The sequence below is a fragment of the Castanea sativa genome, chromosome 10 (assembly GCF_040712315.1).
Source record: "Castanea sativa cultivar Marrone di Chiusa Pesio chromosome 10, ASM4071231v1".
Taxonomy (NCBI): domain Eukaryota; kingdom Viridiplantae; phylum Streptophyta; class Magnoliopsida; order Fagales; family Fagaceae; genus Castanea; species Castanea sativa.
Window position 1 is genome coordinate 2,376,069 of NC_134022.1, and position 144,179 is coordinate 2,520,247.

Sequence of the window (144,179 nt, forward strand, 5' to 3'; positions counted from 1 at the left end):
ATAGTGGGTTAGCAGAGCAGCTTGAATAGAAGAAATGTGCAATTGCCCAAAATTGCGGCAATAATTGCTACAAATGAAATATTTTGAATACAAACATGTTTCTTGCGAAAAGTTTCATGCGATAGAATTAAACCACGCTTGGTGAAGCCATCGAAAAGCACATATTTATTTGGCACAACAAGAGGTTTATTCCAGGATTTATGCGCTCCAGACTCTTTCATCAACCCTCACAAATCTAATCAAAGCTAGGTTCCCCCTAAATAACAGAAGTCTCCCAAAATCCTCTCCATCCAAGCAATGATCAGGCGATACTAGCTCTTCGAATGTCTCATTATTGATATCAAATGACAAAATCATTTCACTCTTGCAACTCCCTTGATTAGGTATGTTATCTACCAACCAATGCAAAGCTTCACCAAAAAATGGGGTTGGCAAGAACTGAATAGAATAAACGTTAAACGCAGCATAAGGTCTCAATGAAACCGCAACCCTTCTTCAAGAATCTTAACTTTTTGTGTACACCTCAAGCTCAACGGGTTTCAAATAAGAAGAATCTGGAATTTTGACGACCTTAATAAATTTTCAACTTATACTAGTCTCAGCCTCATCAAACACTATGCCCAAAAAAAAATCCAGTTAATCTTTGGTATAAATTAACAACTACTCTCGAATTAAATAAATTTTACAATTTATAATAGTCTCAGTCTTATCATTATGTTTAAAATAAATAAAAACCAGTTATATTTGGTATAAAATTAAAAACTACTCTTGAATTAGTAACTTATACTAGTCTCAGCCTCATCAAACATTAATAGGGGGGAAAATTTAAACTTTGGTATAAAATTAACAACTAGCGTTGAATTAACAACATTATACAAGAAATCAACAGCTTACATACACTACTCTCTGCACTCAAAGACTAAGAGAAGCCATCCACAAGACTAATGGGAATAAAAATAAAACGCTCATTCAGATTGACTTGTCCTCACAAAATTCACTTATTACATACACTACACTACTGCTTAAAGCCTTAAACTTCAGACTCAGCTACCAAAAAATAACAAGTGGTACAAAATTGGTGGAATTGAGCTAAAATCTAAGTGAAACAAGTAAGGAGATCAAAACGCACTGTTGGGGTTCCGGTTCGATCTGAGATGCAAACACAGAGAAAGAGAGAGAAATGCAAATTGAACTATAAAAAACAAAAAAGGGGAGCTAGATAACAACAGAACAAAACCGCCCCCTCTCTCTCTAGTAGTAGAAGTGTTTGAGTATCATTGTGCGAAAATATGAAGGAAAAGATCTGTAAACAAAATTTAGCCGAACAAACCATATATATAGGATTTTATTAACTTATTATAAGCTCACAAACATACACGCAGCTGTGATTTATTTCGACACAGTTACACTAGATTTTTCATCTAAGCTATAGCCTTCCTCTGAGAAGAAGATCTAGAGGGTCTTACTATAGTGATCTCTTGCTGATCCAAATTAGATTTCAGTTCTGAAACATCTTCTTGGCTAAGTTGGAAGGCGTTGGCTAGTACGTCCGCTGGAATGGCCCTGAGGACAGAGTTTTGTCCCGCGAGAGGAGAAATCTGAGCATTGTCATTAGTTTTAAAGGCCACCCACTCGAAACCCTCACTACTACTAGCTCGTTTCACCACAGCAAAGTTTTGTGGTACGGTTAATATTTGACCTTGCTGTAGCTCATCATCAAACACAGCTTGACCAAAGTCGTCAACCACTTGAACCTGGGCACGACCTTTTACTACATAGATCACACTGTGTGCATTCCGGTTCCAGTGTGGAACATAAATAGCATCCTGCATATATATGTTAAATTTCAAAAAAAAAAATGAAATAATATTTGTTAATTTAATCGCAGCTTTCATTAACATTATTACCCTTTGGAGCCTTCCAAACTCAGCACTGAGTTGAAGCCAGCGAAGGACTGGGAGGTTGTGGCTGTTGAGGGTACTGATTCGACCGGCTTGGGGGTTGTAAACATCAGCTCGTGAAGGGTCATGGATGTTCTCCCTGAGCCTCAAGGTGCATAGAGTCTCCTCAATGCCATTGTCACGTCCACGTCCACCTCGTCGGCTCTCACGTCGTTCCCTCTCTTGCTCTCGCTCTTCCTCTCTCTCTTGTTGTCTCTCCTCTCGCTCGCGCTCCTCACGTCCACCGCGGCGGCTCTCACGTTGTTGTTCCCTCTCATCTTCTCTCTCTTGCTCTCTCTCTTGTCTTTCTAATCGCTCGCGCTCTTCGCGTGACCTTGGCGGCCTGGCCACTTGAAGCCTACCCTTCACTTTCACTATGTTCTTCCTGTCTTCTTGGAAGCCTTGAAGGTTTCTAATGGTCTCCTCATCCACGTTGAAAGCATCAGCCAAATCCTCAGTACGGAAGCCACTGAAGAGATTGTTACCCTGTCCCTGTTGCTGCTGCTGACCACGCTCGCGACGGCCTTGGCCTTGTTGTTGCTGGCGTCGTTGTCCTCGTGGGCTTCGACCTTGTAGCTGAAATTCATCCTCTGGGTTTCCGGCAAGGTAGAAGTGCTACATATGTATACAAAGCCAGCCATATAAGATGCATATATCGTCACTTTAATCATACAGTTGGATTAGATTTTTATACAATTGGATTAGGTTTCTATTTGAATATTTGAAAACTGAAAATACTATAGTAACATAATTTTTAAATATGTGAATTGTATCATAAGATTCAAATTTTAAAAAAAAAATTGTTAAAATAAAATTTGTAAGTGTCGTGAATAGTGCACGAAACTAACAAAAGAACGTATAAACTGGCATGGCAAACGCACGCAGCTTCCCACTCACACTAATTGTTATTACATATTAATTGGAAATAATATTTGGATTTCTAATTAGTTCTTACTCTGGGGTTCTTGTCAAGCTGGTTGGCTTGGTTGTTAGTGTCAAGGAGAGAGAGTGCGACAACCTCCGAATCGCCATCATTGTACAACCAATAGGCTACTCCAGCGGGCAATGCTATGATGTCACCCAGTCGGAAGTTTCGGATCTTCTGGTTCTGGTCTGGCTGCTGTCCTTGTTGATGTTGTTGAGATTCTTGGTATGCGTTGGGGCAGCCAGGAAGTACGGCACCAAGGATACCATAACCTGTTGTATAACATTACACAAATTAATTAAATTATACAGTTCTGCACTTGCACTTTTGTACATGCACAGAACTAAACTCAGTGTAGCTTACCACTCTGAATGTAAATGAGTTGAGGAGCACTGTCGTACTGAGGCAAGAGAAGGCCATTAGGCTCAATAATACGGCGAACGACGGCCACTCCGACGCACTGGAATTGCCGGTCGTTGGGGTCCCAAGACTCGATCACACCAGCTTCGGCCTTAATGCGGTTGTTTGGTTCGAGGGCATCTAGCCTGTCCAGTTGGCACCGGTTGAACTGTTGTTGCTGCCCGCTTGTTTTAGTAGCTAGGCATTCATTGAAGAGCACAAGAAGGCAGAGAGAAGTATAGAGCAAGATAAGCTTAGCCATGGTTTTGTTTTTGAGGTAGTACTTAAGTGGCGACTCGGAGATGCTGCTATTTATAGGAGAGATATGTTGGTAAGGGCCGGACACGCATATAATATTATACATATGACATGCATTGCAATGGTTAAGGAATCTTCAGCCATTCTTCAGTTTGCATGGCTATTGTTTTACACCTCAATATTTTTGTTGGGGCAGGTGTCTATAGATGCCTCGGAGAAAGAGACAAATACAATACCTAGCAAAAGTTTAGTTATACGTTATTTTTCACAACTTTATTTTTCACAACTTTTTATTATAACTGTGACATGATATAATGTGATTGGTAAAGGAAAATAGCGGGTCTATGTGTAAATAATAGTTAACCACTCACAATTTAACACGTTAGAATTGTTGCAAAAAAGTTATGGAATAATTTATGGTCTTAAAACTACTCAAATACCCAACTTGTCTTAATTTCACATTCAAAATATGGGTCGTGTTACCGTTTGTTTAGTAACAGCTTATTTAGTTGAAATTGAAAATTTTTTATTGAAAGTATTGTAAATAAAGTTAAAAAGTAACTGAAATAATATAGTGGGCATATAAATAGTAGCAAAAATAAGCTAAATAGTAAAAAAAAACTGGTTTTTTAAGCCAATACCAAATGCAACCTTAATCTTTTCTACTTTGTTTTTGAGGTCTATTCATTTACAATCCACGACTACCACCTTTGATGCATTTAACGGTCATAGCACGAAGAATAATTTAAGGTCCCTTCAGGGATTACATGGAAACTAGATAAAATGCAATATGCTTTGGGCTAATTATCAGTAACTAAAGAAAGAAACAATAAATGATTATGCATTAAAAAAAAAAACAATATGCTTAGTGGCGGGTCTATCAGTAAGCATGAATATAAAGAAAATTTCGGCCCTAGCTTGCTGCCCGTAGCATGCAACTCAATGTGGTTGCTCACTTAAAAATGTTTTTTCATAAAATGAAATATTTTCTTATGTCAAATATTTCTTAGACATTTTTTGTAGTCCAAGTTAAAGATAAAAATAATAAAAATCAACATTAAAACTTTGCAGCATAAAACTATATATTTCACTTAAATGCAAAAATGTCTTCTCAAATCCCCTTTAGTTTGCTAAGTTTGCTAAATGGGAGGGTGGATATATAATTATATTTATAGGATATTACCTAAAGTGTTTTAAAATGTCCATTAACTATTTGGAAAAATAATTATAAGAAGGTGGACTAGGTGAAGAAGAAAGATCGGCAACAATTGAAATCTTCTTTTTAGTTTTAATTGACTTGGTTCATCCTTGAAAATTCAAATGAAACATAGATATAAACTTCTATTAAGTAATGCATTTCATGAAATAGACACCATAAATTTATGTAACTATTATCAATAAAAAAAATGATGGTACTCAATATATCTCTTAGGAAATTTACAAAAAAAAAAATGTATAGTAGTCATCTAATGACTAATAATTACAAATTTTGAAATAAAAAAATCCCGTTGCAAAGCCCCAAGTCTATCCTTTGATAAAATATTTTACCTCACTCGTAGAAGCTTAACCAAAGTATAATCCAACTTGAAATAACAGTCAGTCACAAGATGCAAGTTTTACTCATTCACTAAATAATTACGTGGAGAAAGCAGGGTTAGAGAGAAGACAGATGACTTGCTCTTTGGACCCTCTTCAGATGAGGTCTTACAGTTAACAGAATCTTCTTCAATTCCCATGAAAATCTGACAGGCAATGATGCAAGTTTACTCTTTCTAAATAATTACGTGGAGAAAGCAGGGTTAAAGAGAAGACAAATGACTTGCTCTTTGGACCCTCCTCAGATGAGGTCTCACAGTTAACAGAATCTTCTTCAATTCCCATGAAAATCTGACTGGCAATGATGAGAAACCTTTCTGGTCTTTTCAGTTTTTGTAGCAAATTGTGTAGGATTTGAACCACCAAAACAAATACGTGTCGACTATGCCTTATTACCAAATAATACTATGACTACGGCATATCACCTGAGTCACCTGATTTATACACTGGTTAGTCATTACACGTACGTACTCAAATCTGTTCGGAGCAAACTCGGCCAGAACAGAAAAAGAAGAGGAAGAAGAAAATTTAAGCCTTTAACAGATCTGCGAGAGTAACACCGAGTGTGTATGTATAACAGAGAACTAATTATTGTATTAAAAACATATTTTACAAAAATGGCATAAACAAGAATCATTTGCAAGGAGGAGCCCTTTTCAATTTACACAGATTTCATTTACACTTAATTTTGAGGAACAAATGCTAGAGGAGATTACAGATTAGGAAATGGGAAAAGAAACAGAGGGGGAGGCTGGGGAAAGCTTGAATAAAAACTCAATCGTGTTGAAATCCATTCACGTGAAGAAAGAAAAGTCTTTGCGCATCCATGCAGAATGAGCAGTGTAAGTAGCCAAATGCACCCTGATGACTGACAAAATGCTCAGAAGGTCTAAGGGACACAGATGATGCAGCACGCCCAATGATTCAAAATCTGCTGAAAGAATGAACAAATATTATAAAGAAGTGACGCTTTGCTGATTTTGATCCCTTTGAACTGCTGCATTACTTCTGTAAGTCGCAAGAAATACATGGACGCAAACTCCACACCTCCTCCATCTATGCACAAGGCTTTCAATCAGAGTTGGAATCATAGAAGTCACTTGGGCATGGGGTCATGACCTCTGATTCAAGCAACTGGACCACCCTATGCATTGTGGGGCGATCCTCTGGATTAGAAGAAACACACTGAATGGCAACTGAGAGCAGTGCATCAAGACTTTCTGCCTGCACCCCCTCACACTGTGGGTCAACAATCTCTCTTTGCCTATTCTCAGTGACCAGAAAATTTAACTGCAAAAAAGGAAAAAAGCAGGTTAGCAGAGCTGCTTGAAAAGAAAAGTTGTGCAATTGCCCAAAATTGTGGTAATTACGCGGGTGGGTGTGGTTCTTTATGCATACAGGAGGCCACTAGCCTATCTCACAAGGAAAGCTCCTTGTCAAAAATGGGATACATGGCTACAGATCCAGTGAAATTAAACATACATCCAAAATCAGTTGTTCCAAAACTGGAGGACAAATAGGATATCTCAATTAATTTTAAAATATTTTATATCCGGATTTTTTTTTTCTCTATTACATCTTTTAAGAAACGGATTGTGAGAAACTGATAAAATAAGAATTCATGAAGTCCAAAGAGGGGAGTTGAATTTTGGGAAAGCAAAGTACAGATTGTTTGTCTATTGCCAGGGAAATTAGGTGCATTGTTGGACATCCCATCCCCACCCACCCCCCTCCCTCTCTTGGGTCAGGGGCAACGGTGGATTGCAAGGGCAATCAGCCTCTAGACAGATTCCTGTCCGCTTTTTTTCAAACATAGGTCCATTGGAGTTAAGAGGGATGCTAGGACATTACATAATATATGCAGCAGAAAATTCAAATTTAACAACGCAATATATATATATATATATATATATATAATTATGGTAAAATACAATCAGCACCCTGGAGATTGAGGCTAATGCCAAGCAGGTCCAAGATATTTCAAAAATAACCAATATGGTCCCTAAACCATATGCTCTTGGAAATGAAATTATTGTATTTTAGCATATGGTTTAGGGACCAAATCGGTTAATTCTGAAATGTCTTGGACCTGCTTGGTATTAGCCCAAACCTAAGGGGTGCTGACTATATTTTACCCTACAACTTACGGGAGATATAAAAACATGCAACATTGTAAGCACAAGAGAGATTTCCATTTCTAGATCTTTAAGACAAGTTTAGTGATTGATTTAAAGAGTCTTTTGACTACAAGCACAAGTGTAGGGACAAGACATACCCAACCAACAACATTGAGGCCCTTCTCAATAAATGATGCATCAGTTGGTCGCTTTCCACTCAACACTTCCAGCACCAGGACTCCAAAACTATATACATCAGTCTTCTCAGTTGCTCTCCCGCTTTGCATATACTCTGCCAGTGGGGTCAAACATGGATTTAAAGATAGATCGTAAGGGAAAACAACATATGATCCATATTATATTTCACAAAGGAGAACAGGCCAGCATATGCGTGCCGAGAACCTCTCTTGTCCTTGGTCCAATCATAATGTAAATATCAAAAAAGAAAAACTTAATCTAGGCATCACATTAGCACCACACATTTACAAGACACATTATGAAGGGAGTTGCAAGTCAAATTTATCAAATATTGTACTAGACAATAACAGAACTGTTACATTTAAAGCCTTGTACAAATGGAGTTCCCAATTTACGGAAGTCAGGTCTGAATCAGTAGCTATTTATTATTCCAATTAAATCCTCCAATTCAGTTCTATATCTACATAGTTGTATTCAGATCTTCATTTCTTTCTTGAAGCAAATTCTGTATAACTGGTAAGGAAAAGGATGGAATTGGTTCACTTGGATAGAAGCATTTAAAACAAAATATTTGGAGTTAAATTTTAAGTTAAATGACTTGAATTGAGTATGAAATGGTAAATTTTTTTCTATTGATGAAATTTATAGATGGATTTGAGCTTTATTAATATGTTGGCTTGAACGTGAACTTGAAATGACTAGGTATAAGATGTTATTTCAAATCCACAATAAAAGTGTTTTTTGTTTGAGCAAAATCTTCAAAGCTCAAATAATCATATGTTAAATTTCTATAACAATTGTTCTTCAAATCCCTTTATTTTAGATCATCAAATAAAAAAGCAACTAATAAGTAAAGCTGATATTCACACCAGTTTATACATCATATTGTATATCTATAATTTTTGGGGGTATCTGACAGTCTGACATAGTTCGACATCGAATCAATGATCTTCCACACTGGTTTGGGGTCATTGGGTTAGCCATTTATGCTCAACAAGCTTAAAATTAAAGGTCAAGTTGTGGTTGCACTAGACATTGCATACCTGGAGCCAGATAACCAAAAGTTCCAGCAACAATGGTTGTTATATGGGTTTCTTCGTCCTCCAATAGTTTGGCAAGTCCAAAGTCCGAGACTCGAGCTTCAAGATTACCATCAAGCAAAATATTGCTTGACTTTATATCTCTATGTATGATCCTGGGAGAACAGTCATGGTGCAAGTAGGCCAGTCCTTTTGCAGCTCCCATTATGATATTCAAGCGTGCATCCCAGTCTAGCAGATCAGATCTATCTGTACAACAGATTATGAAACATTGTTAGTATCAGGACCTAAGGGATTCATGTTTTGCAACAATTTAATACAATACAAAGTATAAAATTAAAATTATTTAAAATAAAATAAAATAAAATAAAATAAAATAAAAACCTGTGGTAAATGAGAGTAATGTTACAAAAATCAAGACAAATATCTATCCTATGGTGTATAGCTATAACTAGATTTTGATGGAATTATAAAATATTTTTTGGATATTCTGGATTCTTAGGGTCCGTTTGGATAGAACTTATTGCTGAAAATTGAAAACTGAAAACAGTGTAGCAAAATAATTTTTAAATGTGTGAATAGTACTGTGGGACTCATTTTTAATAAAAAATTACTAAAAAAGTACGTGAACAGTGTGCGCACTGCGCGCTTGTCCCCCCGCAGCAGAAACCAAGAGAAAAAAAAAACGTGGACGCAGCAAATATAAGCTGGATCCAAACCCTCTCTTAGTGTCCGTTTGGCAAAATTATTTTTGCCAACTTATTTTACTATTTAGCTTTTCTTTTGCTACTATTCATGGGTCTCACTGTACTATTTCAGCTAACTTTTACCTATATTTACAATACTTTCAGCAAAAAAATTTTAATTTCAGCAAAATAAGCAGATCTCAAACGGACCCGTAGTAATGCATGATGACCACCCACAAATTATATATAAACCTATACATCTTCCTTCACTATTGAGCACAATCAGATTAAAGTCATATTTATATTTGACTTGTGTGGACATCAACTAAAGATCTATGTAATTTTATTGACCCATTGAAATTTTAATTACATATGTTGCAGGCTTGCAGCCAACATATGAATATAATTCCTTGCAGAACAGGAAGCAACAGAATGAAAGCTCAGCCCTAAGCAGTCAACACCATAAGTAAATCAAGCAACATTGTTTTGGGTTACACTTGTTGCACACGTTACTTTACATAGTTTTACACACACGAAAAAGCAACTTAAGTCACGATTTCCAAGTGACTTCAAGTCACAATTTAGCTGGTTTTTCAGGTGTATAACTGTGTAAAACAACTTGTGTGAAATAAACACTGCCCTCGATGTAATCAAGCAACATTGTGCCAAATTTTGGAATGGACTTGATCTAATTTTCTTCAAAGGCCTCATAAATTTCATCTCAATGAATATTATGTGTTTCTAGGTGATTGTAGTTCAAAATTAAGTAGAGGGATACCCTGCATACAAGCATTGAGCCTGACAAGAGCTATATGTCAGGCCCACCAATAAAAGATTACTATATGAGAATATCTTACCGTGAAGAGCTTCGTCAAGGCTACCACCCGGAAGGAAATCATAAATTAACAATTTTGATGTAGGAGAGTTGCAATAACCTCGCAAATTCACTAGGTACCGGTGTTTTATGCTTCCAAGGATTTCTAGCTCTCTCTCAAAAAAACGATCAAACCCCTCATTCATCTTTACAATTCTCTTCAATGCAAATATATTGCCATCATCCATCGCAAGCTTGTACACTGTTCCAAAGCCCCCCAAACCTATAATGTGTTCCTCATTTAAACTTTCCAATTTCTTTATGATGTCTTTTGAAGAGTATGGCAAGTCCCCATGAAACATTACAATTGATGCACCTGACATGATAAGATTTTGTAAATAAAGATCTTGAATTCTAGGAACTCCTACACATGGATGCAGATGAAGAATAACTCAAAACAGATTTTTAATGGAACATATATTAGCTAAGAAAAGAGTACCTCCACTGACATCCATTGCAAGACTTTGAACATCATTTTTACCGAACTTTTTGTACAGAAAGCAACCCCAAAAACACATAAGTGCAACCAGAAGTAGGGCACCAACTGTTGCAGAGGCACTTATAAGCAGCCGCCCGGAGTATTTCTTTTTTACACCCAGAGCTTGGGCTTCAAAAAGTCAAATTCAAGAGAGTATAAGTCATCACATTAATCCAGTATTGAATACAATAATGTCAAATATAAATCTTTTAACATAAAAATCATTGAGTGCCATCAAGAGTACCAACTCTGCCAATTTTTTTTTTTTTAATGAATTCCGCCAATTAGCAAGACAACCATAATAGTAGTAAAGTTTTCAGTCGAATAAATGGAATCTGAAAGCTCTATAATCCCAAAATTGCATCCATAACACAAGCCAATCAAGTTCCTATGCATGCTACTTTACCTGAGGTTGGAGATTGGGAATTTGTTCCAGGTCCTCCAGCATCATCCTTGCATGTCACATTGATTTGCTTCCCACACAAACCACGGTTGCCAACAAAACTGCGAGATAATGTTTTCAAAAATTAACTGTAGCTACTCACAAAGTCTAGCTTCTAGTTAAATTAATGTATTTGTTCAACTTAATGTAACATTCAGTGACAAAGGCAAGTTACAGATGATAAAGAAATTTTTGTCAAGAGTAGAGTAGCAGAAGGAATCCGTTGCATTCCCTTTCATCAATAATAATTTGTAATATTTCATTGATAGACTTGTTTATTAACAGCAATGAAAATTTTATTAAAAGAAAATATACTTCGAATAGATAGAGAGACTCCCAAGAAGCTATCCTTAATTATTAGCCACTAAGCGGCTTGATAATCAAAAAACACATAACAGAACATATTATTATGAACATAACAGATGAGGATAAGCTGTACTTACGAACTTCCTGTAAAGTTGAGAAGCACACCATCAGAGGGTATTGGTCCCATAAGAAAATTGGTTGACACATTGCTTCAAAATGTCCAAAAAGACCACAATAATAATTAGGAGTTTCAATGTAACATATTCAAACAACATGTTAATAAAACACCATTTTAAAGCACCAATATGACCAAAGGATCTACTCACAAATTAACAAGCTTATTCAACTTCCCAAGTGATGCAGGGATATATCCACTCAGAGAATTGCTTGAAATGTCTCTGTAATATCAGAAAACACAATATTAACTCACATTTGTAGAACACAAAATTACCTGAATGTAATAATTTGGAAAAATAAAAATAAAATAACTCCACTTGTGTCTATGCTTAGTGTCAAATATAATGTTCACAACCAGTCCCAAGCCCAGTAAAGGGACAGTGTAAAATTTAGTCACTTTAATAGAAATAGTTCCATTACAGATACATGTTGGGACGTATATGGCCAACCCTAACTAGTTTGTTGTTGTTGTCTAATAGTTTTGATAAAAATGATGAAACTTCTTAAGAATATAGTGTCACTATAACTCAGGTTCATTCATTCTAAATTAATATTTGATAGGAATAATTTAAGCTCCTTTGTTTTTGGAAAGTAAATCCTCATTAATAAAATAAAAGGGGGTACTGAAAGTGCACAGGTTTTATAATAGATGCTCCCAAAAAATATAAATTATAAATGTAAAGAATCCATGATCTCCCAAAGAGAACTACACTATCTAGAGACATCCAATGAAAAAGTGAAATCAAAATTGATACTTCACTGCCTAAAGGAAGCTCAATCCCATCAAAAGCCAGAGAATTTCTCTTTTACGCCATAATATCCAGATCAGATATAACAACACCAAGTTCCAGATTTTATTTCTGTACCAGTCTGATCTAGAAAAGTAGCATTGTTTGGGTGGACTCTCCGCTTGGGGAAATCTTTTAAGGCTTCACAAACAGAAATTTCTTGAATTAAGGCTTTACTTGAGTTGAGATTAGAGAATCTTTACCTAATCTCATTATTTTATACTTTCCAGAATTATTCGAGTATCCTTCTTGTTTTGGGTAAGTAAACTAGAAAAGGAGGATTAGATGAAGGTATTATAAGTGTGAACTCCAAGGCCATCTCAAACGAAGCATTTTAAATCCTAGGATAGCTTGCAAATACACACACACACACACACACACACACACACACACACATATACATACATACACGCATACATACATACATATATATATATATATATATATATATTGATAAGTAAAAAAATTCATTGATAAAGATATGAGAAAATACAATAAAATAAGGCAAACAGGCAGTGTGCTATGGAAACAGCAGAGTATCTAAACTAACTAGCAGCGAAAGTACAAAAATCATGCGCATATATAAAGCATCATCAAACTAACTCCTTAACAATGTGGGACACCGCCCAAAGGTGAACCCAATGCTGAGTTGGGCTTTTAGCATTAAAAAGATATTTTGTAATAGTTAACAGAGTAATTGGACGAAAGGATTAACATTAACAACAAACATAAACTTTAAGGCCTAAAACAATTAAAAACAAAACTTGAGGGACCAAAATGACAATTCACCAAACTTAAAGGGTGTAATCTAATCTGTATTTTAACCATGTATATATCACAGCTCAGTTTTTTTTTTTTTTTTTTTTTTTGTATGTTGGTAATATACTCCTTACAGTTAAGTAATTAATAGTGATATACAAGTTGAAGGCTCAGTTATAAAGTGAGTTTGAGATGAAAATTTTGGATGTGGCTAACAAGAATATTTGGGAATTGGAAATCAAAGGGATTGACAAGCAAGTTATTTTTTTCATTAAAGAAGTAAATTATAGAATGCTTGAATGCTTTCATATAAGCCTACTAGTACTTCACTTGCTTTTACTTTTAAGTTTTACTAGCGTTGTCACCAAAATTTGAGTAGCAGCACATCTCGTGTTCCTTATTAGTACTATTTTGCACTGGTCCAAATATTTCACAGGCTTTTAGTACTAATGACAAATACATGGCTAACCTTAGTATAGAGCGTAGCCAAATTGTGAAGTGGGTCTTTTGGTATTTGAGAATACTAGAGACATTGACTTGGTATATTACAAGGCATCATCTAGTGATAACACTACAGTTGTTAGATTTGTAAATTCTGAATATGCCGGTGATTTGGATAAGAAGAGTGGTTTGACAAGCTATTTTTTCACAGTTTCTAGTTGTGGCATCAATTGGAAGGTGCCTACAGTTAAGAGTCGCTATCTACTACAAAATCAGAGTATATGGTAGCAAAAGACAATAAAGGATGCAATTTGGCTTAAGACGTTTCTTGGTGAATTGGGTTTGCACCAAAGTGAGATTTTTATGCTTTGCAGTATCTTAAGTGCTAATACACTGACTAAAAAAACAAATATCATGATAGGACCAAATTTGTTGTTAAAATTTACTTCATTTGAGAGATCGTTTCTCAGGATATATTGCATTGAAACAATTGTTATGATAAATGATCCAACACACATGATTAAATTTACATCTTTGTTCACATTCAAACATTGCTTAGATTTTATTGGTGCATGCAATTTATGATGGCTCTTAAGGGCTTTGGTAGAGGAGATGGAGAAGTATCATTGGTGAGGCATGATCTAATTCAGTCTATGCAGATTTTTTCAGGTGGCTTTTAAATTGGCCAAGTTCTAGAGTCTTTAGGAAAGCCCACCCAATTATCAATACTGGGTGATATTTGGAAGCCACATCACCAACTTTTAAAGGGATTACAACACCCTTATATTCCTTGCACCATATTTCCAAGTTTGGTTCATTGTTGCAATCTTTTACATTTGTGCTGGTAAGGAAAAAGAGATTTATAATTTCCTTGCTGTGTTGTGGTGTGGTATTTGTGTTTAGTACGTAGATATATCTTTGGGTGTATTTGAGTTTTGAAATCAGTGAAAATTTTGTACCAATATTCGAATCGCTGTACATTGACAGTGAAAATTACTCCTCAATGTAGCTTGTAGACTGTAGGCTTAGAGGTCAAGTCACATCAATATTATGTTCCCTTGTGATTACCGTATTCTTTTTCTTTCTTTTTTTCCAAAATCCAATATAAATGACTACTCTCAAAAGATATTCAATACTTGGAATATATTATAATTAAAGCAATAAAAACCATGAGAAAGATAACTTACAAATGCTCAAGCTCTGAAATGTTTCCCAATTCGCTGGGAATAGATCCACTCATGTAATTTCCCTGCAAGAATCTGTAGAAGACAGATCAACATTACTACTCTCAATAATAAACAAACAGGATTAGTGAATTCTAAAATACAAGATATCGACGTAACCACTTCATTTGTAATCTATGTCACCAACTTGATATGTAATTCAAATACAATGTGATCACATCTTATTCATGCACCAGGTAATTAACAAGGGCCATGAGCCCCAACGGGAAGCTTTAATAATAACAAAGTGCAAGCTAGCAATGTCTACTATTAACTATTGAATTAGCAAAAAGCAAACCGCCTAAGGGTTAGACAAATCTATACAGTTTAAGCAGAGGCTCTCATGATTTAATTATGGACCATTGATCACACATGGTTCTCAATGGTATCCAAGGGCACTGTACTCGGTATTCTACAGAAGCAATGGAAAGAAATAGCAAGGTATTCTCCCAGTACTAATTAATCCATGTAAGCTTGACTATTCTCAGTACTTTGAATTTCTATTTGAACAATCAACTTTGTAAGGGGCTAAATCCCAAGAACCAGTGATCAAGTTATGGTATTCTACCAACCATGGAATACATTTGATTAAAGCTGCATTGCTGAACCTTTTCAGTATTCAAAAGTAGAAAACTATGAAGTTAACCATAAACCATAAACTATGAAAACACCCTGAGCAAAAATATCAACTGTGAAAGCATTATCGACAGAAGACAAAGTGATGCAGAACAGAAGCCTTAATGAGCTCTTATACCAATTAAGATGTAGGATCTTTAGAAATTCAGCACTTAGTTAGATTTTTTTTTTTTTTTTTTTAATATGATCTTGAAGGGTTCTTGAATAGGGATTGATGTTTAAGTGTTTAGGTAGCTTTAGGGAATCAAAGAGTGGATCTTTAATGAATTTGATGCTTTTTTGGTGTCAAAACAGTAAATAGAAAGAGAAACAAAGAAAGATAAACCCTAGGCAATAACACCCACATTACCTAAGCGACAACACTTAGGAGTAGACAATCACACTTACGTGTTGTAGACAGGGGAGGTAGACTGACTCCCAATCACACTTGGGGGCTCACTCCATTTGAAAATATGTGGTTGAAGACTGCTGGTTTTGTAGACAGTAAAAGCTTGATGGCAGAGTTATCACTTATCAGGTTATAGGTACTCCAAGCTTCATTCGTTCCTAGAAGCTAAGAGCCTTATAGGAGGACTTAACAAAATGGAACAAGGAGGAATTGGGTGACGTGGGCATCGAGAAGAAAAGAGTTATTAGCAGAAATACAGTACCAGGATGAGAGGGATGAGAATGGGAATCTCTCAATGGAGGAACGTTCAAGAAGGACTGAGGCTAAGGTGCAGTTGGGGGACATATTGCTGTTAGAGGAAATTTCATGGTGACCAAAATAAAGGGCGTTATGACTGAGAAGGTGATAAAAACACGAAATTCTTCCATTGATTGACAAATTCTCATCGGTGGAATAATTGTATCCAAAAATTATCCAATGGAGCAAACAGTTGGGAGAATCAAGAGGTAATACAGGAACAAATAGTCCACTTTTACAAGCAGTATATTCTGAATCTGAAATTTGAAAGCCTCCCTTGGATGGTTTAAATATCAACTTGCTTGATAACAAAGATGTGAATTGGCTGGAGAGATCTTTTGAGGAAGTGAAAGTTCTTGAGGCACTAAAAGATGTGAATGGCAACAAAGCTCCAGGATCGGATGGTTTCTCAATTGCCGTTTTTCAAAGCTGTTGGGATGTGGTGATAGCCAATGTAATGGGTACTTTTCATTCTTTTCACGAAGCTGGTTTGTTTGAGCAAAGCTTGAATGCCACTTTCATTGCATTAATTCCCAAGCAGGTTTTTTTGTTTTTTATTTTTTCAATAAATAATTAGCTTCATTGAAAAATAATGACCGAATACAAAAATCCAAAGCACACAGGCAGTGTGCTAAGGAAACAGGAAAACAACAAAACTAAGATGCATGGAAAGTACATCTATCAATCAGATCAGAAAAAGAAATAAAGTGAAAAACACCCAATGCATTTGTCCATTCAAATAAAGTCTGGAAAAAGGAAAGCTTGAGGTCATGAATCGATCTTTCACTCCATTCAAAAGTCCGAGCATCTCTCCCACCAAATACCCCACATAAGACATTGAGGGATCATTTCTGTGTCTACTAAACTTGCTTGGCCAGCTAGCTAGAAGCTCCACAGCCCAAATAGTGAAAGCACTATATTCCACAGCTCTCTAGCTACACAGAGTAATGTAAGAGCAAATGATTACTTGTCTTCCCAGCCCTTTTACACATGCAACACCACCTCAATAACAATAATCCCACGCCTTTAAAAATTATCAATAGTTAAAATTCTTCGCTACGTCACTGTCCACAGGAAGAAACGCACTTTTGGTTTCCAGACAGTATTCCATGGAAAAGACATTCAAGAATTGGAATGTAAGACCTCATAGTAGGATCAGACTTCAAATACTTCCTGGGAAGAAGGTTTCCAGCAAAGTTTATCTATTCCATCCCCTCTCCACACTCCAAAATAAATCGAATCCATAAAGGAGGCAACTGACTCTATACTCCTAGTCTTGAACCAATTGAATAAAACTGACATTCCAATGATAATCCCCTGAGAAAGATATTAGCTTAACAACTGAAGCATCCTTATTACATGCAATGCCATACAATTCTGGAAAAGTATCTTTCAAAGGTGGTCCCCCGCACCAAGAATCATGCCAGAATTTAATAGAAGAATCATCGCCCACCTTGAAGCTAATAAAACAATGAAAAGTATCCCACCCTTTCTTGATACTCTTCTTAGAACACCAACCCAACCTCAAACTGCCACACTTTGTGTCTACTACCTTTCTCAACAAAGCATCCTCTTCATATAAAGTGTCCCTTCAAGAAGGGCATTTTTACCATTACCTCTTCTTGATTGGTATGGAGCTAATAGACTTAAATGGCATACAGAAGGTTACTTTCCTCTAATCACACTATGGATGTGGCATATTATGTACCATTCTAATGCACTAGCAAGCAATTTTAATATGTACATGCACAAAGTTTGCATATATTGAGGAAAATTTCTATCTCCAGTTCATGATTTTTAACAACTAATTAACGCCATTTCTTCAACATTCAGGAAGAAAGTATCACATATCATTAGTTAACAAACATGAGAACATATCATTTAGTTATCAAACATGAGAACACATATTAGTCATAAGAGAACCATTGGAAGTGCTTACATTGCCTGCAACTGTGTGCAATTTCCCAATTCTGAAGGAATTGTCCCATAAAAGTTGTTGTCATGAAGAGCTCTACAACATGATACATCATAATACCATCAGCTGCAGCATCACATTTTAACATAGCAAATTAAACAAAAAAAGGTCAACAAAAAAACATACAAAAACTTCAACTGGTCTAGCTTCCCAAGATCAGGTGATAGAGAACCACTCAATTTGTGATACGGAAGACGCCTGGAAGATTATCAAGAACAAACAGAGTTAGTATCATAGTTTCAAAGGCAATACATTTTGCAGTTGGTAAATTGTGTCCTACCATGTTTCCATTCCCACTTCTCCATCCCATGCATCATGCATTATATGATACACATTTTTTACAAAATAAAAAAGCAAAAAGGGGAAGTTAACTAAAAAAGAATAGGATACATGCTACTTTCAAAAAATATTTTTAAGAAGTGCAAAATTTTTCACCATCAAAAGGAAGAATAAAGTTTTTTTTTAAATAGATCTGAAGTCAGAGTGAGGGATTCAAATCCTAGACACCTAGTTGGAAACAGCAGGGAGTGCTAGTTAACCTAAAGGTCATTGGCTTGAAAGGAAGAATAAAGTACCCAATGCCTGATCCTAAATATGAAACCTTTTTCCTCAAACTCAATAAAATTAGCACTTAAGAATGTAAAACAAGTGCACATCACTTTAGGTCCCATTCGCCAAGTTAGGAATTTATAATTCCACAAAATTTCCTGTGATGGAACAAGACTTTTATAGGAGAATTTCCTAATGTAATCTAGTATGACTGTTTTAAATTGTTAAGAATGTTATAAAAACCATTGGTCAGAATTTGGCCAGAACACTTGAAGTTCTTGGAGTTTCTTATTCCAATTTGGTGGGATGGGAAATTTTGGTACCCAATTTTTGGAACAGTTTGTGCAACTGCAACCCAATGAGGGAGTCGGATATATGTTAAGAAGAACAAAGGTCCCTCCAGGACTACATGGAAATTAGATAAAATGCAATATGTTTTGGGTTAATTATCAGTAACTACAAAAATAAACAATCAATAATTATGCATTAAAAAAAAGCAACAGAGGAAAATGATAATACAAGCATATTTAGAGGTTATTCTAGAAACTTACAAGTATGTTACTCTTTTTGAACTCAAATCACATTTCACCCCCTTCCAATTACATGGGTCAGGATCTTCTGGTCTCCATTGTTCAAGGACTCCATCTGAACTAACAACTGCTGCCCTGAACCTTAGAAGAGCCTCACCTACAAACCACAAAGGGAACTTGACACATTAAAAGTGAGAGAGAGAAATAAAAGAACATGTCCGTCTTTCTTGCTTGAAGCATAGACTGAGCAAACAAGGTAAACATTCACCTAGAATTTCAATTGGTGCCCAACCTAGTGAGGTGAAAAAAAAAAGGGCAATATTTATCGTTATCAAGATCATATCATAATGGAGAATATATACATATATGTATATATATTCACTTTTTTATATATCTAAATGACGGCATTGTCAAAGACAAATATGACAGCTGAGCTATAACTTATAAGAATGATAACTCCAACCAAACTCAACCAGTGGCTTATGCAAGAACAAGCAATAATTTGAAGAAAACCATTTCCATTACTAGTACCAAGGTTTTGATAAAATGTATATATAATAATCAAAAATATATAAATCATCAGCACTGTACCATTTTGAGCTATCAAGAATAGTAGAAAAAGAATTACAAATTCATAAATATATCACCATACCATCAGGACTGAGAGCTCGACTGTTGCTCATTAGGATATAAATCAGTAGAATGCAAAGAAGCAACAGTTTTTTCCATTTCATCAGACAGATGTCCATAGTGGCACTGGTGGTTGAGCATAATACAGCTACTATAAATCATCTGACACACAAAGCTCTGGAATGCCTCCTCTGAACATATTGTTATTTGGGCGGTGATAACATCTAGATGCTGCAGAAGAAAGAAAAGATATACCTGAAAACAAAGAAACTTTAGTCACAGTAGCAACAAGAAACCTACTCAAGAAGATATACCAGGCAAATGCATGATAATAAGTCATCTATACTGTCAGTTGCTCTATTATACCATCAATTTCCAAGGATGCATTATCACATAAAAAAGAGGAAACTTCTTCAGAACAATAAAGACACTAGAATAGCTGCAAATAAAATCATGTACACCCCAACTTCATCCTGTAAAAATAGAACACCACACCACACTACCTGCATCTTTTTCCTTTTTGTGGTTGGACACAACAGTAACTTTTTTCTTTTTTTTGATAAGTAAAGTTTGTTGACAAATTTAAAACAGGTGCTACGCAAGAATACGGCTGTATACAACAAGTACAGCACAAAAACAGAAAAGAAGAATACACAAAGATAAGAAAAAATTTATTAAAAAAAAAAGGACACAAAGCTAGAAAAAAAATTCTAGGAATTCTAGCAATGCTGTGAGTTGCCACAGAAAATGCATTAGACGACAAAGTCCAATCATATGCTTCAGAAATAAATATTTCAGCTTAACCAAACTTAGCTCTTGCCCCTCAAAAAGCATTCTGTCCTCTCCAAAGACACCACATCAGACACAAAGGAGCCAATTTCAATATGACCTATTCTGCCAAAGCAACCCTTTCAACACGCAAGCAACTCTTGCAACAAATTCGGCATCACCTAGGAAGCTCCAAAAAAACAAAAAATTATAGCCATTGTGGCAAAGCATAAACATATAATCCTCCCATGAATTTTACGCTTGAAGCACCATTCTGTAATAATTCTGACCCTTTTCCTTAAATTCTCAACTATCAAAATCCTCCGACACCACACCATGAATAGAAAGCCCCCCTTGGTGGGACACAAACTTTCTAAATGCTTTTCTACAAAAAACTTGCTCTCCCTCCCCCCCCCCCCCCCTTCAAAATGTTGTAGTAACTCTTCAAGTGGAAGCCTTTGCTTTGCGAAGGGAGCCACACCAATTTATCAACATTGCCATACCAAATCTTTATTTCATAAAGATCCTCCAATAACTTTGCCACAAAATCTACTTCCCAATCTTGAACTGCACAAATGAAGAAAGGATTCCAAAAAAAAAGTTCGTGTCACAACTCTACATAATCTGCCACTATATCTTCACTATCTATTGCTATTAGAAACAAATTGTGCATCTCTCCTTAAGGGCGGCCTCCCCCTGCCACAAATCATGCCAAAATCTAACTTTCATGCCATCTCCAAAATCATATCTAATGAATCCCACCCCACGCAACCCACTTACCTCACCCAAACACTAATACTCACCAGAGGAGCCATATTTTATAACCATTATCCTCCTCCATAAAGCCATGTCTTCAATCGTATTACGTGACAACCACTTTCCCAACAAAAGTTTGATTAAATAGCAATAGCTTCTTGATTCCCAAGCCACCATGGGAAACTGATTCCAACGAGTATCCCAATTAACTAATTGAAACTTAAACTCATGACCCAATAACGGCTAAATTAGAGCATTCAAAACAGAGCATCTCCAGTTCAATTACTTATTCCCAACAAAATTATCTACAGTCAAATTAAAGAAATCTAAACAATAGTTAGATTTTCTAAATCACAATTTTAGGAGGGGAAAAGCCTAAAATCAAACTAACTAACATCTAAAAATACAGCCTCATCAAACATTAGACATTAAAAAAAATCTGTACAATTGAAAAAATAAAAAATTAACTGACTAATATTGAATTTAATAACTTTAACAACTTATACTAGTCTCAGCCTCAACAAACATTATTTTTTTAAAAAAAACAGTTAATATTTGGTATAAAATTAACTACTCTTGAATTCGTAACTTATACAGCTTATACTAGTCCCAGCCTCATCAAACATTATGCCAACAAAAAAAAACAGTTATCTTTGGTATAAAATTAACAGCTACTCTTGAATTAGTAACTTATACAAATAATACTAGTCTAAACCCCATCAAACATTATGCCAAAACAAAAAAACCCAGTTATCTTTGGTACAAAATTAACAACTACTCTTGATTTATTAACTTATACTAGCCTCAGTCTCATCAAACATTATGAAAAAAAAAAAAACCCAGTTAACTTATACTAGTCTTGAATATTACTGGAAAAAGAAACAAAAAAAAAAAAACCCATTTAACTTTGGAATAAAATTAACAACTAGTGTTGAATTATCAACATTATTCAAGAAACCAATAGCTTGCATATACTACTCTCTACAAAGAAAAAAAGAAAAAAAAAACACTTATTTATGCTTATACATACACTACACAACAGCTTAAACTTCCAAACTCAGCTAAAAAAACTATAAAGTGGTACAGAATTGGTGGAATTGAGTTAAAAATCAAAGGAAAAACAGTGAAGAGATCAAAACGCACCGTTGGGATTCGGGATCTGAGATGCAAAACACAGAGAAAGAAAGAGAGAGAAATGCAGATTGAGCTATAGCAACAAAACCAAACCACTCTCTCTCTTTGACAGAGTGTGTGTTGAAGTATCTGAGATTTGTGTGAATACAATTAGAGAGAGAGAGAGAGAGTATAGTGAAGTAGTAGTAGTAGTAGAAGTGTGTGCAATAAGATGAGGGAATAGATGCTTGAGGTGGTGGGGGCCCACATGTCATTCACTTTCACACGTGCCTATGCCGACCTTGCGCACGTGCGACCGACGCCTCGCGACACTCCCGTGTACCATTCATTTTTTTTTTTTTTCCCGTTTCCATGATATGTGTGGAAAATAAAAGTAGTGGACTTTGTGAAGTACACAGTCTACAGCAAGCAACAACACAAGTCAAGTCAAGTTAAAACCGTGCCAGCTTGCCCCCATATGCCATGCGATGCCAGCTTTGCGTTTCTCATCTCAACTCTCAACGCCCATCCTTTTTAAAAGTACATGGAGGAATGTAATCAAGTCGAACTTTGTCCAGTAGTGAATTTTTAAATTTGACTGCGTCTAAAAGTTTGAACTATATCAAGCTTAAACATTATCAAATGAATTCGGTTGATAGATTATATTTGCCAATTTATTTTATTATTTAACTTATTTTTATTATTATTCATAGATCTTAGTACTTTTTTATTTATAGGTCTCATTATACTATTTCAATTAACTTTTACATTTATCTACAGTATTTTCAGAAAAAAAATTTTAGTTTCAGCAAAATAAGCGGATCCCAAACAGACCCTAAGTATATCGTCAAATCAATATCAAACCAATTTGGTTTGAACGATAGGCCTCAACTCTCAATTAATTAAGGTCTTAGTAAGATTTATTTGTGAACCTCGTATCAAGTCCTATTATTTACAACATTGTTCGTTAACAAATTTTTTACTTGGTTTGGGCCCATTTTATTAAACAAACCTAAATCTATAATTTAAGTTTGATTTATTTATAAACAAACAAACATGAATGAATTTTTTATCAAACCAAAACTGAGTTGTTTATGAACAATTTGATTTATTTGCAATTATAAGGATGATACTCTACTCTATACTTCAAATCTTGTTTCTTACATCTATTTCACAGATGTTATTTTATGAATCTAACAATTTACATATTATTAAGATATTTAAAGTTTTAAATGATGTGATAATATATACACAAAATTATCATTTTCTAACGTGTACTTGCAGCTTCAATATGATTTTCTGCCCTTCTTACAATTTACCTCTTGTCGATGCCCATTTTTGCAAATTCATACCTAAAAGCTTATGAGGAAGAAAGCCTAATAAGTTGCAAGATGCAAAAGCCCATAGGAGGAAAGCCCAATGAAAAGCAAGGTCTAAAGAAAAAAGTAGCGATCTACAGCAAAATACGAATCTGTCGCAGAATACGAATCTGCCGCAAAATATAGCTTTGCTGCAGAATGCAGTTCTCTTGCAGGATGGCTTCAGCAGATGAGGATAAATTGGGCCCAAAACCTTTTTGATCCATTCATTATTATTTGGCCCACAAAGGCCCAAATCCTTTTGTGGAAAAGAAGATAGGCGTGGAAGCTAATATGAAGAAACACGGTGAAAAGAAACAAAGAGCAGCATGAAATGTCAGCAACAAGAATCACGTGAAGGAAAGCAAAGTCAAACCAAAGAAAATGACAAATGCAGCAGGAACACATGAAGAAATAAGACCAAAAAAAAAAAAAACATGCAACAAGATGAAACATAATTAATCTGCTATGGCAGGAATGACGTGGGAATGAAAGAAGACAAAGGAACAACAACAAAAAGGTCAGGGCACCACCAACCTGTACCCAGCCAATACAAGGGAGGTGGGCCCACAGTCAAGGAGATTCAAATGGCGTGGTTTGGTGGTGAGGGGAAAAGAGGGTCTATATTTGGTTTCCTGCCATAACTTCTTTTGAGAGTATACCTTACTGGGATGGTATCTTACACAAAAGAAGTAATAAATGGTTGGGACCATCTGATGCATGCCATAGAGCTAGATACTGAGATAGCCTAAGAAGTAGAGGTATACAGCAAGAACAAACAAAAATGAGTTTTGTTATGAAATGAGTAATGGTGCGGCAAACAAACTGAGCAATGGCAGTGGTCTGGGCAACCAATGGGTCAGTAGGTAGTCTTGAATGGATGTCCACAACGAATCAAAAACAATTGGTGAAGCCCTAAGGGCAAAAGGGAGAAATCCCATTGAATTTGATCACTATAAAAGGAGGTAGCCATGGATGAGAAAAGAAGAGGAACCCAAAGGTGAAGGGGACGGGAGACCTAATGGGAAGGGAACCCAAGAGAGGAAGCACCTAAGGGAAAAGATCCAAGTGAGAAAAACAACTTACGGCAAGAGAGTAGTAAGGAAACTAAGAGTTAAAAAAAAAATAGAACGGAGAAAAAGAAAGAAAGTGGTAAAAAGAAGAGAGAAAACGTGGCAGGAATAGAGGCATGCATCAATAGACCATCTTTTCCCTCCCTCTTAGCAAACCCACTCTTTGAAATCTCCAAAAAATGATAGCTAGTAGCCATTTAGGCCTATTCTCCAAAATGCACAACTTTTATGGCAGAAGCCTGTGGCAAGATTGTTCAAGTTGGGGTTTGGGTTCCTTCTTGGTTTACTTATTCTATGGGAAGATTCAGTACTTGATTTTGATTGCAAATATATTTGTTTTCTCTCATTATAACTTATATCTGTCGAGCATGTTTTTTTATCACGTTTGCCACATCGGTTGTCTTGCTGTGACATCTTTACTTGTTGTACTTGTTATTCTGTTGTAGTAACTTTTTATTATATTTACTGTGTTAGCTATTATGCTATCTAATTCATGCCTAAACCTTCTTCTATATGTGTTGTTACGTGTTTTACTTCGGACCCATTATCCTGCCACAAGTATATATATACATATATTTTGTTTCTCACATTCTGTGTATACATATAAGTATATTTATGAATATGTTTATGTATATATTTGGCTAACCCATGTAACCTAACGTTTGCTCGATTGGTATTTTCCTTGGATTTTAAATTTGTTTATGTGTAGAAAGTAGAAAAGTTTTTCTGCAGCAAAAATGAAGAGTAGTCATTCATACTTCATAAGGCTTTATTGCACAACAGAAGGCTTAAATGCACACAGTTTTACTTCATGGCAGGCAGCTTTATTGCACAACAGGAGGCTTTACAGTAGAAAGCTTTATTAACACAACAGAAAGCTTAACTGCACGGCAAACAGCTTTATTAGCACGACAGAAAACTTAACTTCACAGTAGACGACTTTGTTGCACAGCAGAAGGCCTTACAGCAAGCAGCTTTAATGCACAGCAGACAACTTCTACAGCAAACAGTTTTACTACACGACAGACAGCAATACATGGAGAAATACATTTCTTCACTAAGCAATACATGGAGAAATTGAACTCAAAATATATTCATATTCTCTACTTTTGTAATGGGAAAAAAGATAACTAAAGTTGACATCTAGAATTTTTTGTTTTTATGATACGGGTAACTTTGTAATCTAAAATTCACTAGATTTTACATAAGGGTAATTGCAGTAAACTCACCTGTAGTTTGACCTAAAATCACTTTACCTGTCGAGGTTTGAAAAGTGTCATTTTACCCATTGTGACCGACCGCGACCTTGGCCCGCCAATTTTTTCTCAAACTAAGCCTAACCCGCACAAACGGGTGGGATCGTAAGGCTCAAAATGTCAAATTCACTGTAAAATGTACTCCCCCCTAGATCAAGGGTTTTACATGGAGTCACCACTTATTTAATCTAAATGGAAAAATAAAAAAGTCCAATATAAAAAAATGCTTATGCTGTATTAATATATGTGACAATTTACATCAATTGTATAACAAAAATTTTCAATGCTTTTTGTCTTAGATATAATCTAAGAAAAATAAATTACATTACTTTATTTCCCAGTTACATTCTAAAGAATGTGAAATTGCATATACAATAGCATAGTCTAGAACCCTTTGTAAGTGCACAATTGCGCCTGGACCTAAAAACACACGTGGGCTCAGGCCCAATGAGCCTTAAACAATGAAATTTGTAGAGCGTGGGCTCGCAATCTAGTTTAGTGATATTTGAAACTTGGTGAACAGACTAAAATATTACAGTGTTTGCAAATAAAAGACAAACGGGGAAAAATAAACTTCCTCGGACGTGAGCCGAGAACAAATTATATATTATTTGTCTTTTTCTTTTCTCAAAGGCCACAGTTCTTAATATTTCTCTCCCTCCTTTTCTTTGCCCTCTTTCCTCCTTAAATACTTATTCTTCTTCCCTCTTTATCCACGTGTCACACAAATCACCCTATTAGCCACCTGTCCCATCCACCACCCTGTGGAAGTCTTTAAATTATAGCAAGAAGGCTGAATTCTACTATTCAGGGGTCACTCCCCCATTAATGCGGCTAGGGAGGTAGATGCAGGGTCTTTAATGTGGAGGTAACAGCCTTTTTATAGATATTTCCTTCACACCGTTGCATCTGGAAGGTGCTTAAATCCTCCTCTTAACCAACGGTTTTTCCGTAACTCTTCCTTGATCTTTTTGGCGAATCCCAGGGTCATCGTGGGTCTGTCCAAGGAGATATTCGACCTCGGACGAATCCTCGGACTCTCGACTCATGGGCCGAGTTACAGTTCTAAGAGGCTTTTAGTCTAAAACAAACTAGTGCCCATCAACAAAGCCCGATGCCCAAATACTTACTTAGGTCCTTTTAGCCCCCACACCCTTAATCTTGGTTCGGAGGCTAATTTATGAGATGGGAAGGGATTAAGCACTCATCTCGCCTAGTAAAACCGGTTTCATAGGTTAAAGTGGCCAATATCATGTCATGTCAAACAAATACAAACAACATGTCATCAAACATGTTAATTTGCAAGAATTGTAAGCAAATATTTGTTAGGGGAATTTGACACAAAGAGAAACAAAAAGTGAAATTTGTTAGATAACAATATTAATGTAAAGAAAGCATGAAGGTAATAACATGTTCATCCAAGAAATCAATGTAAACAAAGAATTCCTAGCCTAGACATGTTCATCTAAGCATGTGAAGAAAACTAAACAAAGTTGTCATGTTATTTGTCATCAACATAATTGCAAAGAGAAAAAATAAAAAATAAAACATTTAAGCATATTTGATCATCCAAGCAATTATGAAAAAAAAGTAAAGGGAAATCCCTTAGACATGTTCATCTAGAGAGAATCAAAATACTTAGACATGTTCATTCAAGTATTTTTTAAAAAAGTAAAACAACTGCCTAAACATGTTCATCTAAGCATTCAAGGGAAAATTGTGCTTTTGCCTAGAAGTGTTCATCTAAGCGAGTAAAAAGAATATCAATGAGACATATAGGCATGTTCATCGAAGCATATCATGAAAGAAACAAACAATGACTTGTTAAGCATTTATTCAAGCATGTGTGGAAAGTTAAGAACATAATTAACTACTTACCAGCATAGAGCATAAATTAAAAGGAGGAAGTGATCACTTAAAGGGTTAGGGAGAAAGCAAGGAAGTACTCAACTACAACCAAAGTAAGAACAATGGTTGCGCAACAGCTTTTCTTTTCTGCTTTCTCATTAGCTCTCCAGAGGGAATTCGAGGTCCAGAAAATGGAAGAGGACTTCTTTATTTATAGGGGAAGGGATGGCTTAGCTTTAAAGCTAAGTTATTAGCTTTAAAGCTAAGTTATTAGCTTTCTGAAGCTAATGGAGGAGATAAACCTGTTTAAATGAGCTGAGACAGATTTGGTGTAGATCCCCATTTGAATTTTGAAAGAAAGTTGAAGATGATGCTGAACTTGTATTATCCTCTGCACCTATTTCGTATTTTGGCTCTAATTTTCTGCTCAAAACCCCAATTGATTCAAAATTAGTTTTTTTTAAAGGAAATTCAATTCTATAAAACTTTTACAGAAATAGAGAAAATCAAATTTCAATGTTTTTCAGGCCAAAAATGCGATTCAAGTTTCTGCTGAAAATACTAACCTTTTTTTGAGCATTTTTTTTTTAAATTTTTTCATGGATCATATCTTTCTCTCTCCAAATTGTTTTTCAAAAGAGCATATAAGATGCCATAAAGGAAAACATTTTTTATTAAAAAATAAATAAATAAAATGAAATTCAATCAAAATTCACACTTAATTAATTTTAAATTAATTATTGTTGGAACCAATCAAAATTAAGTGTTTAAGATAGGACGTGATAGGGCTCATCATGTAGATGAGCCATGATCATTTGAAAATTTTTTGTATGATAACTTTTGATAAGGTGGTCTAATCAAAACCCATAACATACTATTATGATCGTTAGAGTATCAAGATTTGTTTTGTATCACAAATCTGAAGATCTACAGGTTGGGAAAATGCAAGTTGTAAAATGGGTGTTTACACCCACCTGAGGTTCGCTCCGTTAAGAGTAACCACATCAGTTGGTGCATAATTTCCTTCTATTTTACTAGAAAAGTCTTACTTTTTCTATTTTACACACCCACTTTTACAAAACACCCGCATCGATTTATCTATTATACACACTTATTTAATAAAATATTCATCAAACAAAGAATAAAAAAATGGATCAAAACAAACAGCAATCAACGATCAACGAGAAACCCACTAATCAAACAACAAGATCGACGCCTTGAGCAACAAGATCGACTCCTCTGACAATAATGATGGCAACTCTGAGGTATATCTGCTGAATCTCATAAAACTTCGGAAACTCAATATAAACTCGGTTCAGCTCTTTGTAATCCTTAGCCAAAAGACAAGCAAAAAGAAAAGCATTGAGAGATTTAACGGTTCGAGGAATACCCAGATTGTGAATTTGCTTGAAAGTGTCAATGGCTTGTGGAATCATCTTGGCTTGACCGTACAAAACGATAGCATGAGAAGCGAAATGCTCCATTTTGAGGTCGGGCCGAGAGGTAAAGAGGTCGTTGAGGGACTGGTGGATTGTGTCAAAGTGGTTGGATTCAGAGAGCTTGGAAATGGTGACGGAGAAAGTGATGTGGTCGAGGTGGGAGTCAGGTGCAGAGAGGAGAGAGAAAAAAAAAAGCAAAAAATGTGTTTTTATACTGTACAAATATAAAATTAAAATAATGGATAAACGAGCTACAGTAACCATGTAAATATATACAATTACTGTAGCTCATGAAAATATTTACACATTTTTACACCCATTGATGTGAGATTTTTTTTGCTCAAAATGTGTAAAATGTGTACTTTTTTCTATTTTAGAAGACTATAAATGGACTAATGTGGTTGCTCTAAGATTTCGTAATACACCTTTGTTAAAAACAAGGGTAAATATGTATTTTTAGTCCAATTTTATATCTCTCTCCTCCCAAAATAAAAATAACATAAAAATAAAAGAGAAAACAAGATCAAAAAGTTCCTTTTGTCAAAATTATAAAGACTTAGTTGAAGAACTTTATAAAAACACATAAATTGAAGTTTTTTTTTCTTGGTGGGGGGGGGGGGAAGGAAATCTCAATTATATTAAATTATGAAGGAAAGTGTACAACAAAACTCAAAGATATTTTGGGTTTGTTGTCTTCTGCTGATGGTGTTTCTATATTTATCTCTCTCAAAGGCTTTTGTTCTTTGTCTTCTTCCTTGTACTTATTTTTGTGCATGAACTAAGGAATTTATTAAAATCAAAGCATAATAGAGTTTACAACAAGACAATAGGGAGCATCAACAATTTCCAGCACTTAGAGCCCGTTTGGTACATGAGTTTAAACACATGTGCCAAACGGGCCCTTAATTTCCAAAGCTTTGGTTTCTAACATCCAAGATCTCACACATACAAGCCATTGAATATACATTGGCAGCACCCAAGGGGAGGATCAGCAAAGCTTGACTAAGGGAATAGAGATATGAGAGAGGAAGGTTTCAAAGCCAAACAACAAACTCACTTGAAAAAAATCACAGCAATGTGAACAATAGTCAGTACAATAAAAATTACTTGATTTGCTGCATATAGTAGAAGAAAAGTGAAAATTTCAAAGCTAAACAACAACCCAAAACCCACATAATCACTAGATCCGCCACAATGCGACCCACCAAAAGTGAGATCTCGGACCTCCAATAACCAAACTCCAGATCACATGTTGATCTGTTTTCCAAACCCTAAAATGCCATTTCACTAACATGGCAACAATTTCAATATAAACCAAGTTGATCCAACCATAGGTCCCACTTCCCAAAACACCATCTAAACACCATAGAATTGCCCTCTGCTACTGCAAGTTTGTGAGGTGTGAAAACGAAGAGAAATGCCTCTATTAACAGTAGAAATAGACAAGAGTTGCTCGGTACACAATGCAGTGGCTTTCTCTTACTCAAATAACATTACTTAACAACAAAAGGTTCTCCATTTTTTTTTTTTTTTGTGAACGGTTAGTGTGTTACATTGAAATTAGGTGTTTGTTCCATTGAAGTTCTTTATGATAAAGTATAACATTTTTCACAAATATGACCTTTTTGATCTTGTTTTTATTGGTTTTGTTATGTTTTAATGGAGAGAGTGATGAGGTGGGTTACGGAATCCTAATGGAGCAAACCTCAAGTGGATAAAGTGCTACTTTTCAAACCATGGGTAGGTAAAGTGATTTCGGATCAAATCACAAGTGAATTTATTGCAATTACCCCCTTTACATATCATCACCAATGTGGTTGTATTATATATATATATTTGCTAAACAATGTGGTTGAATAATAAGATGTGAGAAATCCTTTCACTTAAAAACTTAAGCCATTCAAAAATAACACAACCTAGAACAATGTACAAATCCAAAATGTACAATATTTTTATTTTTATAAATCGATAGTTAGAGGTGGTGGTAATAACAAAGCTATGTTAGGACAAGGGGACATGTCCCCCTTGGCCCTAACACTAGCCCCTGTATATGTTGCTTGCCATCTCAAAATGAATTGTTTTTTATTTTATTTTTTATAAATATTTAAAATTTTGATCTCAAAACATATCTAAATCTTAACAATTCAATTGATCCAAATATTTGATAAAAAAAAATTGACCCAAATAGGTCATAGAATGACATTTTAACATAATTTAAAATTTTTATATTATACACATACATTTTGGTGTTTCATGATGTAAAAAGTTTTAGAATATCATTTCCTAATTAGAATAAATTAAGAACAAACCAAGAAATAAGAAATAATGTTCCTCTTTTATTCATATTTTAAGGTAGTTTTTTTTTTGTTTTTTTTTTTTGTTGAGATAGATAGAGTTCTCCTTTAACTTAATCTAAGTGTATATATGTGTAAAATTTCGTTCTAGAGACTTGAACCCTGAACCTTGCCCCCACACCTTACAAACACTTATACTTGTGAAATGACCAACACATTAAGGGTGCATGGTGGTCCTTGTTTTTGAATATGCATGTGTTTGTCCTTTTTTTTCATCCCCTAACGTAACCCAAACCCTCACATTCTCATCTTTACTCTTTGTATCTTCTATACTATTAATAACAGGATTTCTTTATTGTTTAGGTTTCATCATTTTGCGTACTAAAATATCCTCGCATAAATTCTTAATCTCTCTAAAATGCCCTATCTTTTAGTTAAATAATTTTAAATAAAAAACATAAACGAGTTAAAAGAGTAATTTACTGTTCCTAAGTTTTAGGCTCTTTAATTTAGCTTCTCTCTACAAATTACCACCTTTTATTTTAAATTCAAAATTTCAAACTTCAAACCCATGTACAAAAAACTTTTTCTAAAAATAATATAGAAAAATATCTAAAAATGATGACACTACATTCATCTCATTTTTAAACATTATGAAACTAAATAAAAAAAAATTAAAAAAAAAACTTCATCGCATGCGCAAAGCACGTGTGATGATGCCAGCTAGAAACATACTTATTTGAAAACAAAAACAAAGATGGTGATGAAGTGAGGAAAAATATTGTAGAGATGAGAGGAACCATGGAAATAGAGTTAAATAGGGTCAAAATGGCTAAATACCACTATTTATCAAAATATATATCAATTTTTTAATGTTTCAAAAATATGCAGAGATTTATTACCTTTTTGGGTACTCGAGTTTTTCACGGAATTCGAATTTTTTGATAAAATAACTTTCAAATTTGTGAGAAAATTTTTCATAGAACTCGAGTATCATGAAAAATTTAAGTTCTTCAAACTTGAGTACCAAAAAATAATAATTTTTTACATATTTCTAAAACAATAATAGATTGATATATATTTCGATAAAGTTGTGTAATTTTGGAAGTTAAATGGGGTTGAGAAATGTGGATTCCAGTTAACTCAACTGGTAAAGTTTTTAATGATTGTATAAGAAATTTGAGATTTAATTGTTATCATTGATGTTTTGGTTTGATGATAAAGAGTTATCATCCGGACGCGATAAGTTAAAAAAAAGAAAAAAAAAAAAAGAGAAAGGGGGTCGAGAAAGAGATAAAGAATTGACTGGGCTGTGGAGTATAGTAGTGGTACACAGTGTACTCAACACTAGTACACTATTTTTCAAATAAAACAAACAAAAGCAAAAGCAGGAGAGAGAGTTAAAAGATCCTTAAAATTAAAAGAAGAAATAAAAGAAGAAGAAGAAGAAGAAACGGCGGTGAGAGACCCTAAAAATTAAACTAAATTAAATTCTGTTGCGAGAAAATGGCTGCTCCATCTCCATCTCCATCTCCTCCTCCTCCTAATGATCCTTTTATTTTTGGGTCCTCATCCTCATCCTCAAATCAAGGTGCCAAATTAATTCCCAAAAGAAAAAGGCATCATCAGCAAATCGATCAGGAACAGAAGATTATGGATGTTGTCGAAGTTAACGATGATGATGATGATGATGATGTTGTTGTTTTGAAAAAAACAACCTCGGACAAAGGCGTTGTAAAGGGAACCAACAAGTCCAACGCTATCTCCGTTGAACGCTACTCTGAGAACAGAGACCTTCAACTTGCTATCATGCTTTCTCTGCTCAAATCACCACCCAATTCTCAATCCTTCATCAACCTCGATGATCATCTTGATGATGATGGTGATGATGATGATGATGAACTCCGAGTTCTTATGTTCAAACCCAAAATTCAAAATTGGCGACGAACAACTTCAACTTCAACTTCTGGTCCTCTTTTGGAAACTGGGCAGTCTTCTTCTTCAAAACCCAACAATCAAAATAGCTCCTTTGAGTTTCTCTGTGAAATTTGCGCGGAACCCAAGAGTGGGAATGAGAGTTTTAGCATTAAGGGCTGTGATCATGCGTATTGTACAGAGTGTATGGCCATGTACGTGGCTTCCAAGCTTCAAGACAACATTACCGCTATACGTTGTCCTGTACCAGAATGTGTAGAAGGCTTGTTGGAGCCAGAGCAATGTCGTTCTATTCTTCCCAAGGATGTGTTTGATAGGTGGGGTAACGCTTTGTGTGAGGCTGTTATTCCTGCTTCACAAAAGTTTTATTGTCCCTTTAAGGATTGCTCGGCTTTGTTGCTTGATGACACCAGTGAGAGTGGAGATAGTATAAGGGAGTCTCACTGTCCCTATTGTTATAGAATGTTTTGTGCACAGTGTAAGGTTCCTTGGCATTCAGATATTGACTGCGACCAGTTCCAGAAATTGCATCAGAATGAGAGAGAAAGGGAAGATATCATGTTATTGAACCTTGCCCAGAACAAGAGTTGGAGTAGGTGTCCAAGTTGCAGATTCTATGTTGATAAAAATCAAGGCTGCATGTTTATCAAATGCAGGTCCTCATTTCTTTCTTTATATTGCTAATTCCTTCAGATAGATGAATTAAACTTGTTAGTTAGTATGTTTGGGTTGCTTTGCCACTTCTTGCATATTCAGTATTGTCTACCATATGCCAATTTTCATTCCATAATCTAGAATTCTAGATAAATATTTCAGCTGATGCTTACCTAGAGATTAATCAAGGCAACAAGTCCAACTTATATATCCCCTTGCAAGCCTAGTGAAACTTACCACAAACACTGATGCACAAATAGTTTGGATTTCTAGAAATATGATTTTGTGCAGAGGTTTGTGGTTGGACTTTGGAGTATCATTTGTCGCTTAAAATGAGGAGTAATAGCCTTTCTTGAACCATTTTCCTGGTTAACAATAGTGTTTATGCAAAACTTTTTGTTTATAATCCTTTTATGTCTTTGTTCCTCAAAATGTCTATTTAGGAGCATGGTTCTTTAATTTTTTATAGGGATAAACTTAGGTTCAATTACTAAGTGTTAAATCTTAGGTTTCCAAATTAAATTCAACCTCAGGGTTGTATTGATCAATGCAGCAGTATTATCTTCTCCCATTACCGGTTGACAGTGTAGTTCATTGGCCAATGTGACCATGTGATTAAATTTAATTGGGTAACCTATGGTACAGCACCTAAGGAACTATACCTAGGTACCCCCCCCCCCCCCCCCCAACACACACACATAATTTCCTTTATGATTGATAAACTTTTAGTTAGGTGCAGATTTTGTATATCATGTGTAATTGATGAGTTAATGTTCTTGTCCACTTACAGTCTCAATCTATAGATTAAATTCCTACCTTACTCTATAAACGATAAAGTTGTTATTTAATTAAGGACATTAGGCGTGTATTGACCCTATTCTTGATGTATTACCTGCACAATCACTACAATTATTTTCAACTGGTATTTTTCTATGAAGTCTTGAATGAAAATAACTTTCTTTTTGTGTATTATCACAGGTGTGGAATCGAATTCTGTTACAGATGTGGAACTGCAACAACTCGCTCTCATTTTTGTGCAAAGTGTAAATGTTAGTGGTTAGGAGACGGATTTGTGCTTCATTCCACAATGGTCTTTGTATAGATATATTGGGAATTGTCATTTAGTGGATGGCAAAAAGCTAGATCTTTTTTGCCTGAAAATATTATAATTAGTGCTGGATAATATTTGAATAATATTTATCTTTTCTAAAGGACCTCAAAGATGATACCTTGACCTTCTTGAAGGACATCTAGATTATCTTACTACCAAACCAAGTATAAAAATCTCTTTTTATTTTATTTTTTGGTGGCTTGTTATTGCTTGTTTGTTGAGAATTTATAAGCAACCCGATACTCACAATGGATGTTGTCTGGGACTAGTTTATCCATGTTGGCACTCACAATTCCAATTTATCTACCTGGTTCAAGTTCTAGTTTCAGATTATGTGCCAAATTGGTCTTATTTGAGATAAAGGAATTTTGAGTTCCTCCACAAACTTGGCATTGAAGTCTGCACCACTTAGATTCCCCATCATCTATGAATCAGTATTATCAACCACAACCACAGGATCATTACTTCTGAACTGCACAATGTTCATTTGCAACAATAGCAGAGGTTGCTGCCCAGGAGTCACGTTAGTCATTCTGTTTTCCTATTGACAGGTAATTATTTACAAGAACAGGAGATTATTTGTCTTTTTTTTAGACCAGGAGCGAAAGAATAGTCCTTATACTTCTTTGTGTCCTTCTGTTTGAAGGAATAGATTATCTAGTACACATTTCTTGTCTCTTAACCCCTTACCCCTTCCTGGTGATGATTGCATTCTTGGGATTGATTTTCCACCTATGCTCATTTTAATTTCATGTTCTCAGCAGTGTGTGTGTGTGTGAGTGTGACGTGTTGTTGGTTGAAGTCCATTTATAAGGCCACTGATTAGTCTGTGAGGTAATGGTCATCACATATCAGGCCGAGGACAACTTCATGTTTGGCTCGACATTTTAAGTGTTGCTTGTGATGCATGCTTTTTGATGGTCCTTCCTGATGAATTGCTTTAAAGAAATGGTTGCCAATATTTAATTGTGATTGTTGGGCTCTTCTTTACAAAGGTTCCATAAGTTATCACACACACACACACACACACACATATATAACTGTGATTGTAATTAGCAAGCTAAAGTCTTTTCTCATTTATAATTACCATTTTACTTATAAAATATATATATATATATATATATATATATATATATATATATATATTAACAAGCTGAAGTCTAAGTGGCTCTTGATTCTGACTTCTGAGACAGTTGTTAAGTTGATCCAGACTTTGCTTTGAAATGCTTATATTTTAAGAAAAAAAAAAATACAAAGTATGATGTTACTTACAAAATTCAAGTTGACGTCATATTGGGCACTTTTGCACTCTTAAGTAAAAACAATAACTTTTTTAACTGGCACCTATAAGAATAAGCTGTATGATTTATTTAATTCCAAGGAACTCTTAAACTTCCTTTGCTCTGAACCTAGGAAATATGACGTTTGTTACGCAAGTCCATGGACTTTTTTTATTATGCTAGGGTATCTGTGTGGTATCAGTTTGATGAAGGCTGGTTTGAGATTGGAATGCTTGGACAATGTAAGTTACTTAGAGTAATTTAGGAAATGCAAACTCTTCAAGACACACACTCTTGGTATGATACCTCTCAGGTAAGTGTTCATTCAATGCTCCAAAAACTGATTATAAAGTAGTAGGCTTGGTGCATTTATAGCCATCAAGGCAGGCTGCTATTGGTTGGCTGGTTTGTTGCACTTGTTGCTCTTTGATTAGCGTACAATAAAAATTTTCTAACTAACTAACCAGCCCTAACTGAGTGATCTTACCACTTCCTTATCACTAACTGTTTTATTTCATGGATACACTATCAATCTTTTACAAGAGATCTAATACTAAGAATGCATCATATTACAAGTGCTGCAAGGCAAAGCAACCACATAATGAACAATAGTCCAGCACTGTTATATATCTTGACTGCACTGCATCATGACTTAGCTGCATTAGCTTCATAGCTACAGCAGCATGCTCAGTAACCACTTGCAAACACTAGGAATGCACTGCAAGTCTGCATCACAGTCCCCTGTCATACATAATCATTCTTTTCCCTGAAATCATTGTAACAGAATGAGTCAAACTTGGTCTCCAAAGGTGCATAATAATACAAAAGAAAGGTCAAGTACTTCTCTGAATGTTGATAAACATGCAATCTGTGGGCTGCATGTTTGAGTTGATTGGACCTTTTTTTACTAAATGGAAACCTTGAGTTCCTTGACATTCGAAACAATGGTATTGATTATTTTAATGTGGTATGTTTGCTCTTTTATATTAGTTTGTTATGGGTATTCCTTTGGTACTGTCTATATTTGTATCATGATTAATACTTAAAAAGTATGTTAGGAAGTGGTTGATTTTTTAGGATAGAAATACCTTGTGCTTGTGGTTTAGCAGTCTAATCAACTGGTTGTAATGTCTATAATTTATTCTATAACTAGTGCTTATACTATTTTCTGATTATTATTTTTTCTTGGTTTTGTAGCATTTAGATATCTTCCATATTTCAAGGCTCTGAATTTTAAGCTTGATATCTTTAAGATCATTTGTCAATAGCTATAAAGTAAGTGATTTAAAATGTCTTTTCATTTCGGGGTTTTTTTTTTTTTTTTTTTGACGAACTTTGTGGGGTTTCTAAATGAAAGTGAGTTGATTTATTTTGGTGTGCGTTTGGGATTGCTTAAAAAGCTATCTTTTTTTTACTATTCAAGTTATTTTTGCTATTATTCAAGAATCTCATTGCACTTTTTAGTACTATTCATAGGCTCAACTATACTATTTCAGCTACCTTTTAGCTTTATCTATAGTACTTTCAGTAAAAAGTTTTCAGTTTCAGTTAAATAAGCTATTCCCAAACAAACACTTGAGCTGAAGCTTAAGAATAAATCATTTGATTTTATTTTTTTACCTAAAGGGTAAGCTGTAATTGTCAAGTTGATGTAACTACAGCATACAAGATGATAGTGAGCCTAGGCTTAACATCAACCCAATTAGTAACCACTAGGCTGATCCTGTTCTAGTCTCCATAGGATTCATTTGTTGAGCTTGAGTTGGGTCAAGACTTCAAATGTGAAAAGCACACATCAAATATGGCACTAATGATTTTGAGGCATGAGAATGCCTTTTGTCCTGTGGATCACATAAATTTTAATTTCAAATCCAATTCTGGCAATCTTAAAGATTTCATCAGCTAAAAATGGAGCTGTGTCAGTTTCTTGAAAATGAGTATGAAATTCTTTTTGGACTCCTCACCCATGCCTTCTGTTCTAGCCCCCAATATTTCGTACAATTCACTGATTCAGTCCCTAAGGAATCTTCAAAATGTGCAAGGCCACTTCCCTTCTTTTTGTTTAACCTTCTCTCTCTCTCTCTCTCTCTCTCTCTCTCTCTTTTAAATATATATCTTAAATTATTGAAATTTTCTTCTTTTTGCAGGGCCTGCTTAAACCAAGTTATATCTTGTTGATATAATGTTATGGTATTCACTTAATTTGACACAATTACCGAAACCATATTAACTATCATCAACTTGAAAATTGTACGTCTGTTCTCCATAGTTCTATTCTTAGCTAATGCAGGTCTCCCCCCCCCCCCCCCCCCTCCTCTTAAACTCAACTAGCTCATGCATTGCCTCATTTGTTTTTGAAACATTTTCCTTGTCTTTCTTTGCTTGCCTATGTATCACTCTCTGTGTTTTTAAATCAGCTGATCCACTCAAGGAAGTTGCTTCACCACTACAAAATTAAACTTCTTTTGAGTCTCTTACATATAGGCTTTTGATCTATACATCTTTGTAGTGATTATCTTTTTTTTTTGATAAATAAGAAGGATCTGTATAAATTTTAAAAAAAATAAAAAATAAAAAACTACTTTGTGCAAAGGAGCACTGTTGGGAGAACCACAATTTGACTCCCTACAACCACTCTAAAAATAGACTCACGAGGCGTGATATCAAATGCTATAAAAGATTTGAGTGTGTCTTTCCTCATCACCAATTGGTTTTGAGGTTGAATGGCACAACGCACGGTCCAACAAATAGTATTAGAGTTAAGGACATAGGTTCTGGTCGCGGAAATGTCATTGTGAGGGAGACATTGTTGGGGGATCAAAATTTGACTCACTACAACCACTTTAAAAGTAGGCTCATGGGGCGCAATGTCGAATTCCATAAAATATTTTAGTGTGTTTTCCTCATTACCAATTGGTTTTAAGGTGGAATGGCACGGGTCATGGTCCGACAAACACAAACTAGTCAAAAGTACAAAAGAAGAAAGAAAAGAGAAATTACTAAAACTTAATTACAAGAGAGAAGAGAACTAATGACCATAGAGAGAGATTTACTAGATGTGAATCCCCAAGCTCAGGACCAGTCAAACAAAAAGCCACTAAAAGAAGCAAGCAACTGATTATCCGAACTATCCACATCCTCAAACGTCCGCCTATTGCTCTCCCTCCAAGTACAACACATCAAACACAATGGAACTAAAACCCAGATGTCTGAAGAATGCTTCCCCAACCAATCCCACCAACCAAAAATTAAAAGCGCGGGTATTGTCTTTGTCCGGTGCATTCTGATTGTTGTTCTTTAGAATTTCAAATGAGTTATTACAAATATAATGAATCTCAAAGAGAACAAACTGCGTTAAAGAGGCTGAAGCAGGGTGAGATTGTGGCATTGATAAGTGATGCGGGGACACTGTGCGTTAGTGATCCTGGTATGGATTTGGTGAGTTTTGTAGTACATTCTGGTTTGCTGTTTGACTTTTGTTATTTTTTCATGCACTCTAGTTTGAAAGATCAGTCATAATGAAACCTCATTACCCTTGGTGGGACGCACATTTTTGTAAAATGATCTTGATTGCAATTTTTAGTGGATGTAATACCTTCATTTTTCCACTTGAATTAAGTCAAATTAAAATGGGGTAGAATGATGTGGAAGTACTTCAGCAGTAATCTGGATGTGGTACATGGATATAGATATATAGTTAGGGTTGAGTACTCTTGTTTCTATTTATCAGTCTAACATAAAGGTTAATTGTTTTTATATTATATGTCATTATTTCATAAATGTTGATTGTGAATTTGGCTGGCTTTTAAACTAGGTTTGAACTAGATCTTTCTCTCTCTCTCTGGCTAAGGATACTCTGAGAAGGAGAGGAGGGGAGGGGAGGAGGAGGCCCGAATGTTCCCCCCCCCCCCCCACACAGTTAGCGACTTTGCTGGATGTTTGCAGTTGAGTTTTCGCTTTTGATTTATTTTGAGAATTGAAATGAATACATATTTGAAATCTTAGTGCAAGAAAGGTTATGTGTGGATGAGAATATTATTGTTATTCCTACTTATCAAAAAAAAAAAAAAGAATATTATTGTTATTCCCATTCCTAGGCCTTCCACTTTGGTTGCTGCTCTTTCTGACTCTTGTTTGGCCACCGATGACATTGCATTTGGTAATTTTCTTACTCATAATGTGGGATGGCATGCTTATTGTAGGATTCAGTGTCCTAAATTTTAAAATGTTGAAAAACTTTTTTTTTTTGGTAAATTATTGTAACAACTTAAGGAAAAGTGTTAGCCACATCTACGCTATACCTAAAAAGGACTAGTCACAATTGAGGTTCCTTGTAATTGTTAATAAACCCTAGATCTACCAAGTATATGCCCGATGTGGGGCTCATCACACACCCATACACATCACAAAATCAATAAAATTGGGGCATCACAATTACAAACACATCTTGTGAGTTATGAGCCCACAACTTCACCCTTTTTCTTGTTTTTATAAGAGTGGAGGTGCCATTTGTGCACTAGGTACAACTTTTTTTTAGGAGGTTCCATTTGTACTAGAGCTTATTGGCATTAGGATTTTAAACCTTATATTATATATACTGCAGCAATTGGATTCCTAAACATGCTAGATCAAGAAGAGAGAGACCGACGGTTTCTGCAAATGAGTTGGTGACTCAAATATTCTATGTTCCTCCATGCAAGCTTCATCAGTTTCTTAAAGAAACTTCTTTGCATTTCAGTGACTCTAGGTAAATTCCTTATCCACCTAAATGTACATGTATCCTATTTACTACTATGGAAATCTCTTTATCTGTTATATAATAGATGCAGGAAAACATATCAACAGTTTACTGGGAAGTGACAAAATTGTAAAATTCTTGCTTAGTCTGTCAGGTTAGTAAACTTCTTCTTAAGTTGCTTATTGGCAATACGAGCTATGATCTTTCTTTTTCCTTTTAGTTTGCCCCTCCTTTTCTTGGAAATGTCATATTTGTTTAAGGGAGTGCTGGAAGTGTACACCCAATGTCACTGGATCAACATCAGTAACCTTTTGTTCCTGGGTGAGGATGGGTAACTTATTGAAACTATAGCCTCTTGCTTTTAATTAATTCCTAGCTTATTAATTATTGTATGCAGCCAAATTTTGGTTCCTTGATACAATTAGGAGATTATCCTCAGGACTCCTGGTACAATGAGCAGTTTTACCTCAATTAGAGGGAGACGAAATTATACGAGCTTTCACTCCTTTGAAGTTCTAATTATGGTTCATTTCATGTGATGATGGATTACAAAATGAAATTGTATTAGTAAATTCATGTGTAATAGCTGATTTGCTATGGATATTTACTCTTTTATAAGTAGATATACAGTTCCTTAGAATCAGCTTTGACAATTCATAACAATTGTATTGCAGACGATGTTTCATAGCTTGAGAGATGACAATATGCACGAAGAGGTAGGTCCTACATTTTTACATCTTCTTCATATTGCTTCAGTGAGTGAGAATGTGGATTGTAATGCTCTGGACTTCGGAGACTAATTTATCTGCGGTATAATATTTCCTTACCAAATTTGTGTTGAATATAATTACATTAGGCCAAATAGGCACCACAATATTGTGATGGTGACCTATTTGTGGATTGCAATGAGATATTACTTTATCAACTGCAATAGACAAAGTCATTTATTCATTTGGTTGGGTATATGGGGCACTATGAAGAGGTTTCTGATGCCATCAAGGCACTCAAGAATGATTTCTCTCTCTCTCTCTCTCTCTCTCTCTCTCTCTCTCTTATATCTTCTGTTTTTAGTACTCTTCAAGCACCCTCTCCCTTGGTCTGATTTTTATTAAAATGATGGAAACAAATACCTAAAGAGTACTTGCTGAGAACTACACTTGCTATGTCAAAGAAGGGCGTTAAAGTTGTTTCAGTACTACATTTATCTTATTTTATGATGCAGCAAAAATACAGTTCCTTCTAGCCATCTGACAGTAATAGGGCTTAAGAGGAGCATCCAACAGAAAAGGCAACAAGAGATAGCAAAAGTATTGGACTTGAAATTCAAATGTTTCTAGGCTCAAGAAACCTAGGATATATTCCAGATATAAAATTCATAAATGTCAAAAGACTGCTTAGGGAACTCTTAAATGACTACTGAAATGAGGCTCATTGTAATATTACAGTATAATTCTTAACTACATATGAATTTATCAAAAAAAAAAAATCTTAACTATATATGAATTCTTTTAATTGTAGCTAACCAAGCTCATCAAAAGTCATATGCTAATCCCATAAAGTTACATAAAGAATATGAACATAAGTATTAATTGGTTTGAATTTGAAATTCTCTTTCAAATTGTAATTAATTTGGTTCAAGTGCTAAATGTGATAGCCATGTAGGATATATTTGTGTCTATGCATGTATTTGTGCACAATTGTATTTGATCATATTAGTAATACTAGGGAAATTTGTGAAAAGTAATGGATATGTGATTTTAATTAGGAAATTATACTGTGAGTGTGTGATTTTAACAAAAACACATAAAAAGGATTTGGTGGTATTGTGCCTTTTGGAGCAATTAAATTAAAATGAGTGTGTCCTTTAAAGTGGCCTTGGTGTCTAGAGGTAGAGCCTCCTTGAATTCAGAAAAGTCACATGGTCAATAGTAGATATCCTTTAGTATTGTAATTCTTAAGATTTTGTCATATTAACTTCATATTACTTGTTAGACTTTGCTTAGTTTCAATTAACAGCTATTGGCTTTGGTATTTGCAGTCTGTAGGCCTTTCGTATATACCTAGATAAACTTTTCAATCAGTATGTCACAATTGTTTGCTCCTTAACTTCCATTCTGGCTTTGGGGGAGGTATGCTTGTTTTACTAAATTTCATGATTTTGCTGGTTTGGCTGAGATGTTTGAAGCTACTACATTTGATGAATTTAAATGGGATTGATTATCCTGTTGTCATTCATTTGTTAAGTCATTCTACAAGCAATATGCACAAGATATGGACTTACTATTGGTGCCAAGTTCATATGGCTTGCGAAAGTTTTAATGATAATTTTCTATCCTATAGCTTGGGTGAGTTTATTTTGTTCAGTTCACTTGTGAATTTTAGACTGATGCATGGCACTTTATGAATTATCCTTGTGTAAATCTTGAACATATATTTTTTTTATCCCTTTCATTTTATTGAGAAATTTATTTTTCTACTATGTGAGGTTGATATAGAAAAAAAAGCTTCCATCTATTCTTATTCTTTCATGGAGAAGCAATCAACTTAATTCTTCTTCTATACTTTGCAGGATTAAACATCAGTCCATGCTTTGTCTGCCAAAAGGTCTGACTCTTTAGCAGAACCTTCGGATTGATATTCTTCTCTTAATCATAGAATATTTAATTTTTATGTACCTTGTGCATGCTATGCTTCTTCATTTATTATTTCATTTTTCTTATTAGGTAGAGAATCACATTGTTGGAGCTCCATGTGGTGTGATGGACCAGATAACTTAAAGCATGTGGTGAAGCCAACAAACTTCTTGCAGTGACGTTCCAGGTATGCATATTAGTTCTGTAGAAAACTACTCGACTACAGTTTTTTCACAGATCAAAAAATGATGTCTAAATTTGAATCTATGCAGCCTGCTGAGATATATCAAATTGCTTTCTTAGCTAGACATAATGACCACAGCCCAGTGCTTTTGTTGTTGCTGATTAATGTCATATGTGCTTACTCTAAGTAGCGATAACTTAGACTCATATTCCATGTTAATGGTACTGTCAGTCCATAAATATATTCTTGCTTTAAATTTCCATCTATGGTTTCTTTTTTGAGTACATTTTGTGGACTTCATCACTGTAAGACATTAAAGATTTGAGAGATAATGCGCAGCAGTGATACCTTGTCTGTCTTAATTTTTGATTACTATAATTACATGTCTGCTGAGTTTGTTTGCTTAATTACTTGTCTCACAGGCTTTCAAAGCAATTATAACATCGGCAACTTCAGGTGAGCAACATATGGGATCTTGGAGAACTATTGTATGAGGTATATTTAAATTTTTAGTATTGATAAATTGTAAAGTGTGTTGTGTGTTTTGAAATCCGCTTATGCATATACATAGGTACGCCTCAGACGGAAATAAAGCAATGGAGACTAGTGACATCTGGAGTATCAGCCCCTTGTATTCCTTGTATGGCTAGCAATTAAAAATTCTAACGATTTTTTTTATATTCTATAATGCATGATTTTAAATTCATTCTATGAACGTATGTTGTGTCTTTTAGTAGGCTTGTAACAGGGACTGGAAAGTTATTTCTAACACTAACGTTTTGTTCTAAGGCTTTGCAGAGCACCTATTGAATTTTTTCTGATTTTCTAATTGTTTTTGTGATTTAGGATTTTTGAAATGCAATGGGGACAGATTAAGGTTAGCTTTTGTTGAGGACATTACACATATAGCAGGATTCAGGCCAAAAAGAAAAGGAAAGACCAATTAATTTCACTATCAAAAGTTTTTGCTTTCATCATGCAAAATTTGTACTAAGCCCATGGTTTTCAAACCACATCAATGTTTCTAATTCAATTATCATTATGTTACTCTAAGCTTGGTAAATACGTTTGGTTGATGCTAATTTGTAATAGGCTAATCATCATGAATGAGGTTTGTAGCTTTTATATGTCCTAGTTAAGGGCATGCACGGTCAAGTTGTTTAGCTAGTTTTATATGGCCTAATAATTATGGGCATGTATGATCACCATTTTAGTCATTGTTGATAGCTGGGAAATACACTTCATATCTGGCCAACAATTTTTCCATTTATGCTTTGCCCAACACCTGGCTGTTGGTCGGTCAAATTAGGCAATGCTCATAGGATAGAGTTTTCCTCCAAACCAGTTTAGAGGAAAGTTCCTTCAATCCACTATGTGGCAACTTACAAAACTATCCACATGTACTTTTTGAGTCACATGACTACTTGTTTAAATGATTTAATAAATCATGTGATTTAATTCTTGTGGATGGTCTTATGAAGAGCCATGTAATAGGTGACCTGGTTTTGAGGAGAACTTTGTCCATGCTTGTATGTGTGGTTTAAATTAGTCATGGAGCTGCCTACTTTCATAAGATAAATGAATCCTTATCATATGAAAATGTGGGTTGTTTACTCACAATTGGAATTCAGTAGTTATTTCTGTGCCAAGATGAACATTTTTCGGTAAGCTTTACTGCTTTAGTTATGTTGGAAGTGCTCTTACTGTGTCAATCATCGGTAGCAACAAAATATATGGCAACAGGAAGTCAGTAGAAGGAGTTTCTTGCGAAAAGGGATGTTATTTGTGAAGGCAACCCGTAAATAGGTTGTGTTTGCCTTGTGGCTAAAATATGTCAAAATCAGGGTCAGTCTGTCAGGTGTGTACTAATGTAGAAAATTATGCCGTAGTATGGTCTGCACGGTCTGTATTTTGTGAAAGAGTATGAGTTAACATAGTTTTGAGACTTTTGTCTCAGAAAAATCTTAGCATAGGTGAATTAGTAAAGAATGAACACTCATGTATGAATGAACAAGTCCAACTATTCAGGGAAGGTCCCAGAGTGCATCAGTGCAGATGAGTCAAACTTCTGCTCATTAAATGGGATGGAGACAATGACACAACCATATCATTCTGGTGATGGATACTCAATGTTATGTGCAGGGGTCAGATTGGTTCGGATTAAGGGAATTTTTTGACCCAATCTACCATGGTGGGTATGGTAGGTTAAAAAAAAAATTCAATCCAACCCAACTTATCATATAAAGTCCAATTCAACCTACATGGGTCAGGTTGGGTCAGGTTGAACCATAGGTCGGACAATTTTTTTTTATTACTATTATTATTAAATTGAGCAGAAAAATATATATCACACATGCTACCTGAGTTGATAAATAAAATATATATTAATATATGAACTAATATTTCAACTTAGTTATACATTAATATATGAACTAATATACATTAATATTGGCTTTTATATAGGATAGGAGAAAGAGCTGGTTATTTAAAAAATTTATTAATTATATAATATATTTTAAATACATATTAAATATATGGGTGGGTCGGGTTTGGCGGGTTTGGAATTTTATGACCCAAACCAAACTCAACCCGCTATCAAAAAAATTTTTGTAACCCAACCCAACCCAACCCACCAAGCCCTAAAAACCGACTCAACCCGGCAGGTTGGGTTAGGTCGGGTCGGTTTTGGTGGGTTGGTTGCACACCCTACTTATCTTAGAGCTCTTACATCTCAATTGTTGGAGGAATCTGTCTGTCCGTGACTACCAGTGCAGGTGAGATCACCTGTTGGATGTGATCTTCCTATATGATCTTATCTCAGTTGCTTGAATATTTTTTTGTTATATATCACATATAATTATCATGATAACAGTGCAGCGTAATGACAATTGTGTAAGACCTCACTTATAAAGTTATAATTAACTTTTAAAATTTTTTGAAACTTTTGTTAATTGAGTTTTTAATCAGAGTGGTGTTTAAATTTCTTGAAACTGTGATAATAAAGTTTGCCCAATAGTAAATTATCTAAACAATTTTAAGAGCAAAGTGCAAAAACATCCTTCCAACTTCAAGTGTATTGCAAACTTTAATTTTTGAAAATTTAAATCATAAGGTTCCACAAAGTGTGAAATTGATCCTTCCATTTCATTAGTGGATAAAATTTATATATATAAATATAATTTGGAAGTTGGAAGAAGCAAATTAATTTATCCTTGGAGAGAGTGTGCTCTAAGAGTTCGATTGAGAACAGCTTATTTAGCTGAAACTAAAAACTTTTTGCTGAAAATATTGTAGATAAATCTAAAAGCTAAATAATATAGTACAGTGGAATACATAAATAATACTAAAAAGTGTAATAGGATCCATGAATAGTAGCTGTAAGGACACAATTCAAATTCCCAAACTATGACTGGAAGGAAATGGGCTTGAAAGGCCTCTTTTTACAATAAATTTGTAGAGGATGGGTTTGTAATCTAGATTTCAAGGATGGTTTAGATAATAAGGAAAAGAACGGGCTTTGGGCCCAATGGCATAAAAATAAAGAGTTGTTTGCAAGAGTAAGACTGAAAATTCCTCCTCGGATAAAATTCGAGGATAGTTTATAATAGTATTTCCTAAAGTTTGGATACAATTCTTGATTATCATATACTATTGGCCCTTTTTCTTACTGAAAAAGCCTCTCCTCTCTTCGTATGTCTTCCCCTTTATTTATACTTCTTTTTCTTCTCTTCATCATCTTCCACCTCATGGTTGCAATCCTGATTTCGGATACTTGTCCCATCAATTCTTCCCTAAAGCCCGCTGGGGTTAGGGACCAAGTTCCAAACTCCATGCTTAGGTCCCATCCTTCCATTTATGCAGTCAGCGTATCAATTTACAGGGCTTTTAATGTATGGGCGGTGGTAGCAGCTTTACTTTAGATGTTCCACCGCTCTTTCTATTGTCCTCCACGTGTACGGCGTATTCCCGTAGACGTAGGATTCTTTATAACATAACCCGGGGACACTAAACCTCTCTTCCTATGTCCTCGGATTAACAATCCGAGGACACATCTTCTCCTCGGACATAATTGGTCATTTGTTTATCATATCTTTACTTGGTATTTCTTTATGAGATACATTCAGATACTCCAAGATCTTTTTGATGTCTTTGGATTTGGATTTCTAGCCCAAAAGACTTCATTGGGTCATCCTTGGTAAATTACTGGGCCCAATGCCCCTACAGTAGCAAAAATAAGTTGAACAGTAGAAAAAAATAAACTAAAAAGTAAAAAAAAAAAAGCATTTTCCAACCAATGCCAAACACAACCTAAGGGTGTGCGGCAGTCTTTTTTTTTTTTTTTTAAACATGTTTATAATAAGTTTGCTTGATTTTATTTTGTTTGGTTGCTAAGAAAATAGATAATGAAGAAATTGACAAGTTCGATCAAACTAAATTGTGGCTTTTTATTATTATTATTTTTATACAAAATAGAAATTCTACTCTGCACCTTACAAGCACTTATATTTGTAGAGTGACCATCGCATCAAAGATGTGGTAGTAAAAAACATAAAAATACTGAATTGTGGCTCTTTTTTTTTTCTTTTTTTAATTTTTTTTTTATACAAGATAGAATTCTGCTCTAGCCTAATCTAAGTGTATATGTGTGTGAAGCTCCCTCCTAGAGACTTGAACCCCGGTCCATGCCTCCCACACCCCACAAGCACTTATACTTGTAGAGTGACTATCGCACCAAGAGTGCATTAATTGGTACAATATTGTTCTATATGGGTGCATCGATTAATGAACATTTTAGTAACGGACATTTTAGTATTAATAGTGCACAATTTTTTTTTTTTTAAAGGACTTCCTATTGAATTTTTTGAATTTAATAAGGGGGGACAATTTGTAGATTATCAATTAAGGGGACATTAATCACTTTTGTAATATAGAGGAAGATTGACATTGATCCGATAACTTAGAGCCAAAGTGCAATTATCCATTATAATTTAATATGTAAGCACTAATAATTATCTAGTACTCCTGAATTACATGTTTTCAAACAAATGCTGGGCCCCACAAATTGAATTCATGGCGTGGTCCACCGTTTATTTTTATTTCTTATTTTTTGATGAAAAAAAAAATAGTTTAATTAATATACAAACACAATAATAATAAATAATAAATGCCTATTAGTAATTGTGAGGTACTATAATTCTGAATGAGACAGTTACACCACGTGTCATAGCATGGCTGAGAAGGGCAGTTACTGCGCCGAGAAGTCCACGTCCTTGGATTCCGTGATCACGTTAGCAACACGTCATCCAGGGAGGCCTTACTATGCTGAAGGAGCTTTGGGAATGAGACTAGCACTGACGTGATTGAAGGGCTGGAGGCTGCCACCACATTCAATGCATCTTACCAAACCTCTTGACCGCATTTATGTGGAGAAGATCTTTGAACAGTGTTGCCTTGGTTGCCGCATCTCATAGGGGTACAGGGAAGGTGGTTGATGGGACTAGTACTTGAGTGGTGGCCTGCGTGATCAACAAATAGAAGACCAGAATCATCTAAAAGGGCCTATATAAGGTAAAAGGTCCCTCGAAGAAAGGGGATCAGAGAAATAACAGAGAAAAACATGGTAGCACAGAAAAAGAAACTGTAAACAAGTCTGATAGTGATATATTCAAGAACAAAACATCCTCGGACTTATCCGAGGAGAATTATCCTTCTCAATACTATCGTTCAGTTTGTTTCAGCATCAACATTTTTAAAAAAATGGTTCATTTTCCAAAAATCATTTTCTAGAAAACTATATCATTTTCCAATATTTGGTAACGACTTTGAAAATGAACTTAAGAATGTTTTCTGGTGTTTGGTATGCAAATTTTTATTTTTATTTTTTATATTTCTTGTGTAATTTAAAACATATGTATTATGTAAACCAACTAATGTAATCAATATAAATAAAAATAAAAAAACCAAGAATGAATTTGGTTTTTATACTAAAATTTTGACAATAGATACAATCAAAATTAGTTGTCAAATTTTCATGATCTCTACCACTCATCTTGTTCATATATATGGACAGAAATGTCCACACACACACACACACACACACATACACACACACACACATACATACATACATACATACATATATATCAACCATTTGTCTATATACATAAAATTGACAAGGTAATACATCTTTAATAAGTACAAATAACAATAATTTTTAATTGTTTACTCTTTTTGCTGGTATACTAATCGTCTACTACGGTTAACCACAAGTCTTTAATATTACTCAAAATTATGTATTCATATAATGTATATACATAATATATCATCACTACATAGTATCTGCATAATGTATCTATCAACGAAAAAGATTATCCTATGTAAAAGTAATTTAGAGCCATATAAGCACTGTATTTAAAATTTTCGTCTTTTACTTCATTCATTCATTCTTTTTTCTTTTTAATTTTTTTTAGCACTTTTATGTGCAAAAAAGACTTCTACCTGAAATCCATCAAACCAAAAATTTCTTAGAGAAAAAATAAAATCAAGTTTGAAATTCAAAGTAAAGAATTGGGATTTTGATAGAGAAGAATGAAATAATTACCGCTGCAAATATGTTCTCTTTTGCAAGTTGGTAGAGAGGAATGAAATAATTATTGAGCAATAAGGGAAAAAAATATAGTCAGAGAACTGTGTTATAAAGGGGAAGAGAAATATGGAGAGAGAGTGAGGGAGAAAGGTCTATGGAAGAGGAGAGACCAGAGTTAGTGACAGTGAGGGTGCGAGAAAAGAAAAAGAAAAGGGAAGAGAGAAAGAGTTAGAGAGCGTACTATGAGAGAGAGATTGTTTTCCAAATTCTTTTTTTTTGAAAAACAACTTTTAAAAAACAAGCTTTATTTTTATTAGAATTTTTCATTGACTAAAGATAGTTTTTCGTTGACCATTTTTTTTTTGTGCTACCAAATATTGAAAAATGTGGAAAACTATCTTTACAGAAAGTTTTCCAGCAAAACAAACAGAGCGTATGATTACCTTCTGTTTTTCCTTGTCTCTTTGTTGTTCTTGGCTCATGGTAAGCGCTATCTCACCCATGAAAACCTAGTTTCAAAGCCCACTCTCTAACAAATTCATTGTGTTGGGCTATTTGGGCTTAAGTCTTTCAGTTGTTTAGGTATAGGAGTCAAATCCAGTCCTTATAATAACTATCATTAGCCCTTTTTTTTTAGATTCTAAATGTATAATTATTGAATTTTATATTTCCAAAAAGAAAAAATATATATGTTAAATTTTTCTGTATTATATATAGGATCCGGTTAAGGCATACATTAATTATCCATTTAAGAAATTTTTTATAAGAAATTGAAAAAACTGTCAAAACAATTAATCATTTTTTCGCTTTCTCATAAAAAAATTTCCTAAAATAGTTTACTAACATATGCCCTAAACATATGTTAGTAAAACCCTTATATATAAATTATGTAGTATCAATATAAAAATAAAATATATATTTATACTATTATTTAAGGGGCTTCTCCTATTTAGATTCCTTAATTTTGATGCCCAAAATACTCTCAAATTTACCAGTTTGTAAAGCTTAAATAGTAGGGTCAGACATGTAAAATTATCAATTTAAAAAGTCCTAAGTTTTAGATAAATTTGAAAAAATATTGCCCACAAAATAGGAATACTCCCACTAACCCACTTATTCTAACACATGTTTCTAATATTTTATTCTAAAAAAAACCTCACGTTCAGAAAAAAAAAATACAACTAAATAGTCATGTTTCTAATATTTTATTCTTAAAAAAAAACCTCCCATTTAGTAAAAAAAGAAAAAGAAAAAAAAGAACACAACTAATGAAATACCCTTAATTTAATAAACGCCTATCTTTATCTCTAAATCATAAGAAATGGTTTAAAATCTTAAATTGATAAAAATTAAAAACAAAAAACCTAATGAAAAAATCCACTTAAAAAAAAAAACTATCCTACGTAGTGTAAAAAAAAAAAAAGGTTAAAAAAAAAACTACCCTAGCCTCTTTTTTTTTTTTTTTTCAAATTCAAAGTTTAAAAACAATATAAGTTTTACTTAACTTCACGTTTAAAAACTCAAGTAAAATATGCTAAAATTTCAAATAAAACTACAACTCTTCCACAATCACAAGTTATTTTTCCTTTATCTAAATGCAAGTTACATGGAGTTATATTTCTGCCAAAATGATAACCACTCATGAGAAGAATTATCCAAATTAATTCATGGCCGTGTCAAAGGTTACTTCCGCACCAGGTTTAAATTTGCTTAATTTGTGATTTATACATGTGAGTTTGTCACTTTGTCTTCAATACAGTTCGATCGATCAATAACATTTTCTAGGGATTTTTTGTGATATTTACTGTACTGGGTAAACAATTGTGGGAATTACTTTTATTTTTTTTCTTTCTTTTGTTTTTGTTTTTGTTTTTGTTTTTTTGAATTGCAACAAACAGGTTATGAGTAAGATTGCTTTACAATCCAATACCCTTCAAACAGGGAGTGTCCTTCTATGGTCGTGGTATTTAGTTTACTGTGTTAACAATTGTGGAGATTTTACTTTTTCTTCTTTTTAAAAAAAAAATTAATTTTGCAATTGGAGTCCAATACACTTTATAGGGGAGTAAGAGCATCCGCATCCATTTTTCTTAATTCTATTCTATTTTACCATCAAAAATTCACTTTATCAATTTTACAATACCATTTTTCAAAACACCCAACATCAAAACTTTTATTTTTCTATCCTACTCATTAAAATAATATATTTTCGCAATAAAATATATTTTTTATTGTTTTGTTTTTTCTCAACTTTATCCCCTTCCAGAATCATCCGTTAATTTATTTTTCACCTCTTCAGACTCTTCCTCCATCATCAACCCAACTCCTCCATCATCATTCATCGGAACCCATCGTCAAACCATCGTAAAAAAAAAAACCCATCGGAAAAACCAGCAAACCAAAAAAAAAAAAAAAAAAAAAAAAAAAAAAAAAAAAAAAAAACCCATCGTCAATCCAAAGCCCATCGGAACCAGTAACGCCGATCACATACCAGCAAACCAAAATCCATCATCAAACCAAAACCCATCGGAACCAGCAGCGCCGATCACATACCAGCAAACCTAGAAAAAAAAAAAAAAAAAAAAAAAAAAAAAAAAAAAAAAAAAAAAAAAAACCATCGTCAATCCAATACCCATCGGAACCAGTAACGCCAATCACAACGCCGATCACATACCAGCAAACCAAAATCCATCATCTAACCAAAACCCATCAGAACCAGCAACGTCGATCACATACCAGCAAACCCAAAAAAAAAAAAAAACCATCGTCAATCCAAAACCATCGGAACCAGTAACGTCGATCACATACCGAGCAAACCAAAACTCATCGGAACAATATTTTCCAGGAAGAAGAGAGTAGAAAGAAAGAGAGAAAGATAGAAATAAAGAAACAGAGAAAGATAGAAATAAAGAAAGAAGAGAGAGCAGGTTCTGTGGAGAGAGCAGGTTCCGAGCAAATAAAAAATCATTTTTTTTTATACCATTGAGCTACAGTGTGATTCTACATTTAGAATCACACTGTAGCTCAATGGTATTTTTTTGAGCTCAATTGTAAAAAAGTTTAGAATTTAGCATGCATTTGAGATTTCCCACATTCAATGCTGATGCTCTAACACGTGAGATTGTAGGGTCAGGTCCTTGTTTACTTTTTTTCTATTCTTTTTTTTTTTCTCTCTCTCTCAATTTAGATTATATTTTCCATTTTTCAATTAATTTGTTTTGGATGTATACATTCATTTTCTACGTTGGGGGTTCAAAAGTCAAATGCAAAAGATGAATCATTACCACCAAATGTAATTGTGTTTATTTATTTATTTTTATGAAAGATTGTATTTATATTTAAGTGCATACTAGTCTTTGAGCACACGCTCACGTGTGTGCTCAGACGCTTTTTTATTTATTTTAGGAAAAAATTAATAATTTACATCTATTATAATTTAGGATTACTACATTTTTCAACAACAAAAATGTCTAGGCATATGATGAAAAAATTATTTCACCTATAAACGTATAATACTCATCACACGTTTAAGTATTTTTGTGATTGAAAAATGTAGTAATCTCAAATTATAATAGATACAAATTATTAATTTTTTTCTTAAAAAAATATACAAGAGTGTTTGATATGCGGCTCAGAGACTAGTTATATTAAAAAAGAAAAGAATATTTGACATGCCGCTCGGATAAGAATTTTTGACATGCCGCTCAGAGACTAGTTATAATAAAAAGATAAGAATTTTTTATATGCCAAAATATAATAAGAGTCTCTCCCATTGACCATGACGTCTCTTTCGTGACGTGGTGGTGGGACCTATTGGAAAAGCACTTTTGCAAAAAGGAGGGTGAAGGAAAAAGTGGGGACCAGGGAGGGTTTTTTCCTATCACAAGTATACTAGACTGAGTTGGGTCTTGGTACAAGTACATGTAATTGGGCACAAAACCCAATTCAATATACTATACTTGTGCACAAGACCCAACTCAGACCAGTGAAAGTTTGAAAATTTTCATTGGACACAACCGCCATACATATATCCCATGCATCACTCACATTCTCTGCTTCATTCCTTCTCCGGCTTCTCACACGGTTTACATTTTTTGCACAACGTCCCTCGCTCTTCCTAATTCCTATACTTGACAATTCTAGGCAATCGTCTCCTCCTATGGCAAGGTAACACTAGCTAGCTAAAGTTATATGTGTGAGTTCCTTTTTCTGTAATATTGATAATTCTTCTTCTTCTTTTTTTGGCAACAGCTTGTCTTTCAGCGTTAAAGATGTTACAGAAATCGTGACCCTCATGATTCTCATTCTTAAACTAATTGCTAAACTCGGCGAGTGTATAAGATATTTCAGAAGAGGTGGTTGGCATCAAGACGGCGGTGACGGCACTAGCAACAACAAAATGGGTAATGAATCTGACAACTCTATTGTAGCCTCTGTTGAAGCTTCTACATCTGCCCGAAAATGGCGTCCATCATGGGAATAGTCATAGTTTTAAAAGCCGGACCGGACCGGCCGGTTCAACCGGAAACCGGTATACAATCCGATCCGATTATAGTTAAAAACCGAAAATCATATAAAACCCGGAAATAGTAATTAACCGGCCGGTTCAACCGTAAAACCGGAAACCGGTATGATTGAACCGGTTTTGCAAAATACATAGAAAATGACTTTGTTTCTCTTGATTTCTTCCCCATTCGGCCTCTCTCATTGGTGCAACGGTTACTTTGTTGCTGTGAATGATGGGAATGAACGATTTTTCTTCCTCATTTTGAGAATCTTAGATCTGTTGTAAATAAGATTTGGTGAATGAAACTTTTAAATCTGCGGGTAAAATAAAATTTGCAAAGGAGGTAAGAGAAGCAACATGAGAAGGGTGGAGGAAGGCATTTTGGTTTGAAGTTTGAACTATTGCTAATTGATATGTTGCAGAGAGATGGAGTGATAGACGGGCTTGGCAGAAAAGGTGAGAGGGAGAGATAGAATAGAGAGAGAGCCGAATGAGAGGTTCTGGCCTTATGGGAAATTGCCAATTTGTATTCTGATGGATTTCTATTAAAAAAGTGGAAAGGCAGAGAGTCTTGGGAGTTGGGAGAAGTAAATGCAATGTCATAAAAGTCAAAAAGTGGGTGAGTGTTATAATTGTTACCAATGGCTTGGAGAAGTAACCAAAGTGAGGTGGGTTTTTTTATTTTTTTATTCATTATCTCTTTTTCTTTTTGGTGGAGCTGAGAAAGTTTTGTAGCTGTATGTGCTTCTTTTAAAGTTTTAACTATATTTGTCAGTTATCTTTAATATTTAAATGATATTTATTATATAAGTTGTGAAAAATTATTAACATTATAAAGATAAAATATATTTATCATTATTTATTTATATAATTTAAAAAATTATTAATTAAATTATTTATGACGTCACCGGTTCGACCATCGGTTGGACTCCGGTCGGACCAGAAAACCGATAATCAGTCTCTTTTTCGGTTCTTTTATCGTACAAATTTTTAAAACCATGGATATAGTACTCTTTCTTACTATTGTAGTTCAACTGTTCAAGTTTTTTTACAGAGAGACAAGTTTTTCTTGGGGCCGTTACTTGTAGTTGTAGATGTGGTACTATGGGCCTAAGAATGGGCTTTGTTCCTGATCTTCTCAGTCGGCCCTTTCTTATGCACTGTGTTTCCTTAATAGGGTTCATCTAGGGTGTGGATTTTATAGTTTGTGTTGTGGCTGTTGATTAAAATTTAATCTCATTTATCCCCATCCAAAAAAAATAAAAAATAAAAGAAAAGAAAATAAAAGAAAAGAAAATTGAGATGTGAGATTGGCGGATCTACTTCTTGTTTTGTAAATTTCTCAACAAAAAAAAAAAAATCACTTCTTATTTTGTAATGTTTTTGTTTTTAGCTGTAAAACGTGGTGATTTTTGGGAGTGTGTGGCTTAATTCCTAATAAAAGTAATGTTTTTATCATGTATGCATGCCAATATGTATTATTGGATTATTGTGGTAGTGTATGCCCAGCCCATTTGAATTGATCTAAATTGGTAAAGTTCTATCATGGATTGGGGTTTTTTTTTAATTATTAATTTTTATTTTGCAAAAGATTTTGGTTTTTCTTTTTGTAAAGTGGACCCCAAAATAATATTTTTGAAGGGCTAAGATTTATGTAAGATTGTAAGGTAGTTGCTGGATTTTGTCATCTTATTAAGCCTGAATTAAGTTTGGGCTAGGATTGGGGGAGGTAATTTAGGGCTTGTGCAAACTTGACCAAGTAGTGCATTTCAGTCCTGGTTGTTGAGTACTATGGGCCCAAAACTGGGCTTTGTTCCTAATCTTCTCAACCGGATGCTTTGTTGTGCGGTGTCCTTTCTGAAGGCTTCATCTAGTGTGTATTGTCAATTGTGTAGTTTGTATTTGTGGTTTTCTTGTTATGTTAGAATAAAATTTATTCTCATTCATCCAAAAGAGTTACATAATTTGAGATATGCACATTCTATTCATTTCAGATTTGGATATACTGACTTGATTATATCATAACTTGAGATTAGCATGAAATTTAGGATGAATTGAGTTAACACATAGAACTTATAACCGGAAGAAAATCATTTTTTTTGAAAATTTTTGGTTACTTTAAATTTAAAGCCAAAGTGGTGAGGAAATTAATTATGTTTGGCCAAATTTGTTGGGTCCCTTAGTGTTTGGTTTTAGGCTTAAAAACTTTCAAGTACGACCAACATCGTTAAAAAGATTTTGGAGTAATTAATCCAAATTTGCAAGAACTTTATTTTGAGACCCATGATCTGTTTCATAATTTCATTACTGATATTTGATGGTTTAGGCTATAAATTTATGAAGGCCGTGATGTAAATCGCTTAGGAATTTGCTTTGGTTCCATTTAATTATCCAAAAACATTTGTTTATTGGTTGGTTAACTGTAAACAACAAACTCTCCACACGAGATAAAAATTGTCTTGAAAGTAGAGATCATCTCTCTTCTTTGAATGTTCTTTCACTTGAAGAGTTTGGGATGACATGATAAAGTTGTGTCTAGTTTCAAATGCTCAGTTTGTGTGAGAAGACTTGATTGTTGGGGGGGGGCTAGAGAGTTAAAAGGGAAGGGGCTTAGAGTAATAAGTTGCAAACTTGCTTGGTGGTCAACAATCTACCACATTTAGTTGCAAAGGAATGTCATAGTTCATGAAGATAAAATTTGAACTGAAGGGTAGCTTAAGAGAAGCATCGATCATTAAGGATGTCAAAGCAAGGGTGGGGTTTCAAACCAAGTTCTTTCAAATGCTACTATCTGTTGTAATTGGGGATTGTTTCAAATGATCTTTTAATTTGATTCTAGAACTCTTGTTTTGCCATGTTTTGTCAAAGTGTTATTGTGTTGTCCATCTGTATAGATGTGTTGTTTAGTTGTTAGTGCAATTTTTCTTTGCTACTTGCTTAGGCTTGTTTTGGTATTGTAGTTAGATTTGTAATTTTGTCGTTGTAGCGTAGAGGTTTCCTATGTTGGTGTCTTCCCTTCTCTGGTTTGGGAGTTTTTATTATATACTATGTTTTTTTTTTTCAATAAATATAAGTTGGATTACTAACAAAATAAATAAATCACTTAGGAAATATAAATATCAATTTACCTAATTTTGGGAATTCTGGGTCATACTCCATTTGGACAACAAGGTGATGGATTTGGTTGAGTTTTGATAGTCTTGATATCAAATTTCGGTATTGCCATTTTAAGTGTGGAACCAGGTACGTATCAATAGTTAAATCCTTATATCATTTTTACTGCCTCTTATTCTCTTAGATATAAACAGATATTGGCATGTTTATTTTCACCAAGTCATCTAATCCTATATTAGGTTTTGCTTTATATTGTTTGGGGCTTTCGACATAAAAATTGTTTGTTGATTTGAAGTAAAGTGGACTTTAGATAATGATTCCTCTCAAGATATTATATCATATATGTATAATTGGAAAGAAGATTTGCTAAATAGTGAATCTTTTATGTAAAAGTTCTTTCCATACATAATTATCTATTTTATCATATATATATATATATATATATATATATATATATTATGATTGTGTGGGGCAAAAGGATCCTGGTGGGAACGTGGGACTTTTGGGCCTTGTTAAGGAAGGCCGACCTGACCCTGGGGTTAGAGACTGTTGGTGCTATGGGTCGGCCTATATGCCGAGGATCAGAGGATCCATCCGAGGATGAATTTCCCCTCGGACTGACATCAGAGAACCTGAGACTTCATGGTAAAGGTTAGGGAATGACACGGTCAAGACCAATGGTTAAAGGGAGAGAACCCTTGAATGTCCTAGAAGCGCCGATGTTGGAAGAATATCAAAAGTAAAGGCTGCTACCTCCACATTAAAGACCCTGCACCTACCACCCTGGCCGCATTAATGGGGAGGTGACACTTGAACAGTGGAAGGGAAACTTCTAGTTACTGTTCAAAGGCATTAAGAAAAGAAATATCTAGGCTAAGGCAGGAGTTGGGGCAACACGTGTATAAAGTATGAAAAAAGAAGAGTATTTAAGGAAGGACCTAGAACAGAAATAGGGACGGAACTTTTTGTAACCTAAAAAGACAAAAGACAAAGGGTGGGATATAATATAAGAACAGCTCTCGGTTTACGTCCGAGGAGGCCCAGTTACAATATTCCTTGTTGTTTTCAATTACTTGCAATCTTTAGTTTGTCATTTAATCCTCATATACTTCTAACCTGGGTTTCAAGCCCACACTCTACAAATTCTTATTGTTTAAGGCTCATTGGGCCTGAGCCCATAACTGTTCTTGGGTCCAGGTGCAATTGTGCACTTACAATTGGTGCCGTCTGTGGGGACTCTAGTCTAGAAGTAGTAGGGATATTATGGCAGGCTTAGGCTCTCACCATGCAGAGTCACAAGGATCACAACCGGAAGATCATTTCGAACGTCTTGAACATCGTAGGGATCGTGAGGGAAGCGTCCATACAGAATATCCAGGGGCTAGCCATACTCATGGAGGGGGTAGCACTACCCACGATGAGGGCTCTAAATCCATGCAGAAGGAAATCAATCGTTTGAAGAGGAAATTACGCCGTGCTAAACGTAAGGTTTCCCCGTCCTCATCTAGTTCTTCCTCAGAGAAGGATGGGGGGACGTGGCTAGGTTCAAGGTCATATTCCCCCACCAAGGCAACATCCTCGGTGAGGAAAACGACCGCCAATCCGCCGGACGTAAGCAGCTTCGTCCTAGGGGCTTAGGCAACGATACCATGAGTAGAGCGTTGCACCAGCTCTCTAAATCTCCGTTTTCACGTAGGATTGAGAGGGGGAGGCTTCCTGGGTGAGGTTCACCCGGCCCACGTTTACCATCTATAATGGCCGGACTGATCCGTGGAGCACGTGAGTCACTTCAACCAAAGGATGGCCGGTGCACTCACACAACGAGACTTTGATGTGTAAAGTCTTCCCCTCCTTGGGACCTGTGGCTATGAGATGGTTCAACGGTCTCAAATCGGGGTGTAGGCTCGTTTGGGAACTAACTAGAGCATTTGCTTCTGGTTCATTACTTGTAGCAGAGAGTCCTCGACCCCTTTGGACTCATTGCTATCCATGGTCATGAAGGAAGGGAGACACGAAAGCATACTTTGAACGGATATTGGGAGATGTTTAATGAAATAGACGGTGACTTTGATGAGGTGGCGCTTAATACCTTTAAGGTAGGCCTCCCTACCGATCACGACCTAAGAAAGTCTTTGACGAAAAAGCCCGTCCGCAGCGTACGTCGTCTTATATGGATCGTATTGATGAATATAAAAGGGTAGAGGAAGACCAAGAAGCGGGGAAAAGGAAAGGAGAAGGTTATCCGCAGGAGAAAAGGGATTTCAGTCGGACGTATATCACAACAACAAGCCGAGGAGGGATTATTTCGGACAATCCGGCTCGGCGGCACCCAGCCGTAAATACCGTGTTCCGAGAACCAAGACATCGATTATTAGAAAAAGTTCGTAAAGAGCCCTTCTTCGGATGGCCCGGCAGATGGCGGGGACCTGCGAGAAGAAATTAGAACCTTTACGTCGGGACCATCAGGATGTGGGCCACACCACCGAGAACTGCGTCGACTGTGGAACCATCTAGAGGACTCGTCGGCGAGGGAAAGTTGAACGGCATTTGTGTCAGGCGGCGGGTGTCGGTCAGTTGGTTCAAACAACCAAAGGAACGGTTCATCTCGGCCAAGATTGGGAACAATTAATGTTATCTTCGCCGCAATCTGGTAGGACCGGCTCAGTCCTACTAGGGTCATGGCGGTTTCCCATCCGCAGCCGAGGATGTGGGTGGTAGGCCGAAGAGATTAAAGAGCACTTTACTGTCTTGGGTTTCTCCGAGGAGGAATAAATAGGGACTATCCGGCCCCTTACTACGATGCTCTTGTGGTTACCCTCAGAATAGGGAATTATGACGTAAAGAGGGTGATGATAGATCAGGGCAGTGGTGCAGATATCATGTACCCTGATCTATTTAAGGGGTTAAGGTTGGAGTTGGAAGATTTAACTCCTTATGACTCAGCTCTTAGTAGCTTTGAAGGGAGAGCCGTTGTGCCAAAAGGACAGATCCGTTTACCCGTTCAATCCGGCACAGAAACGGTTGAAGTAGATTTCATTGTGGTTGACGCGTACTCTCCATATACAGCCATCCTCGCTAGGCCATGGCTGCATGCCCTGGGAGCCGTCTCCTCTACCTTGCACGTTAAGGTTAAATTCCCCTCGGGGGAACATGTTGAGGAAATCCTCGGCAGCGAGGAGTCGCCAGACAATGCATCTCGGATTTCGCCAAATCGAAGTCGAGTTATCAACCTTGCCCATCCAGGAGTCATAGCAATTAACGACTCTGAGGCACCCTGAGCGCGATGACAGAAGATTAGGCCGTTTGCGAGGGGTTAGAGAAGTTTGTGATAGCAGATGATCCGAGAGAGGTTCTTCCAAGTTGGCATACTTTTGCCATACCAAGAGAAGTTGGAGTTGTTGGAATTCCGAAGGACAATGTAGATGTCTTTGCGTGGGACCCTTGAGGCTCCAGGCGTAGATCCAAGCTTTATTTGTCATCGTTTAAACGTCAATCCGGCCATCGTTCCGAGGAGGCAGCCACCTCGGCGATCTTCCCGAGAGCATTCGAGGCTCGTGAAGGAAGAGGTTCTTAAACTCAAAGGGCGGGGGCTATCAAAGAAGTTTTCTACCCTGAATGGTTGGCTCATACCGTTGTCGTCAAGAAGAAAAACGGCAAGTGGAGAGTATGTGTGGACTTTACGATCCGAACAAGGCCTGTCCTAAAGATTCTTTCCCAATGCCACGGATTGATCAACCGGTAGATGCTACTGTCGGACATCCTCCATGAGTTTCTTGGACGCCTTTCGGGGTTACCACCAAATTCCCTTGGCGTTAGAGGATCGAGGAGAATACCGCTTTCATTACTCCAACGGGAACTATCATTATAAGGTCATGCCATTTGGGTTAAAAAATGTTGGGGCTACTTATCAAAGAATGATGACCCGAATGTTTGAACAGCACGGGGAAAACCATAGAAGTATACGTGGATGATATGGTGGTAAAGAGTAAGACGGTACCTTCGCACATGACAGATTTGGCCGACACCTTCCGAGGATGCCGAGGAAGTATAAGTTGCGCCTTAACGCCTCCAAGTGTTCTTTTGGCGTGGGATCCGGAAAGTTCTTAGGATATATGATCACTCATAGGGGCATAGAGGTGAACCCAAAGGCAGGTTAAGGCTATTCAAAATTTCTCGCCGCCTCTAACCCTAGGAGATTCTAAATTGACCTAATGATCGCCGCGTTGAAGCAGATTTATTTCCCCACCGACCGGTGCCGTCCTTTCTTTCGGTTGTTGAACAAGTGGAAAGGGTTTCAATGGACCGAGGATCGTGAGTCGGCTTTCCAACGGCTTAAGCAATATCTATCTCGGCCACCCATTTTATCTCGCCCCGAGGTGGACGAGGTGTTATTCGCTTATCCGGCCGTGGCTATTCATGCGGTGAGTCTAGTCCTTATAAGGAATGAAAATGGAGTGCAGAGGCTCGATCTACTATGTTAGTAAGTCTTTGAATGAAGCCGAGGTGCGCTATTTGCCCTTGGAAAAAGCACTTCGCTGGAGTCCATGCTACGCGCAAACTTCCTCATTATTTCCAATCTCATACCGTGGTTGTTTTGACCTGGTTGCCGCATGGGCCAAGGTCGTGTTGCGTAGTACGATTATTCGGTGTGCAGCGAGTGGCAAAATGGGGAACCATTTTGGGAGCCTTTGATGTTAAGTACAAGCCTCGCACCTCGGTGAAAGGTCGGGTCCTCGCCGATTTTGGTGGCGAGTTTGTTGAACCATTGTTAGAAGAAACTTCGGAGGGAGCGCACATGGGTGAAAAATCGAGTTGGTGGTGTGATCACGGCCGTATCGCCCTCGGCTTGGAAAGTTTATGTGGATGGGGCTGCTAATCATAAAGGGTCTGGCGTTGGACTTGTTCTAATGTCCCCTAAAGGAATTGTCTTTGAAAAATCTTTAAGATTGGCTTTCTCGGCTACTAATAATGAGGCTGAGTATGAAGCAGTCTTGGTAGGCATGCGAATGGTACATAAGATGGGTGGCAAGGAAATCCATGTGTTCTCGGACTCTCAATTAGTGGTCGGCCAAGTCATGGGGCCCATGGAGGCTAGAGGCCCCGGAAATGCAAGAATATTTGGCCGAGGTTAAACGTCAGCGAGCTGACGTCGACTCATTTGCCTTAGCTCATGTCACTAGTAGAGTACACACACATGCATATTATTTGTATACATTCGACACATCCTCCGCACAAGGTCTACCACGGGTGATTCTCGTTGAGGATCCTGTAGAACCTTCTCTTATAGCCGCTAACGCACCTCGCATCCATCTAATAAGGCCTGGTCCTAGTTGGATGGATTCGATCATATCTTTTCTCAAAAATGACATCCTTCCCGAAAGACAAAGTTGAAGCATTAAAGGTACGTCGAATGGCGCCGCGTTTCCGGTTGTCCGAGGACCGAAGCTTATACAAACGATCCTTTTCGGGACCGTATTTGTTGTGTGTACACCCTGAATCAATAGAATCATTACTTGGAGGAATTGCATGAGGGAATTTGTGGAAGCCACACGGAGGAAGGTCCTTAGCCCATAGAGCCCTAACTCGGGGTTATTGGTGGCCCAGATATGCAGGGAGGCTCAGGACTATGCCGAAAATGTGATCGGTGTCGAGGTTCGCCCCTAATATCCACCAACCTGAGGGTTCTTAACCTGCTCTCGGCCCTTGGCCTTTCGCGCAATGGGGCTTGGACATTGTAGGGCCCTTTCCGAGAGCTGCTGGAAACAAAAGATGGTTGCTCGTGGGAACAGACTACTTTACTAAGTGGGTCGAGGCTGAGCCTTTGGCCAATATCCGAGATGTTGATTCCAAGAAATTTATCTGGAAAAATATTGTTACCAGATTCGGTATACCACATACACTCGTCTCGGACAATGGCGTTCAATTTGATAGCAAGGCCTTTAGGCAATACTGTGGTGAGATGGGTATTATAAATAGATACTCTACTCCAGCTTATCCTCGAGAAAATGGGCAGGCCGAGGCCGTTAACAAGGTCATAGTCAACGGGCTTAAGAAGAGGTTAGACGATGCGAAAGGCAGGTGGGTAGAAGAGCTCCCTCATGTCCTGTGGACGTATCGGACCACACCGCGTAGGTCCACTGGAGAAACTCCATTCTCTATGACTTATGGAGCCGAAGCGGTGATACCACTGGAATCCGGTTTTCCTACTCTAAAGACAAGTTCTTTTAGTCCAGAGAAAAACGAGGAACTTCTAGAGAAAGATCTTGATTTACTTGAGGAACGGCGTGAGGCAGCTATGGTCCAATTGGCGTATTATCAGCAGAAGCTAAAACGAGGGTATGATGCCCACGTGAAGCTAAGGCCACTTGCACCTGGTGATCTTGTATTAAGGAAAGTTGTAGGCACTTCTAAGAACCCAGCATGGGGTAAGCTAGGACCTAACTGGGAAGGCCCCTATCGCATTGTTTCAATAGCAGGCATAGGGTCGTATAGGCTAGCTGACCTGGATGAACGAGTTGTACCACGTCCTTGGAATGTAAATAATCTTAGAAGGTATTATTATTAATCAAATAAGCTTTTGTCAATTAATATTACAAAGTTATGGCTAGCTCTCGTATTTGAAGTTACAATTTTTAAGAATCAAACAGAAACTTGGTTAAGTGTAGTCCTCGGACCACAAACCTTGTGGAAATTGATGTCTTGTCATTTGTTAAACAGAACCTTAGTTATGCCGGATCTTCGGACCTCCTACTTTGGGAAAATTAACATTTGAAGTTACAATTTTTAAGAATCAAACAGAAACTTGGTTAAGTGCAGTCCTCGGACCACAAACCTTGTGGAAATTGATGTCTTGTCATTTGTTAAACAGAACCTTAGTTATGCCGGGTCTTCGGACCTCCTACTTTGGGAAAATTAACATTTGAAGTTACAATTTTTAAGAATCAAACGAGAAACTTGGTTAAGTGCAGGTCCTCGGACCACAAACCTTGTGGAAATTGATGTCTTGTCATTTGTTAAACAGAACCTTAGTTATGCGGGTCTTCGGACCTCCTACTTTGGGAAAATTAACATTTGAAGTTACAATTTTTAAGAATCAAACGAAACTTGGTTAAGTGCGGTCCTCGGACCACAAACCTTGTGGAAATTGATGTCTTGTCATTTGTTAAACAGAACCTTAGTTATGCCGGGTCTTCGGACCTCCTACTTTGGGAAAATTAACATTTGAAGTTACAATTTTTAAGAATCAAACAGAAACTTGGTTAAGTGCAGTCCTCGGACCACAAACCTTGTGGAAATTGATGTCTTGTCATTTGTTAAACAGAACCTTAGTTATGCCGAGTCTTCGGACCTCCTACTTTGGGAAAATTAACATTTGAAGTTACAATTTTTAAGAATCAAACAGAAACATGGTTAAGTGTAGTCCTCGGACCACCAACCTTGTGGAAATTGATGTCTTATCATTTACAGTTACAATTTTGAAGAATTAAACGAAAGATTGCTTAAGATTTATCTTCGGACTACGACTTTGATTAAACTTAACTTCTGATTGTGTCTGGATGTTAATACCTTACTGTTTATTAACTCGGATCTTAAGTTTTATATCTCTAAGTATTGAGTAAATTTGTGTAAGGAATGGTCCTCGGATCTTACAACCTACTAAAAACAGTGTTATGCATTATAAGGGCTTAATTGTTATATGAAGTCCTCTTTCTTTCTTTTTTTTAATCGAGGTGTTATTCAAATGAATTAACCATATCACCTTGTATTAAATCTTTAATAATATACGCACGATTATGTGAAAGTTATGACTATGCAATCCTTGGAGTTAGATTTTGATGCTGTGAGAAACTTCTGATATGACTTAATGGGAAAACTTTTGTAATAAGTACATAAAGAATAAAGAAAAAGCAGACACAATCCAAGTGAAAAGCAAACGAAATTGTTCTTCATTAATCAAGGTGAATATACATTACAATATATAATTCAAAAACAAAAAAAGAATGGAAAAAGAGAAGCCCTAAGCTAAGTCCTAAGCTGTTGGAGGAGGATCTTCTTTGAGAGGTACTAGTGCCCTCGGTCTTTCTCAACTCCGGCTCAAAAGGAGTCATAACACTTTCCTTTATCCATTGTCTTTGTTGGAAGGACGTTGGGTTCCACTATCTGGTTCAAGTCCTTCTGCATCCACTCCTCCTTCCTTTTCTTTATTGGAACCGAGAAGGTTACGTAGGATCGAGAATTTCTTTGTGGGACCATCGGAGGTAGGACGGGAAGAGTTGTCTCGGGGGTAGGAGTAGCGGCGGGGAGCCTCTTCAATCTCACGTATTTCTAGGGGAAGCCAAACGTTCTCGGACTTCCTCAAATCCGAAGGCGGGGAACTCTGCTACGTTTAAAGCTTCCCCCGTACTTTTGACGGTATTCGCGGCATAAAGCCGCGAATTCCTCTGTCAGCTATTCCTCGGTGGTCGCTACCCCTTCGTCAAAACTTGCCTGCTTGGCAGCTTGAAGAGAGAGTTGGAAGGAGCTGGCTTCTTCCTTCATCAGTGCCAGTTGCTTCTTCAGATCCGAGCACTCCCTCTGAACTTGGGAGAGCTCTTCATTTCTTTCCTTAAGGAGTTTGCGCTGTCCTTCTATTTGGGTCTTCATGGTCTTCAAGTTTGACTCGACCCCATTCTTCTCTCTCCTCAGCTCTGCTACCTCCGAGGTCAGCTTCTTGTTCTCGGCAAGGGCTGTACCTAAGGTCTTCTCAGTCTCCACCCTAGTTTCGAGCTCAGCCCTGGCTACTTTCCGAGCGTCTTCAATAAACTTTTCAGCTACAAAGACCTCCTGAATAGCCTGTAAAAAAGCATGATGGAGTTAGGAATAACAAAAACTAATTTACTTATAAATATTGTTAAAAGGAGAAACACTTACCAGTGCTAAGTCTCTTTTTAGAGAGAGGAACAGTTGTGGTTGGCCCATCTTTTCCAAGGTCTCCATGTCCTTGGGCAGCAGAAGAGGGCGTTCTAGGACCTCGGCCAGGTGGTGGGCGTGGCCTTGTTGAGCGCCCTTATGCGGACTGGCGGGGAGATAGGAGCGCCGTCCGGCCTTAGATCGGGGGACCGGGTGGCCGGTGCTCGGTGCACTTCTGACCTCGTCACGATTTCCCCAAGTTCGGTGAACGTGCTCTACCCTTGCACTTGTCCGGCTTCTGGCTGTGGGCCGGTGGGAGTTGTTGGCGTGGTTTCTTGGGGTCTTTAGTGATCGCCCCGTCATTATCCCCCTTCCTCTTCTTCTTGGGATCCTCGGCTGGCAGTTTTGGCTCAGCTAGAGGAGGAGGAGGAGGTAAAGCTGGGGGAACTTGGGACGTCCCCGTTTTCTTCTTCTCTGCAACTTTGGCAGCCCTATTAGTGAGAAGACCCTCCATTCGTCCCATGTCTTCTACGGATTCGTCCTCGGGAAGGGCAACTACAAACCCTGCAATTCCAGAGGCCTCGGTGGCTTCTTCTTCCTCGTCGGAAAGCACTACAAACTGGTTCCCGCGAGGTCTCTCAGTGTCTTCGAGATGGAATTGATCTATCTCGTTGTCAAGGGTGTGTGAAGAAGACACCTGCTCTTCTGGAATCACAGCTGTTTGTGCGTGCACGGCAAGAGGGACTGCTGCTATCGCCCGGTTGTAGAGAACGGTGTTAGGAGCGTCCGGGAGGTCACGGTCGTCCAAAAAGTGGGGCCGAGCTACGTTAATCCTTTTTCTTCTTCGGTCGCCTGCAATAATGGCGTCCTCTATCTCCTGGAAGTCTTTAGAAAGGGGAGTGTATCCGAGAATGAGGTGAGCAGCCCGGAGTTGTAAGTCTTCACTAACGAATACCTCGGAGCGAAGTACTCGGTTTAGATCGGCAACGTTACAGTGACTTAGACGAGGACGCACGTGCTGCTTATCTGCAAAAAAGACGTCAAAACAAACAAATCTGGTCAGATTCACACAAATATTTAACGAATTTAAGTAAATACAGATACGCATTTCTGTGTGTGTGTTAGGAGAAGTTGTGTTGTGGGGAGATTAATCCTATGGTGTCGCACCTGGATCCCCCACCGGGCGGGGCGATGGAGGCCGTCGTGCCAGTTCCCAGACACGATCAAGTAGTCGTCCTTCATGCCTTTGTTTGATTTGGGCAGACAGGAGATTAGCCTAACGGTGCTAGACCGAGATTTCATATAATAACCTACTTTAGAAAGTTTGTGGGACTCATATAGGAACACGACATCGTGCCATGTGAGGTTTAAACCCATCTGCTCGTTTAGAGCATCTACACTACCTAGAACTCTAAAAACGTTTGGAAGGCATTGTTCGGGGCACAACCGGTGGTTGCGAAGATACTCCCTCATTACGGGTTTCATTGGAAGGGTCATCCCACCCTCTATGAAGGCTATCATAGGGATGATAACCTCTTCCTCTTTCCTAGAACCGGCCACGGCTGTTGCTGGGCAGTATTCTAGCCCTACGTCGCTGGGAATATGGTATTTAGCTCTAAAGCCTTCCATCCCAGCGGCGGTATCAACTAGACACTTAAACTTACCCATTAGAAAAGAACGAAAGGTTAAACCCTAAAGGGGAGGGTGTTTACGAAGACAGCCGAGGACTGTATCCGAGGAGAAAAGGTCAAGAATAGAGAGAGTAAGAACTTACAAAGTTGAAGGTACGGGTTTCCACGGTTTTCTGCTGATGAAGAATGATTGTTGTTGTTTTGATGGGATTGATCCCTGATGACTTAAATGAAGGCGCAGGTTCCCGAAGCGTCACGACGTGCGAAAGGGCGGCCTCGAAATTATGTCTGTCCCGCCTAAAATTTCGTGGAGTAATGAGAACCGTTGGATGCCCATCTCACCGTTGAACGTGGCAGACAAAGAGTAACTTACAGTAATAAATGCGCGCGTTTTTTAAAATAAAACAGCCAAATGTCATCTTCTGGGACGCGAAACGATTTCCACACGTGCCATCACTTATAAAGTGTATAGAGGGGATCCTCGTTAGATCAAAACCCTATTTTTCTCCTCGGATGTCGAAAATTAGAGTTTTGAGGGGCTATTGTGTGGGGCAAAAGGATCCTGGTGGGAACGTGGGCTTTTTGGGCCTTGTTAAGGAAGGCCGACCTGACCCTGGGGTTAGAGACTGTTGGTGCTATGGGTCGGCCTATACGCCGAGGATCCGAGGATCCAGCCGAGGATGAATTTCCCCTCGGACTGACATCAGAGAACCTGAGACTTCATGGTAAAGGTTAGGGAATGACACGGTCAAGACCAATGGTTAAAGGGAGAGAACCCTTGAATGTCCTAGAAGCGCCGATGTTGGAAGAATATCAAAAGTAAAGGCTGCTACCTCCACATTAAAGACCCTGCACCTACCACCCTGGCCGCATTAATGGGGAGGTGACACTTGAACAGTGGAAGGGAAACTTCTAGTTACTGTTCAAAGGCATTAAGAAAAGAAATATCTAGGCTAAGGCAGGAGTTGGGGCAACACGTGTATAAAGTATGAAAAAAGAAGAGTATTTAAGGAAGGACCTAGAACAGAAATAGGGACGGAACTTTTTGTAACCTAAAAAGACAAAAGACAAAGGGTGGGATATAATATAAGAGCTGGCTTACGTCAGGAGGCAGATTACAATATTCCTTGTTGTTTTTAATTACTTGCAATCTTTAGTTTGTCATTGAATCCTCATATACTTCTAACGCGGGTTTCACACTCTACAAATTCTTATTGTTTAAGCATTGGGTAACTGCTTGTTCTGGTGCGAATGCGCACTTACAAACCCAATACTTAAAATCTGTTGTGAAAATATTGTGTTTTTTTTTTGTACAAAGGATTATGCCTTTTTTGTAAGGTGGGCCCAAAAGATTATTCTAAGGGGTGGGTGAAGATTTATGTAAGATTGTAATAGGAAGTTGCTGGATTTTTTTGATATTGTTAAGTCAATTTGGGCAAGGATTGGGCCAAAAAGGGAGCTAAGCCAGGGCTTGTATATATAAAAGATAAATAAATTAAATATAAACCATCTTGTCTTTAGGAGTCCTTTTTTTTTTGGTAAACAATCTTTTATGAGAGTCACCAAAATACTAATGACTCATTAAAAAAAAAAAAATCAATTCTCTATAATAAAGTCATACTCAACCCCTTTCCCTTGTTTCTCAAAAAAAAGAAAAAAAAAAAGAAGAAGAAGTCATACTCATACAGTGATAGATAGATACCGAAGGTAATTCCGAACCATTTAATTAAGAAAGGGAAAAGAGAGAGAGAGAGAGAGAGAGAGAGATGACTCGGGGAAAGCAGAAGATCGAAGCACAGAAACGAAATGCGGAGAAGAATCAGAAGGCAAAAGGGTCTCAGTTTGAGGCCAGAGCCGTTGCTCTCAAAGTCACCTGTCCAATCTGTAAGGTATTTCTCTCTCCGACGACCCAGATCTGCCATAATCAACTATTCTTATTGTTATTGTTATGCCTATGTTTGAGATTATCTATGATGAATATTGGGAAAAGGAAGTAGAACTTGGTACAAAACAATCATCATCTTTCACTTCTGCCCCCAAACAGCTTGTACCTCAATTGCCACCTCTTGCTTGCTCGAGAAATTTGGGGGCCGTTTGTTATTCTTGTTTGTATGTTTTGGAAATACGTGCAGGTAGAAATACTTGTAATATTAGTTAAAAATTGAAAACTGTTGCTTAAGATGCTATGAGGCTGTTTGGTAAGGTGTTTCGAGCATCAGTTGACAGTGTTTAAACAATATTATACGTATTTTCACGTATTTATATGTATTTCTAAAAAATACAAACAACGATACCAGAACAACACTACCAAACGGCCCCTTGACCTTGCTTCTACACTTGATTTAGAAATCAATAACTGGACACAAAAAATATTAAGAGGTGGCAAGTTGTTAATGCTAAATAAAAAAAGTGACGTTAGTGGTGGACGCAAATGAAAACCAGTAAAAAATTGACAATTTAAGCGTGTTGTGAAAAATGTTGTGTATGTAGCGTTACTCCGTTTAGTCGATTCTTATTTTTGAAGACCCCATATGAGTGGACTTAGACATTTGATACTTTTTGTACTGTGGACTGTTTAGAGTTTTTGTTAGTCTTTCTTGTATTTTTTGCAGTATCCATATTGTGCAAGCAAAGTTGTCAAGTAGGTGCATTTAAATTGTAAAAGGAAACTGGAAACCACATTGTGATTGTATATGCCGAGCTAAAAGCTATGTGGAACTGAATCTAAAAAAAGAGTAATTATATTATGTGGATCCACCTAATGTAACCCCCTACTGCTATTAAAAAAGCCACTTAGGGTGCCATTCGTCTAGATAGGATTTTCCACAAAGCAGCATCGTGGTGACAGATAAATAAATAAAAATTTAGTTGACTCTGCCATAAGCCTTTTCCACATCATGTCTACCCAGAAACGCTAGGTTTACCAGATTTCAAATGACTATCCAAACATTCATTAGCTATGAGGAACCTCATTGTCTTGATTAAATGCATTTTGTGTGTCACACAATGTCTCCCAATACCCCTTCAATCTATTTGCCAAAATTTTGGCCAAAATTTCATTGATACTACCAGCAAACGAATAGGGTGGGTTCTAATTAGCTCAACTGGTAAAATCTTTTATCTTCAAAATAAGAAATCTAGGGTTCGAAACCATAAAACCAATTGGCGTTACTTGTTGAAAAAAGAGAGAGGAACTAATAGGCCTAAAACCCTTCACTCCAAGTGCTCCTGCTTTGACAACTAGAGATTGATGTCAGCAGTCAGGCCTATGTAGAGATATGGTCATATTGCTGATACTACAAGAATATGGTGTGAAAGGAGTATTGTGAATGAAGTACAAGGTTTATATGTGACAATCTGGTAAATTTGTTTGCTGTTGCAGGAGTTAGATATGAAGTAGGGTCATAATACTTGAAAAGTTGGTTAATAATTTATGATCTGTGGATGCAGAAATGAGTGTCATATTTTGCAGGAAGCAGGAAGGTGGACATTAACTATGTTATAAATTCATTAAAAAAAGCATGACTATATGTTTAAGTATGTAAATGTGACCACTTTGATATGTCTGTAAAAAAGTGGGGCAGGAAGGCAAGAGTCTTCCAATCAGGGAGAAGCTCTTAGAATAGCAAGCTTGAAGATGAAATGTTTTCAAATTATTACCCCAATATAATAAGGTGGCCTTGTTGTAACCATATGAATTTGGCTGGTTGGTTGAGTCTTATTTGAGTTATTTCTATGTTTTGGCTACCTGGAACCCTATGAATTTGTCTAGTTAATTGAGTCTTATTTCTATGTTTCTTAGCATCAGACTACAGGCATTATCTTAATTAAGCTTTGTCAAATATTGCTCAGTAAGGGGAACTCTGGTAATTCTGAATATGCTGGAATGGGTTGTACCACATGTAAATGAGTATTATTTCAGTTTTAGAAGTTTCCTCCATAGCCGGTTTTCTAATTGCTTTTCTTTTTAAGTTTGCATACCAACCACCTCTCTAAAAAATTGGGGAAAGACTGCCCTATTAACCACTTTTCTTAGACCCTGAGGAAAGAGGAGCTATCTGCACAGGGTATAATTTTTTAATTAGTTTATAATCCTGTTCTTGTAGTAATAAGATTGGCAATAGGCTGGTAAAGCTATCTCTGTGATCTATCAAATTCAGGTAGAGAGTTTAATAAAGAGATTTTTCACAACTTTTAAAGCTTGATTTCCTTCTCCTTCCTAAGGTTATGTTTGGAAGGAGGGAGAGGATAGAAAGGATACAGGAAGAGAAGGGGGGTTGCAATCCTTCTTTGGATGATCTTTTTGGTTTTTGGGAGAAGGGGATAGGATTTCAAGGGATTTGGACGGATAATATTATTACTTATGAAAAGAAAGGGTAAAAATACATTATTGGTCCCTAAATTTTTGCTCATGAGTGATTTTAGTCCCTGAAGTTAAGAGTGATCACTTGTATTACAAATTTAAAATGATTGCTTTTAGTCTTTAAAACTTAAAGTGATTGATTTTAGTACCTAAAAAACTTTACATGATCATTTTTAGTCCCTATAGAGTGATAACATGTCAGTTTTTAATTTGGCCAAGTCATCTAAGGGATTAAAAGCGATCACTTCAAATTTTAGGGACTAAAATTGCTCATGTGCTAAACTTTAAGGACCAACAATGTATTTGAGCCAACAAAAAAATTACACACACAAGAATTGACAATCAATTGTAACTTTCTGGCTTTTCACATGGTTGATACACATGTACACACCTTATCAAGGCCAAAGTCAAATCCGATTTCAGATCCAACTTCTCTCTCTCTCTCTCTCTCTCTCTCTCTCTCTGGGCTCCTGCTTTCACTCCTTTCTCTTAAAGTCCTTAATCCTCTCTTTCAAAATCAAGCCTCCCTTTTTTTGGGGGTTGGGGGTGGGGGGTGGTGTTATGCCAGGCAGTATGTGGTACTTTATGTTGGGCTATAAAGCAACAATGCGTGTAATTGAAATGAGAATGTTGAGATGGATAAGTCGAAAGGTGATTAAGGATACTATATACCTTAAACCCTTTGTACTACTTCCTGATAGTGTTATTTTAGGTGTTCTTATAGACCTAAAATGGATAGGACTACCTTAAACTTAAAGTACTTAAGGTATGTTAAGGTGATAATATATATGACAGTCCTGTAACTAGTATGAGAACAAATGGAGACATCACAAGTGAATTTCCTCTTACAGTAAGTTTGCATCAAGGATCAACTTTTAGCCCTTATTTCTTTGTACTGGTTGTGGATGAGCCTACTAGATCAATTCAGAATGAAATTCCTTGGTGTATGCTTTTTACTTATGATATGATTTTAGTTGATGAGACTAGACATTGAGTCACGCAAAGTTGAAGATATATAGGGATGCTTTAGGATATAAAGGTTTCAGGTTAAGTAGGACTATAATAGAGTGCATGGATTATTTTAGTATAAGTAGAATCAGTGATGTAGGGGTTATCAAACTTAATGTTCAGGAGATATTAAAGAGTGCATACTTTCATTATCTCGGGGATCAATAATTCATAAGGATGTATAGACTATAGATTGAAGGGAATGTGAATTATAGGATAGGAGCTAGGTGGATAAAAATATAAGGAGTATTGTGTGATCGTAGAATACCTATGAAGTTAAAGGCAAAATTTAATTAGACTACACTGAATTTCTATGAGACTACTATATAACTAGTTGTAAGACTAGTTATACTCTATGGAAATGAATGTTGGGCTATTAGGAGGCAACATGTTCATAAAATAAATGTAGTTGAAAAGAGAATGTTAGGATGGATAAGTAGGATTAATGCATACAATAAAGAGTTTTAAGGAAAAACAAGATTAAATATTAGAAGATTCAAGAACTGTGGTCTAGTTTCAATTTGGGGCTTCTTTGCTCCTTTTATAAGCTGCTTTACTTATTATTGAGTCTTAATGAGTGTTTTGATTGCGTTAATTTCTCTTGCGTTTGCGTTTTTTTTTTTTTTTCCCTAGACAACTCCTCTTGCACTGTTCATGGTCCATGAACCATGCATTTAGGCTTATGAACAGTAACTTTATTATGAACAGTAACTTTATTATTATTATTATTATTATTATTATTATTATTATTATTATTATTAGTTTTCAGCAAAATGAACGGTATCCAAACAGACCCTTAGTACCAAGTTTCTTTTGGTTGGAAAGTTGTTGGTTCAATTTTAAAAAGGTTTTAACTCAACTAAGGGTAGTTTGGTAATTTTAAAAATTTCTAGACCGTGTTGTAGTGGGTTGTTTTAGAGGCCAATGAGTCTTATTTTATGTTTTAGTCCTCTATCGATTTTGTTTAGAAGTTTTTAATTACTTTTGTTATTATTGGGACTCAAAGTCTTCTTAGGAAAATGTAATCTAGGAGTCCTAGTCCTTTTGGGAGTGGTATTGGCAATGGCCTATAAGAGTGTTTTTATGTATTCAATAAAAAAAAAAAAAAGTAGAGAGATTGAATTTAATAAAAATCCAATGGCTATTTTAAAGCTTGGAGGGTGATTGCCTTTTCCTTCCAATGTGCGGTCAATTAAAAAACCTAGGTGTGACTGCCTATAGTTTATTTTTCTTTGTTTCTTGCTTTATTCACTGGTTTAACACCAAAAAGCGGATTTTTTGGCATTTAACATTATTTTCAAAACATTATAGTCTGTTGTCAAGTTTGCAAAACTATTTAGTAAACTAGCATCTCAAGGCTCTGAAACTTGAGTTCAATAATGGAACTAGAGTCTCTAAGACTCAAGTTGCAAGTGGTGGTAATTTGATTTAGAAGAAAAAAATCCACCGTTGGATAGGGCTATACCCTTATCTGTTCTCCAGATCTTCATCTTCTTCTTCTTCCTTCTTCAGATATTCTTCTTCTCCTTGTTTGCTCTATTAAAACTCAAGTCTTAAAGGCTCTAATTTTGTCACAAAACTCAAGTCTTAGAGGCTTGAGATGCTAGTTACAAAATAGTTTCAAAAACTTGACAACTAACGAAATTGCTAGAAAATTAATGCTAAATGCCAAAAAAACCCCCCCAAAAGCCATCAAACTCATTCAAGATCCAATATTTTTGTTATCTAACCCTACTACCGTAAGACAAAATAAAAATTTGTTGCAACATGAAAAAAAGAAAAAGAGAGAGAGAGAGAGAGAGAGAGAGAAAGTATAAAAATCACATAGGATTTGACACCTAGGGTTGCTTGGAGGCAGCAGCAAGTAGGATAGAAAACCTTTAAGAGTCAATACCTAGGTTTGGCAAGAGTCAGCACCAGACCATTGAAAATATTCCAAAAGAAATTTATTTAGTGTCTTTGTTGGAGTACAATATTGTGCTTATATAGACTACTAAAACAAAACCCTAATTCTAGTTGACTTAGGAAATCTCAATTATTGAATTACAAAAATGCCTTCAACCCTAGGAAATTAAGTACTAATAATGTAATTAACTACTAAGATCTAAAATAAAATTCAATGCCCATAAAAATACAATTGACTTTCAAAAATGAATAAGAAAAAAAAAAACTGTTCTCTCTCCTCCTTGCATCACCTACTTAAACCCTTAAACATCAAACTCTATTCAAGAACCTTTCAAGATCTAATCAAGAAGAAAAATAGGATACAAAATAAAAAAGTTTGTTTAAAGATAGGAATAGCTCTTATTGATGAAAAGATGAAGGAGAATCACATGAGATGATTTGGTCATGTGCAAACGATACTGATTTTTATGCATTATAGACTAATGTTAATGCATTAGTTAGAAAAAAATGATATAATTTTTTTTTTTTTTGATAGGTAAGAAAGACGTGTGTTCAAAAAACTGCTAAATGCAAAGTAGCACCAGCATATCAAAAGTACAAAAAAAGACTAAAAAAATATTGGTAGTAGTAGTAAAAAAAAGAGATGTCAATTAAGGATAAGGAGGTGAGAAAGGGTATGATATTGACTAGGAGTAAATAAGAATGCATATGTCTACCTGGATTATTTTATTATTTATAGTTGACTTAAAAGTTTTGAGACTTAAGGCTCATTTCTATCAACTGTCCAAATTTTTCATGAAATCAAAAGATTTAAAAACTTTAATTTCTCTCTCAAACCCAAAATAGAACACTGTTAAACCTTCATTTATCTCCACGATCATGGAAACAAATGCTGGAAGATGGAAATAAGGAAAAAGAAAGAAGAGCAAACAAACTGATGCAAGAAAAGGGTTGGAATATATAAATAAGGAAAAAGAAGAGAAGAGCAGGACAAATACTAGGTTTCACCACCTAGAATATGTATGGAACCCTAGGCTTCATAGGGTGCTTGGAATCACCACCAAGCCTGTTCCTATTTTCCAACCTTTGCCCTGCAACACAAATCCTAATAAAGCCAAATATTTTTCTCAACCATCATTAACCAAACCCTTAGCAAGCCAAAGAATTTTCATTTTCTACAATAAGTATTCTCCCTTCTCATGTTCCTTATTAAGATTGATTTATAAGAAATGGTAACCATCATCACAACACTGCCCTCCATTTCCCTGCAACAATGTGGAATTGATCTTGGTTACAAACAGAAGGTTAAGACATGTTTTATTTTCCAGACATATTTTGAAATATTGCTGGGTTGAGAATTACTGAGAGAAAAATAAAAAATAAATAAATAAAAAGTTGCAGGATTGAGATATTTTTTGAACGGTTTTATGGACAGACTTGTTATTTGAAGGGGTATTTTTGGATATTATCTCTATAATAGATCATTTTTCATTGATATGTAATAAACCATTGATGCTGAAAACAAGATGGTTTGTCAATTGTCTAGTGCCTAAAATTTTGGAAGCAAACTAGACTCATTTCATTTGAGGGGACGTGTCCTCATTGATGACAGTTAAAATGAATTTGGGAAAAATGCAATAACACTCTGAACTTTGGGTTAAAATCAAATTGACTGCATATTCTTCAAATTTGAAATTAGAAATTCCTTAGATTGTAGAAATGAGCAAAAATTGGTCATTCCCTCACATTTCAACCTACTCAATGGACTGAAAATTCTATCACATGCTATGCACATGATTCAATATTTTTAGGGGTTTCTAATTTCAATTAGAAGAACATGAGGTAGTTTGATTTTGACCTAAATTCTGGTCTTTTTGCATTTTTTTTTATTTCCAAAGGATCACGTGTCATGATATGTGTTCACATCTGTTGTCACATGGCTGCAAGATTTTCTACATTTCTTAGAATAAAGACTTGATTCTGATAGTGGTAAAGCTAGTGCCGTTGTGTTCATCTGATTTTATGAATTTTTTACAAGGGGTGGTGTTTATTACACAATTACACAAATTTACACATTCCCAATAAAAACTGAAATCATGACTTGAGAGTCACGATTTAAAAACAATTGGAATTGACTTGAAGTCACGATTTTCAACTCTTGTTTCAGTTGTTTTTTGGGGTGTGTTTGTGTGCGACAGCATTTTCCCATGCACATACCTGGCGTTCTTTTATGTGATATGCTAAGCTACACTCTTGTGGTGAATTAAATTTTCAGGTGCAACTAGCAAATCAGAACCAACTTGGTGATCACTATTCCTCCAAACATCCAAAGGAAAAGCCTCCATCTGACTCGAGTTGATTTTATCTGTCATTGAAAAAAAAAAAGCATAAAACTGAAAAAAAATAAAAAAGAAAACTCCTGTGTGCTTCTAGAACTTGTGTATTACATGAATCAATTGTCTGGACCTTTGTATGACCATAAATTGTAAAAACTAAAAAGTCAGCGTTCTATGATTTCTAAAACATTACTAGTGCACGTGAGGAAATTGATCTTGAATTTTTATGTCCTAAAGCAGCTTGTATCATTCCGGTCGTGCGAAATATATAGATATTGGCCATTGTGTTGTATCTACTATCTGCTAAAGAGGCCATGCAACTCCACCATCCGGATTAGCTCTGGTTTTGTAATTCCACCATTGTGATTGTTATTGCAAGTGCTTGTAGCTTAATTGATTGGCATTTCTTAGTGTTTTTATTAGAAACATTGAGAGTTCAAATCTTCTCATTCCTAACTATCAAGTTATTAAAAAAAAGTGGCAAATTGCAAACCATATATTGAAGTTTGAGAGTTTTTGAATTTTACACCTTGAAGTTTCGTATCGTTTTAATAATTGGCCCATCCGTTAGTTCTTTTGCCGATATGTCAGTTAAGTCTATGAAGTAATAAATAACCTAAATTAGAATAAAAACTTTTTAAAAAATAATTAAACTAAAAACTAAAGATAAAATAATTCAATTTGTAAAGAGAGAGAGATGAGCAAATCAAGTATTCCAGACTTGAACACTGAGCAGAGTGAGAGATAGAGAGTGATGAGCAAACCTACAACCCAAAACCAAAGACAACCCAAACCTAGATCACCCATAGAGGCACTGAGCAAATTGGGTGGCGATGATTGAGCTTCATGTAGCCAAACCCCCTTTCACCGCTAGCGACCATCGTGAGCCACAAACGGATGGCTCTCTCTCTCTCTCTCTCTCCTCTTGCTGGTTTCTCTCTCCTAAGCTCGATTCTCTCTCAAGTTTATCCATGGCTGAACCTTGCAAGTACAACCACCATCTTAGATCCAAACCATCTAGACAAATCAGCCTGCCAACAAGTTGGGTTTGGGTTAAGGTTTGAGCTGGAGATGAGATTTGTTTGAGTTTTGATGTTTTGGGTTTGATGGGTTTGGGTGATGGCTAGGTTCATGAAGTGAAACTAGATTTGAGATGAAGCTTTGTTTGCCAAGTGAGGCTGGGTTTAAGGTGGCTTAGTTTGAGATGATTGGTTCAAAGTAGATGGGTTCAAGGTTGGCTCGAAATGGGTAAGGTTCAAAGTTTCTAGGTTTGATGTATTCGTGGGGCTACATGGGTTCCTAAATCTCTATTGTTTCATTTGTTTGATGAGAATTTATGAGTTCGAAAGGATTGTTGCTTGCTTTGTTGTTGGGTTTAAATTTCTTGTGGTACATTGGCCAAAATTTTCTTAGATTTTTTTTTTTTTTGGATTTGGTTAACTCTTCAAGAGGAAATTTGGTTTGTTCATCATGTTTGGGAAAATTTCTATTTTATTTCAGATTTTAGGATTTATTTAAAGTATTTTAAAAATTTTGTAAATTATTTAATTATATTAATAGGTAAATCCACATGTCACAATTTTATTGATCTATTTGTCACATATGACAAGCTTACGTGGTATTTGATTAACATGTCAACAAAAAACTAATGGAAAGGCGGAAAGCCAACTATCAAAACGGTATGAAACTTCAAGACATAAAATTTGACATATTTATTTGACATCTTTATTGTGAGACTGACTAATTAACCTTTGAATGCAATAATTTGACATCTTTATGTGAAGCAATATTGGTAGCATTGGCGCATCTACATAGTGAATGCAATCTAATTCATGAGTTCATGTTTATCCAAGTCTTGAAATAAAAATGGTAGTAATGTTACAAAGTTTTTATGGAATGTAGGGAGCAAGGGCTGGAGTTTCACGTTTTTAAGAGGAAATTTCACATATGTAAGATTATGTTAGATTCGTTAGAGTAAAATTTCTATTTTATATATATATAGAGTTGGACCAAAAGGTACAAAAGAAAAAAAAATTGACAATTGCTTTGTGGCATATTCTTAGTGCTAGGAAAAAGGTTATATTCGTGGTGTTCCAATGTTGTGTAATTTTTTTGGATACCTAGCACTGCTCCTAAATTTATGTTTTTATTTTGGTCTTGATCTTTTCTAGTGTTTCGTTTTAGTCCTTGATATTTTAGATATTGTTTCATTTTTGTCATTATCATTATCTTCGTAATAGAAAATGCTAATGAGGCTAATAGATGACTTACGTGTCACTTGATTATATAAAAAAAAGATTAAATACTACTAAAAATGCATCTTAAGTTGCAAAAAAAAAAATCATGTCATAGCCATTTGGCATTTAATTATTTCTCTCTCTCTCTAACACCTAACAATGGCCTAGCAAACACTTCTCTATATATCCCTTGAGAGAAAGATCTCCTAGTGAGGGTTTGAACCCTTAAATCGAGGTCAAGATTGGTTTGGAGTCAAACTTTAGTTTGAAAATATTTGCAAACTCACAAAGGTGGGTGCTGGTTACAAATTGAGAAGTCGCTGAATATATTCCCACAATTATGCATTTTATAATTCCTTCAAATCATCAACACCTCCATAATCATGAACCCACAACTCATCAACTAATAAACTTCTTGAGCGGTAGGGTAGGTAGATTATGATTTGGTGGGCTTGTGGTGGATGGGTCATGGGAATTTGGTATGTTGGCTAAGGTTGGGACTTTCACCTTTGGGTTTGTGAGGTCTACAATGATGGACTAGTGTGAAGCGGCGTCAGGTTTCCGGGTATGGACCTATCCTAGATATGAGCATGAGAGTGCGCCATAAATCTCATGGGCCAAAGTAAAGAGAAGGAGTAGCCATTAAATTTTGTGTGGGTTGAGAACCACTTGAACGGTTGAACCCCATCCCCATGTGCAAAGGAACATTAGTTAGGCTAAGGCCCGAGGCTAGGGTACATTACTAGGAAGGTGTAGGCACTTAAGATTGTCTAGCCATATGGTTGGCCTTCACTTATTGTTGAGTTAATTATGTCATGCACACATTATCTAAGTGGAATGACATTCCAACTAATGTTAGAAATTCCATTCCATTCAGAGCACTTGAAATATTCCACTTCAATCATAAAACTGGTATAATAAACAACTCCATTTCACCTCAACTCAAATTCAAGCAGGGGCGGCTTCAGGATTTTTGTCTTAGGGGGTCAATAAGAATCTTGTGACTTACGGGTTTTCCTTATTACAAATTTGTCCATAGTACTAGCAAAAGGATAAAAAATAAATTATAAGTTCATTTGACATATTTTTTTCCTTATTCAATATATAAAAATATTAATTATTGTTGTTAAGTGATTTTTTTGCAATTCTTTAATTTATAAGTTTACAATTCTTTAAATATTTTATATTTTTATTGTCCTTTAGTATTAATGTATTGACCAAGTCACAAAGCCAACAACCACTCACAAGTCACACTCAGCAAAATTAAAAAACTACTCACAAGTCACAAATTTAGTCAAATAGTAAGTCACAAATTTAGTCAAAGTGCACAAGACAACTCCTTACTCAACTTTACATTTGTTGGAAAAATAGCATGGACTGAATAAGAAAATTGATATTTTCTATGTTCACTTGAAGATGTTATTAAAAGTGGTGAAAATCTTGAGTTCTAAATAGGAAAGGAAAGAGGTAATATATGAGTTTATATGCTCATGAGTTGGACATTGGATTGGGCCTTTGGCATATGTGGACTGGGCCTACTTGTCCAAATAATAATATTTTATTATTTTCATAGTTTCTCATTCATAAAAACTACTTTTAAAGAAAACTCTCCCAGTGAGAATAGTTTGTGCATTTCATTTTATGTCAAAGAGAGAGAAAGAGACATTGAGTAATTCGCAGAGCATGACCTTGTGTGCTACGTTTTCGTGCTGTAGATTATTTTATCCTGGGAGGCAGACGTTCGTGAGTCTCAAAGCATCACAGTGATTGTGTGAGGGGCGAAATCTGCTTTAAGGAGATTGTGTCATACACAAGACTTGATCTGAATTGTTCATCCTTCACGCATTTGGTCTGTGAGTTTTAATTATTTGCAGATTTCTCTTTATATATATATATTTATATATATATATATATATATATATATATATATATATATATATTCAGTATTTGTATTATTGCTTATTTTTAGATCTGTGTATGGTTTCTTTTGCTTTATCACAAAAGTAAATTATTGAAATATACCCAACAATATCAAATCAATATAACCGCTTTTACTGACTTACGTCAACACTGCAACAGTAAAGCAAATCAAAACACTATAACCCATTAACCCCCAACAAGCCCACACACACGGTCAGACTCAGAGAGACTCAAAACTCACAACAAAAATCAGAACACTATAACCCCACACCCCCCCCCCCCACACACACGGTCCAAGATTCAAAACTCAACAAAAAAAAAAAAAAAAAATCAAACACACACACACACGGTGATTCACTCACACAGATTCAATGAAAGAGTATATCAAAACACTATAAACACACTCTCACAGTGAAAGAAAGAGAGAAAGAGAGACCTGAAAAACCAGATCAAGTGGCGGCAGAAGGTAGACCAAGCAGCGACAGATTAGGGGCCGTCCAGGCGGCAGCAGATTGTGGGGGCTATGCCTATGTAGCGGCAGATTTTGTGTGTGAAGCAGAGGCAACCTTTTTTCCTTTGGGTTTGGAGAGTAAAGAAGGATAATGAGAGATTTTGGAGGTTAGGCAGCAAATTCTTAGGTTTTATTTGGCCTTTTTTTTTAATTTATGATTTTTCAAAATTTGATTTATGGGCTTTTTATTTTTGAGATTAAAGACTAAAATTTTCTGTTAGACTTTTTTTTTTTTCTTTTTCAAAGTTTAAGTTGGGCTTAAAAAAAAAGGGTCAAGTTCATGGTGAGGGTGTGCAAATTTGTATTGCAGGGGTTCAAAACAATTTTTTTTTAAAAATATTATATATATATATATATATATATATAAATTTCAGGTCAGGGAATTCATTTGAACCCCCTGACTATAACGTATAGTCACCCCTGAATTCTAGTGGGTTTTAATGCATTCTAGTGAAAGTGGTGGGTTCATGACTCTACTATTCAACTCACCACGTGAACAAATTCTGGCAAAAGTTATGCCTATAATAAAAATTATATTTATCTATCTTTGTGATAAATAAATAAATAAAAAATAAAAATAGTGGTTACTCCGAAATAGTATGTCGGTATTTATCGATGTAGAAATATTTTGTTCCAATAAACAAACTAAAATAGTTGTAGGGGTATTGGGCCCAGTAATTTATGAAGGACGACCCAACGAAGTCTTTTGGGCTAGAAACCCAAATCCGAAAACATCAAAATGATCGTGGAGTATTTAAATGTCCCAAAACGTCCGAGGAGTAGATTTGTCCTCGGAATATTAAGCCGAGGACATAGGAAGAGAAGTTTAGTGTCCCCGAGTTAGGTTATAAAAAGTCCTACAACTATGGGGATACACTGTATATGTGGAGGACAATAGAAAGAGCGGTGGAATGTCTAAAATAAAGCTGCTACCACCGCCCATACATTAAAAGCTCTGTAATTAATACGCTAACTGTATAGATGGAAGGGTGGGACCTGAGTATAGGGTTTGGAACTTGGTCCCTAATCCCAGCGGGCTTTAGGGAAGAATGGATGGGACAAGTATCCAAAAATGAGGATTGCAACCAGAAAGTGGAAGATGATGAAGAGAAGAAAAAGAATATAAATAGAAGGGAAGGCATACGAAGAAAGGAGAGACTTTTTGAGAAAGAAAAAGTGTATGATAATCAATATTTGTATCCAAACTTGAGAAATACTATTACAAACTATCCTCGGAAGCAGTCCGAGGAGGAATTCTCAGTCTTGCTCTTTGCAAACGATTATTTGTTTTGTTCCATTGGGCCCAAAGTCCGTTCTTTTTGTAATTGTCTAAGCCATCCTTGAAATCTAGATTACAAACCCATCCTCTACAAATTCATTGTTAAGAAAGGCCTTTCAAGCCCATTTCCTCCCAGTCGTGGTTTGGGAATTTGAATTGTGTCCTTACAGTCATCAAAATGAAATTCTTACCATTTTTCCAACGTATGCCCTATGCCTTGATTATTTGGATCCGTGAAGGCGAATGATGGATCGGGTAAAGCTAAAGCTAAATTTTTTGTAATTACAGTAAACTGGTATAAATACCAGTTGACTATAGCAAGTTGTTAATAATAAAATACAATATTTTATTAAGATTATATCTTTTCTTTCAATTAAAAAACTCAATTTCTCTTGCTTCCTTTATTATTTTAATGAATGAAATTAAAAAAAAAAATAGAACATTTCATATTGGGTGTATTGTAAAGTGAGGTGGTAAGATAAATAAAATAATTTTTTGAGGTACTAAAAGCTAAAATTTTTAGCATCATCAATGTGAATGCTCTAACTTCAAAAAAAATAAAATAAAATCCTAGCTAGCCTAGTATTAAAAAAAGACATTATTTTGTTTTTGTTTATCTTTGTTGGTAAATGATTGTATCTTAATTTATTTAGAAATAACGATTTTGAGTATTTATAATATTTTGATACTATATGGATGCCTATTTGGATGATTTTTTTCTTTATACTCCGGCCCCCGCTAGCTTAAAATCCTAGGTCCGTTCTTAAGAGTAATAGAGGATTCTCCTATTTGGATTGGACTTTTATATGATTCAGAAATACCCCTAAACATTACGTTTAACATAAAAATATATCTCCAACTAAAAAAAAAAAAAAAACTCTAACTCCACTTAAAATGCCTACAAAAAAGGATATTTTCCTACTAATCCATATCTTCCGAACAAACTTATCCATTTTTTTAAAAGGAAAATTATGACAGTAGACAAAAAAAAAAAAAAACTTATTGTACGCTCAATGCGCATGCGACGAGACTAGTATATATATGATGTGAATAATTAGGAGATATTTATAACATCTTATTTAGTGATATTTGTCTTGTTAATGATTCTCAAATGGATTCTTTAAAAACAAAAATTTATTGTCAAATAGATAACCTTACTATTCCTAAGTTTTAGGCTTTTTCCTTTATCTTCTCCAGTTGGCTTAAAACTTAGGACACTATCTTTATCTCATTTTTAAACATTATTTCTCGTTATCTTACCTTTATCTTTAAAAAAAAAAATGCACATGGTTATTTATATACTAGACTCAACACACGTGCTTTGCGCAGTTCTTGTTTAATTAATTATTTATTTTGTTTAGTATTATAATGTTTAAAAGTGATATATAAATAACCGTGTGTATTTTGTTTTTTAAAGTAAGAGATAAGGTAACGTAAAATAATGTTTAAAAATGAGATAGAGATAGTGTCCTAAGTTTTAGACTGAATGAAGAAGATAAAGAAAAAAACCCAAAATTTAGGAAAAGTAATTTACTCTTTTAACCTGTTTATGTTTTTTAATTTAAAATTATTTAACTAAATGATAGAGGTATTTTAGAGAGTTTAAAAATTTAGATAGAGTACCCGTTTGGATAGTGCTGAAACTGCGTCTATGTTTTTTTTTTTTTTTTTTTTTCTTGTTGTTTTGTTGAGAAAAGGCTTTTATGCTTTTCCAGTGAATCCCGTGCACTGTTTACTGGACCCACAAACCTCTTTTTCAGCAAAATTTTCATTAAAAATGGATTCTATGACATTTTTCACACATTTAAAAATTATTTTGTTACAGTTTTTTCAATTTTCAATTTTTAGCAAAAAAACAGTATCTAAACACACCCAGAATATCGCTAAGCCAAAAAAACAAATAAATAAAAACAAGAATTATTATATACGCAAAGCGCGTGTGATAAGTGTAGTTAATTTATGACATCTTGTTTAGTGATATTTGTCATGTTATTTTATTTTATTTTTTGGATAAATTTTGGTCTTGTTATTGATTCTCAAATAGATTTATTTATTTATTTATTTGGTCATTATCAGGTTGGGCCTTTTTTTTTTTTGTTGAGAAAAATCAGGTTGGGCCTTGGAACGGCGTTTATCCATTAGAAGCGTTTAGAAACCCATTTAACAAATATCTAATTAAACATCACCTTTATTTATATACCGACATCAGTATAGTATATTATTCCCTAAAATAAATATAGAAATTCCTTCATTCAGTTCAGTGCTCTTGGGCAAAAAATCAATCTTCCTCTCTCTCTCTCTCTCTCCTAGGGTTTGGTTGGTGGTTTTGCTTTTTAACGCAAACAGCATAAACAGCAGCAAACTGGTGCTTTTTCAACACAAAAACTCCTTTTCGGCTTTTGGAATCCAACCACAACCCGGATATCCTCTTCACAATTCTTTAGCTACTCTGCTCCTCTCTTTTTATATATATATACATAATCTGCTCTTCAATCTCTTTCGGCTTTTTGCAAAATCGATCAATCATCAAAATTCAGTATATAATGATTAAAATCTCAAAATCAAGGCTGTTCGTGTGCGTGAACGCCGTCGTAATCTGCCAGAATCTTCGTGTCTTAGGTCCTGGCTTGAATCCCTTTGCACCTTATTGCATAGCCCATCACTCTCGCTAAATTCTCTTCTTTTCTTTTTCCCTCTCTGTTTATCGATCTTTCCAATTATTTGCTGTGTGAGCAAAAACTTCGAACAAATTTAATTGAATTATCTTGTCGTCGTTGTTTTCTTCTTTCTTTTTTATTATTGTTGTGAGGAGTTTGTGTGTGTGTGTGTGTGTGAGATTTGGTATGGTAAATATGCTCGAGGAGCTGCCTCAGCGTCAGGAGCTTACGTCTTTGTTTCGTCGAAGCTTGTCGAGACGTCGCTCTATAAGGTCTGGAGGAGCAGGTGTTGTTGATAGGGACGATCGAGGATGGACTCTGCTCCATATTGGTGCTCGTAAAGGCGATCTCAAAGAGGTTTCATTTTTTTCGCTTTCTTTCTTTACTTTTTCATTTTAGGCCAAGAATTTGTTAATTGATTGATTGTGGTAGTGGTTTTTGCGGTATCAATCTTTTTGGAGGTCATGGAAGTTCTGATTTTGAGTTTGTGTTTGATATTTAATTTGTTTATTTTTAGGCTAAAATGCAAAACTGAACCTCTCTAACTTTTATCAGATCCTCTAAGTTTTAGATTTAATCAATTAAGGCCTTTTTGTTAATTTTTGTTAAAATTTTTTGAAAAAAAAAATGTGGATATTTTTTGTCAATCATTAATTGAATTTTTTTTAGTTTAAAAAATTTCAAGAAAAATTTATAAAATTGAAAAATTAACCTTAACATATAACAAAAGTTAATGGAAAAGCCTTAATTGAATAAATTTGAAAGATAGAGGACTGAATTGAACAAAAGCAAAGGTAGAGGACTGAAATGAAATTTGAAGAAACTTAGAGGGCCAGTTTTGCATTTTACCCTTATTTTTATGATGCAATGATTAATTTTTGGAGTTATTCATGGATTGTATATAATATCGACTCTATCTATACCGTTGCTTGTTGTCGTGGTTAAGAAACATATGGGTATGATATTCACTTTTGAAATGTATGAAGGGTGTGAGAGGAAGTAATATTTGTATAAATGAAAGAAAACTAGCCCTGAGAATGCTTTGTGAACAATTACCACCTATGCCGGAGTGTTCTTTTATTGTATGACTTATTGACAAAATGACTTAGAAATGTTTTAATGACTCATATTAGATATTGTGTGTGTGGATACTATGAGGATTTTAGTGAGGAACATCCCCTCTAGCAAAGGTGTAAAGTCAATATATGTCATCGTTTCTAAGTAGGTGGCAATTGTTCTGATGACTCAATAGTTTTTTGTATGACGTGTTTTATGGAAACTACAAAGATTTTAGTGAGGAGCCTCACCACTAGCCTATAAAAGAAGTCATTTCATCCTTTTATTCAGCTGCACACACCAACTGATTCTCAATCCGCCACATGCCGTATGTTTAATGAGTGGCATCATGAAAGAGGTCTTTTATGTCAGCGTTTGCATCCTCAAGACCACCTCAATGTAGGATCTCTTGCTTTGATACCACGATGTGGTAGGGAGAACTTAAGTCTAGTGTATAAGAAGGGTTTAAGAAGAACTTACATAACAAAAAAGATTAAAGAAAAGAAAAAGATAATGGGATTGAAGTTTGGAACAATCAAATATCAATGTCTAGGCTCAAATAACAAAGAAAATATTCAAATATGAAATATCATGTAGATAAGAAAAGACTGCCTACAAGATAAGGAAATACACTAGAATCTAATTGTCCATCTTACATATAACAGTTAAATCATAACTATCTACCACCAGTAAACATCACATACCAGACACTTGACCTTTATATATTAAAGACATAATAATCAATAAAACATAACATAAATAAATAAAAGAAAAATACTAATGGGATTAAACTCTCCTACATCACTCTGTGTGTGTGCGTGTATATGTATATTTGTTGATTAAGTGATTTTAGTATTTTGGTTATTTTAGGAATGCTTACCTTTATGTAATATTTCACCCCCCCCCCCACCCCTTTGACAACTTTTCATTGTATTATTCACGTCCATATTTCACAACCCTGAATACCTAAATATTTGCCAACTCTCGGTTGTCAATTAGTCTTCAACACCAACCTTAAACTCGATATGCTGGAGAACATTGGAACCTTTTTATATTTATTTTAAAGGCTTTCTTGGGCTTTAATCATTTTTTATTTTCAAATCATAATCAATTCATAAACTGTAGATTCTTTTGTAGTTCCAAACTCTAAGTCTACTTCTTAATAGATTAGATCTGATTTAGAAACCTGCCTATGTGATGGGCTTTTTAGGGTCTGAAGCTTTTGGTTTTAGGGAAGGGGTTTACGGTCCTTAGGTTAATTACTGTTTGGGAAAAGGAGGGTGTAAGTGTAAAAAGGGGCTGTTCTTGAATGAAACAAGTTTACAAAAATTTCTGGCAGCAACAAGATTAGGTATTAAGTGGTTATTTGGTGTCAGCTATGAGAATTTATGAGGTTTAGGCTTTCAATGACTTAAAAGGGGTTTGGTGCTGAAACTTGATTGTCAGTGCTGATCAGGGCGTGTGAACAAAATAGCTGATGTAAGAGGTGAAAAAAAGGGGAAATGGAGGGAGAAGTGGGAAATCAAAAAGTGAGAAGTTTGAGGTCCTGTTTTGAGGACAATCACTTTTTCTTGGAGAAATATTTTAAGTGTGAAGGTTCTTTCAGTAATTGCATGTGGACAGTTGTTTGAGGTAAAATATTCACCGTTGAGGATCTTATTAGATGCTAGTTATTGCATATCTAAGAATACTGGGTAAACAGTTCATCAATTTCCATCTATGAATGGGAGTTGGACTTAGTGCCATTTATCTTCAAGACTAACCAATAAAGCCTTAAGGGAACAGAAGGTATGAACTCCTGCCCAATTGAAATGGATAAGCAAAATGGGATACACGTTCTTGATTGAAAACAAGGAGGCAAGGAAAACAAGGTATTTGATGCTGTCTCAAGGAAGGAAGAATAGATCTTTGTAGAAACCTCTAGTCTCTTCTTCATTACATTCCTTTATAAGGGAAGGATTTACTTAGGTTAATCATTTTCCCTCAAGCCTAGAATTTTACAACACATCCATGACCACCCATGGCAGGCCATTCAGGTAACCAAAAGTCCTTGTACAGAGCCAAGATGGATTTATTTTGGAAAGGCATGAAGGGAGTATCAAAAAGATACATTAGAGTGTGATGCAAGAGGAATAAGCTGGATAATGTGTCTCTTGCTGGTCTCCTACAGCTGTTTCCTATCCCTTAGTCATCCTTAAGTAGATGTTTCCATGGAATTTATAGAGGGGTTACCTTTCTCTGATGCTGAAGGTGGACAGGCTGATCAAGTGCTCCCATTTCATTCCTATGTCTCATCCCTATACAGCAGCCAAGAAAGGGTTTATAGAGTTATGAATTAGTTGCTTAAGGGGTAGTTAGCCAATGAGTTGCAGGCAGTTTTAAGCCCAACTAAACCTATATATTCATTCATGTAATTACCTATCCATAGAAAAAAAATAATTCTTTCAACTAATCAGTTATAAATCTCTCATTTCTTCCTTCTCTTTTCTTGGAGGCTAGCTACCTTGAATCAGTCAAGATCTCTCTAATTTCCCAAGAAGCCAACCATTTGAACCATTACAGAAACGTATTTGTAACCTGATTAAGACATGGCATAAGTTTGTGGTTTATTGATTTATTTTTGGTTTTTTTTTTGGGGGGGGGGGGTAATTAATTCATGTTTTTCACTGTCATATTGTAAATTACTTGATAACAGAATAAGAGGAAGTAGTTCTTGATGCTTCAAGGACATGTTTCTTTTTCTTCCTTTTTCTATATCCTTATTCATATTGTAAAATTATGTGATGCTTCAAGGACGAGCTGTTTTTGTTTGCGTCATTTGAATGTTTTTTTTTTCTCATAACCTTTCCTTGGAATAGGTGAAGCGGCTTCTTGATGAAGGGATGGACGTGAATGTGGCTACATGGGGCCCCAAATCAAAAGGGGTCACCCCCCTCCACCTTGCTGCTCAAGGTGGCCACCTTGAAGTTATGGATGAATTGCTAGAGCGTGGTGCTAACATTGATGCTAGAACTAAGGGTGCTTGTGGCTGTAAGTATCTTCTCCCTATAGATGATGTTTCCCTTCAGTACTCCCCTTCCCTTTTTGCATAAACGAATAATCGAAGGGGGAAAAAAGGAATCTAATTTTTGGATACAGATGTTGATATTTATTTCTCCTACTGTTTTTGTTAAACCCAGGGACACCACTTCACAGCGCTGCGAAAGAAAGGAGGAAGGAAGCTGTGAAATTTCTGATAGAGAATGGTGCATTCATGCCAGATGACATGAACGACAGCAGATTTAACCCACCACTCCATTACTGCCCTGGCCTTGAGTGGGCTTATGAGGAGATGAAGCGTTTCAGGCAAGATAGCTCATCATCATCAGTAGGTGAGACTTCCTGCAGCTCAGAAAGCTAAAACCCTCTCATTGCTATGGCCTTGCAGTTGAAGATATCTGCTACTATTGGTGTTTGCGTCTGTTGAACCTGGACGTAGATCATGTAATCAATCTGTTCTGTGTTGTGTGCTTTGGCTTTTTATATACTATTTGTTTGTATCAGACATTTGACACCTGGGATGTTAATGATGACTCAACTCAAGAGTTATATATAAGTACGTTGTTATGTTGTTGATCTTTGGAAGCTTTTGTTGTTGTTGTTACAATGTTTAGTAATTAATCTTTATGTATCGAAGAGTTGAAGTTTAAGAAGAAATGAAAGAAAAAACTAGCTTTTAATGAGTATAGTAGGGCTTTCTTCTCGAAGTGCTACGGCAGTTTAAAGGGGTTTGAGGTTTGTCTGTGTCCCTATTATTTATTTTTCGTGAATTACATTTCAGCCTCTCAACAACAGTGATGTTGTATTTGTCCTGAGACTGCCAATTGCAAATTTTTAACTTTTTATTATACGATAAAAAAACTGTTTTAATTAGTATTACTTTAAATCCAAATTTGTTTGAATCAAGTTAACGAAACAATTGCATGACCTGCCAGTATAGTATTTCTTTGTTTTGTATGATGCTTCTCTGTCCCTGAACCTATTTTCTCCCGTTGTTTCATTTTATGAATCTTTCATTTCTATCACAACAAAGAAAAGAAAAAGAAAAATGAAATGCTAAAATGGCAATGCAAATATCACATAATATCATATACAACTGCACCAAATTGCATTTTATTTTTTTGATAAAAATAATTAGTTATTTGTTCTTAGTAACTTTTTAACCTCAAAACAAATGGGAGTCATAACTTTGGGAGTCATAACTTTGGGGGTCAATTATGCATTTTGATAGTTCAGGATTAAAGTGTTAAATGAAAATATAGTTTAGACGGAGAAGTATAATTTTTTTGTTTTTGTTTTTTCACTTTTTTTTCCCTATTAAGATTAATCTATCATTGAAATTTATTAACTTTGGATTTTTTTTTTTTCCCTATAAGAAAAGGCTTTTTTTTGGTTTTATTTTCATCTCCATTTGTTTTCCAGAAAGAAAAAAAAAATAATAATAAAAAAATAAAAACCGATTAGTAGTCCATTCGTTTGTTAGATTGGACTAGCCATACCAAGATGAAAATTTGTCAATCCATAGTAGGGATGGCAATGGGGCGGGGCGGGTTCAAAGGATAAGGTCTTCACCCTGTCCCGCAAGATTTTGTCTTGTCCCATCTTCGCACCGCCCTGCATGATGGGAAAAATTTTCTTGCCTCATCCCTTTACCTTGGGGCCCCTCAAAACCCCACCCCACCCCGTAAAACTCTAATTCTTGTTAATTTACCTTATAACTAGTACAATTTTTTTAATAAAACCTATTTCATTGATAAAAATATACTTGATATTACAACTAAACTTATCCCATCAAATTAAATTAATTTTTAGAATAAAATTGAATAATATATCCAAACGTTTTAACAAGATAATCATAAAAAATAAAAAACTCATTGTATAACACATGAAAAAATAAATGCAAAGAACCACATTGAGTAGAATAAAATAAGCTAATATTAATATGTTTGTTTAAATAGTAGGGTTTTAGGATATGAAACATTTATAATTATAACCCTTAGCAATGTGGAGCGGGCGGGGACGGGAAGGGGGGGGTAGGGCAGGTCTAAAAAGTCTAAACCCATCCTCGGGCCACCTCGTAGTGCGATGTTAAAATCTTGCCCCATTCATGCCCATCACCTTTGCGAGGCGGGGAGGAGCAGGTTAATCGGAACGGGAAAAATTGTCATCCCTAATCCATAGTCCAATCAATGATTTTTATTGTCCAAAAAAAAAAAAAAAACAATAACTCATTAAAACTTCAATAGATTAAGAAGTTATATCCTTATCAAAAATAAAAATTTAAAATTTTATCTCACTCTAAAGTCTAGAGTCCTTATTTAACTATTCTTTCACTTTACTACGCTATGTATACCATAAAAATCAAAGAATTGAAACCCTCGAATCTCAATCGTGAAACATCAAAGAGACAGAGTGAAGAACTACACAGATTTGCAACCAAGTAACCAAGTGAAAACTACAAATCTGAACCATGAACATCCAAAAGTGGTTCCTTACATTTTCCTTTTCAGTTTTCAACACGTGCATACATTTTTTTTTTTGGTTTTTGTTTATAGAAATTTAGCGACTATTTGTTCAAGATTTTGCTTGTTGGTGCCTCCTTTGTAGGGACCTCTTTCCTGCTCCTCAAATTTGTGGTGATTTTTTTTACGCTTTCAGATAGAAACAACTGTTTAATTGTTTTTTATCAACTTTTACTTTAATACCTTATCAATTTTGTGGATAGACACCAAAATTTCAGTTGTTAGCAAAACTTTAGACAAGTTTACTGTTTTGAGAGAAGAAGGTAAAGACAATTTACAGTTTTTAAAAACACTTTTTTTTTTAGTTTGAATTAAAGCAGCGTTAGTATTTGTTTTGGATAAAATGTATTTTTTTCTCATTTTTTAATTCACGTATTTTTTTTTTATAATGTTCATATCAACTAAACTTTCATATATTTGAAGGTTTTTAAAATTTTTTTTTTTCTTTTTAAGATATATATATATATTTGTAGTTCTTTGATCGCATGAAACTCATCTCAAATTGTTGATAATTACCTAATAAAGTAATAATACCATTACACCAGTTGTACGCGCTACATGGAAACTACACGCATTCTTCCTACTTGCGTTTTTATCTAGAATTATCCAAAAATTTAAAAAGTAAAAATAAAAAATCAATAGTTTAACTCAAATTCTATAATCATTAATGTAAAAATCAATAAAACCAAATAGAAACTATATAAGCAAAACCCAGTGTATTCCTCCGTGGGAGAACCTGTGATAAAGAAGGAGAAAAGCATAGATACAACTTACAAGTATGTTTTGGTACAAAATATGGTTTTTTTTTGCCGTCATATTCTTGATAATTTGTTTTTATTGTGTTTAACAATGTTGGAGGTTCAATTTTTTTTTAGTGCTTCATTGAATACTTTGTACGTACTATAATTATTAATTAATCACATGAAAATTTTTGACATTATAATGATCCATCTATATGTCATAGATTCAAAATTTGAAAATTTCAGATTTTTGTGGTAATAGATTTCACTGGTAAGTTGTGATTTTCTTAAAAGTTTTAGGCAACAAGATAACACAGTCAATGTTTGATTAATGTTTAAAGTTTCAATCGGAAAGTACTAGCAGGGACATGTGAATTTTATGTAGTTACTCTTTGATTGCACATCTCTTGCATTTTTATCATTTTATTTAAATTTGGTTATAATCTTTTTTTTCTCTCAATTTTTTAATGCACGCATCTTTTTTTTTTTTTTTTTAATAATGTTCTTGCACCAATGGAGTTCTTTTTGTGGTTATTAAAAGGGTTATAGTTCTCAATTTCACAAATTATTTGGATGGGTAACTATTAAGGTTCTTGCTAATTCACAGGATACCTTCCATGGTGCAAAGGGGTTCGGCTCCCAACTGGCGCATTAATTAGCGGGGATAGCTTCAATTGAGAGAGCTTCAGACTAAAAAGGTAATAAGGGTAGAAATAGTTTTTATTTTTATTTTTATTTTTTTTGTGGGAAGGTTAGAAATAGTTAGTTGTTTGATTATATTAATTTTACATACCTGAGTTACATGTGCAATCCGTTATGCATGGACATACTACTTGAGTTACGTGCTTGAAAAATATGTAGTTTAATTTATATTCAGTTTACAAATATTCCTAATAATTTTTTTAAGAGAAAATATTTCTAAGGATGCACTATTTGATGAACCTATAAAAAAAAACCCACTAAAATTCTTGGCATATAATATATATTGTTAAGAGGATATTTTCTTAAAATTATTAAGTGGATATTTTCTTTTCACTACCTTTTTTTTAAATTAGTAATGAATTTGATCTAGCAGGTTTTTTTGTTTTTTGTTTTGAAGAAGCCAAGCTTACCATTATTAAGTACAGCCAGTAGATGAAAGTTGGATGGTCAATAGTTAGACCATATCATATATCATACCAACGAAAAGAATATATGACACTAAATCGTAGTCAGTTTGTAGACTTATGTGATTAAATTACAATTAATTGAATGTATATAATCCGAATTGAACTACCTCCCAAATGTCTTGGTTTATCTTTTCCAAAACATGTCTAGAGTTGAAGAATCCAAGCCATATGCATTAGAAAAAGAAATATATCTATATCAAATTACTAAGGAAATAGTAAGAAGAGAATACTATAATTGTATAATAATCTTTTTTTTTTTTAATGGAATAATATTTCATTAAGTTATTGTTTCACAAATTGTATATTCTATAAGTTCTTTATAGGTTTTCTATCTCTAATCTCTAGTGTATTTGCAGAGAATAAAAAAAAATGGTTGAATAAATAAGTACATATTAGTGCTTTCATCCTTATAGTTCTAAAAGGATTTAAACTTCGGAACTCAGATGGCTGTTCGTTTGGATGCAGCTGAAACTGAAAACTAAAAAACACTGTAGCAAAATAATTTTTTAATGTGTAAATAGTACTGTGAGACCCACTTTTAATAAAAAATTCTGAAAAAGTGCGTGAACAGTGCGCGCACAGTACACGCACAGTGCATGCACTGCGGTTTTGTCCCCCCGCAGCAGAAACAAAAAAAAAATGAAACACGTTTTGCGTCCAGATGTGGACGCAAAACGCAGCACCCAAACGCCCTCTTAGTAGTCTACCGTTAATCTGACTTGTAGTCCCACTCCCATCTGACTTCTTGTGGGTTTTAAAATGTAATTATACTTTTACTTTGAAAATGCACTTTATGCTAGATTTTTTGTTCATTGACTCGAATATTTATCTTTGTTGTTGTTATTATTATTATTATTATTATAAATTTAAAAAACACACACACACACATACAAAGAAGAGGAAGAAGTTGGTATGAACAAAATGTAAGCGGGAATTAAAGAAAAAGTTGATAAGAACAAATAAGCTGTAATGTTTGCCTAAAATATTGTTGAATCTCAAGTGGCTATCTCCTCTATGTCTACGCTCTCATTAATTATTAAATTACTTTTTATTAATTGTTTAGATATATTTTCTCAAATCAAGGGATAAGATTCAACAATAGTTTAATTTAGACAAAACTTTATCATTTAAGTTTCAAGAAATTTAAATTCTACCCATATTATCAAAATTTTCAAAAATTTTAGTGGGAGTAGAATTTAAATTTCTTGAAACTTAAATGATAAAGTTTTAATTACCAAAATTAAACTATTGTAGAATCTTATCCCTTGATTCGAGAAAATATATCTAAACAATTAATAAAAAGTAATTTAATAATTAATGAGAGTGTAGATATGTGTAGACACTTGATTTTGCACTTATGATTTAATCAATGAGAATGACTTGAATGATCATTCATGTATCCCAAAAATCATGATTGCATTACATGCATCAATTTGTTTTTTACATTACATGCATCAGTTTATCTTTGCATTACATGCATTAAATTATTCATTGCATATCATAAAAATGATCTTGAGGTTCTAAAGGTCACAACGGTGTGTCCAGTTTCCAAATCGGACTATCGGATTGAAAAATATCACGAGATCAAGTTTTCATGGTTTACATGCGCTGTATGGGGTGAAGCCGATCACGTGTGATTAATTGAAATTAATTTTGATTAGTTAATGATTAAAATTAATTAAATGAATTTATGTGATTGGTGGAGTATTTTTCTTAAAGTGAGATTTGTTGCATGGGATTAAAACCAATAAGCTCATAATATTTAAAGACGGTGGATAATTAGGCTTTTGGAATAATTATATTTAAAAAAATTAGTTTAAAAGTCATAATTATCACTTTGGAATGAGGTTTATCATGAAAATAACTCTAAAATTCGTCCAAATACATTATTAGAGTTGGAAAACACTTAAAAAACGTGCTAATCAAGTAATAGATTTCAGATTCACGTTTTGAGGCACTTTTGGCATAGTAGAACTCAAAATTAGGACTAGGCTATTTCTGGAAAAGTTGTAGATAATCGAATTTCCCTTTTGTCACAATTTCAGCTTAATCTGAATTTTGAGTAAAGAGATATGATCAAAATATGAAACTGGTTTTGATCTGAAAAATCAGCTTATTCTTATCCAAATCTCCCTTTTTTAGGATTTTTCCCATACGTTTTTTGCTGATTTTTTTTAGCATTACAACCTCTATAAATAGGGTATGCCTCTCAAAATTTAGCACATTCTTTTTACCCTCAAGGAGGGACCCCTCTTGACACTTTTTTCACCCCTTCCAGAGAGACTTTTCATGGTCTGAGAGGTACACTCAAATTGCTCATATTTGTTGATCCACTCTTTGATCTTTGCTGTTGAAATTAGGGCTTTTAGGTTTCAAAGATAATTGAATAAATTTCTTTGAACCCTAAAACATCCTCTCAAGAGCAAGAAGTGCTCCATGCAAGAGGTTGTTTTCAATTACCCTATTCCTTTTCTTTATGTCTTTCTCTTATGATGATGCACATTTTTTTCTTATCAATAACATGAATTATTAATCATTGTTTTGTTAAAGGATGATCTTTTTTTATTATTATATATAATTGTTGTGATCTCTTTCTTAATTTCAATAATCTGCATATAACTATTTTTAAAAAAAATAAAAACAGATCTGCATCTTTCTTAGATGTAGATCTGAATTTTTCTTCAAATAAAACGGATTTGTATCTTTCTTAGATGTAGATCTGAATTTTTCTTCAAATAAAATGGATCTGCATCTTTCTTAGATATAGATCTGATTTTTTTTTTCAATAAAAAACGGATCTGCATCTTTCCTAGATGTAGATCTAGATTTTTTTCTTCAAACAATAATGGATTTGCATCTTCATTAGATGCAAATCTAAATTTTTCTCAAATCAAAAAATGATTTGTATCTTTCTTAGATGCAGATCTGATTTTTCTTTAACATATGTAGATTTTGAAACAAATAAAGAGATTAAAAATGATTGTGTTTATTGTTTTTTGTTGTGTTTAGTCCATGTTGCATAAATTTAACTTACAAATGAAATTCTCTTCTCAAAAAAATCTTCTTCATATTTTTTAAACATATAAAAATGGATCCAGTTTTTCTGTCATCAAAAAACTATTTTTTTAGTTCTTAAAAATAGATCTAATATTTTCAAATCAAAAGACTTTTTTTTATGTAATAAACCCAGATCTGAATTTTTATCTCCAAAAACCATATTTTTCAGATTCTTAAAAATAGATCTGATTTTTTCTAAACCAAAATAAGATCAATTTTTTTTTATCAGTAAAACAGATCTGAATTTTTTTAGAATAAAGAAGATGATTAATTCATAAATAAATTTGTGTGATTTAGTTTTGTTCATATATACAACATGTCATTCCGACCAGACTCTGTCTGGGCGGAATGAGTGCTTAACACCTTCCCATTTCATAACCTAATCTTCGGATTTAGGTCTTTGGATAAGTAGATCTAAGCCTTGTCTTTATTTTATTTTGGGTAGAATGTAACTATAACAAAAGCCATGTAATTATTTGGTAGTTTGTAACTAAGACTCCAAAGCCATGTAATTTTCAATTCTTCAAACATATATTTTTTTATTCAATCAATTAGAAGGATACTATTCAATCATGTATTTTATATTTATTTTTTCTTATTTTTTTTATAAAAAATAAATGGCGACTCCACACCACTTACCCAAAAAGGGAGGTGCCCTAAAAAGTACTCAAATCTCTTTTTTGAGAGGCACCCCGAATTTTGGCAGTCTCTCACAGTGGCAACTCCACTAGGGATGTTGAGGGTTAAGTTTCGTATTAGACTTAAGTGACCAAATGTGTACCCTTGTTTTGGAGTAGCCATTTATTTTTTATACAAAAAAAAAAAAAAAAATACATGACTGAATAGTATTATTCTCATTGATTGAATAAAAAATTACATAATTGAAAAATTGAAAAACATATGGCTTTGGGTCCTAGTTACAAACTACTAAATAATTACATGGCTTTTTGTTTTAGTTACATTCTACCCAAAATAAAATAAAGACAAGGCTTAGATCTACTTATCCAAAGACCTAAATTCAGAGGCTATGTTACGGAATGGGAAGGTGTTAGGCACCCATTCCGCCCAGACAGAGCCTGATCTTCTAGACTCTTGTGACCTACGTATCTTTTATGCATGCTATGAATAACATGTTGTTTATATGAACAAAACTAAATCACACAAATTTATTTATGAATGAATCCTCTTCTTTGTTTTAAAAAAAATTCAGATATGTTTTAGTGATAAAAAAATTGATCATATTTTGGTTTAGAAAAAATCAGATATATTTTTAAGAATCTGAAAAAAATATGGTTTTTGGAGATAAAAATTCAAATCTGTGTTTATTACATAAAACAAAGTCTTTTGATTTGAAAATATCATAGCTGTTTTTAAGAACTAAAAAAATGGTTTTTTGATGACAGGAAAACCAGATCTGTTTTTAAGAACTAAAAAAAATGGTTTTTTGATGACAGAAAAACCAGATTTGTTTTTATATGTTTAAAAAATATGAAGAAGATTTTTTTGAGAAGAGAATTTCATTCATAAGATAAATTTATGCAACATGGACTAAACACAACAAACAACAAACACAACAATACATGATCTTTTTCGTTATTTCAAAATCTGCTATGTTAAAAAAAAAAAAAAAATCAGATCTGTATCTAAGGAGGATACAAATCAGTTTTTGGTTTGAGAAATTTTTTTGATCTACATCTAAGAAAGATGCAGATTCATTTTTATTTTTGAAAAAATTTAGATCTACATCTAAGAAAGATGCAAATCTGTTTTTGATTAAGAAAAATTCAGATTTGCATCAAAGAAAGATGCAAATCTGTTTTTATTTTAAGAAAAATAATTAGTTATATGCAGATTATTGAAATTAAGAAAGAGATCACAAAAATTATATAAAAAAACAAGATCATGCTTTAACAAAACAATGATTAATAATTCATGTTATTGATAAAAAAAAAAATGATCATCATAAGAGAGACATAAAGAAAAGGAATAGGGTGATTGAAAACAACCTCTTGTATGGAGCACTTCTTGTTCTTCAGAGGATGTTTTAGGGTTCAAAGAAATTTATTCAATTATCTTTGAAACTTAAAAACCTTAATTTCAACAGCAAATATCAAAGAGTGGATCAGCAAATATGAGCAATTTGAGTGTACCTCTTAGAGCGTGAAAAGTCTCTTTGAAGGGGTGAAAAAAGTGTCAAGAGGGGTCCCTCCTCGAGTGTAAAAAGAATGTGCTAAATTTTGAGAGACATGCCCTATTTATAGAGGTTGGAATTCTGAAAAAAATCAGCAAAAAACGTATGGGGTCCAATCCTAAAAAAGGGAGATTTGGATAAAAGTAAGCTGATTTTTTAGATCAGAACTAGTTTCGTATTTTGATCATATTTATTTACTCAAAATTTGGATTAAGCTTAAATTTTGATATATGTAGGAAAATTATAGGTTATGTTTGGTAATAGTTTTTGTTTTCTATTTTCAAAAACTTGTTTTTGCGAATAAAAGAAAAAATAATTTTCTTGTATTTTTGAAATAAAAAACATGTTTAGTTAGTTGAAATTAAAAAGATAGGTTTTCGAAAAAAAATTAGAAAATACTAAAATATATTATTTATAGGATTTTAACTCTAATTGCTAACTCATTAAATGAGACCAATTCATTAAATTAAATGCATATTTTCATTAACTTTTGAAAATTAAAAACTGAAAACAACATTCTATATTAAGTTTTGAGAACAATTTTTATTTTTTGTCTATTTTGAGTTACCAAACAAGTTTTTTAGTCTAAAAAATAGAAAATTGTTTTTGAAAACAAAAAATAAAGAGAAAAAACAGTTACCAAACATACCCATATTCTCTACAACTATTCCAGAAATAGCTTAGTCCGAATTTTGAGTTCTACTATGCCAAAAGTGCCTCAGAAGGTGAATCTAAAATCTACTACTTGATTAGCACGTTTTTGAAGTTTTTTCCAACTCTAAGACTGTATTTGGACGAATTTCAGAGTTATTTTCATGATGAACCTCATTCCAAAGTGATAATTATGACTTTAAAATAATTATTTTGAATATAATTATCCCAAAAGCCTAATTATCCACAGTCTTTAAATATTATAAGCTCATTTGTTTTAGTCCCATGCAACAAATCTCACTTTAAGAAAAATACTCCACCAATCACATAAATTCATTTAATTAATTTTAATCATTAACCAATCAAAATTAATTTCAATTAATCACACGTGATCGGCTTCATCCCATACAACGCATGTAGACCATGAAAACTTGATCTTGTGATATCTTTCAATCCGACGGTCCGATTTGGAAACCGGACACATTGTCGCGACCGTTAGAACCTCAAGATCATTTTTATGATATGCAATGAATGATTTAATGCATGTAATTCAAAAACAAACTAATGCATGTAATGCAAGAACAAATTGATGCATGTAACGCAATCATGATTTTTGGGGTACATGAGTGATCATTCAAGTCATTCTCCTTGATTAAATCATAGGTGCAAGGTTGAGGACACAACACCCATTGCGTGAAACCAGGGTCTGGCCTAGATAGCTATGTAGGGAGAAAATGTCTTTACTACAATGAAGTTAACCTGCACCTCTTCATCCCCGACTTTTACGAGTAACCTTATCATTCCTCGGGGGACCACCATCCTACCATCAAAGCCCACCAACGGTGAATCATACCTTTCTAGGTCCTCGGGCTTCAAGTTTAGTCCCTTGTACAAATCGGGTTACAGGATCTCGGATCCACTTCCCTGATCAACCAACACCCTCCTTACATCATAACCCCTAATCCTAATAGTAACCACCAGAGCGTTATCAAGTGGTTAGAGAGTTCCATCCTTATCCTCCTCAGAGAAACCCAAGGTAGGGGTGACCATCACTCTAGCTCTCTTAGGAGATTGATCACCATACTTCAGGTCACAACCTCCACCCACATACATAACTCGAATACCCAAGCCCCCACTATTCCCTAGCTTGGCAAAGATCACATTGATAGTACCCAAAGCTGGCCGAAGAGTGCGATCCCTGTGAAACTCAGTCCCTAAGTGATTGAACTGCTCTGCAGGCTAATGCAAAAACTGATTGAGCTTCCCTACCTTCACCAATTGGCTCAGGTGATCTCGCATGGTTCTACAATCCTCGATAGTATGCCTTCCGTCCTTATGGTAGTGGCTATAGAGGCTTTGGTTTCTCTTGGATGAGTCACCACCCATCTTATTAGGCCACTTAAAATAAGGCTCATTCTTAATTTTCTCTAGTATATGATACACTGGCTTCTTAAACAAGGAGTTGACCAACTAAGCTCCCGCAGATGACGGTTGATTAGAAAACTCCCTTTGGGGGTGATTACCCTAGTATCGCCTCCCCTCGAGAGTCCCTCTTCTCCGAGAACATCTTAGCCTCTTACCCTTTCCCTATATCTGGTCCTCCTCCACCCACTTATATTTATCTATGCACTCCATAAGTTGGCGCATGTTCAAGGCGGACTTCATCGTCAACAACTTCCTCAACTCGTGCTCGGCAGGGAGCCCAACCTTAAAAGTCCTCACGGCCACATCCTCAAAGTCTCCATTGATCTCATTATCTGTTTCCCAATACCTGTCCGAATAGGTCTTGAGGGTCTCTCCTTCCCTCATCGCCATAAATATCAAAGAGTCTAATGGCTTGGGGACCCTACTGTATGTTATGAATCTGGCCCCAAATGTCCTTGTTAGCTCCTCGAAAGACCCCATTGATGCTTCCTCTAAGGCATCAAACCAACGCATAGCCACGGGACTAAGACTAGAGGGGAACACTTTACACATAACGGCCTCATTGTTGGCATGAACTGCCATCTTCTGATTAAAGTGGCTAACGTGCTCCACGGGATCAATTCTCCCATTGTAAACAGCAAACATCGACTAAGAAAACCGGTGCGGAAGTTTGACTTTGTTAATCCTCCTGGCGAAGGGTGACTTAGAAATCTGTTGTAGGGTCTTACTCATTTCATCATTCCCCATGCCATGATGGGAAGGCCTTTTCAGAAAATTGTTACTGCTCTTCTCTCACTTATCCTAGCGCGAAGAGGTTGAAAATGACTCACTAGATGGCGTTCTAGAGCTGCGACGATATGAATGGTCCCTGTCTCCCCTAGAACCATCGCTTGGTGGGGAGGATGGACTTCTCCTATCGTGTTCCCTGCGCTTCAGCCTGCTACGCTGGTGATCTATCTCCTGCTACAACTTTTGTGTCTCCTGATCATGTGATACATGACTCCTAGTCCCTGAGTGACTCCGCTTAGTATGGCAAGACTCCACCATAATGCTTGGAGTGTGTTGCCTATCCCTCCTTCGCTTCAAGTTAATGAACTGGTTCTCTCTTTACGACCAACTGATTCCTCCCTATCTTGGCCTACGCTAGCCATAAACACTCAAGACGAATCCATAACACCTTATTGTTTCCCACAGACGGCGGCAATTGTAGGGACCTAAAAATCTTAATAGCCCAAGCCCACCTAGAACAGTGAGTTTGTACAGTTCAACTTAGGCCCAAATCAATAAATTTGTAAGAGAGGGAAATCAAACAATAAGAGAGGGCTTAGCCTGAGGATGAGAATAAGGAAGGAAGACTTCGTATTATAGAATATGTAGGTAAATGTCTTAATACAAGCTTGCCCGAGGAGGCCAATATTACACAGAAAAATATATTGTTCATGTTCTTCTCTCAATGTTCTTCTTTTTCTGATACTTGTGTCTGGATCTCTTTCTCTAGAAACTTTCTTTTTCTTATATACTCTCCCCTACTTCACATCTTGACCATCCATCCCTACCTAATTAGCCTTCTTTCATGACACTTGTCTCTTTTTACATTTGAAGAAGGTGGTGGAAGGAGTCTGTTTAGCTATGACTTGCATTGTTCAGGTCACTTCCTCATCAATGCAGTTGATAAAGCTGTTGCCCATCATTTAATGCTTAGGTAACAGGCTACTCCAAACTAGAAACTTCTCCAATGATCTTTGATTCTCTCTCATTAGATCCCTCCTCCCACTTGGAATGTCTCAAAGTCCTTTTGACTCATCTCTTCCTCTCCCTGGGCAACCTTCCTCCTCGGGCCCGTGGCCTGTGGCATTCCCCCACCCATACGGCAGCTCTTCAACTTCATCCTCGTTCCTTGGGCATCCACATTAATAATTTACTATAATATTTGTTTATTGGTAATAACCTAGAGCTACATGATATAATTGTCATGTAACTCAAAATAATTTATTAATTATTTTATAATTTAATTTTAATTATATTTTATAAAATTATTTTATTATATATTATATTGTTTGTTTTTTATATAAATAATATTTGATTTTTTTATTAGGCAATCTGCATTTGTCATGTAACTTAAAATAATTTTCTAAACAATTTATATTATATCTCCTTTAAGTTATATTTTTGAAAAATTATTTTATAATCTATAGTATTTGATTTTTACTAACAACTTGGGTTTACATGATATGCATTTGTCGTATAACTTAAAGTAAATTTTAAAATTATAATTAATTTTTTTATAAGTTATTATTATTATTTATTAAAAGAATCTAGTCTTAATTTTTTTTTTTTGAATTTTTTTAGCTTACTTATAAATCTTCATTAACGTTAACCTAGCATTGCAAGGGAATAATACTAGTGTTATTGAAAATATTTTAAGCTTATATGAGTATTTGACACCCAATATTTCAAATATATAATATTTATGAGTTCCCCTTCTAATGTGGTTCTTTTTCTATTCTCTCTCTTTCTCACTTTGGTGATCTCATGTGAAAGCAGTGATACTAGTACTGGTCTCAGAGTACTCTCTCTCTCTCTCTCTCTCTCTCTCCTTCAAAATTCTTCTGTATTTAGGGAGTTTGTAGTGTCCCCCTCCCTTTGTTTGGTTGTTGACAAAACTTAATAGGAACGTTTACAATACCAAAATAAATAGGTATCTTTAATTTTTCTAGTTACTCATAGTTGTTGATCTCTAAAGTCTCTAAAGCCTAACCATGTTTGTCACCTCATCCTCACTTCCTGAGCATTAAACTTCCTATGAACGGGTTGAAGTTTTTAGTCTTTTAAGATTTAAACTTGTTGGGAGTCATACAAGTTTCCATGTCTCCCTCACTAGAAATCCCATAAAGATTGCTTCACAAAATTCAGATTTGTTTTCACAGCTAAGTCAGATCTCTCATTTATAACGTGGAAAAATTTTAAATGCAAACTTTTTTATGGACTATTATGTCATACTACTACATTTGTAGAAGTGATTCACTTGGTTTGTGTTAGCCTGGAAATGACCAGTGTAAATCTGTTAAGGAGTTATGGAACTCCGTCATGTCATCTTATGAGGATGGATATGTTGATGTTAATCATGATTTCACCTTTTTTTTTTTCCTTATTAATATATCCATCCTCATAAGGTGAAATGACGGAACTTAACTCCTTAAACTATTTTCTATTATTCATTTTCACATTGTCACAAGCCATGTGACTCATTTCTGCAAATGTTTCAGTTGCTAGACATAATAATCCATGATAGAGATTGCATTTAACAGTTTTCCACGTTATGCATGAGAGAAAGAGATATTTAACTTATGAAATTTTTTTTGAATTTATGATGCAATCTCTCTGAGATTTCTAAAGAGGGAGATACAGAAACCCAAAAAGAACTTGCATAATTCCCAAGTCTAAATCTTGAGAGACCAAAAACTTAAACACGTTCACAGGAAGCTGAATGCCTGGAAAGTGGGGATGTGGTGGTGACAAACATGAAACATGCCTGGGCTTTCGAGATTGACACCTATGAATTTAAAATGATGAAATTATTTTCAAATTCACAAACAACCCCAACAAAACCCAATAGAAATGTAAATCAAATTCCCTAAGAATACATTGAAGCAACTTAACATGACAAAATGAATAAAGGCTCCTTAAAAGAATATGCACGGGTGTTTGTATTGAAAAAATGAGAATTTTGTTTTAGGCACCAATCATTTCAATTAAAAAAATAAGGGGAGAAAAGTTTTCATGTCTCTCGAGTAATTAAAAGGCTTTAAATTTAAAAAAAAATTAAAAATACCAATTTATTTTGGTATTGTAAACTTTCCTATCATGATTGTCTTGTCTCTTACACCTGTTGTTCACGAGACATGCATCTTGTTCGAAGGGCATGTGCAGGGATACAAGTTCCAATATCCTACCTATTTCTATCCCAAAAAAAAAAAAAAAAGTTTTAATATATATCCTACCTACATGATGCCAAGTATATACTTTTTCAGAGACCGACAAATTTTCACTTTAAGCTTTCTCTATGATAAAAAATCAGAAGACAAAAAATTGAAAAGTTCCAGTTTCATTTTTTTTGTCACAATTTTATAGTCAAGAGACGTGAATGCTGAGTATCATTGGACTGGATTATTTCTGGTATAGCTACGTCAAAGGATTTATTGAGAATAAATATGGTACCTGGGTCCAAGAAAAGTAAGCCCATTACTTGCGAGAAATACTAAGGTTACATCATTTTATAAAACTTTGGTCATAACTCGTCATGTGATGAGTTGTAAGTAGTAGAAAGTATGATCTTACATAGACTCACCATCACATATTCACCACTCAACTCACTACGTGTAAGGTTGTGGCCAAAATTGTGTGAAATGATATAATCCTATCATTGCTCAAACTTCATTCCATGGATGTAGAAGGTAGTACTGGAAAATCAAAATCCGGGCGAGTCATCCTTGGCAAGATATGAACTCTCAATGCTTCATGTTAGAGATATATTAGACATATTAGCCCAATATAATAGGCCCAAGCTCACTCTTGGTTGTACTAGTAGTCTAGGATTTAGTTGCATATATATACTCATGTTAGGGTTCATTCTAACACAAGTTATTGTACTACACTCTTATATAATAAAGATGTAGCCTTTAAGGGATTCCTCCGTGGATGTAGGTCGATAAGGCTGAACCACGTAATCCTCGTGTTTTTAGTGTTCCTATTCTATGCTTCCTCTTCCGCATCCACTCTAACATATACGACATTTATAACACATTGCGTGGTTAATAATGGCATATTTAACACTTCGAATCCCATAGGCATATCCAACACCCACAATTTCTTTGGAGAGGCTACCACATCTACCACAACAATCCCATTACCACCACAAACTACGCACGGTTTTCCACCACCACCAGCCACATGTTTTAAAAGGTTAAATTCTCAAAAAATTCTACGTAGGACCCTCTTTTTGGGCCTAGGCCCAATGCAAATCTTTGGGTCTACTGAAGGACTAGAGAAGATATGAGATGCTTCGTAAGGGAACCGGGCTCGGTTCCACCACGGCCAGCTCGGATCATTTTAATGGACTGATTTGCACACAAGCAAGTTCAAGAATACGACATATATATATATATATATATATATATATATATATATATATATATATATGTATGTATTTGCATGAACTATGGAAATAACATAATATTAACAAACGGTAAATATATTCAATGTATTCTTTTCAATAGGTCAAAGAACTAAAGCACAAATCCTATGAGGAAAATAACACAAAGCCTAGAGGCCTAAAGACCTTGAGGTCCTACAAGACTTACGAAGCCTAGATCCCTGGATCGATGTGCAGCCTCCAAGTAATGCTACAAATAAGGACTTCTTTCAATATTGCTCTCTAAGAACTTGACCTAAGTTTATACTCACATTGTGGTTGCCAACCTTTCTCTATTACTCTTGCTTACTCTTTCTACTATTTTCTTATTGTTTTCTTGTTGTGCTCCCATGGTCGACCCCTTCCCTTTTATACTAGTTTTGGAGAGCCTTGAAATTACCATATTCTCCCTTTGACTTAGGCTTGCTGTCCATCCTTAGGTTGAAGCTCTGTGTATTTATTTGCCCTTCTTGTTTTGTTTCTCTTTCCTATGAACTCGTCCCTTAGATTATCATAGTTGGCTTTCCTTTCATGGAAGATGGGTTTTCTCGAGTAACTCAAGGGTCCACCGAGGTCAATAAAAATGGATCGCTTCTCAAAGCCAGGAGAGAGAAACTTTGAAGGTTCTCTTGGATTGATGGAGACTTTACATATTGAGTCTTCTTCCTGAAAGTGGTATAGATGCTTATTGGACATAGGTGAACTCCTAAGAGCATCCACAGCGTATAGGCCAAATGGCAAATGCAAACTCAATTTCCCATTTAACCCCAAAAACATCACTCTATTGAATATTGTAAAAGCCAAGAATTGTAAATTTTTTTACAATCCGGCTACAGTCTCATTCTAAATTTAGAATGCACTGTAGCTTAATGGTAAATAAAAATAATATTATTTAATTTTTTCTCTTCTCCTTTTTATTAAAAAATTCCAACACTCTCTCTCTCTTCTCTCTCTCTCATGTTATTTCTCTACTCTCTGCCTTCTCTCTCTGCTCTCTTCCTTCTCTCTCCTCCTTTTTATACTGTTATTTTTATATTATTTTAATGTGTAGTATAGTAAAATAGAAATTTGGATGTTGGTGAATTGAAAAATGGTATTGTATAATTAATAAAGTAGTTTTTAAGATGATAAAATATGATAGAATTAGAAAAAATGAACGTGGATGCTCTAAAGTTATAAAGCATCTTTCTTCTTCCATCATTCTTTCTGGTCAAGGTTCCTTGATCCTTTCATTCACAGACTGGTTGGTTTTCACCCCCAGATCCCAAGGTTTGGTGGGATCATTTGACCCTTTCAATCATTCTTCTCCAAGCAACTTGATCCTCTGTGGCTGTTTTACCTGGTGAACCCTTCTTGGGCTCCCCCATTTGCATGAACAGAGCCATGGTTGGACTTAGGGGCAATACCCCCTCCACCAATTGTTTAAAAAAAAAATAAATTATATATGTTACTAATACTAGCAATTGTGTTTTATAAAACTATACTTTTTTTTCCCTTTAACAATGATTTTTCCCTTTAATAATATCATTGATTCTTTTAAGAATATTGTAATAATAAAAAAATTTCCTACAATATTTTACAAATTATTAAAGTAAAAAATTCTTATTAGTTCACATTTGAGTCCACTATTTATATTATTTTTTTTACCATTTAAAAATTTATAAATCTAAAACAAAATATTCAAACCCAAAAAATTAAGCCCAACAACAAAAATTATCAATAGTTAAACTAAAAAAAAATTAAGCCTAGTAAATCAATTTTATTCAAAACAAACAATTTAACTCTTTAAAAAATTTTAAACAAAATAATTTTTCTTACCTAACAATGCACACATAAAAAAAAAAAAAATCCTCAGTAACTAAACAGTAACAAAGTCAAAGGCTGAAGATACTATACAAAACCAACGGCAAAACCACCCTTAACTTTTAGTTTTGACTCCGTACATGCCCATTTGCTAGACTGGTCTCATTCAAAGACCTCTTCTCTTGCACCCTTTTATGGGTTCGTTTGCACCTTATTTCAAGGTCCTTTTTCCATTTTTCTTTCACTATTGAGATTTCGTCCCATTCAATTAAGTTCATTAGTCTCTTTTGTAAGAGCATTGCTACAAAGTCGTGGGTCCCTTATACTTGTGCAAGGCCCATAGTTCGGTTCCCTAGGTTGGATTTTTTTTTTTTTTTGCATCAACAATCTACAAACACAAAAATCTTAATAAAAAAATAAAAAGGCAAAAATGTAAAATTGACCTTTTAATTTTCAGTCTTTTTCATTTCAGTCCTTTAACTTTCAGTTTTGTCATTTCAGTTCTTTAACATTCAATTGTTGTCAATTTGGTACTCCGTTAAACTTCAATTATGTCCTGCCGTTAATTAAGCCAAAACGATGTCGTTTTGGCTCTTAAAAAAAAATCAAAATTTAAAGAAATTTAAAAAAGAAAATAGGTAAGGGGAACGACGACATACTCGGCTACCTTAAATAAAATCAATCAATGAAAACCAATGCCGACCGAATCGTGTTTGAGAGCTGAGTCGGATTGAGAGAGAGACTGAATTGGTTTTTCGAGATAGACCGAGTATGAGAGAGAGACCGAGATGAAGTTGACCCTTGTCTCTGTTCTTCTTCTTCTTCTTCATGGGTATTACTCAACTTCACCGATGGTGGTGATGAGTCCCAAAGCATTTTAACTCCGGAGAAAATCGAAGGTGGGTGGCGAAAAAGCCTCCCAACTGGCGATCTTGACTAGACCGAAACAGGGGTGTTGGTGTTGTTGGTATTGTTGGCATTCATCATCTCTAGTTGATCCAACACGTTGTTGTTGAAGTTTGATTGGGGAGGAGTGGGCTTGATGGAATAAGCGTTGGAAGAGGCGTAGACTGACATGCAGTACTGAGGGCTGGCGCCGGAGCGGTAGTCACCGCTGCCACCACCGAAGGTGTTGAAAGAGAAGATTTCGGTGTTGGAGAGGTTGGAGGGTCGTGGGGTGTTGATGGAGTCTACGGCATTAAATGTTTTTTTTTTTTACAGATTTTTTTTTTTAATTCCGAGAAAAAAGAAGAGTAAACGGCGTCGTTTCAATGAGTTTAATGGCAGCCCCTAACTGAGTTCTAACAAAATCCTGTGTTAACAAAAATTGAAAGTTAGAGGACCGAAATGACAAAACTGAAAGTTAGAGGACTGAAATGAAAAACGCTGAAAGTTAGAAGGATAATTGTTATGAAAAATAAAAACTAGTAAAAACTTACTAATTCAACTGTTGTGAATAAATTTTGTGAAATTTTTGAATCCCTAACATTACTCTAGATTCTCTTCATTTCACATAAAACACTTTTTTCCCCATCTTTTTGGTAATGTAAAAATCTCTCCCACTCCACAACTTTTAGGCTATGGAAAAAGAAAAATGCTTGTAAAACAATATGTATAATTTACTAACATAGGCCCAAAGCATACTTTAGTAAAACCCAATTTTTATTTATATCCATGGAAAAGGATAGTTCTTTATTATTCATGAGTGAGATTGTGGGAGGCTTGTTTTCGTTATCATGAATTGGGATTTTGATAAGTTTGTAATGATTTCGGCGTGAGGGATAGCAATGATTGGTGCAAAAGATGCCAGAAGGTCCAGAACAATACTTAAAATTTAGATCCAACTCTACCTCACAATATATATATTTACCATAAAAGGTGAGACAGATTAATATGTGCTTTCTATGACTCTCTACTTCTAGACATATGCTTTTGTCACTTATTTGCATTTTTGTTGGTCACGTGCATAGTTTTTTTAATAATGAACAAAAAAGGGGGGAAAAAAACAAAAACAAAAACAAAAGTTAAACCCTATTTTAAAGTAAGTCTCAAATTTTTAATTTTGTCAATTAAAATTTTAACATTTTTAAATGATTGCAATATGAGGTCTCTATCCATCTTCCATAAGATAATGCCAATGTAGAGTTTGGTTCTTAGAATTTAATAATTAAAATGCCCCTGACATCTAGATTCTTGAGAATGTGATGATTGAGAATTTTCATTTCACAAGAGTGTAATGCTCTCGGAGTACCTAAGAAATTTCATATCTACACATGGTTTGATAAGATTTCGTTGTTTGACTTACTCTAAGAATCTTAGAGGAATTATTTATTCTTCCTAAAACATCCTTAGGTTTATTAATTCAAAGTCAAGTCCATTAGGATTTCATTGTTTGGTTCACTATGGTAAATTGGGACTTCCTGGGAGTATTTCAAATTTTCAATCATGTACTAATTTTAGATGTTCTATGGCATTTTGGACATTCCTAGGCCATTATGGAGGTTTTAAGGATATTTTGGTCATTTTGGAGGTTTTAGAGTTATTTTGGTCTTTTTGTAGGTTTCAATGGTATTTTCAGCCATTTTTGAGGTTTCAATGGATATTTTGGTCATTTTTTAGGTTTAGGAATTTTTTTTTGGCAATTTTAGAGAATTTTGGGGAATTTTGATCATTTAGGAGGTTTAATAAGTATTTCAATAATTTTTGAGGTTTTCAAAGTATTTTGATAATTTTTTAGGTCTAGGGGTATTTCGGTCATTTAAAGGTTTTCATGGGGTATTTTGGTCATTTTGGAAGTGTTTGTGGGGAGATTGGTTATTTTTGAAGTTAAGGAAAAAATTTTCATTTTACAACGAAACAAACATCAAAAAATATTTTTCATAGTATTCTCAGAAATGTAACAAAACACCAGAAAAACAAACATTTTCTTGAAAACATTTTACATCAGAAAATATTTCACAATGGAACAACTAGAGCCTAAATGAATCAAATTTACTTAGAGCATCACCATCAAGTGTGCCAAATGCCAAATATTTGGCATTTGGCACACCAAACACCTAAAACAGAGCATTAAGAGGTGTGTTAATGTGTCAAAATTTTGAGACATGCTACAGTACACTCTCATCTTTGGCACAGTATGGATGAAAATGGAAAAACTTTTTAATATTTATTTATTCTACTTTTCTCTCTCTTCTCTCACCGTGACATCTGATTCACTCTATCATCCTCTCTTCCTCTCCATCAATCCTCTAACCTGTGATTCATTCTCTCACCCTCTCATCCTCTCCATCAATCCTTCCAGTCGGACATTGACAATCAAGAACCAAAACCACGCCAGTGGACATTGACAATCCTTCCAATCAGACATTAACACACTTGATGGTGATGCTCTTAGGCATTTTGTATTTATGCCCATTTTTTATTGTTAGTTTGTTCTATTGTACTTTTTGGAGTTTTCACCCTTATCTTACTCTGATTTGACTAGCCTTGTTCTATCCTCCACATAAGCATTTTTCGTTCCAAGAGAGGAACGGCATTCTTTCCCTATTTTGAACTATGTATCTTGTCTTATCTATACAATTATGTTAAGTTACATATGGTGTAATTTTTATTAATATTACATCATTTAAAAACTTTTTATTAGTTTATATTTTGAGAAATTCCTGTTGAATTGCATTTTATCTTTATATCTTCCATGTTTGCAAAAATTTGAGATGATTAAAGATTAGTAATTATTTCATTTATAAAATATCTATATTTCAATTTTTTTTTCTTTTAATTTATACACAAAATATGGGTACATTGATCAAATAGTAAATAGTATTTGATTAACATCAAACTATGTAATCTAATGATTTGATATTTTAAAAAATAATACAATTAAAAGTTATTAAGTGATATAACATTAACAAGAGTAAAATCTAGGTATATTTTTTTAGGTGATGTATTTAGGTTTCCTAATTAAATTCAACCATATGGTCTTGGAAACTGTAAATATAAAAAAGGAATTGCATTGGCTAATAGGCCAATAAACCACATGGTTGTGCTGCATTGGCCAATAAGACATATGGTTGAATGTAATTGAAGAATCTAAGGTAAAATACCTAAGGAATTATACTTAAGTATTGTCCTAATAATAATGGGTAACATCACAGACACACGAAATCCTCCCCCCCCCCCCACACCCCACACACACATACAAAACCCTAAAATTTTGGATGTAACAGTTAACTCTTTGTGGGTATTATTATATATGTATGTAAGCCGTTAAACAATCGGAAAAATAAATGGTGAGTTCTAGGGTGATGACATATGTCTATATTTAGAGTAGCATTTTCACATAGGAGGTTAAGTATTGCAAGGGGGTTTATGTTGTATTCAATAACCCTAGGAGGTTAAGTATTGCATAATTAACAGTTTATGTATAATATAATAAAAAATAGAGTTTAGTGTTATGTTCAAAACTTCAAATGGTTCTATATTTTATACAACACAATGAGGTTGGTGTATCTTTTGCTATTCTTTTTTAAAGGTAAATAACATCAACCTCTCTTAGAGCATTTGTATTTGGTATTGCAAATGTTACATGTAAGAAAATTTTAGTATTAATGCATCAAATAAGCCCAACATCCAGACTTGTAAAAACTAACTATTGTAAAAAAATTTGCAATAGTGTAACAATGCAATTCTAAAAATAAAATTGCACTGTAGCTCAATTCTAAAAAAAAAAAAGCTAATACTTTATTCACTTTATCAATTCCTCTTTGGGGGTTTTGGATTTTTATTTTTATTTGAGTTTTGAGATATATTATTTTATTATATAGAAATATTATTTTAAGGTGTAGTATTATAAAATAAAAATAAAAATGCTAAAAATATTATAAAATAATATAATATAATTGATAAATTAATATTTTAAAATAATAAAATAAAATAAGATAGAATTTTAGAATATGGGGGCTATTAGTTGAATGTATTATCACAAAGTGGTTTTACAGCACACAGATATTTCCATCCCTAGTTAACATTATCCTGAGTCCTGGCCGCAGGGACACCTTTACTCGAAGGGCACGGGAAGGAATTAAAGTTCCAACATCAATTAATATCCTACTTGAATGCTGCCAAGTATATGCTTTTTCAGAAACCGACAAATTTTCACTTTAAGTTCCCTCGATCCACAAAAAAATAAGGAAAAAAAATCAAAAGAAGAAGACATTGAATGTAGTCGCAATGTACCTCATTCACACAAAATTCAAGAATTTTCTTTAACATAAAAACAAAAAGAAAATTAAAAAAGAAAAAAAATCTCATTCCATGGATGTAGAATGTCTCGCCGGAAAATCAAAATCTGGGCTACTCATCCTTGGCAAGATATGAACTCTCAAAGCTTCAAAACCGATAGGCAAATCCACCACCCACAATCTCCCAGGAGAGGCCAACACATCTACAACCACAATTCCATTGTCACCACAAACTACACACAGTTTTCCAGCAGCAGCAGCCACATGTTGTGCCCCTCTAAGCTTCTCTGACTCCATAATCTCCTCCCACAAATCCTTCTCATGGTCATACTTTCTCAAAGCACCCTTGGCTTCATCCACCACATACATCACATCTTCATCCATGGCTACCACTGGTCCTCTCCACCCATAAAGCATACCTTCCGGCATCTCCTCCCACTCATCTTTATCAACATTGTAAACGGTTCCTTCTTTTGCTTTCACATTCACCACGCAAAGCTTCCCTCTCCACCCAACTGCATCGATTGCATCTCTACTATATCTTGCATCTTTAAGCCTGCTCTTCTTTTTCCACTCGCCATGGTGATGATCATCATGATCCCACTTCTCCAACGAACGCGCAGTGTCGTTGGAGAAGTGGGATCCCACTCCACTCGCCACGTACAACGCGCCGCGCACTGCGCCTGCAGCGCACCAGCGGCGCGGTGTGGCGAGTCGGGGTCCGAAGGACCATGTCTTGGAGAGCGGGTTGAAGATGAGAGGGTGAGAGAGTGCAGGTGCGAAATTATGAGTGGTGGCGGCGAGGAGAACGAGGTTGTGAGAGAAAGAGACCGATTGAATCGAGAAGTTTCGGGATATGAAAGATGGGTGGTGGAGAAGGACACAAAGTGGTGGTGGTGGTGGAGGAAGGAGGTCCCAAGTGGATGAGATGGGATCGAAGTTGAAGAATTCTATTGAATTGGAATTGGAATTTGAAGACTGGGAATGATGTAAAAGAGCGTATAAAGAGAAGAAAGGAGGGAAGGAAGGTGAATAGATTAGGCGCCGCCATGAGTGGCACACAGAGTAAAGAAGAGAAGGGTTTACGAAAGAAAGGCAGAGTTGGACTATGTGATCAGGTAGTCCTGGTAGCGATGCCTCATCTTGTTGCTGGTGATTGTGGGGTGTGAACTTTTTAAGTTTGGTAGATGGAGCTGTGCAAGAATTAGTTCTGGTATTGTAAGTATTGGCCATGGACTATGAGAGAATGGAGATTAGAGAGTTTGGGGAGAAAGAGAGTGGTGGTGGGGTTTTGTTTTGTATTTTAAAAGGCTTGCAAATTGCCAAATTGGATTGAAGCATTTATGGTTATGGTCCTTGTGGACTGTGGAGTGGGTTCTGCTGTCTTTCTCAGCTTTTCATTTTTAAAATAGTATTAAAAATAGAAGTCATCATTGCCATTGGTGGAGTGCCAACTAGCAATATCAGACCATACATAAACATTGCGTGTCCTGTACACATGGTTTTTTTTTTTTTTGGTACACACGGTAATATGGTATGTAATTATATCTGCCTTATATATTCTTTATTAATATATATATGGACATGATAAGTTTATCACTGTAACAATTTTCACAATTTTGTTTATAACTCAGTTGTAAGTGATAGAAAAAAAAAAAAATGGTAGAACCATGTGAGTCTACAATTTTAACACTCATAAGTCGTCACGTGTACAAGTTGTGATAAAATTGTGAAAATAGTTGTGATATTAGACTTACTCGTATGATAGAATTTAAATCTATGAGGTCAAATTCATGATAATTAACTTATATTTATCTCGTTTCTAAGCTATGAAAATATTTATGGTTGGACCAAATACATGAGATTGAACTATATAATAGGTGAAAATTAGCTCAATTGATAAAGTTTCTGATAGTTGAATAAGAGATCTGGGGTTTAATCCCCACCTACACCAAAAATCGATTAGTGTCTTGGTTTGATGGTAAAAAACTATATCATTAAGAGTGGACGTCATAGATTGAAACTCTCTCTATATAAAAAAAAAAAAAACATTGTTTGACCAAGACTGAGTTTGGACAGACATCCAAAAAAGTTAATGGCCCAACCCATAATGTATGAAAGGCCTATAACAAGGTCATCACGTGAGCAACCAGGCTAGGGTCCAAACAAATCACTTTCGTTCTCCAAGGAGGGGAAGTAGCGTCGAGGAGAAATAATATCTTGGGAGAGTCCACCGTCCAAGCAAGGGCCTCGATGCATGGTTCAAGTTATAAAGGAATCATCACAATGGTAGAGTTAGGAGGACCCACTTCATGGTATGAGATTAGACGTGTTGGAACAATACTCTAGACTCAAAGGGCCACCCAAATCCAGTAGGTGGTGAGGCCCATGCGCAGGTAGAATATTCCTATCATTATCGACCCACTAATGAGAGAGTATAAAATGGACAAACTTTGAAGGGAGAGCGGTTTGATAATTTGGGGGGAGAGAAACACGAGAGAACGAGACACTACAATAAAATGTGTTTTTAGTGACGAAAATTTTAGTCACTAAATGTTCAGTTTTTCATCGCCTAGAGTACAACATAGAGTTTTTTGGGTGAAGGTAAACTAGATAGGAACACTAGTAAGGTACCTCAGCCATCGGAGAATCTCCTTGGACAGCCTAATAGATAGTCCCAAACCACCATACAACAGTCTCTAATCATCAGCCACCTACCTCATCCTTTATGGGACCTCTCATTCTGAATTATACTCCTAATTATATACAAATTAATTGTGATACAAGCCCAAAAATTGCTACGTAAATGGGCTGGACCCCGCAATCTTCATTTCACATAAAAGCTAGCTCTGTCTCTCTCTCTATTAGGTGATATAAAAATCTCTTCCACTCCACAACTTTTAGCCTAAAAAAAATATTCACGTAAAACAATGTGCTATGCAGAATGATTTATATTTATAACCGTGGGAAAGGTTAGTTCTTTATTATTGATTAGTAAGAGGCTTGTTTCCATTGTCATGAATTGGAATTGTGATAAGTTTGTAATGATTTTGGCACGAGGGATAGCAGGGCCGGCTCAACAATTTTGGGGGCTTCAGGCGAAAATTTTAAGTGGATTCTTTTTTAAACTTTAAAGTCTAAACCTACACAAATAAAAATTAATTTATTACATGGTTCAATAAATTAGTATCACATTATCACTATAATACAAATGAGTTGATATAATATACATCAAATTATTAATTGATATAATAATTTATAATAATTGATAAAGTAAGAGTTTGCATTAAAAAAAAATAGTGATAACTTATTAATTAGTGTGGAGCCGTGTGGGCAGCTTAAGCCTTGTGATGTGTTGGGGCTGGTGTACAAGGCTATATAGTCCACATAGCACTTTGCAGTCTTGTCCTATCAAGTCGTGTGCATAGTTATTGTGCAATATTCTGCATTTTAAGATACAATATGATATTTTTAATGCATTTTATTGATAAAAGTACTTAAACTTTTTTGGTAATTAAAATATATAGATAAATATATTATATATATATATATAATTTTTTTTTACAAGTGGGGGCCTTTTTTTTATTTGAGGCCTTAGGCGATTGCATCAATTGCATCTATTGTTCAACCGCCTTGAGGGATAGCAATGATTGATGCAAAGATGCCATAAGGCCCAGATCATTACTAAAATCAGATCCCGTTTATCCCAAAAAAAAAAAAAAAAACTAAAAATAGATCCAACTAAAACTCACAATAAATAAATAAATAAATATAAATATATAGACACACACCAGAAATGTGAAGACACATTATTGATGTTCTTTTTATGAATTTCTACTTCTAGACATATACTTTTGTAATTTATTTGCATTCTTTGTCGGTCACGTACATAGTTATTAAAAAAAAAAAAAAAGAGTTAAACCCTATTTTAAATTGGCTCTCAAATTTTTAATTTTGTCAGTTAAGTTTTTAATATTTTTAAACGATTGCAATATGTGGTCTCCATACATCTTTAGTAAGTTAATGGTAACATAGAGTTTGGTTATACCTCCACACATCTAGATTCTTTAAAATACGATGCTTGAGAATTTGATTTCATATAAGAGTGTAACTATGTAACTATATTTACACATGATTTGATTAAGAATTTGATAAAATTTCATTGTTTGGTTTACTTCTAACAATCAATTAAAGGAAATATTTATTTTTTCCATAATATTCTTAGATTTATTAATTCAATGCCAAGTCTATTGCCCATAACCTTTTATGTGTTTTTCTACTAATAGAAACATAATATGAACCGTGAATTAAGTCAACTCTACTTAAGGAATAACCTAACATTGTGAAACAACTTTATTATCTTAAAAAACAAACAATTATAATTAGAATACAAAAATCAAAGTAATAGATAATTCCTAAAGGTGAATGTTGATGCAGTTGATCCAATTGCCAATAAACGCCTACAAAGAGGACTGTAATGGCACCAGAGGATCGTCAGATTCGTCCAACAGGGGACTCATCAATACTTAAGTTAGCAAAAATTAGGATTAGATTATGAACTCACGTTGCGGTGTGAGGATCTTGTTTTTTTGGCCAATTTAGGTTTAGGAAAATCTCAGGAGAATGTGTTGTGTGTGGAGTTGTCACTTATTTTATTGTGGGAAAAATAAGAAAACTTTCATAAATATGCCTCTTTATTGAATAATAGAAACAATTACATCCAGGAATATAACCAGGACTTAGAGTTAAGGGGTGGAAGTATAAAAAAAAAAATTATGAAACTCCAAATAAGCACCCATTTTCCTCTATAAAAAAAAAAAATCCATTTAGTATTAACAAAACATTAATGAAGACAAAAATACAAAATTATCGTTTTTTTATACATTACAATGCAATCATTTATAAAAATAGAACTCGATGTGGGTTTGTGTGTGTGTGTCTTTGATGCGTGCATTTATTATTGGGTAATTACAAAAATATTTTGTTAAATTCTTTTAAATGTTCAGGTTGTTTGCTTTGGGTAAAATTAGTTGATTGAACTTAATTATATTTAGTTTTGTTATTTGTCATTTTTATTGTTAGGCTAATTTTTTTTGGCTGGTTAATTATGTTCTAGATTTTAGATTTATAAATTTTTTTATGGCCTTTAAAAGGATCAAGGAAATTGTTAAGAGAGATTAAGGGTCCGTTTAGATAGAACTTATTGTTGAAAACTGAAAACATTGTAGTAAAATAATTTTTAAAGGGCTAAAAAACACTGTTCATGCCAAAAGTTACTGTTATTAGCCTAAAATCATTGTTCATGGCCAATGAACAGTAACAAACACACGTAAAAAAAAAAAAAAATTTTGGACATGGACGCGCGTTTTGGCTATCCAAACGCCCTCTAAGTGTAATTTTATCGAATCAAATTGCTAAAGTTTGTACATAAATATATACTAGTATTTAAAAAAAAAAAAAATAGTTGGAGGTGAGGGGGGGACCCCAAGAATAGCTCCGTCCATGATTACGTACATTAACCTCTCCCTTTTGGGCATGTGTAAAGGTATTGCCGTATTGGATACTGTTTCAGATTTTCTCAATCCAAAGGGCAATTTTTGTTTTCACAATAAGATTAGAATTTACTTATTTGGCAGAAAAACCAATGAGGTAGAGACACGTAAAGTCGGTGAGTGAGAGAGTACAGGTTGCGGTCCTAGTGGAACATTACCCCGATGGAGAACTGAGATATTCTTTTCTTGACATGGGGTGGGGTGGGGAACAGGACAACCCACAATAGAGTAGAATGGTTTTTTTTTTATAAGCTCACAAATTTTTGTTGGCAATTTTCTGTATTGCTCAAATTTTGGAAAGATTTATGAACAGTGTTTTGGAAATTTATAGCATTCAATTACTATAAATTATGTAATTGAATGCTATAAATTATGTTTGATAAAAAAAATACTATAAATTTTGAATTCCAGTTAGTTTAATCGTTAAATTAACTGCACAAAAAAAAAAACTAATGGCTGTGAGTCAAATTTTGAAGAGAGAAGTTAACTACCAAAGCTAAAAATTCCTGTCCAAAGAATCAAAGATGCTAATATATTCCATACAATAATTAGTTTGTTTTGTAAATTTGTTTGATGATGGCTTGCATAAAGAGAAATCTATCTCTATAACGATTTTGCAACAAATTCTAGGTGATAAGTTGTATTAACAGTCATAGGTAAGCGAAATTTTTTTTAATGGTTGACCAAAAATAGTAATAATTTGTCATCTATGATTTGTTATGAAATCGTTGTAAAAGTGTGATAGACGCAACATTATTCTCATATAAAAGTTGGTTTTGCACTATTATTAGGTTGTTTTGTTGGATTTTGTGGGTAGCTTTGGCATCTAGGTACTTCTCTTCTCTTGTTGGAATCAACTTCTAAAATTCTATTTTTCAATTTGTCATGAATGATTTTTCAAATTAGTAGATTTTTTTTTCCCCTTTCTGTTTTCATCTAACTATTTTCATCGATCAGTTGAAAAGGGACCAAACTCTGCGCAAAATTTAACTAACAAGTGGTATTATATTAACTACCAAACTATGCACCAAATTTAACTAACAAATGGTATTACATTAACTTAAATTAATGTCGTTGAAAATTACATGTAAGTGAATCTAACAACAAATTATTTATACTGTGTTCTGATGGATGTGAGTAACAGTGGATAGAGAAACCATATATTGTAGCGTTTTGGTACGCTTGTATGAATTATAGAATGTCTTTTAATAAGCAAAAGTATATAGTTTTATAAAAATTTATACAAAAAAAAGAAGAAGAAGCAAAAGTGTATATATATATAAAAAGGCAATACAGCATGGACCTTGCAGATGTGAAAAATTTCAAAAAAAAAAAGTGATAATTGTTGGAGCAGTTGATCTTCTCATTAATGTTATATTTCCTCTCCCATAAAGTATATTTTCCTCAGGTCCTTATGGACATTAATTCTATTCCTTTTCTATCATAGCTGATCAAGGGGGAGACTGGTTGACCTGGGCAGGAGCTAATAGAGGGGATTTTGACTTGAAGCATGCCTATTCCATAGCCATGGGCTGTGGGGCTGATGGAGAAGCTTTTTCTGGGCAGTGGGTGTGGAAGCTAGAAACCTTGCCTAGGATCAAGACCTATATATGGCAGTGTTTGCACAACAGTATTGGAGTTTGGGGGGGGGGGGGGGGGGTGGGGTGTCTACCAAGAAGGGGCATTAATGTGTCTGATGTATGTCCTTTGTGCCAAAGGGATTCTGAATCCATTCTACACAGGTTGAGGGATTGCGAGGCTGCCAGAAGTATTTGGAGCCATTTGGGAATTAATGAGATTAGCAGCTTTTATGAAGGAAGCTTGGGTTTGTGGCTTGAAAAAAACCTGTAAGGATAATAGGTGTAGAGTGAGTAACCAACCCCCTTTGGAAAATTGTTTTTCCTTTTGCAATCTGGCTGCTGTGGAAGAATAGAAATGAGGTGGTATTTAAAAACCATTGTGTGCAGTCCAATGTGCATGAGAAGGCCTTTTTTAGTGCGCTGGAATTTCAGCAGTGTGTTTCGACTCCAAATATTCAGGCAACAGAAGAGTGGTGCAAATTAGATCGGATAAGCCTCAATCTGGGTGGTTTCACCTAAATACAGATGGTTCTGCATTACACAGCTTGGGCAAGGCTGGATGTGGTGGTCTCATTAGGAATGACCAAGGGGAATGGGTTGGGGGTTTCTCAAGGAGACTTGGCTGCATAAACAGTTTTACCACGGAATTATGGGAACTTAGAGACGGTCTAATACTCTGCAACAGCTTGCAATTGAATGCAGTAGATATCCAACTAGATGCTATTGCTATTGTCCAATTACTCACCAAGCCATCTGATACTAACCTGGCTGTTCTGCCTCTTCTTCATGACTGCAAGCAGCTGATATCACAGATTGGCCAAGTCCGGATCGGGCATTGTTACCGTGAAGCAAACTCATGTGCTGACAGGTTGGCTAAGATAGGGACTGATCAAGAAAATTTAGTTATTTTGTATCATGATCCACCCGTGGATCTTTTGGAGCTTTTAAGCTCGGACAAAAATTGTACCATAGCAGGTCTACTGCTACTCTCAGTTCTTAGTTTTTGTTAATGACATTTCCTGATTACCAAAAAAAAAAAATGATGCATGTAATTTTTTCCGCCAAATTAGTTATGCTTAGCAATGCAATTGACTTGAGCACAGCCCTTTTTGCATCCTTATTCCAATGCGTTTCATTACTTTCATCATCAATACCGAATTTCATGATTTTGAAGTGTCAAGAAAGTGAGGCCATAAAATGACTGGTAGAACTAGACCCCACCCCTAGATTCCCAATAAACTATCACCATAAAATGAAACTCAAGTGGAGAATTGCAATTAAACATTAAAATATTTCATGTATGGCCATCATAGTATTTCATTGGCATGGCACTGTAAAATCGAAAGCACCAAATAAAATTACAAAAATCTATAACAAAAATAAATCCTGGTGTTCTATAGACCTTTTATATGACACCTATCATCTTCAATTCCAGTACTAAGAAATAACGAGTACAAACAATGAAAAGCATGTCTAAAAAAAAAAAAAAGGGTGTTTTACCAAGTTAGAATGGAAATCTGGCTTGGAGTTGTGCCTTTCGGCCAAATATTAATTTCACGGGTTCAACCGTCTTTTAAGTTCTTCGACAAGACTACTTCTAGGAATTTTATCTTCTTTAGCAGCCTCAATATCTTTTAATATAACAATCCCTTCATTCATTTCCCGTTCACCCACGATAACCATCCACGGGATCCTCGACTCTCTAGCACGGTCAATGTGCTTCATCACCCTTTTATTAACAAAATATTCGGCTTTCACTTTGGCATTCCACAGTTCACTTACCAGCTCTGCAGCTTGAGTCAAGTCATCCCCCAGTATACTAACTAGGACTTCAGTCTTTGTTGCACGTGGTAACTGCCAAAACACCCAAAAGGAATGAAAGAACTCATCAGCCTCACCACCAGGGTGCTAGATTATTAAACTCTGAGTTGCTAGCCAAAATATTAGAAAGTCGAGGTTCATATATGTATATTAAAGTATTATTATCACCTGGCTCTGGTCTTTCTGTAGCTGCTCCATTATAGCAAATACCCGCTCGATTCCAAGACTAACACCAACTGCTGGAACCTGCTTTGCACCAAACATACCAATAAGGTTGTCATAACGTCCACCAGCAGCAATTGAACCAACCTGAGGACATGTACAAGCAAATCACATCATCAGTACTTAAAACACAAGCGCGTACACGTGCACACACGTTTTCTTGGAAACACATGAAGCAAATGAAATGCACCAATTACTAGATCACACAAGAAGCAAATGAAATGCACCCATTATTGAAAATGAACTGAAAAATGAAATTTTTAAATTTAAATTTTACATCAGTTCTGATGTTAGCTATGGATTTTTGTTTCCTCGTCTCCACTACCAAGGCAGAACTTAGTAACTTCAGTTGGCTTTAGATCCGAAAAATCTCAACTAGGTACTGCATTGGCTGTTCTACACAATTGTTACCACTCTATCTTTTGTCCCTCTATACTACATGATGAAAACTAAAATCAAACCAAAAAGAATTATGAAAAATTAATTATTGACATTTGCTTTTAATGTCAACTCTAAGACTTAAAAATTTCAAGTTTCTTAAATTTATTTTTCACACTTCATAAAAACTGACATTTTTTTGAATAAGTTCATAAGGACTTTTTCATTTCATGACTCAATTTCTCTCTTTTCTTTCCACAATCCTTTTCCAATCTCCTCCTTCATCACAGTTGTCACCCCACAACAATCATGTAAACAAAAACAGTAACATGAAGCTTATTTATGGAGAAATCATCTTTCCGGCCCCCAGAAATCAGACAACACAAGTAAATGGCTGAAATAATCATAACTCTAGAGACTGAAAACGATCCATGTCATAGAACTATATGATTGTCACAGGATCATAAAATACAGAGGAGCAAAGACAAAGCAAATTAAGAACAATAATTCATAAGCTTCTACAGCAGCACTAGGATCTTTAAACATATCAGATATAAATGGGCATACAACATTACCACCATCCAAACTTCATCACACAAGTTTCAATAATAAAGAAAAAAAAGAATTGAGGAAAGACATCTATACGAGAGGATTACCAATGACCTACTATCATGAAAAGCTAACATATAATGCCACCAATACAAAACCAGCCACACATATATCAACAGCAATCTGATAGGATGGAATGCATTGTTCAAGCGTGCTCTTTAAATTAGAGCATATGCACATGTCACTGCCATGTCAAATTATCACAATAATTCAATGTCCATTTGTTCTTCTAGAATTTTGGCCAGTCGATTTGACCAGTTCAGATCACAACTAATATGATAATAAACCATTTAAAAAAATTCTCCCAGATCAATAAGAGAAAAGATCCTTGGGCATCATTATAAAAGGATCAGCTATTAAAGTGTCACCAAAAACAATATGGATTCACAAGGAAGAAAAAATAAATGAAATGAAAAATGCAGATGTTTCGTAAAAAATTACCTGTGCACCGCCTTTAAAAACAGCCTCAAATATGACTCCAGTATAATAATCAAGGCCTCTGGCAAGACTCAAGTCAAAAACCACTTTGTCAATACACTTTGACACTTCAAGAGCTTTAAATAAAATCTCTAGGTCATTCAGTGCATCAACAGATCCATTGTGTCCTAAGAACTTGCTGCCCTGCTGCTTAAGCTTAGATAATAGTTCCAAAGGCTGTCCCCTTTCCTTCACAAAAGTGCCAATTTCATCTGCTGTCTCAACAGATAAGCCCTTCTCCTCCACCTAACAATAATTAACAAGAAATATATAACCAAACATACTAAAATTCATGCAATGATATAAATGGAATACACAATTAAATTATTAATCCAACATTTCATTTATAAATATTATTGCAAAGAGAAAAGCTCAAGTAAAAGGAATGAATATGCAAGCTTCCCTATAAAATTACAATAGAGTAAAAATTAGGCTCTAAATTACTATTCCAACATATTTACAAAAAGATGATCACAGAATTATCCTTATATTAATGAAATGCTAACAACTAGATAGGCTATTGCTCCTAGTAATAATAACCAAGTATGACAACAGTATTTTTTGATAAGTATGACAACAGTATTTGCATACAAGTGTTCTTACCATTTCCTTTTTTATCTGCTCAAAAGGTTGCTTATCTAACTTGTCAATACTTGAACATATGGTTCTGAATTTTTCCGGTGGCACTCCACATATGTCCAACATTCCATCAAGTAACTTCCGATGATTCAATTTTATCTGTAGATGAATAGGAAATTAATTAAAATAATAATAATAATAATAATAATAATAATAATAATAATAATTATTATTATTATTATTATTATTATTATAGAACACACTTTGAAGAAGGTCTTTATCACAAAATCAATAAATCGGTTTCATTTCAACTAGGCCTTGCTCATTTGCTCATTCTTTATCGAATCATATTTATCAATTGTCTTCAACCACAATATGTGATGAAACATATTGAATTAGCACCGCTGACCAGGTAATGGTTCCAACTTCCAAGACAAACTCAGTGACATTGCTGCCATCAGATGGCAATAAATAGCATCTATGAGGATAGGAGGCATGCACCCAATACAAGTGACAGATGCATAACAAGTCAATACCAATATCAGAGACGAAATACAGTATAGTATATAATCCGCAACAAATTTAAATGCTAAACTTTTGACTAACAAGGATAGGTGGGTAAAAAAATGAGGTTACCTCATAATCTCCAATTTGCAGTTCATCAAGGAGTTCTGTCAAAATTTTAACAATCTCAAAATCTGGCCCCATTTTTTCATATTGGCCTGCAATGTCTAAATCGCACTGGTAAAATTCACGGTATCTTCCCTTAGATGGGTTGTCCCTCCTGTAAACCTTAGCTATCTGGTACCTTTTAAATGATGTGAGACCATTCATAGCCACATACCTAGCAAATGGTACGGTTAAGTCATATCTCAAAGAACAAAGTTCTCCACCCTGCCAACAGATTGAACATAAACTTATATCACTATTGAGTAAATATGAAATGGTGTAACTAAATTCCTTTGATAAGTACAGCAAACAATGATAAATTACAGGTTAGCTGGGGAAAAAAAGAAAAGTTGGGGAAAAAAAGAAAACAGTCCTTATATAAATCTTCTTTGGATGGAAAAAAATAAAATAATATATATAGATAGATAGATAGATAGATAGATAGCCAGGTGACTCAAATATCAACTACATGAAGTAACAACTTGATTGAACAGGCGAAAATTCCTAAAATTAAAAATAGCATAAAAGGAAATGACTTAAATGAATTAACTAATATGAAATAATTACCTGGTCAGCAAGATCATATACCAACTTTGAATCTTCCCCATACTTTCCCATGAGAGTTTCTCTCAGTTCAAACGCTGGAGTATCCAACGCGGTAGCACCATGCCTCTCAAAAACATCCTCAATAATTGAAAATGCTCTCTTTCTTATTGTCATTTGTTCTTTCGCAAAATCACGAGTACCCTAATTTGTACCATAATATGGTTACAGCCAGCATGCTAGTGATGCATTCAAGGGGCAGAAATAAAATAATTTCTTAAATAAGAATATGAACACAACAGTATGTTCATAAATTAAAACAAAATAAGTGAGTATTGAAATTTTGATTGATTAAAAAGAGTATAAAATTGCAAACAGCTCCTTGCAATATGCCATTTTTTTGGTCCATGAATTAGAAGTATATTAACTAAAGACTGTACAAAAGTACAAACAGCTCCAAAGAGCACCTATATCAACAATAAACTCAACAGGCTGCTCAAAAGCATGCAACAAAATTACAGGCAAATTACAATAAGCTGTCAACATATTTAAACAATTCTCCACTTCTAGCACTAAATTCTAAAAACATTTTTTATGAAACATTCTCCAAGAATTGCTCCAATGTTGACACAAGTATAAAATGTTTTTCCCATCTTTATACAGAGCACATAAAAGATAATAATAATAATGCACCCGTCATTCAATGAGAATTAAGTGATAAAATTTCAGGAATGTCATCACCTTTGGAAGCTTGGGCAATCTTCTACTTTCATTGGTTTCTACAATCTCCTTTAGTTTCTTCAACAAGCTATCAAACTCCCGGTCCTTTGGGTCCAAAAACAACAAAAGATCCTCGACCCATTTCTCAATCCCATCACCTGCCTTACCCTGCAACCTATCCTTAATCAATTGCACAATCACACTAGTCCCTTTCCCCAACAACACTTTCTTCTTCTTTTCACCCTTCTTATCCCCCTTCACATTCCCTCCTCCTACTCCTCCATTCACCTCAACACTACTCCCACTCTTTTCACTCCACTCGACACCCTCAAGGGCGATAAATCCCGTCATTGCCTCCCACGCCACAATCTTCCACACCATCCCCAACAACACATTCACTTGGTGCACAAACTTTTCGTACTCCTTTTCGAACCCCAGCTCCAAAACCAACTTAAACCCATTTCTCAAGCTCTCACCACTAGCACATTTCCCTTCAAACAAACCCACCAAGCTCGACCGTAAACCTTCATTACCAATTGAATCCAAATTTGCCTTCACACGACTCAAACTACACTCCCCCAATTCATTAATCGCTGCTGCCAATGGATACAGCACAGTCCTCACATCCGAACCCGAACCCGAACCCAAATCCTTGGAATTCAGCTCAATTCTTGTCTTGGAATGCACCAACTTCACAATCTCCCTCAAACTCCCATGAACTTTAGCTATTTTCGACACCGAATCAATCTCAACCTTCCCAACCAACTTCGACCCATTCAGCAAAACCTTCATATCACTCGCAACCCCAACCTCCTCCTTCGCCGAGAACCCATCACCGGAATCCATCGAATTGAACACCGCCGCCACGTCGGCCTTAATGGCCTCGCACGACAATGCAGCCACCGCATCGGAAACCGCCGACAACGCCGCCGATTGGTGATCCAACACAGCGCAAACTCCAAACAAACCCGACGGATACAATTTGTCAACCAATGCCGCTTCCTCTTTGCTCAATTCGATCGAACCCAATTCTAGGGTTTGCGAATTCTTGTATCTGTTGAGGGCTTCGGAGATTCGGATGGGGAGGAGCGTGGAGGAGTGATCGGAGCAGCGGAGGAGCTTGTAGAGGAGGACGGTGAGGAATGCTCGGAGTTCGAGAGGGGCTAGGGTTTTGGGGATGGGGAATTGGGATTGGACAGGTGGCGAAGCCTGATTGGGTGAGAGTCTATCGAGTGCGGAGGAGTCGAGTCGTAGCGAAGCGAAGCCGGTGGCAATGGCGTAGAGTGAAGATGAAGAGAGAGATGAGCCCTTGCCTCCTAATGTAATTACAGAGACTTCGGAGGCTTTGTCTTTGTCTGAAGCCATTTTTATTTTTTGTTTTTGGATTTGGAAAAAAGTGTTTAGAGAGAGGCAGCTAGCTTCGGCCCTGAGGACAGAGGAGGAGAGGGTTTAGGGGTTTGGCCTTTGAACTTCTACTAACTAAGTGAGATGATATATATATATTTTTTAATCCAATATATATAATAAAATTGCATACAAGAGAAATTGTATTTATTTTGTGAGTATTAAATTTTGAGCATAGTCTAAAGAATTTAAGATATGTAAATCTGTACCAGTACACATTTTTGGTGCGATGGTCATTTTATAGCTATAAATGCTTGTGGAGTGTGGGGTAAGGGCCGGGGTTTAAATCTCGAAGAAGAAATTTCACACACATTTACACTTAGATTAGGTTAGAGTAGAAATTCTATTTTGTATCAAAAAAAAAAAAATCAGTAAATTTGTGTGGTGCAAGCCTAGAAAGTAGGGTCTAGATCACTCTCTCCACGACACTCATGCTGCTAATTGTCGCCATAGGTCAATTTCTCACTTTCTCAATTATTCATTACATGAGTTTGTTTATACTTATTCTTTAATCTTAGTTTCGTGGGGGGTTTCATGTTCTTCATATGGTAGATAATCAATTTTGTAAGGATTTCATTTCTTTGAATAGGTTTGAATTTTGAATAGAGTGGGAATTTTACCTATCATTTTTATTTTTTGGTGAAATCGGAAGAATGGGATATTATTAGTGGTTGTGATGAAAATACACATGATATGTTATAATACTTCCTCTCAAATAAAATATAACTGAAAATTTAAAAGAGCAATGAAATCCAAGAAAGAATTTGCAATGCATGAGGACTAATCTTTAGGTTCAGAATCTTAGTTTCAATTTTTCTTTGTCGAAATTTGGAGTTCAAGTAAGGTTCATATACAGCCACCTTAAGCATTATATGACTTACATCACAATACTTGTATTCACTTCATTGTTAACTTCATTAGAATAAATATTCAATATTGGAATAGGTGATTTCAAACTTGGAATGATTTATCAACAATTTGTAAGCAAGCAGCTAATATTATAACAGAGCATTAGAGACAAACTCAAGCTTGGGCTTTTGAGTTTCTTGGCCATTTGTTCATCGAAGATTAAGCTCCTGTTTCTCATAGAGTTTATTGGTGCTCATTATCTTAGACATTGTTCTTTGAAGAGAGTGGAGTGTAATTTTATGTTATTATTACCAAGAGATCAAGTGTGTGTCATTGGAGTGTAATTGTATGATATTATTAGTCTATTGTTGGAGACTAATGCATAAGGTTGTTATTTATATTGGCAATCCATTTACACTTTAGAAAGTATTAGAATTGGAAATTACTAGGTGTTTCTTCTATGATTTAAATCAAACTGGTGGTACCTAATAGGTTCTAAGCCTTGAACTTAGTTCACAGTGTATATTAAAGTGCTATTATTTATGAATTCGCTATATTTATCTTGGTCTTGATGTTTTTGCCCTTCTAAGATATGTTTATCTCACTTAGATTTAGCTTCTTTATAATGGGTTCATCTTTTTGTTTTGTTTTGTTTTTTTTCTTTTTTGAGAGAGTGGTAAGAACATGTGGATTATTACGTAGTCATGTTTTGTTCATTCTAATTGGTATGTTTTAATTCCTTACATAGTCATGTTATATATATATATATATAGTCATGTTTTGTTCATTCTAATTGGTATGTTTTAATTCCTTACATAGTCATGTTATATATATATATATATATATATATATATATATATATATATATATTTCATTCTGACTTGAAAGTTTATTGTGCTAAGAATATTACGACCCTCACCTATAGAAGAATGAGAAGGTTATGATGATATAGAAGAGTTGAATTTTGGGATGGTTTGGTTGCGTAATGATAGGGACATTGGCCAAAGTTCAAGTTTTTGGTGGTTTGAGAGAAGGAATTGGGTTTTGTATTTTTTATTGTAGCTTGCTTTGTTGGTTGGTGACAGGTTTGAGACCTTTGTGGGATAGGGCTTGGTTGTGGTCCTTGTGGGCAATGAAGTTGGTTTTGGAAAATTTGTATTTAAATTTTTTTTTTGTTTAATGTTTTCATTTGTTTTTTCATTAGTATTTTGCAATAAAAATTTTAAATTTAAACGTAGAAGTGTAAGTTTGAATGATAACAAATGGTTCAATTATATTATGTTGCACGCACAAGAACTACATAAAATGTTTTGCATTTTGGTGAATCTTAGATGGGTTTAGGGAACTATAAAAGATTACAATATATAACTAATGGTGTGATTTGCATTTATTTAGATCTAAGTTATATTGGTAGAATATAATCCTCTAATAGATCAAGCACGTGCCTATTGTTGGAGATCAAGCACGTGTTATTTTTACTAACTATATAAAAAGAGCGAATAACTCTATCTACAGTATTTTGGTTAATTCAAGTTTTGGAGAGTAAAACGGTGCGATTGGGCGAGGTTTTAGTGAGAGACCAAACAAAGACAAAACTGAGAGAGAAATAAAAAATCTTTTGGCTCAGGGAGTGGGGTACGTACTGTTTGAAGAAGAGAGAGGCCAGCAGAGAGAGAGAGAGAGAGAGAGAGAGGCTTGGTAAGAAAATACAGTCTCACTCTTTTCTTTGGACAAATCTGAGAGATGGAGAGTTGGGGTGGGTTTGGTGTTTTTACTCAAATCACACGTCAGGTATTTTTTTTCATTACTCTATGGTTTGCTTCTTTTCTTTCTTTCCATTCTTTTTTGTTTCATTTCTTAAAATTTCAACAACTGAATTTTCGGCTGAAGAAAATGTAGCAGTTGTTGTTTTATGTTTTTGGTGTATTGTATTGGGGGCAGATTTCTGAATAAAGGTCTCTCTCCCTATGGTTGTATATATATAGAAAGATGTGTATAACATACTCAAGTGCCAAGCTCTGAACAGTTCTTGGTTTTTTTCTTTGATTTTGAGGCCTTAGTAGAATTCTAATGGTATTTGGAACTTTGAATGCAGTAAGAAGAACATTCATGGATGCAGACGGATTGATATGGGTACTTACACTTTATTCTTTCCTCCTTTAGTTCTATTAACTAAATCTTACGATACATTAATTTAAAAGAAGTTTTAATTAATATTTAACAAATTTACGAATTTTAGTATTCTATATCTCTCTAAATTTTTCTTTGGTTTATTCATTTCGCAAATCACTGGTGAGTCGTTTACATAAAACAAATACTTTGTATTTTTTCTTTTTAACTAGAAAGCCTCTTATTGTTTCAGGACCTACATTGTGCTTTATACTTTTTTTTTTTTTGCTGATTTCGCTATTTTACAATTGGCTTAGGTTCGCTTAGATAGAACTTATTACTGAAAATTGAAAACATCGTAGCAAAATAATTTTTAAAATTTTTTAAAACTATGAAAAAGTACTGTTCAATTAAAATTTTTTTTTTCATATGCTTGGTGTACTGTTCATGTCCTTGGTCTTAAAAAAAAAATAAGGCAAACGCTGAGTGGAAAACGGCAATCCAAACAGATACTTAGTGTCCTCTCTTGTACTTTTATCTTGGGATCTGTGATATGTTTGGTTCTACTGTCTCTTAGGGCTGTTAATTTGTATATAGCTTTGTTTTGTTCAGTGAAAATTTACTAATTTATCAAAAAGCAATCACCTAAATTTTTATTTATTTTAATTTTAGAGGATGGTGTCATTTGTGCTCTAACATTGCGAAAATTATATGTTGTACCCGGCATATATGCCAGGTACACCATATACCGACTCCTAACATTGGATGTGTGAATAAATTATTTTTTTATATATAATATGGAGCATATTAAGTGATGGGAACATATTAGATTAGTTACCTAAATCTATAATTCCCTTATCCTAATCAATTTTATTTATTTTACTCCTAAAACACTATCATACAATTGGATGGCTTAAGCTTATTTGCATGGGGAATTTTTAGACTACACCTTGAACAATTTAAAACAGAGTTTGAAATGTTAATGAAATTGGTAGTTCTTGTATGTACCGATACTTATAGATTAGTGATTGCATTCTTCTTTCATACCCTCCTTAAATTTTTGTACTGCTTTCATTCTTTTCTTTGGTATGACAGCCAGCTAAAGGACCTCAATTTAATGGGAGTTTAGCCTGCTGAATTTAAAAATCTTTCTCATTTTTGAGAACTATTAGAAAAACATGCATGTTTCCTAGCATTATAGAAGTCAATTAACCTAATCATGTCATCATTTTTTTGCTGAATTTTTCTTAGAGATTATTGATTTTGGAGAGTTGTTAGTAAGTCTAGAGAAATTGTTTGATATGTGACTTGTGTGTGATAGTTTTCCGCTGTTTGTGTAGGCCTTGTAAATAGCCTTTTGGAACTATTACCGTGTACTGTTAGTGTTAATTGTATAGTTGTTCCAAGTAGCTTGATGTTGGTTTTATTGACTTGAGTTGGGTTGTAGCTTAATTTGTTGATTTGATTTTTGAAAAATGAAAAATTTGTTGGTGCAAACACAATGATAATGGAAATAACACGAAGAGAAACTGAATAATACTTCTGGATTTTTTATTAATTTAAAGAAAGAGATTATACAAACAACACTATTTGGACTGAGGCGCGGCACTCACTCTCTTTAAGGAGATTCAAGCCCTTGGTTGGCTAAACTTTGTAACCGGTGCAGACCGTCTCTGACTTGTCCACCCTTCACCTCCCCTTGCGCACGTATCTGGCCCAATATTTGAGACAATTCATGTTAGCCCATTAATCACCACAATTAAAAAGAACAAAATAGTCTCTCTCCTTTTCAATGTGGGATTTAAACATTTTCACTAACTCCTCATCTTCCACATTCACTCCCACATTTTTACATTTATGTTATTCATTTTAATTATTTAATATTAAAATGTTCCAGCAATATTCTATTTAAATAACCAAACTAGCTGTAGTGTTGTGTTTTTGTACTTGGGTCCTAGATATAATGTTTACTTTTGTTTTCTTGACCAAAGCTTTTGTTGTGGATTATTGATATGTGGATTGTAATAGTTTTAGGATGCATTAAGAAAGAGTTTGGTGGAATTGTTAACTAAGAGGGGTAAAAAGAACAACCTTTAATTGAGTTCATGTTTTAGTGTTTTAAATCATTGGTTTTTACCTTATTTTTTAAATTTGATATTGCCCTCATGTTGGACTTTCGGTTGGTTAAGTTTTTGTTATACCATCATAAAACCAACTATGATTATGATTGTTGTGTTCATTTCAGGTGGCATGACAGTATCACTTGGTAAGATAATAGATTTAAGGTGGTGGCAAGTTTTCTGCTGAACTTCAAGATCAAACATTCAAAATTAATCCCTTTAAGAAGAAAAGATTGGATCAACTTTAGCGTGCAAGGACAACCTGGAGAGAACTATAGTGCTTTGCTGTTATGGTGCTACTGCAACAATAGAAAAAGAGATATTCATTGTAGCTCTTAGAAAAGCTCTTGGGGAATTTTTTTAAATTTTTTTTATAACTTTTGGAAGTTTTTGGAGAGTGATTAATGATTAGATTATACTTTTACATTGTATAGCTCTAAAAAGATAACTTAATTATATAGATAAATCCGTATCTTATATGTAATTATTCTAATCATGTAGAAAAATTTGTTAAGATTAAGAAATTAGTATTATCTATGCATTTTTTAGTACAAAACCTAGTGGTTTTGTGTTATCTAATGAAAAATATAATTTTTTTAGTAAAACAGAGGAGTGACATGTGCCTTGCACGTGCTGCCCTAACTAGTAACATTAAAAAATTCATGGGATTTTTGGGGTTTTTTTTTTTTAGACATAATACTTTATGACTCATTAAAATTACAAATTTCACATTTCAATTTTTAAGGTCATGTCCCATCTTCAATAGATGAGTACTGTAAGAGCATCTGCAACAGGAAATGCTATCTCATCTCATTTTACCATTCCAAAAAGCTATTTTATCAATTATACCATACCATTTTACAACACACCCAACATCCCAAAATTCTATTTTTTTTTCCCATTTTATTTAAATATTCTATTTTATTCCTTTTTCTACTATTCGCTTTTTCTATTCCTTTTTCTCTCTTCCTCCCTTAACTTCTAGCACCAGTTTCAACACACAGAACCACACACACACAAACCCATGATACACTGATCCACCTATCCAAACCCATCACCACACACATAGAGCCACACACACACACTCAAACACAAACCATCAAACTATTAACTGAGCCACACACACAAATCATTAAACCAATCGGAGCCAGCAACAGCCACCACACCTCCAAAGAGACCCACCACTGATGCCTCACCGAAATCCATGCTGGAACCTAGCTTGCCATGCACGACCTCACCACGACCCACCTCCACTCCAGCAAACCCACGACCCATACTGTCACTTGACCCACGTCCACAACCCACACCATACCCTTAATCACCCATCCCCACCACCATGGAAACCCTCCACCACATCAAACCCATCTGCCACCACATCAAACCCTTGATTCAAGGGAAAATAGAGAGGAAAAAAAATGAAAGGGAAGAGAGGGACGAGAGAGGGGGAGGGATTGAATGAGTGAACTGAAAAAGAAAAAAGAAAAGAAAAAAAGAAAGGAGGTGAGAGTGTGATCGGTGAGAGAGAGAGAGAGAGAGAGAGAGAGAGAGAGAGAGAGAGAGAGGAATTGATAAAGAACAGAATAAAATATTAGTTTTTTTATTTTTATTTTTACAATACTGCTACAGTGCAATTCTACCTTTAGAATTGCACTGTAGCAGTATTGCAAATTTTTTTGCAATACTTGGTTTTTACAAGTCTGGATGTGGGGGGTTTATTGGGCTTGAATGCTAAAATAAACTTACGTTTGGCATATGACCTTTCCCCTGTTGATGCTCTAAGAGTAGTGCTACAAATTTCATAATGAATTTAATTAATTATAAATAAATCAACCGTTACGTGAGTTGCAAATATAAGAATATTCTAAAGTCATCGCATTTTTTATATTTATATATTTGTTGTTTTGAGAATAAGGGAATAAAGAAAAGAGGGGAAAGTATTGAAAAAAGTTACATTTCATATATATATATATATATATATATATATTGAAAACGCTTTATCACCTATGCGAAATTTTATTAATCTCTATGTCTAATCAATGGTTACCAAATTGGTTTATGAGCAAGTTATTACTGAGAGTTATCAGGTTTTATCTAATGCAAGAGGAGAGGGTTTTGGGTGGAAATGTGAAGGGGGAGGAAAATCTATTTTGTATCAAAAGATATTACGTAATCCATATCAAAATTCAATAAATGAAAGATATATGTATAAAAATAACCACTCACTAATATATATGTATTTCATTTGTTAGTGAGGTAGTTATTTTTTGTTGACATATTTCACACTTATTAAATTTTGATGTCGCTGATAAGTATCATTTGATACCAAGTTCCTTCTAGGGAAAAGGGGGTTGGTGGTGTTGGCGGGCCTCAATGTTCGGGTCATAACGTTAAGGTTTTTAGTATGTACTTTTAGTATACTTGGGATTAGCTTACAAATCATGGGTACATATTAGTATAAAAAAATAGCTGCTTGAATCACAAGCTAACAATTAAGCATGTTGTGGATTTTTTTTTTTATAAAGATATAATATAGATTCAACATATATATGACATTTTTTTTTTTTGAAATGGACATATATTCTTGATCATTAGACCAAGACACATATTTATTTTTTTATTAAGGTGAGAATCAAACTTCATATCTTTTATTCAACGACAAATGACTTTATAAGTTAATGATGCATGTTGTGAGTTTGGGTGTAATCGAATGTGTCCTTAGCATTATTCTATATTTCAAAAGTGAAATAGATGATAAATATTATAACATATCATACACTATACTATATAATAAAAAAAAAATAGTTGGAGAGGGGGGGGGGGGGGGTTGGGGGAGAGCCCAAAAATAGCTCTGTCCATGATTAAGTACATTAGCCTCTCCCTTTTGGGCATGTGTATTGTATGCTTTACACCATGTTTAGCTGGTAAGAGAAAAATAAAAAATAAAACCAAAGGGAAATAATGTTTGCTTATGAAATGGAATGAAAGAATAATTACAATAAATTATATTTCCATTTTATCCCTATTAATTATAAACTAAAAATTTATTATGAGTCTATAAAAGTAGTTTTAAATAAAGGGTAACATTTTCTTTATTATTTTGTAAAAATTAGATGGAAGCTCAACTAACATTTATTTGTGTTTTAACTTTTTTATTTGTCAAATTATTATTATTATTTTTAAATATGACGCAACCAAAATGTGAAATATGTGGTGGGTCCCTTAGTAACTTGGGGCAAGTTTGCTTCTTCTATCTATATATATTTATTGGGGCATGCTTTCTTCTAGCATAATTAAATGGTAGAAACGTGGCCTTTTTCTAATATGCACACATATAAAATAAATGTTTTTTAAAATTTAAATAAAAAATCAAATATTCTATTGAAAAAATACTGTTTATATACTATAAAAGCATTAGTACTTATTAATAGAAATTTTTTAATTCTTTTTATAACTTTTAACCAAAAAAAAAATATTTGTTATTATATATAATTAGCTTGTAACCTCATGCATATACATTGATACACTTAAAGATATATAATAAGATGCATAATATAATTCCTATATATATAATTTAAATACTATTGATTGTAATTTTTATATATTTTTAACTCTTTAAAAAATTTTGTAAGGATATTATTAGTTATAAAATGTAAATTGTCCATGTTATTTTTTTTTATAATTATTGTGAAACACTTTTTTTTTTATGATTCATTTATTCTAAACTCTTTGATTTTTGTACTTAATAACTCACTTGAATGAATATTTATGATGTGGTCCTACATTTGACTCTAAAATTAAGAAATGAAATTCTTTAAGAATAAATAATTTAGGACACATGGCGCAAAATTGAAATTCTAATTTGGAATTGTAATTTAAGTCTCTCTTAGCTTCACCTACTATTATTATTATTATTATTATTATTATTATTATTATTATTATTATTATTATTATTATTATTATTATTATTATTATTATTATATGTGATTTGAAATCTAATTGGATCTAGACTCTTTGGTTTTTCCCCCAATTATTCACTTGCCACAAAAATTAACAAATTAGATGGGACATATGATGCAAAATTGAACTCCAATTAATATTCAATCTAAAATCTAATTGAATTTAGACATTTTGATTTTTGCACCTAATAAGTCATTTAACACAAAAATTTAAAAATTAAATAACATGTGACACAAAATTAGACTCCAATTTAGAATTTAATTAAATTTTCTCTATGCTTTAGCTATTAATATACATACATATATATATATATATATATATGACTTATAAATTTGAATTTTTTTAGTTATATGATTATATTTTTATGGTTTATTATATTGGACTTCTCATTTTCTATGTTAAATTAACTAATTTGGCACAAAAATTTAAAAATTTAGATTGGATGAGACACTTGGCGCAAAATTGAACTCTAATTGAAATTCAATTTTTACCTAAATTAACTCACTTGGCACAAAATTCTAAAATTTAGATTAGATGAGACCGAGACGTAAAATTAGACACTAATTGAATTCCAATTTGAAATTTAATTGGATTTTCACTCTATTTTACTTATTATTATATAACTAGTATGTAACCCATACTACCGCACGGGAATGACTATAATTTAATAAAACAATGGAAATAAATATATTGAATTTTATTATTTAAGTAATACTATTGGTTTTGTTATTTATTTATTAATCATGAGTTTAGTCATCTTTAAAAGACTTAGTTTATTCATGTTTAATAAAACTTAGTATTACGTAATTTTTTAACAAATATTTTTATCGTACAAAATTCTAATGAAAGAATGCTACATAGACATATATATTCAAGGTTGATTCATACACGGTACATATAACTATGATTAAGTTGCTTTATCACAAACCATTTTTAATAAAATATTTTAATCAATTAAATGTGAATCTCATAACGTGCATCTCATAATAATATATAACAATAGAATAACGTGAATCTCATAAAAAAAATATCAATTAAAAATCACTAAAATTATGAGCATAAAACGTAAAGACAAACAAATAGGATAAGTACTAATTCCTTAAAAGAAAACTTACAGTGAATTGAGAAAATTAGACAAATAATCTTTGATATTTGAAGAATAATGAGATTACAACTTCCTTTTGAAATTAGGTAGAGACTCGTGCTGATAACGTGTTATGAAAAAGAAAAGAAACATGCAATATCAATGATAGGAGAACAAAACAATTTTATAATTAAACAATAAAAATTATTGACAAAAAGGAAAGAAAGTATAGGCAGATGAAAGACAATAAATATACAACATCAATCATAGGAAAACCACAAAATTATATAATTAAACAATAAAAAATTTACACAAAAAGTAACTGCAGATGAAAGAAAGCAGTAATCAAATCTTAGGAATGGTTGGAATTCGTTTTGCAGAGCATAAACCAGAACCATGAAATTGTAAAGACAAGTACAATTGAAATATTTGGAGAACCTTTTCTTATATAAGATACAAAAATACCCAAATACATGCATCATTGATACCGAGAGTTCTTTTGAAATTCCATGTGGAAAAGGGAGGTGAACCTGAAAATATGTGGGTGTGGAAAAGGGAGGTGAACCTGAAAATACACGGGTGTGGAAAAAAAAAGAAGCACATCGGAATTACAAATTAGACTCCAATTTCATATTTACATTGACACGTGGCGCAACAATATATTAGAATTCTAATTTAGAATTCCAATTGGAGTTTCTCTCTGCTTCACCTATTATATATATAACTAGATTTGAATAATAAACCTAAGTACTAATTAAGTTAAATAATTTGAGTATAATTAACCTCATGCAATTCTTTTAAAAGTAACGATGTTAAAACAAATGAATAATTGCCCTAAAGATTACATTTGTATATTCATAGCTTTTATATTTAGATAGACTTTCACTTTAAATTAGTCGTACCAAAGTGGACTGAAATGCTACGTTAATATGGTTCAACAAAAGTAGTGATTGAGCCACACATGGGGTGGGGGTAATTTAAAAAAATAATTTTATAGTATGTATATTATTTACATTTTAAAAAATGTAGCAAATAAAAATTGAAGTTCCCCCTCCCCAAATTTTGAGTCATTTAAATGGTGCTTTTGAAAGAAAGAGAAATCGTATTAAAATCATATAATTTAAGAGGTTTAACAAATTAAATTATGTAGAAAATGATAAATTTTTGTACATGTCTAATAAAAGAAATACATGACTTTTATCTATTCATTAAAATTTAGAAGAAGATTTGTAAATATGTGTGTGTGTGTGTGTGTGTGTGTGTGTAGAGGTTTGTCTTAACTAATATATTATCATCACAACTTGAGCCCTCAAACCAAAATTTCTGGCTCTGCCCTTGAACAAAAGCGTATGTAATAACAATATATGCTTTGCTTAAGATTTTAAATATTACGTGTTTGAGATTTATATTTTTTTAAAAAAATAAATTTGGATTTAGAATATGTATTTTCAACCCAAACATGTCTTTTCCTATTATGTAAGTGCACAAAAGTAGATCAAAGTGGACTAAAATGGACGGAAGTGGCCAAATGGACCAAATTGGGCCAAATAAAACAAAGTGGACAGAATGGAGAGAATAAGATTGAATGGACCAAACGAATAGGAACGAGGTGGACCGAACGGCCATATAGAACTAAAGTGGACCAGTAAGAATGAATAGACAAATTAGGACCAAAGTGGACAGAATGGATTAAAGTTGACTAAATAGGACCAATGTGGATTGAATAGGACTAAAATGGACAGAACCAATGTGGACCAAATAAAACCAAAGTGGCCCGAATGACTCAAATAGAATTGAAAATGGATAGAATGGATTGAATAGGACCAATGTGGACCGAATAGGACCAAATAGAATCAGTGTGGACAAAATGCTCGAATAGAATTGAAATGGATAGAATGTAATGAATAGGACTAATGTGGACCGAATAGGAACAAATAGAATCAAAGTGGACAGAATTGACCGAATAGGACCAAGGTAGACCGCATAGAGCCAAAGTGGACAAAATGGACCGAATAGGATCAATTGGACGAAATATGACTGAAGTGGACAAAATAGGACATATGGAAAGAATAGAACCAATGAGGACTAAATAAGACTTTTGAATATATATAATTTTTATTGCATTTTTAAGACTCATATTTCTAATGTCTAATGTCAATTCTTTGTATTTTTTAAACTCAAAACTAAAGACTTTAGCAAAAATATAATAAAAATTCATACTTTTCAACCCTTTTTGAACTAAATTAACTTGAAAAGGCAACCGACAAAAAGAATAAATTTAAGGCCCAATTTGTCGAAAATGGACTGAAGTGGAGCAAATTGGATCAAAGTAGACCTAATTGGACCAAATAGAAAATTTTTAATTGTTATGACAAACAGCAGGTGAGTTGTTATGTGTACTTTCTTTGTGAATTTTAAGAATAAGTATTTCATAATATTATTCCACTTATAATGGGTTTGTGTTTGACACCTTTTTAAGGACCACAAAATCTCAACATTGACACTTTTTTTGTTGTCTTTGGTTCTGCTTTTACATTTTTGCTATTTTTATAACTATTGTTTGATTGTTATTAGCTTTGTCATTGACTGTTTGTTGGTGCCTTTCTATTTTATCTTCATGGGGTCGTCAATGTGTAAGCTTGTTAGCATTTGAAAGTGTCAGTCATTAAAAAATTTCTTGCATCCCTATCCCAAAAAAATTAAATGGAGAATGAAATTATTGTTTATTTTTTATTATTGTTTTTTTGTAACAGTGTAGAATTTATACTGTTTTTTTTTTTTTGTTTGATCTTGTAAGTGTGTATTTTAGCATGCAGAATGGACGCCCAATATTTTACTATGAATGTGCATCATGGTGGTTATTTCACTCTTAATCCTTGTCGGTACATGGGAGGTGCAGTGGGAATAGTGGTTAATTGTAATGCTGAGATGTGTTCGAAATGTGAGATTGAGTCTATATGTAAGCAGTTTAGGGGAAGATATTCTAAAAAGATACCGTCGCCAACATCCTCTAAAAGGGGAAGATATTCTAAAAAGATACCGTCGCCAACATCCACTAAAATATGGCTTCCTTGTTTTCCTCTAAATATTTTTGCAAATCAACTCTATTTCGACGCATATTTAGCAAGAAAAGGAAAAGTAAGAATAGTTTTTCAAACCTTTTTTAAGAATACAATCAAATATAGGAGGATGAGATAATTTTTCTAAAGAAAGAAAATAAAATTGACTCCTTTTTTGGGTAAACCTTAAGTGGTAGTGATAAAAAAATAAGAGAGGTGCTACGTCCACAACATTTTTACAACAAATCATAGGTAGTTAGCTATTATTGGTTTAAATTTGAACTTAACACTAAGATTATTTTTTTGTTCCAACAATAACAATCAGTAACAACTTGCCACTTATTATTTATTGTAAAAATATTATGAACATATCATTTTTCAAAAAATATAGTGGACCTAGTAGTACTACCCTTTTTAATAGGGTAAAATACGAATATACGAAAAAAGGTACTAAAATAGATAAATGAATAAAAGGTACTAAAAAAGGTAAACGAAAACCGCCGAAAGGTACTATAAAAGAAAAGGATGCAGCAATAGTGAACTTGGGGCAAAGTTTGGAGTTATTTATTAAAACCCTTTCTTTCTTCCATGACACAGAAACCTCTAGCTGCTCAAAATAACAAAAAAGAAGTTTTTTTTTGTTGCTGAAACAACAAAAAAGAAGTTGAGATGGCCCTTTTATTCCCAATGAATTTAGCAAAATTTGCTTCTTTTCTTATCACTTTATTTGTTATTTTGGTAGCAGGAGATTGTATTCGTGTTATTTGTAGAATTTCACCATGTCCTACAACAAATCCGCCCTTGCCTATTGAAACTGTTTTCCAGCTACCCTCTTCATTACCAATTTGGCCATCAGGTACCTCTCAATATGATCTTTAGTAGGTTATTGTTAATTTTCATTATTATTATAATATTGATTCCATTAACCAACTTCAAAAATTTTGGACTAAAATTAAAAAAGTGAGTTAAACTCAAGATTTTAATGTGTTGAGTTAATACTTGCGAGTAAACACCTAGTGTGTAAGAGCATTTGCATTCCGTTATTCTATTCTATTCTATTTTATCATCTCAAAAAGTTACTTTATCAATTATATCATATCATTTTACAATACTCACAGCATCCTAACTTTTATTTTACAATACAACACATTAAAATAATATTTCTACACAATAAAATAATATATCCCAAAACCCAAATAAAGACAAAAACCCAAAAATAAAGAGAGAGAGAAAAATTCAGATTGAATAAAAAACTATTATTTAGTTTTACCATTGTGCTACAGTGCAATTTTACATTTAGAATCGCAGTGTAGCACAATTGCAATTTT

At 34.7% G+C, this 144,179-nt stretch overlaps 8 protein-coding genes and 3 long non-coding RNA genes across 12 annotated transcripts in view; 6 read left to right on the forward strand and 5 right to left on the reverse strand.

The window, feature by feature from the left end:
• Positions 1-1,322: 1,322 nt before the first annotated feature.
• Positions 1,323-3,531, reverse strand: LOC142611668 (11S globulin seed storage protein Jug r 4-like). The gene is made up of 4 exons (XM_075783767.1): positions 3,229-3,531; positions 2,896-3,137; positions 1,908-2,555; positions 1,323-1,826 (listed from the first exon to the last, which is right to left on the reverse strand). The coding sequence occupies exons 1-4, from the start codon at positions 3,524-3,526 to the stop codon at positions 1,422-1,424; spliced, it is 1,593 nt and encodes a 530-aa protein (XP_075639882.1). The 5' UTR covers positions 3,527-3,531; the 3' UTR covers positions 1,323-1,421.
• Positions 3,532-5,664: 2,133 nt separating this feature from the next.
• Positions 5,665-22,495, reverse strand: LOC142613281 (LRR receptor-like serine/threonine-protein kinase FEI 1). Its single transcript, XM_075785568.1, has 14 exons — positions 22,320-22,495; positions 19,675-19,907; positions 19,044-19,179; positions 18,070-18,141; positions 17,908-17,979; positions 14,612-14,683; positions 11,586-11,657; positions 11,397-11,468; positions 10,918-11,015; positions 10,473-10,640; positions 10,017-10,349; positions 8,477-8,722; positions 7,394-7,527; positions 5,665-6,408 (listed from the first exon to the last, which is right to left on the reverse strand). The coding sequence occupies exons 2-14, from the start codon at positions 19,769-19,771 to the stop codon at positions 6,190-6,192; spliced, it is 1,791 nt and encodes a 596-aa protein (XP_075641683.1). The 5' UTR covers positions 19,772-19,907; positions 22,320-22,495; the 3' UTR covers positions 5,665-6,189.
• Positions 22,496-32,988: 10,493 nt separating this feature from the next.
• LOC142612851 (E3 ubiquitin-protein ligase HEL1) lies at positions 32,989-35,367 on the forward strand. Its single transcript, XM_075785017.1, has 2 exons — positions 32,989-34,148; positions 35,125-35,367. The coding sequence occupies exons 1-2, from the start codon at positions 33,064-33,066 to the stop codon at positions 35,198-35,200; spliced, it is 1,161 nt and encodes a 386-aa protein (XP_075641132.1). The 5' UTR covers positions 32,989-33,063; the 3' UTR covers positions 35,201-35,367.
• A 5,779-nt stretch (positions 35,368-41,146) lies between these two features.
• LOC142614077 (uncharacterized) lies at positions 41,147-45,486 on the forward strand. 2 transcript variants are annotated; one of them, XR_012840354.1, is made up of 7 exons: positions 41,147-41,284; positions 41,361-41,991; positions 43,845-43,879; positions 43,999-44,095; positions 44,515-44,587; positions 44,664-44,732; positions 44,939-45,486. It is a non-coding gene; the product is annotated as an uncharacterized LOC142614077 (long non-coding RNA). The 2 variants fall into 2 exon arrangements; XR_012840353.1 differs by having other exon boundaries at positions 41,361-43,879.
• A 24,916-nt stretch (positions 45,487-70,402) lies between these two features.
• On the forward strand, positions 70,403-78,620 carry LOC142613554 (uncharacterized). Its single transcript, XR_012840287.1, has 2 exons — positions 70,403-70,708; positions 78,371-78,620. It is a non-coding gene; the product is annotated as an uncharacterized LOC142613554 (long non-coding RNA).
• Positions 78,621-86,556: 7,936 nt separating this feature from the next.
• On the forward strand, positions 86,557-91,816 carry LOC142613269 (phytochrome-interacting ankyrin-repeat protein 1-like). Its single transcript, XM_075785545.1, has 3 exons — positions 86,557-87,392; positions 90,950-91,121; positions 91,271-91,816. Exons 1-3 carry the CDS (start codon positions 87,222-87,224, stop codon positions 91,489-91,491), a joined length of 564 nt encoding a protein of 187 aa, XP_075641660.1. The 5' UTR covers positions 86,557-87,221; the 3' UTR covers positions 91,492-91,816.
• Positions 91,817-103,047: 11,231 nt separating this feature from the next.
• Positions 103,048-103,530, reverse strand: LOC142613481 (uncharacterized). Its single transcript, XM_075785843.1, has one exon. It carries the CDS (start codon positions 103,528-103,530, stop codon positions 103,048-103,050), a length of 483 nt encoding a protein of 160 aa, XP_075641958.1.
• An 11,478-nt stretch (positions 103,531-115,008) lies between these two features.
• Positions 115,009-116,480, reverse strand: LOC142612997 (F-box/kelch-repeat protein SKIP25-like). Its single transcript, XM_075785178.1, has one exon. The coding sequence runs from the start codon at positions 116,350-116,352 to the stop codon at positions 115,186-115,188; it is 1,167 nt and encodes a 388-aa protein (XP_075641293.1). The 5' UTR covers positions 116,353-116,480; the 3' UTR covers positions 115,009-115,185.
• Positions 116,481-123,528: 7,048 nt separating this feature from the next.
• Positions 123,529-129,735, reverse strand: LOC142613588 (histidine--tRNA ligase, cytoplasmic-like). Its single transcript, XM_075785995.1, has 7 exons — positions 128,291-129,735; positions 127,574-127,753; positions 126,974-127,231; positions 126,362-126,496; positions 125,723-126,004; positions 124,241-124,381; positions 123,529-124,105 (listed from the first exon to the last, which is right to left on the reverse strand). Exons 1-7 carry the CDS (start codon positions 129,632-129,634, stop codon positions 123,806-123,808), a joined length of 2,640 nt encoding a protein of 879 aa, XP_075642110.1. The 5' UTR covers positions 129,635-129,735; the 3' UTR covers positions 123,529-123,805.
• Positions 129,736-132,195: 2,460 nt separating this feature from the next.
• On the forward strand, positions 132,196-135,165 carry LOC142613007 (uncharacterized). Its single transcript, XR_012840217.1, has 3 exons — positions 132,196-132,313; positions 132,618-132,655; positions 134,877-135,165. It is a non-coding gene; the product is annotated as an uncharacterized LOC142613007 (long non-coding RNA).
• An 8,355-nt stretch (positions 135,166-143,520) lies between these two features.
• Positions 143,521-144,179, forward strand: part of LOC142613119 (hypothetical protein At1g04090-like) — a 2,479-nt gene continuing 1,820 nt past the window's right edge. Inside the window, exon 1 of the mRNA XM_075785318.1 lies at positions 143,521-143,707. Within this exon, the coding sequence (XP_075641433.1) occupies positions 143,521-143,707 (187 nt within the window). The remainder of the gene's footprint in view (positions 143,708-144,179) is intronic.

Excerpts from the sequence above, each read along its gene's own strand:
- LOC142612997 (XM_075785178.1), bottom strand. The coding sequence starts at position 116,352 with ATGGCCAATACTTACAATACCAGAACTAATTCTTGCACAGCTCCATCT.
- LOC142613281 (XM_075785568.1), bottom strand. The coding sequence starts at position 19,771 with ATGGACATCTGTCTGATGAAATGGAAAAAACTGTTGCTTCTTTGCATT. Across the intron at positions 11,016-11,396 it reads CTCAACTTTACAGGAAGTTC|TTTTGTTGGCAACCGTGGTT; the intron begins GTAAGTACAGCT and ends ATTATCTCGCAG. Across the intron at positions 7,528-8,476 it reads TTTTGGTTATCTGGCTCCAG|AGTATATGCAAAGCGGGAGA; the intron begins GTATGCAATGTC and ends CCCCACTGGCAG.
- LOC142613588 (XM_075785995.1), bottom strand. The coding sequence starts at position 129,634 with ATGGCTTCAGACAAAGACAAAGCCTCCGAAGTCTCTGTAATTACATTA. Across the intron at positions 127,232-127,573 it reads TATATGATCTTGCTGACCAG|GGTGGAGAACTTTGTTCTTT; the intron begins GTAATTATTTCA and ends ATCTGTTGGCAG. Across the intron at positions 126,005-126,361 it reads AGCAGATAAAAAAGGAAATG|GTGGAGGAGAAGGGCTTATC; the intron begins GTAAGAACACTT and ends AATTATTGTTAG.
- LOC142612851 (XM_075785017.1), top strand. The coding sequence starts at position 33,064 with ATGGCTGCTCCATCTCCATCTCCATCTCCTCCTCCTCCTAATGATCCT. Across the intron at positions 34,149-35,124 it reads TGCATGTTTATCAAATGCAG|GTGTGGAATCGAATTCTGTT; the intron begins GTCCTCATTTCT and ends GTATTATCACAG.
- LOC142611668 (XM_075783767.1), bottom strand. The coding sequence starts at position 3,526 with ATGGCTAAGCTTATCTTGCTCTATACTTCTCTCTGCCTTCTTGTGCTC. Across the intron at positions 3,138-3,228 it reads ACTCATTTACATTCAGAGTG|GTTATGGTATCCTTGGTGCC; the intron begins GTAAGCTACACT and ends GTTATACAACAG. Across the intron at positions 1,827-1,907 it reads AGTTTGGAAGGCTCCAAAGG|GATGCTATTTATGTTCCACA; the intron begins GTAATAATGTTA and ends ATATATATGCAG.
- LOC142613481 (XM_075785843.1), bottom strand. The coding sequence starts at position 103,530 with ATGTTTGCTGTTTACAATGGGAGAATTGATCCCGTGGAGCACGTTAGC.
- LOC142613269 (XM_075785545.1), top strand. The coding sequence starts at position 87,222 with ATGGTAAATATGCTCGAGGAGCTGCCTCAGCGTCAGGAGCTTACGTCT. Across the intron at positions 87,393-90,949 it reads GTAAAGGCGATCTCAAAGAG|GTGAAGCGGCTTCTTGATGA; the intron begins GTTTCATTTTTT and ends TCCTTGGAATAG. Across the intron at positions 91,122-91,270 it reads AACTAAGGGTGCTTGTGGCT|GGACACCACTTCACAGCGCT; the intron begins GTAAGTATCTTC and ends TGTTAAACCCAG.